The 122,362-nt window shown below is 48.0% G+C and overlaps 1 protein-coding gene across 1 annotated transcript; it reads left to right on the top strand.

Moving 5' to 3' along the window:
- The first annotated feature begins 28,137 nt into the window (after positions 1–28,137).
- On the top strand, positions 28,138–111,107 carry cmtm4 (CKLF-like MARVEL transmembrane domain containing 4). The gene is made up of 4 exons (XM_048546280.2): positions 28,138–28,623; positions 80,724–80,900; positions 95,315–95,413; positions 106,137–111,107. The coding sequence occupies exons 1-4, from the start codon at positions 28,435–28,437 to the stop codon at positions 106,311–106,313; spliced, it is 642 nt and encodes a 213-aa protein (XP_048402237.1). The 5' UTR covers positions 28,138–28,434; the 3' UTR covers positions 106,314–111,107.
- The last annotated feature ends 11,255 nt before the right edge of the window (positions 111,108–122,362 follow it).

The following is a 122,362-nucleotide window of genomic DNA, read 5'->3' as shown; positions in this document are numbered from 1 at the left end:
TTCTCTGGGGGATAACCACAAAATGGAATTGTGCAGACTTCTACTTTGTTGTATAAACTGTCCTAACTTGTGCTGAAATGGGAGGTCTGGCTAGTCAGCATTTTCCCTATAACATTGCATATATATTATTAAAAGCAGTAATATATTTACCATTGAAAGCTGGGCATCATTAGCTTCTGAGTATTTTTCCAATAGCAAGACTGTTTGTACAATTATTTTATTTGTTTTTTTTCGAGGCTCTTATCTGTAACGTGTACGCATGGAAGGTGACCGGGAACAACGCTCTTGTTCCTGGCTCCCTTGCACCAAGGAGGGCAAGGGAAATGTTTCCAGGCTTGTCTGGACAATATACCTGACGTTCAAAGTTGGTGTAACTTCGGAGGAACTGCACAATTGGTCCACTTTTATTTTCAATATTTTTATGATTTAACTGCTGGAACCAAACAAGCAAACTTTAAATGGCTTTGAAGATAACGGAACAAAATGTTAATCCATATAACTGTTGTATCGAGGATGCTGAATGATTGATTGTTACACTAACCTTAAAAAACCAATTTAATGTTTAGTGGACTTTTTTCTGTCTTTGTCTCTTTCTGATCCATTCCCCTCCTCTCATCCTTTTCTGTGTGTCTATTCCATTCTGCATGTTTTCTGCCTTCCCAAATCTATGTTTTCCCTCCTTTCCTTCTATCATTTTATATTTTTGTCTCTTTGGACTTGAGTCTTTTCAGTGTGGACATCCACTTTGATTTTTCTCCACCATGTTCTGTTTACCATCTTCCTTTTATTTCTTGTCTGTGTTTGCATCTCCATCTTACCCATCTGTTTTCAGTCTGCGTTTCTTTTTGCTGTACTTCTTTCCTCTTGCCTCCCTCTTTCAAACTGTGCCTCTCTCCTTTTCATTTCTCTCTCCCTCTGTGTTTATCAGAGTTGCAATTCCAGCCAAAAGATGTTGTAATCTAAAGATCTGGCTTGATCTTGTTTGTTTTCAGTAAACTGAAATATTTATGCTGCTTAATTTAAAGTTTGCACTTGAAATATTTTGCAGGAAGGAAACATTGGCATTTTAGAATCAAGTTTTAAATGAAAAATTATTTAACAAAATGAGTGCTAATTTCCACCTTTTGATGAAAGTGGATATTTAATGGAGGGAGAGAGATTGGGGAGTTATATATATATATATGTATAAAGTTCTCTGTTAACCATATTAGGTTAAACATTTTTTGTACTGTGTTGGACTGAAATTGTAACATTGAGAGGAGTGTTCTCATTTAGTTCATGTGTATGGCTTTAACCTAATCCAGTCATGTGGAATCTTGCTTTCTCTCTAGTGCTGACAAAGACAAAAATGTGTGTCTCCATGTACCAGCTTCAATAAATGTGAATCCAGACTTGCTGTCTGTTCTTGCTTATTGACCTGTAGATTTCCTGAAAATACTTTGAAGAGACTCGTTTATTTTTCCCCCTGAATACACATTGCCAGGATACGGGCTCCAGAGCCTGAATTGTGCTGGGTTTGAGGCTCGGTGGGTCCTGACCCAGTGCTTTGTCATTGGTTTCATGAGTACTGACTCCTTACTTTGTAATCTGCTGTTTTTGATCAGACAAGCTGGTGTTCACTGTCCAGGTCCATGCAGGCTGAATAGGAATTTGAGTTTGATGTTGGCGTTTCTATCTCAGAGATTAATAGTTGTTGGTGATATCATTGGGAGCCAATTACATAGTCCGGTAGTGCCAGGAGTAGGTTAAGTTTTTTTTTAAATCTGGTACCCTCTTGTCCTTCACTGTCCACCAAATTATGACACTGCAAACAATGCTCCAACTTCAATAACCCAGTGACTCAGCAAGTGTATTCATTGAGAGCACAGTGACTTGTGTTTATATCGAGCACATTTCATATTCTCAGAGCATCCTGAAGTGATCATTCAGAAACAAGCTCTGTACCTTCCAATGCCAAACGATTAGGGTACCAGAGCTCCTGGGATGGAAAGAGAGAGTGTTCCTGATAGAAACAGAAAAGTTGGGGGTATGATGTGTCGGATCAGTTCTTCAAATAAGGTTCATGTCAAATACGATAAGTTGAGAGTGAAGGTAATAAAGAAAATAAGACTGGCTAAGAATAGAATGATGTAAAGGATAAAAGGTACTTGGAAATCATCTTCTGGCATTGTAAGTGATAAGTGAGTAGGTGGTGGGCTGGAGTGTAATCGGGACGAAAAGATTGATGCATAGTTAGAAGTCCAGGGCAAGGCAAGAATACTCATGAAATACTTATTGATATTTACTGAGGAAGAGGAATATTGACACCATTAGCCAATAGGAGATGGTACAGATAATGGGTTTGCGATTATTGATCGGGAGGAGGTACGAGAAAAGTTGACCTGGGCTTGTGGTAGATAGGGCACCTTTTCTGGATGGCTTACATTCCAGATTGCTAAGGGTGCAGGCGGTAAATGGGCTTGGCTTTTTATCTTCCAGACTTCACCGGATACGGTGAAGATGCCAGATCTTGGCGATTACAGAGCAGTTAGTTTAACATTCAGTATTTGAAAATTTTACTCACCACTGATCGGGGACAAAAATCAACTGGCACTTGAAGAGATTTGAGTAATTTCAGGAGATTCTGCACAGATTTGTAAATGGCAGATCATGCTCGATTTGAAGAAACTGAGAAGATTGATGAAGGGAATGTGGTGCAGGTTGACTATTTGGATTAAGAAATTTGGATGAGGTTCCACTTAAAAGGCTGATTAATAGAGCTGAGGCTTATGTAATAAGGAGTTCATTGGCCAATTGGATTAAAATATTGACTTTGGGATGGAAGATAGCAAGTCCTGGTAGATGGTGGTTTTGTGATTGGATAGGAGTATTTCTCATGGTTGGTGCCAGGACCACTGCTTTTCTTATGAAATTTCATGACTGATCTAGAAATATGGAGTAAAATTTGAACATTAGTCGATGGCACCAAACTGAGGATGATGTGAACTGTTGTGGCTGGTTGGCCTGCTGTGCTGGTTCGTTGTTCTGCAGACGTTTCATTATCTGCTGAAGCCTGGCTTCATCAGAGGCTGCATTGATGATGTTACCCAGCAGGGTCATGAAATGTCTGTGGAATAGTGAGCCAGCCAACTACAGCCCGAATCCACTCTTAAAATCTTAATGATATGAACAGCCTCCAGTCACGAAGAGATTGCCAAGGAGAACGGACAGGCACACTGTTGCACCTTTATAAAACTCTACTTTGGATACAACCAGAGTTTTTAAATCTCTAGTTCTCTTCACCACATTTCAGGAAGTCTGTAAAGGATTTTTATTGACAAGATTATTTTGGTAAGGCTGGGATTCCACTCCTTGGAGTGAAAGAGATTGAGGGCAGATTTGATGAAGGTATACAAGATAGTGACTGGCTTAGGTAAGGTGGAGGAAGGGAAATAAATTTTTCCTATTGACTAAGTGATTCTCTGACTATTGATTAATTTTCAAGTGAGAGCGCTCCTTGAAACAAAGACATTGAAGAGAAGTCTGATCAATGTGTATAGATTTATGGCAAGTGTAGCCAAGTTAGAGAATAATGTGTTCCTTTTAGACAAGTACATTAATTACAGAAGATTTCACATTTTGAGAAGAGATGCAGCAAGAGGAATGGGTGTGATAGAAGCAGAGACAGTGATCTCCAAAATAAATCGAAACGGCTACTGGGCAAGAGCGCGGACGTGAGACTGAGTCGGTTGTGCTGCAGACAGCTGGAATATCCTTGATGGACTGAATAGCTACCTTCTGTAAAGGAGAGATAGTAGGAACTGCAGATGCTGGAGAACCTGAGATAACAAGGTATGGAGCTGGATGAACACAGCAGGCCAGGCAGGAAAGCTGACGTTTCAGGCTTAGACCCTTCATCACAATAGACTTTGCAACTTTGGAAGTGAGCTGTGTATGTGATCAGCACGGACCAAACCTTCACAAACTGCCAGTGGGCCTGGGGAACCCCGTATCACTGATGAATTTCTTGAGAGAGAGAGAGAATTGAAAAGCGGAAATAGGGTTTATCTTATATAGTCCATAGTTTGGATCTTGAGTGTATACAGAGGCATTGGGTAGAAATTCAGGAGTGATTTCAGAACAGAGGTGTTATAATTAATCAGGCAGGGGTTTCAGAACAATGTAGGATAACCTGTTAGAAGTTTTAAAGAATAGATTTGAAAGGTTAAGGTGTGATCTGATCAACATCAAGATCAGGGAAAAACATAGTATAGATCAAGATATCCTCCGACACTTCCGCCATCTACAATCTGACCCCACCACCCAAGACATTTTTCCATCCCCACCCTTGTCTGCTTTCCAGAGAGACCACTCTCTCCGTGACTCCCTTGTTTGCTCCACACTGCCCTCCAACCCCACCACACCCGGCACCTTCCCCTGCAACCACAGGAAGTGCTACACTTGCCCCCCACACCACCTCCCTCACCCCTATCCCAGGCCCCAAGATGACTTTCCATATTAAGCAGAGATTCACCTGCACATCCGCCGATGTGGTATACTGTATCCATTGTACCTGGTGTGGCTTCCTCTACATTGGGGAAACCAAGCGGAGGCTTGGGGATCGATTTGCAGAACACCGCCGCTCGGTTCGCAATAAACAACTGCACCTCCCAGTCGCGAACCATTTCCACTCCCCCTCCCATTCTTTAGATGACATGTCCATCATGGGCCTCCTGCAATGCCACAATGATGCCACCCGAAGGTTGCAGGAACAGCAACTCATATTCCGCTTGGGAACCCTGCAGCCCAATGGTATCAATGTGGACTTCACCAGCTTCAAAATCTCCCCTTCCCCCACCGCATCCCAAAACCAGCCCAGCTCATTCCTTTCCCCCCATATTGCGTCCCAAAACCAGCCCAGCCTGTCTCTGCCTCCCTAACCTGTTCTTCCTCTCACCCATCCCTTCCCTCCCACCCCAAGCCGCACCTCCATTTCCTACCTACTAACCCCATCCCACCTCCTTGACCTGTCCGTCTTCCCTGGACTGGCCTATCCCCTCCCTACCTCCCCACCTATACTCTCTCCACCTATCTTCTTTTCTCTCCATCTTCGGTCCGCATCCCCCTCTCCCCCTATTTATTCCAGAACCCTCACCCCATCCCCCTCTCTGATGAAGGGTCTAGGCCCGAAATGTCAGCTTTTGTGCTCCTGAGATGCTGCTTGGCCTGCTGTGTTCATCCAGCTTCACACATTATTATCTTAGCATAGATCAAGCTTCACTATTTCCACTGGCTGGGGATTCGAGAACTAGGGGGCCTTACACTGAAAATTGGGACCAAATTGTTTAGGAGTGACATTAGAAAGCACTTCTACCCTCAAAGGGTTTGGGACTCTTCCACAAACAGCAGTGGTTACTGGATCAGTTTTTAGTTTTAAATCTGCAATTGGATTTTGTTAAGCAAAGGTATTAAATATGGGCCAAAGGCAGGTTTTCTGGAGTTAGACTACAGATCAGCCACAATCTCATTGAATGGTGGAATAGGTTTGAATTTGAGTACTGCAGTAAGTAACTCCCCTCCTGACGACTCAAAGCCTGTCCATCACCTACATGTCAGGTGTGTGATGGGACACTTTCCACTTGCTTTGATAAGCGCAGCTTGAGTAACACAGAAGACACTTGACACCCTCCAGGAAAAAGCCCAGTTGATTTGTACCACGTCTGCAAAGTACCCACTCCCTCCACCGCTGACGCTCTGCAGCAGTGTACTATCTACAAGATGCACTGCAGAAATTCACTAAAAGGTCCTCAGACAGAAGGACAAGGGGCAGCAGATACATGGGAACACCACCCCTGCAAGTTCCCCTCCAAGTCGCTCACTGCCCTGACTTGGAAATATATCGCCGTTCCTCCACTGTTGCTGGGTCGAAATCCTTGAATTCCCATCCTAAGGGCATCGTGGGTCATCCCACAGCACATGGACTGCATCGGCTCAAGAATGCAGCTTCTCAAGGAGGCAACTAGGGAGGGGCAATAAATATTTGTCCAGCCAGCAATACCCATATCCCACGAGTGAGTAAAATGAAATAGCCTGCTCTATTTCTCTGTTCCTTCATGGGGGCAGTCTGAAACCAGGAGCCACCATTAAAAGGTAATCCCAAATAATCCAATTGCAAATACTTGAACAACACCTACATGGAGCGGTTAGTTAAACTCTACTGTAGAGGAGTGGCTGAGCTGAGTGATATAGATGCATCTCAACAGTAGCTAGTTAGGCTTGTGATGAAGAAAGGGATAAATTGAATGGGTTAGAGAGAGGGAGGGCAGGAAGCTTGGACCAAATGGCCTCTGTGTACTGCACTCAATCTGATTTAGGGAATAGATTTCAGATTGAGGTAAAGACAAAAATCCTGAAATAATTCAGGAAACAAATTGTGTGCTTGGCTGAAGTGGAAGAAACTAGGGTGCATGATAATCCTCTCCCTATTTATTTTAGATCCCACTTTCCCTTCCCCCATTTTTGAAGAAGGGCCTAGGCCCAAAACGTCAGCTTTCCTGCTCCTCTGATGCTGCTTGGCCTGCTGTGTTCATCCAGCTCCACACCTTGGTATCTCAGATTCCCCAGCATCTGCAGTTCCTACTATCTCTGCATGATAATCCTTATAGGGAATACTCCTCCATGAACAATATGGATACATATTTATAAAAATCCAATGACGAAAGCCTGACTGTACAAACCACTAAGGGTCTTCAGATTTGATCTGAAGGCTATAGGTCTCACTGTCCAAGCCAGCATTTATTTCCCAGCCATAATTTTGCTGAAGTTAGCAGTAGGTTCCTAGTCACAATTCGATGCATCTGAAGGACATATGAGGGCATTTCAGATTGCAGTTAAGAATAAACCTTGTTAGTATAGGACTGGAATCACCAATAGGGCTTGTTTGGGTAAGAACAGATGGGGCAGTGATGGCCTAGTGGTATTATTGCTGGACTATTTATCCAGTAACCCAGGTAATGTTGTGTGGATCCAAGTTTGAATCCTGCCTCAGCAAATGGTTGAATTTGAATTCAATAAAAATAAGGAATTAAGAATCTAATGATGATCATGAATCCATTGCCAACTGTCAGGGAAAAACTTACCTGGTTTGCTAATGTCCCTTTGGGGAAGGAAACTGCCATCCTCACCTTCTCTGACCTACATTTGACTCCAGACCCACAGCAATGTGGTTGACTCTGTGGTCAATAAATGCTGGTCGAGGTAGTGATGCCTACAACCTGTGAATGAATAAATAAAACCGGTGTCCTCCATCATTGATCCACCTTACAACAATTAATGCCAATGCCTTTACGTTTGAGAGGATTCTCACCTCGTGTCATTGCCTGTGCTTTGTGCTGGAGAGTCTCAGACTACACCAAGCATGGTAGAATAAAAAGGGGCCTGCTAGAACTGCAGATGCTGGAGTCAGAGATAACAAGGCGTGGAGCTGGAGGAACACAACAAGCCAGGCAGCATTAGAGGAGCAGGAAAGCTGACATTTCTGTTTGGGACCCTTCTTCAGGACTGGAGAGAGCAAAGGAATCTGAGAGATGGATGGGGGGTGTGTGGTGGGACTAGGGGAAGATAGGTGGACACAGGTAGGGAGTAGTGAGGATTGGTCAGTGAGGTGGGGGGGCCGCAGATAGGTGGGGAAGAAGATGGACAGGTTGTGTCAGGTCAAGGAGGCGGGGAATGAGAGGGACACGGGATGAGGCCAGGGTGTTGGAGATTTTGAAACTGGTGAAGTCTATGTTCAGGCTGTGTGCTCCCGAGGTGGAATATGAGGTGCTGCTCCTCCAGTTTGCGGGTGGTGTCATTGTGGTATGGGGGAGGCCCAGGGTAGACATGTCACCCAGGGAGGTGGAAGGGAGAGTTAAAATGGTTAGCAACTGGCCTGGGCGACATGCCCATCCTGGGCCTCCTCCAGCGTCACAATGACACCACCCGTAAACTGGAGGAGCAGCACCTCATTCTGCCCTGGGAGCCTACAGCCCGATGGCCTGAACATTGAATTCACCAGTTTCAAAATCTCCCTACCTCCGGCATCTTCCCCTGTCCCACCCTTCCTCTCATCCCTGCATCCTTGACATAACCTGTCCATCCTCTTCCCAACCGATCTGCCCCAACCTTCCCACTGACCAATCCCCACCACTCCCTACCCGCACCCACCTCCCTCTATCTATTTCCCAGCTCCCTTCCCTCTCCCCTGTTCTGATGAAAGGTCCTGACCCAAAACAGGGACTTTCCTGCTCCCCTGATGCTGCCTGATTTGCTGTGCCCCTCCAGCTCCACATTGAGAGACACCAAAGGCAGAATAACAGGTCAGTGAGAGTAAAACCAGAGAACATAAGATGAGTTGCACCAGCTGTTACAGGAAGTGACTGTGACTTTTACAGGAAATGTCTAAATAAAGCGCTTTAACAGAGTTAAACATCCCAAGCAGTTTCACCAAAGTGTAATCAGCCAGGAATTTTCAAATGGTGCAGGGGCTACTGGAGATCAGTTAGGAATAGGTTCATGGGCGATTCGTACTTGGTGTGAATTCAGAAATATCCAGTAGAGTTTGGGTGAGCTTGACTTTTAAGGCATGCAGAAGATGCAGGGGTGAGAAAAAAAAATCAAACATTCTGAAACTTTGGCTACAGTGTTCTGGGGGAAGAGAAGAATCAGAATTGTAGGTTTTCAGCACAGGAACATGAAAATCAAGATGAATGAGTGGAGTATAAACGGTGGTGGGGGGGTGGGGGGTCTACCTTGCTGGAGGTGCCATCTTCTGGGTGAGATTCTAAACAGAAGTTTGTGTCTGCTCCCCCCCTCAGCTGGATCTCGAAGAACCCCTGGTGCTATTTTGAGGAAGAGTAAAGGAATTCCTTCAGAACAAATATTTATCCTTCAGTTACTGCCACAGAAGGATGATTGTCATTTGTGAAAGTTTCCTTCACAAAAATTAGCTGTTGCATCCCCAGCATTACAAATGTGACTGCACTTCATTGGCTATAGTGTGTGTTCTGGGACTTCCATGAGTTGCGAAAGGTGCTGGATAAATGAAATTTATTTTTACAAATTACAAATTGGCTGGTCTATGTATTTCTCGCTCTTCCCAACGTATCCTAAAGGCAGTTAGTTACGAAGAAGGGAAAATCTGCCCTGGAACTTAAAGCCCTTGAGGTACAACATCTGCAGCTCCTAACTGATCACCTCAGGAGCAGAATAATTGTTCTAACCTCAGCCAAAATAGCAATTTATCTTAAAATGAACTCAGCCAATGTTTCAGAGATAATAGCAACTGCAGATGCTGGAGAATCTGGGATAACAAGGTGTGGAGCTGGATGAAAACAGCAGGCCAAGCAGCAGAGGAGCAGGAAGGCTGACGTTTCAGGCCTAGACCCTTCATCAGCCAATGTTTGCTGAGCAACAGTTTGGAGTGTTAAAGGACACACCCAATACTCCCAAACCATGTCTGTGCTGATACATGTGCACTCATTATTTTAGGGACAATGTGTTACGGTAATTTAATGATTATATATAAAATAAATACATCCTGTGCTTATCTTTCCCTGCCCAGCTGTGTATATGCAAATTTCAAACCGTTTCTAAAAGAGGAAGTCATTTCCCGGCCAGAGAAATATCAGGAAACAAACAGAGGCTTATCAATACAACATGAGAGAATGAATCTCTCAAGTGGATGTGCAATATCACCTGATGCTACTTTAACAAAAAGCAGCAGTTACCTTCTGTATCCAGGCCACTACTAATCCCTCAATGAATACCATTAAAATAGACTGCCTGCTTATTTATCATATCATGTTGAACAAGTTCCCAGGGTCATGAGATGACACAGTGCCTCAGTGGCTAGCACTCCTGCCCCATCCTGACTTGGAAATATATTACCCTTCCTCCACTGTTGCTGGGTCAGAATCCTGGAACTTCCTCCCTAATGACATTGTGGGTCAACCCACAGCAGGAGGACTGCAGCGGCTCAAGAAGGCAGCTCGCCCCCACCTTCTCAAGGGGGCAATTAGGGATGGCCAATAAATGCTGGTCCCAGTGCTAGGGACCTAGGTTTGATTCCACCCTCTAATGGATGTGGAGTTTGCACATTCTCCCTGTGTCTGCGGGGGTTTTCTCCCACACTCCAAAGATGTGTGGATTAGGTGGATTGGCCCTGGGATATTGCCCCATAGTGTCCAGGGATGTGCAGGTGAGGTGGCTTGGCCATGGGAAATGCAGGGATAGAGGTTGGGGAAAGGGTTTTGTGTGGACTGGATGGACCGAATGGTCTGCTTTTTACACTTTAGGGATTCTATAACCAGTAAATTGCTTGTGAAAAAGAGGGTATATAAATGCAAATCAGTATTATTCAGGACATTAGAGAGGTGTGGATAATCAGAGCTGATTTTTGTCCCAGTGGTAATGTAAAATACCAGGAGACATCAGTTTACAGTGAGAGGGGAGAAGTTGAAAGGAGATGTGTAAGGAAAGGTTTTTACACAGAGAGTGGCAGGAGTCTGGAAAGCACAACCTGGGGGAGGTGGTAGAAGCAGATAAGATAGCAGTATTTACGAGGCATTTAAACAGACACATGAAGAGACTGGGAATAGAAGGCTGTGGACTATGTGCAGGCAGGTGGGATTAGTTTAGAATGGTAGCACAGACATAGTGGCCTGTAGGGCTGGTTCTATTAGCTAAGCAAGTCCTTTTGTAAAGAACCTAAGCATTTCAATGTGGCCATAACACACCAGTAAATCTTAATATTTATACAGCAGTCATCTTTTTTAAAAATTCATTCATGGAATGTGGGCATCACTGGCTGGGACCAGCATTTATTGCCCATCCCTAATTGCCCCCTTGAGAAGGGGAGGGCGAGCTGCCTTCTTGAACCGCTGCAGTCCTCCTGCTGTGGGTTGGCCCACAATGCCCTTAGGCAGGGAATTCCAGGATTCTGACCCAGCGACAGTGGAGGAACAGTGGTATATTCCCAAGTCAGGATGTCAAGTGGCTTGGAGGGGAACTTGCAGGGGGTGGTGTTCCCATGTATCTGCTGCCCTTGTCCTTCCAGATGGAAGTGGTCGTGGGCTTGGAAGGTGCTGTCTGAGGATCTTTGGTGAATTATGACAGAGTATCTTGTAGATGGTACACACTGCTGCGACTGAGTGTGGGCGATGGACGGAGTGGACGTGGTACCAAACAAGCAGGCTGCTTTCACTGATCATAGAATCCCTACAGTGTGGAAGCAGGCCATTTTGGCTCAGCAAGTCCACATTGATCCTCTGAAGAGCTTCCCACCAGGATCCACTCCCCTACCCTATCCCTGTAACCCTGCATTTCCCATGGCTAACCCACCTAGCCTGCACATCCCCGGACACTGAGGGCAATTTAGCATGCCAAATCATTCATCCTGCATATCTGTGGACTGCAGGAGAATGTGCAAACTCTACACAGTCACCCAAGGGTGGAATTGAACATGGGTACCTGGGACTATGAGGCAGTAGTGCTAACCACTGAGCCACGATGCTTTGTGTCAAGCTTCTTGAGTGTTGAGGCAAGTGGGGCTGCACTCATCCAGGCAAGTTGGGAGTATTCCATCAAAGACAACAAGATGTAGGGCTGGATGAACACAGCAGGCCAAGCAGCATCAGAAGAGCAGGGAAATTGACGTTTTGGGCCTAGACCCTTCTCTCTGAAGAAGGGTCTAGGCCCCTAAACGTCAGCTTTCCTGCTCCTCTGATGCTGCTTGGCCTGCTGTGTTCATCCAGATTCTCCAGCATCTGCAGTTCCTGCTATCTCTGAAACAGTATTCTATCACACTCCTAATTCATGCCTTATAGTCACTTCAGGGATTCAGGGAGTAAATATCACCAACAATCTCTCCTGGTCCATCCACATCAATGCCTCTACTTCCTCAGGAAGCTGAGGAAATTCAGCACAACCACAATGACTTAACAATCTGTACAGATACACCATAGAACGCATTCTATCCAGATGCATCACAGCTTGGTATGGCAACTGCTCTGCCCAAAACCACAAGAAATTACAGGGAGTTATGAACACAGCCCAGTCCATCACTCACACCAGCTTTCCATCCATTAGCTCCAGCTACGCTTCCTGCTGCCTCGGGAAAGCAACCAAAATAATCAAAGACCCCTCCCACACCAGTTATACTCTCTTCCTTCGGGCAGAAGATACAACAGTTTGAAAACATATGCCAACAGATTCAAGAACAGCTTCTTCCCTGCTATCATGAACGAACCTCTCATACATTAGATTTGCTCTTTCTCTGCACCTTCTCTGTAGCTGTAACACAATATTCTGCATTCTGTTCTAATACCCTGGTGTACTAACGGAGGGTATGATTTGTATGGTTAGCATAAAAAAGAATACTTTTCACTGTATCTCAGTACATGTGACAGTAATAAATCAAATCAAATCAAGGAGGTGAGTGAGTCACTGCAGGATTCTTCATCTCTGACCTGTTCTTCTTCAACATATGATTAAACTCTGATTGGTCTGGTTAGGAAATTTGGTGTTTAGATGGGGCTGTTGTGCTGCAATGAATATATCCCTACCTCAGGATACAGAAGGCCCAAGTTCAAGTCCCATGTGCTTTCTGTGTGTATAATAACTTCTCTGAACAAATTGATTCAAAATATCTAGACAGAGAGAAATTATCTAGTGAGGAGGAATCCAGGAAAAGATGGGAGAAGTCTTAAAATTTGAGCCAAGCCATTTAGACAGATGTCAAAAAGCTCGAAGACCTACATCTCCCTCTGAAAAGAAAACATTGAATACTGTTTCAGGGATAGTAGGAGTTGCAGATGCTGGAGAATCTGAGATAACAAGGTGTAGAGCTGGATGAACACAGCATCGGAGAAGCAGGAAAGTTGACATTTTCTGAAGAAGGGTCAAAACATCAGAGGAACATATCTGAAAAAAGAGGAGCAGGAAAGCTGACATTTCGGGACATTTCTGAAGAAGGGTCCCGACCTGAAAAGTCAGCTTTCCTGCTCCTCTTTTCAGATATGTTCCTCTGACCCTGCCTGGCCTGCTGTGTTCATCCAGCTCTACACTCTCTTAAATGATCCTTTTTGTCTTGTCTTATTCTCAGTTAAGGTGAATAGTACAATGGCAAAGATACGTACTTTTCACTGTGTTTTTACAAAACTGATTCAATTCAATCTCAACTTTAATAGGAAACAAATTACAGTACCGTTAGTAATAAACAATACTATCTTTAATCCTATTTGGCCCCTCAAGCTTACAATAATTCCCAGGTTTGTTGTAAATTTGTACAGTAGCTGTCTGTGTGACTGTAAAGCTGCTTTCTCACTTCTGCTCTCTCTCTCCTGACGGTCAGCTGGCCTCCATCTTATTCCATACCTGTACCCTCGGAAGGTCTCCTCCTGATCTACAGATAAGTCTGATTTTTAACCTTTCCCCTAGCTTCTGGGTTTTTCTGTAGCTTTAGCCAATCAGGAGATCCTGCTTAATGGCTACCCATTAGTCTGATGGCTTTGTCAATCTCCAAATGTCCTGTTAATTTTATTCCATTGTTTTAGGCTTGAGTGTCTGTTGCTAATATGCATCCTTTTCATTGTTCAGTTTTGAGATTTGTCTAGTCCAGGATGACTGTTCACAGGAATGTGTCCTTTACACTATGCTAACATCTTTAGAACCTAGTTGCTGCTTGTGTCTGATTTTTAGATTTTGTGACTTCAGTGTTTTATTTAGCCAAAGTACCCAGCATCCCTTAGAAACAAAAAAAAACTGCAGATGCTGGAATCCAAGGAAAGCAAACAGGAGGCTGGAAGAACACAGCGAGCCAGGCAGCCTCTTGAGGAAAGGAGAAGTCAACATTTTGGGTATTAACCTTCTTCAGTCCAGATGCCGCCTGGCTCACTGTTTTCTACCCTCCCCTGCTGTTTGCCTACCCAGCATCCCTTGCTGTTTGGCCAATTTGGCAATCTACCTGTGTTTTAGCAGCCAGGAGGCTGTCACAAGAGATAAAGGGACATAGGCCTTTGCAGCACGGGGGTGGAATATAAGAACAGGGAGGTTTTAATACTTTACAGAGCCTTGCTGAGATCACAAAGCACAGCATACGATATTGGTCTCATTAGAAAAATCATAAATTGCTTTAAAAACAGTTCAGAGAAGGCTCAATCAACTCATTCCCGCAACGAAGGGGTTACTTTATGCGAGCTTGGATAGATTGGGGTCATATTCATTGGAGTCTAGAAGAATGACAGGTGATCTTATTGAAATGGAGGCTTTGACAGGGTGGGAGCTGAGGGAATGCTACCCCTCGTGGGGAGTCTAGATCAAAACTCCCTTCGAAGCAAGAATTTTTAAAAATTCATTTCCCCAGGAAGCAGTGGAAGCTTGGTCTTTAAATTTATTGGAGGCTGAGTTAGATGTAGGAGAGCGAGAGGAGTGAAATGAAAGAGGAGCGAGATGAGAAAGCATGGGACTGAATGTTAAAATGGAGGTGCTGGTGTCGGACTGGAGGGGACAAGGACAGAAATCACACAACACTAGGTTATAGTCCAACAGGTCTATGTGAAAACACAAGCTTTCAGAGCCTTGCTCCTCCTTCATCTGTTGGTGAGAGAGGTGGCATCAGACACAGAATTTATAAGTAAAAAAAAATCAAAGGATCACACCACTTAGGAGAATGTACTATACAAACCTAAGATGCTGTGAAATCTATAATCAGTTAGAAGATTTGAATTGATTAATATGTATATGTAAGTCCCTGAATTCCTTTGAAGTCGCTGTCCTGAGAGAACTAAAGGTTTTATTGGTGTCAATAAAAGCTGACATTTTAAGTCAGACAATGCTTCTTAGACATGAGGCCTTGTTTAGAATCTGTTTGCGTTTTGGTTTGGAGTCAAACTGGTTTTATTTCTAAAGTAGGTATTTAGAAAACACTACGTTAACTGACTGACATCTGAAGGTGTTGAAGGACGCTCTCATAGGAACAGGATGCGATGCTGAACTCATCGATTGCCAGTTCCAACATGTCACAGCGAAAAACCGTAATGATCTCCTCAGAAAACAGATACGGGGTATTTCTGAGTTAATGGGAACTGCCGATTCTGGAGAATCTGAGATAACAAAGTGTGGAGCTGGATGAACAGAGCAGGCCAGGCAGCATCTTAGGAGCACAAAAGCTGACGTTTCGGGCCTAGACCCTTCATCAGAAAAAGGGGAAGGGGGAAAGCGGGTTCTGAAATAAATAGGGAGGGTGGGGGGGGGGGGGGGGGGAGTGGATCGAAGATGGATGGAGGAGAAGACGGAGAGGAGACAGACAAGTTAAACGGGCGGGAACGGAGCCAGTAGAGTTGAGTGTAGGTGGGGAGGTAGGGAGGGGATAGGTCAGTCTGGGGAGGACGGACAGGTCAGAGGGGTGGGATAAGATTAGTAGGTAGGAAATGGAGGTGGGGCTTGAGGTGGGAGAAGGGGATAGGTGAGAGGAAGAACAGGTTAGAGAGGCAGGGATGAGCCAGGCTGCTTTTGGGATGCGGTGGGGGGAGGGAAGAGTTTGAAGCTTATGAAGTCCACATTGATACCATTGGGCTGCAGGGTTCCCAAGCGGAATATGAGTTGCTGTTCCTGCAACCTTCGGGCGACATCATTGTGGCACTGCAGGAGGCCCAGGATGGACATGTCGTCTCAGGAATGGGAGGGGGAGTTGAAATGGTTCGCGACTGGGAGGTGCAGTTGTTTATTGCGAACCGAGTGTAGGTGTTCTGCAAAGTGGTCCCCAAGCCTCCGCTTGGTTTCCCCAGTGTAGAGGAGGCCATACCGGGTATAATGGATACAGTATACCTCATTGGCAGATGAGCAGGTGAACATCTGCTTGATGTGGAAAGTCTTCTTGGGCCCTGGAATAGGGGTGAGGGAGGTGGTATGGGAGCAAGTGTAGCACTTCCTGCAGTTGCGGGGGGTAGTGGGGCTGACAAGGTAGTCACGGAGAGAGTGGTCTCTCTGGAAAGCAGACAAGGGTGGGGATGGAAAAAAATGTCTTGGGTGGTGGGGTCGGATTGCAGATGGCGGAAGTGTTGGAGGATGATGCGTTGTATCCGGACGTTGGTGGGGTGTTATGTGAGGACTAGGGGGGATTCTTTTTTGGCGGTTATTGCAGGGTGGAATGTGAGGGATGTGTTGTGAGAAATGCAGGAGACACGGTCGAGGGCATTCTTGACCACTGCAGCGGGCGGGGTGGGGGGTGGGGGAAGGGTGAGTAATGTGGGAAGAGAATGTAGCAGTCCTTGAAAAACGAGAACATCTGAGATGTACGTGAGCGGAATGCCTCATCCTGGGAGCAGGTGGGATGGAGGTGAAGGAATTGGGAATAGGGGATGGCATTTTCGCAGGAGGGTGGGTGGGAGGTGGTGTATTCTAGGTGGCTGTGGGAGTCAGTGGGCATGAAATGAATATCGGTGTCTAGGTGGTTGCTTGAAAGGGAGACAGAGGGGTCCAGGAAGGAGAGAGAGGTATTAGAGATGGTCCAGGTGAACTTGAGGTTGGGGTGAAAGGTGTTAATGAAGTGGTTGAACTGTTCGAGCCCCTTGTGGGAGCATGAGGCGGTGCCGATTTAGCCAATGTAATGGAGGAAGAAGTGGGGTTTGAGGCCATTGTAGGTGTGGAAGAGGGATTGTTCTATGTAACCTACAAAGAGGCAGGCATAGCCTGGGCCCATGTAGGTACCCATGGCCACCCCCTTTGTCTGTAGGAAGTGGGAGGAATCGAAAGAGAAGTTGTTGAGGGCGAGGACGAGTTCGGCTAAGCGGATGAGGGCGTCAGTGGGGGGGGACTGGTTGGGTCTGCGGGACTGGAAGAAGCGGAGGGCCTTTAGGACATCTGCATGGGGAATGCTGGTGCATAGGGACTGGACGTCCATGGTGAAAATGTAGGGTATGTCTGATAGGGTACCCATTGTTGTTCAGTACTTCCTGGGAGAGCAGAAACTACACCATGTTCTTCACAGCCTTCAACACATTATCAATGATAACGAGGACGTCACCATGGTTCTCCCCACACCCCTGCTCCTTGCCTTCAAACAACCACCAACCTTAACCAGACCATTGTTTGCAGCAAATTACCCAGCAGCCTTCAGGACAATGTCAACCCCAACACTATACAGCCCTGTCATGGTACCCTCTGTAAGACATGTCAGATCATCGACATGGACACTACCATCACACCTGGGAACACCACCCACCACGTACACGGCAGATAGACATGTGACTTGGCCAACGTTGTCTATCTCATACACTGCAGGCAAGGATGCCGAGGCAAGGAGTATTGGTGAGACCATGCAGACTCTATGACAACGGATGCATGGACGCCACGCAATAGTCACCAGACAGGGATATTCCCTCCCAGTCGGGAACACTTCAGTGGTCAAGAAGCTGCTTGGCAAGTTCGGCCCCCACGAGGACGGCCTCAACTGGAATCTTGGGTTCCTGTCGCACTACAGGTCACCACACACACACACACACACACACACACACACACACACACACACACACACACACACACACACACACACACACACACACAGCCCCCACACACCTATGGGGTGAATTTGTATTTGCAGATACATTCTATTTCATTCAAAAAGCACACAATTTCTAGACAGTCAGTGTGGTATTTTATAAATAGCTATTTCAGAAATAAAACCAGTTTGACTCCAAACCAAAACAGAGATTCTAAAGAAGGCCTCACACCTAATATAGACTGTCTGAGCTAAAACCTCACCTCTTCCTTACACTGATAAGGACAGTGAGTGGAAAAGAATTTGTGGATTTACATATAAATAGTAATCAATTCAAGCTGAGATAACAAAGTGTAGGGATGAGCACAGCTTCCAGCTGAATAAAGATTTAACAGTATCTTAGGTTAGTTTAGTACATCCATCATCAAGTGACGTGACCCTTTTACTTTTAACTTCTGTGTCTGATAGCACCTCTCTCAGTAACACCTGAAGGAGGTGCGAGGCTCCAGAAGCTTGTGTTTTGAAGTAAACCTGTTGGACTAGAACTTTTGGTGTCGTGTGATTTCCAACTTTGAATGCTGAGGCAGGTCGAAGGGCTCAGTGGCCGAAGTGTGCCGTTCCTGGATGGCAAGACAGATGACTTTCCACAGCGAATCTGTTACGTTGGTGAAGAGGTAGGGTTTTGAGGGGTTGGGGGGGGGGGGGGCGGGGGGCAGTGGGATTTATGAGCTATCCCTTTTAAAAGAGTTGGTTGTAGCCTGAAGCCAAAAGGCTGCCTCTTGTGGTTTATGAGTGTAACATGTTAAAATCAACAGTCTGCCAAATCAGAACACTTCTAATAAAAGATACTTTCTAACTTAGTGCAGACTTCTACAGCAGGAACCCAGGCTTCCTAGAAAATTAAATCAACTGAAATACCCATAATTTGAACTTATTTATCCAGAAGTGAGTCTTTCTTTCCTGGGTGCCAGTGGTAAAGTCCCTCTTTGTTAGTCTGCCTAATTAAGATTCACCTTGTCCAGTGGTTTGGCTAATTGGAGTTATACTGCATTGCCATTTAGTTCCAGAGTTGTACTAAAAATGCTGATTACAGGGTAAGCCATTCCAAATTTTTTTCATTCATTCATGGAATGAGGGTGTCGCTGACTGGGCCAGCATTTATTGCCCGTCAAGAGTCAACAACATTGCAGTGGGTCTGGAGTCACGTGTAGGCCAGAACAGATCAGGATAATAAAATGTGAGGCTGGATGAACACAGCAGGCCAAGCAGCATCTCAGGAGCACAAAAGCTGACATTTCGGGCCTAGACCCTTCATCATCTCAGGAGCACAAAAGAGAGCTCTGATGAAGGGTCTAGGCCCGAAACGTCAGCTTTTGTGCTCCTGAGATGCTGCTTGGCCTGCTGTGTTCATCCAGCCTCACATTTTATTATCTTGGAATCTCCAGCATCTGCAGTTCCCATTATCACAGATCAGGATGGCAGGTTCAGAGACAGTAGGAACTGCAGATGCTGGAGAATCTGAGATAACAAGGTGTAGAGCTGGATGAACACAGCAGGCCAGGCAGTGTCAGAGGAGCAGGAAAACTGACGTTTCGGGCCATTTCTGAAGAAGACTCTAGGCCCGAAACGTCAGCTTTCCTGCTCCTCTGATGCTGCTTGGCCTGCTGTGTTCATTCAGGTCTACAGGATGGCAGTTTCCTTCTCTAAAGGACATTAAAGAACCAGACAGGTTTTCCTGACAACTGACAATAGTCTCATGGTTATCATTAGTCTGTCAATTCCAAATATTTACTGAATTCTAATTCCACCATCTACTAGGGTGAGATTTGAAACTGGGTTGCTAGAACAATCTGGATTAACAGATCAACAATAATGCCATTGTCTCCCCTTTTAATCAAAACCAGTGACAATGCATTATACTGAATCTGGTGTTCCTGTAACAGTACAAACATGATAACTTCCATTTTATTTAGCTCCTTTTTCATAGAGTAATGTCCCAAAGAGCTATCAAAAATTTGACAATGATCTATGTGGGGAGCTCTCAGGACACATGACTAAAGGTTTGGCAATAAGAGGTAGGTTTTAAGGAGCCCCTTAAAAAGGTGAGAGATGGAGAATCAGAGGTTTTGGGGTCAGGGAGGCGATTCCAAAACTGACAGCCTTCAGAAACTCACTGTATATTTTCTAATGGTGGAGCAATGAGAGTCTAGGCCAGGCTGAAAAACCACATTACAAGGAGTGACCCCTCATCAGATCTAGGCCTGAAATGTCAGCTTCTGTGCTCCTAAGATGCTGCTTGGCCTGCTGTGTTCATCCAGCTCCACACTTTGTTATCTCAGATTCTCCAGCATCTGCAGTTCCCATTGTCTCTTACCAGGAGTGTTGTTGTTGCTGGGAGCCCTTGGGGCTGGCGGACGTTGCAGAGATGGTGAGGGTCAAGCAGCACAGGTTTTGAACGTGAGGGTGGGAGTTTAAAATAAATCAGCATTTGTTCGATGAGACTCTGGGCAGAAACCTGACTTCAGTCTCAGAGACTGACTGTGTTTATTGACAGGGGAGGTGGTGATAGTCACTGGACTAGCAATCCAGAACACCGGGCCAATATTCTGGGGAAAACAAAAATTGCATGAAATCGCAGGTCAGGCAGCATCCATACAGAGGGAGCAAGCTAACATTTCGAGCTTAGGTGTCTCTTCATCAGACCTGACTTCAGAGTCATCTAGACGCAAAATATTGGCATGCTGTCTCCCCATGGACGCTGCCTGACCCGCTGTGATCTCCAGTAATTTGTTCCAACATTCTGGGGATGTGGGTTCGATTCCCACCCAGGCAGATGGTGAAACTTACACTCAGTAAGTTGTGTGTAATGGGAACGGTCAAACAAAGTCATCGGTTCACCGACAGCCTTTTAACACCCGCAATGTGGTTGATTCTTAGCTGCCCTCTGAAATGGACCGAGCAAACCACTCAGTTCAAGGGCAATTAAAGATGGGCAATAAATTCAGCAAATACCCACATTCTATAAACAAATAAAAAAGTATTTAGGAGGTAGATTATTCTTTCTCAGTCTTAAAAACTGTCCAATTATCCCAATGGGCGCTGATTACTTTGTTGCTTGTTCCAATTTATCTAGCACTGAGGGGATTACCCTGCCTTTCCTGAAAATCCATCACACTCCACCTCAATATTCCAGCCCTCGTTCTGTCATGTCACTGATCTTCAAACTGCCCTGTGTTGAAATAATCTTGGAGTACACATGCCCCCACCCCCAAGCCCTGTAACAACCGCTCATCTCCACAGAAGTTCGCAGTCATCTGGCGACCGGATGACAGCGTCACCGGACCCGAAACGTTTTCTCCTTCGCAGATGCTTGCCAGACCTGCCGAGCTTTTCCAGCAAATTTGTTTTTATACCTGATGACAGGTTGTGCATAAGCCTAACCCACTGAAGTTCCCTGCTGCACTTCCCAAACTTCAGCAAATTCCAGTCGGAAAAAGCCATTGTTGACGAGAAGAGTCAACACCTGATCAACGCAAGATTCTACAAACCACAGTCCTGACTGCTTTCAAAAGCAAACAGCTTCACAAGTCAGCGAGAGCCCCGGTGCACCGAGCAGTTACCGTCACCACATTCCTGTATTGTAGTGAGAGCTGGCCAGGTAGAGAGAAATTCCACCATTCAGCAGGAGTGCCATCAAACCAACAATTGTGTCACAGAATTACAGCACAGATAGTGACCATTTGGCTAAATGTGACTGCTCCAGACCATTAAGTGAGCGTCCTTACATAGCGCCAAGTCTCCTGGTTTTCCTCCACACACTTACACTGTTTCCATCTGAATGCCTCAATGGAACCTGACTCCACCACATTTCCAGGCACTGCATTCCATCCCTGAACTACTCAGTGAAAAATATTTTCCTGACTTCACTGCTGCTTTTTTCGCAGATCACTTTAATTCTCCACCTGTCTGCAAGCCAGCTTCACAAGCGTTCAGAAATAAATACTCCAGCGAAAAATTCAGGAACTGCACAGACCCAGAGTCCAAGTGTCCAGAAAATGTGTTCCCAGGAGCTCCCGCTTACTCTACTTTTGTGCTCTGAAGATGCTGCTTGGCCTGCTGTGTTCATCCAGCTCCACATTTTGTTATCTCAGAGCTTATTTCCTAATTGTTCAACATGGCTGCAATGCGTCAATCAAGGCGCATCATTGTCTTGACACTGAATAAAGGCCCTGAAGGGATAAGTGGAAACTTGTGTTGGAGCTAAACTTTGGATTCACAACTGTAAATCTCTGAAAAAGTCTTTTGCTGCCTAATTCAACAGACAGATATTAGCCTGTTAAACATGTTGAACTGTTAATGAAGAGAAACCCAACATTTAAATGTCAAAATTCCTCTGTTAAAAACAAAGCCAAGTGGCCAATAGGTTTGCAGTTCATAGGAAAATATTTTCTTGTCTGACAATTAGCAGAATGACTCACTGCTAATTGCTTCAATTTGGAAAATCCCCTCTCAGGAGCAAGATTCAATCAAATAAAATTCATTTGTTTCTTCAACAGGATCTTTGGTTCTTTTTAAGAATCTGATCAGACCTCACCTGGCTCCCAGGACCAGCTGTGCAGACTGTGGGTCCACCTTTCAACACATATGGGTTACAGTGCAGGAGGCTATTTAGCCCATCGTGCCTGCACTAGCCCATTAAAGAACATCATTACCCAGTGAGAATCTCCTGCCTTTCCTCCAACCACTGCATACTGTTTCTGTCCAGATAATCATCCAATGCCCTCTTAAATGCTCCAATCAACCTGCCTCCACCGCATTCCTGGGCAGTGCATTCCCTATTCGAACTACTCGCTGTGTGAAAAAGTTTTTTCTCGCATCACGGTTGCTTCTTTTACAAATCACTCCAAATCTGTGTCCCTCTTGTGCCCGTTCTTGTTCCTTATATGAATGGGAACAGATTCTCCCTGTCTCTTCTGTCCAGCTCTATCATGACTTTGAAAACCTCAATCAAATCTCCTCGCAGCCTTCTTCTCTCCCAAGCCCCAACCTCTTCAATCTGCCCTCATTGTTAAAGTTTCACATTCCAGTCTTGTAATCGCTTGTGCATTCCTTCCAATGCATTCACATCTTCCCCATAACATGGCGCCCACAACTGTAGGCATTCTCACTCCCCCTCATGGCACCTGCACCATACCCTTGGTGGGAGACAGACCATGCTCTACTTGTGTGTCACAGGAACAAGCCCTTTGCCCCACCGTGTCTGTGCTGACCGTGATGACATTCTAGAATAGATTAGATTAGATTCTCTACGTTGTGGAAACAGGCCCTTCAGCCCAATGAGTCCACACTGCCCTTGAAGCATCCCATCCAGACCCATCCCCCTATAACCCACACACCCCTGAACACTATGGGCAATTTAGCATGGCCGATCCACCTAGCCTGCACACCTTTGGACTGTGGGAGGAAACCGGAGCACCCGGAGGAAACCCATGCAGACACGGGGAGAATGTGCAAACTCCACACAGACAGCCGCCTGAGGCTGGAATCGAACCCTGGTCCCTAGCACTGTGGGGTAACAGTGCTAACAACTGAGCCACCGTGCTGCCCTAAACTAATTCCAAACTAATGCCATCTGCCCGCTCATGGTCTGTATCCTGCTGTTCACTGCCTGTCCATGTGTCTGTCTAAATGTCTCTTAAACTTTGCTGTTGTATCTGCTTCTACAACCCACACCTGGCAGCACATTCCAGGCACCTACCACCCTCTGTGTAAATGTCTTGCCACACATATCACCTTTAACCTGTCTCCCTGTCACCTTAAGCCTATGGCCCCTAGCCATTGATATTTACACCGTGGGAAAAACAGTATGACTATGCACATCTCTCATAACTTTGTACACTTCTGTCAGGTTACCACTCAGCCTCCAACAGTCAAGGGAAGACAATCCAAGTTTGACCTACCTCTCTTTATAGCCAATATACTCCAATCCAGGCAACATCCTGTTAAAACTGAGATAACAAGGTGCAGAGCTAGAGGAACACAGCAGGCCAAGCAGCATCAGAGCAGCAGGAAGGCTGACGTTTCGGGCCTAGACCCTTCTTCAGAAAACGTCAGCTTTCCTGCTCCTCTGATGCTGCTTGGCCTGCTGTGTTCATCCAGCTCAACACCTTGTTATCTCAGATTCTCCAGCATCAGCAGTTCCTACTGACCTGATAAACCTCTTCTGCACCCTCTCCAAAGCCTCCACATCCTTCCTAGAGTGCGGCAACCAGAACTGCACACAATGCTCCAAATGTGAACAAAGTAAAGTTTTACACAGCTGCAACATGACATGAGTTTATAATCATGCCCTGAACAACGAAGGCAAGCTTCCTATCTATAACACAGTGTAGAGCTGGATGAACACAGCAGGCCAGGCAGCATCAGAGGAGCAGGAAAGCTGATGTTTCAGATCTGGACCCTGCTTCAGAAATGACCTGAAACATCAGCTTTCCTCCCTCTCTGATGCTGCCCGGCCTGCTGTGTTCCTCCAGCCGCACACTGCATTATCTCTGACTCCAGCATTGGCAGTTCCTACTATCTCGAAGCTTCCTGTATGCCTTCCTTATTGTCTTATACACTTGTGTTGCCACTGTCAGGGAGCTATGGACATGCATCCCAAGGTCCTTCTGTGTATCAATAATCCAAATGGTCCTGCCATTTACTGTGTACTTTCCTCTTTCTTTTAGCCTCCCAAAATCCATCACCTCACACTTACCCAGATTAAACTCCATCTGCCATTGCAATTGGCCTATATCCTGCTGTGTCCTTTGACAACCTTCCTTGCTTTTCACAACGCCACCAATTTTTATGTCTTTTTTAAACTTACTGATCAGACCACATGCATTTTCACCGAAATCATTTGTATAATTCACAAACAACAGGGTCCTGTGGAACTCCACTGGTTACAGAGCTCTAGTCAGAAATACACTGCAATTACCCTTGTCTTCTATGACCAAGCCAACTTTTGTGCCCAACTTGCCAACTCTCTGGGGATTCTGCGCAACTTGATCTTCTGGACCTCCCTACCCTGACAGACTTCGTCAAATGCTGTAGTAGAGTCCTATCATTGGTATTCTTTGTCTAAGGACTTGAGAGTGGGAAGTGAGGGAACAAAATTCTGCATTTATTTAGCACCTCTCATGATCATGGAACATCCCAAAGCCCTTCCTGGCCATTGAATTAAATGCTTTAAAACTGCAGTGGAGTTCAACCTGGATAAACGCGAAGTGATGCATTTTGGAAGGTCGAACTTAAATGCTGAATATAGGATTAAAGGCAGGATTCTCGGCAGTGTAGAGGAACAGCGGGATCTTCGTGTTCAAGTGCATAGCTCCCTCAAAGTTGCCACCCAGATGGATAAGGTTGTTCAGAAAGCATATGGTGTTTTAGCTTTCATTAACAGGGAGATCGAGTTTAAGAGCCGCGAGGTTATGCTGCAGCTCTACAAAACCCTGGTGAGGCCACACTTGGAATATTGTGTCCAGTTCTGGTCGCCCTATTGTAGGAAAGATGTGGAGGCTTTGGAGAGGGCGCAAAGGAGGTTTACCAGGATGCTGCCTGGACTGGAGTGCTTGTCTTACGAGGAGAGGTTGACTGAGCTCGGACTTTTCTCTCTGGAGAGAAGGAGGAAGAGAGGTGACCTGATCGAGGTGTACAAGGTAATGAGAGGCATGGATAGAGTCGATAGCCAGAGACTTTCCCCCAGGGCAGGATTGACTGCCACGAGGGGTCATAGTTTTAAGGTGTTAGGAGGAAGGTATAGAGGAGACGTCAGAGGGAGGTTCTTCACCCAGAGAGTTGTGAGCGCAAGGAATAGTTTGCCAGTGGTAGTCATGGAAGTGGAGTCATTAGTGACATTTAAGCAACTGCTGGACATGCACATGGAGAGCAGTGAATTGAGGGGAATGTAGGTTAGGTTATTTTAATTTTGGATTAGGATTATTCCATGGCACAACATCGTGGGCCGAAGGGCCTGTACTGTGCTGTACTTTTCAAAGATCTATGTTCTACGTTCTTGTCACTATGTAGGAAATGGGGCAGTCAAATTGTGCACAGCAGGATCCCAGAAATATCAATGTGATAATCACCTGATAATCTATTTTTGTCACCTTGTCTGAGGGATAAACATTGGCCAGGGCATTGGACAGGAGAGAGAAATAAAAAAAAAACTCCCCTGCTCTATTTTGTTCAAAATACTGGTTTTAGGGTCTTTTACAACCAGCTGAGAGGGACAGCTCAGGTTCAGACTGTGGTTTGGGAGAAGGTACCTGTGACAGTGTAGCACCCCCTCAGCACTGCGCTACCCTGTCAGGCTAGTCCTAGCAGTGAACCTGAACTCCAAACCAGTCCATGACTCAGAATTAGTATCTAAAAAGCTGATTTGGAGTTATGGAGAACGGGAATCGTCAAAAACGAGGATGAGTGAAGACAGCATTTGGGTGGAAAGAGGAGATGTTGTGAATAGACAGGGAAGAACAGAAACACAGTGAATGGGAACAGGCTGGAAGAGAACATGAGAATGGAGAAAGAGAATAGATAGAGAGATTGAGGAGAGACTGAGAAAGGGAACAAATTGAGGATAAACAGAAAGAATGAGAATAGACAGAGAGAGACTGAGAATAGAGAGAGAAAGTAGGAATAGACACAGAGTGGGAGAGAGAATGAGAATGAGAATGAAAGTAGAAAATGAGAATTGGCAGATGCAGGGAGAAAATGAGAATAAACAAGAGAGAATAGGCAGAGTGAGAGGAAAAGGGAATGGACAAAGACAGCCAGAGAATGGGAGACAGAGAGAGAGAACAGGGAACAGAGAGAGAGAGAGAGAGAGAGAGAGAGAGAGAGACGGAGAGAGAGAGAGAGAGAGAATAGGGGATAGACAGAGAGAGTGAGAATAGGGGATAGACAGAGAGAGAGAGAGAGAGAGAACAGGGAGTAGACAGAGAAAGAGAGAGAATAAGGAATATACAGACAGACAGACAGAGAATGGGGAATAGACAGAGAGAGGGAGAGAGAAAATAGGGAATAGACAGAGAGAGAGAGGGAGAGAGAAAATAGGGAATAGACAGAGAGAGAGAGAGAACAGGGAATAGGCAGAGAGAGAGACAATAGGGACTAGAGAGACAAAGAGAGAGAGAAAAGGGAATAGACAGAGAGAGAGAAAAGGAAATAGACAGAGAGAGAGAATGGGAATAGACAGAGAGAGAGAGAGAGAGAATAGGGAAGAGACAGACAAACAGACAATGAGAAAAGGGAATAGACAGACAGAGAGAGACAGAGATAACAAGGTGTACAGCTGGATGAACACAGCAGGCCAAGCAGCATCAGAGGGGCAGGAAAGCTGACGTTTCAGGCCTAGACCCTTCATCAGAAGATGCTGCTTCCCAGAGAGGGAGAAAAGGGAAGAGACAGATATAGAGAGAGAGAGAGGGAATAACAAATAGACAGAGAGAGAATAGGGAATAGACAGAGAGAGAATAGGGATTACACAGAGAGAGAGGGAATAGGGAAGAGGCAGACAGAGAGAGAGGGAAAAGGGAATTGACAGACACACAGAGATAGCGAGAATAGAGATCAGACAGAGAGGGAGAGAGAGAGAGAAAGATAATACAGACTAGAGAGAGAGAGAAAGAGAGAATAGAGAATAGACAGAGAGAGAGCGAGAATAGAGAGTAGACACATAGAGAGAGAGAATAGAGAGTAGAGAGAGAGAGGGAGAGAAAGAATAGAGAGTAGACAGGGAGAGAGAGTGAATAGAGAGTAGACAGAGAGAGAGAATAGAGAGTAGACAGAGAGAGAGAGAGAATAGAGAGTAGACAGAGAGAGAGCGCGAGAGAATAGAGAGAGGACAGAGAGAGAGAGAATAGAGAGTGGACAGAGAGAGAATAGAGAGTGGACAAAGAGAGAGAGAGAAGATAGAGTAGACAGAGAGAGAGAGCGAGAGAATAGACAGTCGACAGAGAGAGAGAATAGACAGTAGACAGAGAGAGCAAATAGACAGTAGACAGAGAGAGAGAATAGAGAGTAAACAGAGAGAGAGAATACACAGTAGACAGAGAGAGAGAATAGACAGGAGAGCGCGAGCGAATAGAGTAGACAGGGAGAGAGGTAGAGAGGAGAGAGCGAGCGAATAGAGAGGGGGAGAGAGAGAGAATAGAGAGTAGGCAGGGAGAGAGAGAAAGAAAATAGAGAGTAGACAGGGAGAGAGAGAGAGACTAGAGAGTACACAGGGAGAGAGAGAGAGAATAGAGAGAGAGAATAGAGAGTAGACAGAGAGAGAGAATAGAGAGGAGAGAGAGAGAATAGAGGGTAGACAGGGAGAGAGAGAATAGAGAGAGAGAGAGAATAGAGAGTAGACAGAGAGAGAGAATAGAGAGTAGACAGGGAGAGAGAATAGAGAGGCGAGAGAGAGAGAATAGAGAGTAGACAGGGAGAGAGAGAGAATAGAGAGAGAGAGAATAGAGAGTAGACAGAGTGAGAATAGAGAGGAGAGAGAGAGAGAGAGAGAATAGAGAGACAGAATAGAGAGTGGGGGTGGGGGGATTGATGTGTGAGCAGGGGGTGACAGTAGCCGCGGAGAGAGTGTGTGCGTGTGTGTAAGCAGTGGGAAGGTGGGAGTTTAGAGAGAGAAGGTGAGACAGTGTAGAGGGAGGGAGGCGGCAGCGAGAGGGAGCCCGAGAGAGGGGCAGCAGGGAGCGGCTCCCGGTCCCCAATCCGCCCGGGGACTGCAGCCTGTGAGGCGGCTGTAGAGCTGCTGTGTAGCCGGGGCCAGGCGCACTGCTCTGGGTTGTGTGACGGGGTGGGGATCCGCTGTGTTTCCCCGGGGTTACCGGGTTAGAGCTCTGTCCGCCCGGCCGCCCTCAGGAAGCGGTGCAGTTACCATGAGGAATACCGAGGAAGGAGATGGATTCGAGGCGGAAGCCTCCAGCACCTCCATGATGTCCGGGGCGAGCAGCCCGTACCAGCCGACCACTGAGCCGGTCCGCCCGGGCCAGCACCGCCGCCTGCAGCTCGCCTGTGACCCGGACTACCTGCGCTCCAGCTTCGGCATCCTCAAATTACTGGAGGTGGTGAGTGAGGCTGCAATCTCTCCCTCCCTCCCTCTCTCACACTCACACTCACGCGCACACACACTCTCTCTCTTTCACACCGTCTCTCTCTTTTTCTCTGTCTCTCTGTCACGCACACACACTCTCTCACTCTCTCTCTTTCACTGTCTCTCTTTCTTTCTCATTGTCTGTCTCTCTGCCTTTCTCTCTCTCTGTCTGTCTGTCTCTCTCACGCACTGTCTGTGTCTCTCTCTCTCTCTGTGTCTCTCTCTGTGTCTCTCTCACACACTGTCTTTCTCACACACACACTGTCTCTCTGTCGCACCGTGTCTCTCTCTCGCACTTTCTCTCTATCACACACGCGCACTTGTGCTCGCACTCTTGCTGTCCATGTCTCAGTCCATGTCTCATATTCACCCCATCTCTACACACTCGCCTTGTGTGTACTCACACTCCATTACACAGTCACTCTTGATACTCTCACTTACCTCCATCTGTAATCACACCCTGTGTACATTCTCACTCTCACTCTCATGCTTACCCTGGGTGCACACACTCATCCCACACACCCATCCCACACACCCGTTGCACACACTCGCACTTGCCCATCTCTACACACACACTCATCGATAAACACTTACCCTCATCTGGACACTCTGCTCTGCTGCACCCTGTGTACACACTATCTGCTCTGCATCACCTTCCCCCCCTTCTCTCTTTTCCTTTGCTACACACTGACACACACTCACCCACTCACAGCCACACACCCTCTACCCCACCTCCCAACCCACCACCAGTTAGGCAAACCCTGTGTGAGTGAGCATACACAATCCCTCACTGATTACATCTCTCCTTCCACCTCAGTCCCTCAAACTCTGAAATAGATCTCTGCATTTGGTACTTGAGTTCTAACTGCAAGCAGGACAGTCCTGCATTGGTACAGCACTTCTCATGATGACCCACATCTCAAAGTACTCTGCAACCACTAAAATACTTATTGAAGTGTAGTCATTGTTGAAAAGTGGCAAATGTAGTCATCCCTGTGTGCATAGCAAGCTCCCCTATTAGAGTTGTGACGATGGTCGGACAATTGGCTTTGAATGATGAGAAGGTGTAGAGCTGGAAGCAGCATCTTAGGTGCAGGAAAGCTGATGTTTCAGGCCTAGACCCTTTATCAGAAATGGGCCTGAAACATCAGCTTTCCTGCTCCTAAGATGCTGCTATCCTTGCTATCTCGGATTCTCCAGCATCTGCGGCTCCTACTATCACTGCTTTGAATGATGTTGGTTGAGTGTTACGTGTTGACCAGGTGACTGGGGAGAGCGCATCTGCTCCTCTTCAAAATAATCTTGTGGGATATTTTGTCCCAACCTTCAGTTTAATGTCTCACCTGAAAGATTGCCACTTCTGGTAGTGTAGTACTTACTCAGTACCACATAGTGAATGTGGGTCTTGGTTTTTCAGCTGAAGTCCTGGAGTGGGACTCGAACCTTGAGATCTGGCAGTAAGAATGTGAAGGCGTGAGCGCAACCAGAAGCAAGTACAGGGGATATTCAGATCAGCCAGCATCAATAGAGAAGGAGGAAAAACTGTTTGTGGTTTGGGTTAATCAGAACTGGCTGACAGTTATCTCTTGCATAGGGGTTAAAAGGAGTTCAGACTGTCGTGACTGTCAGATCCTTTCGGGGATTGGCCTTTGCTCTTTCTCTCCATGAATGTTGTACAAGATGATGAGAGGCATAGAGTGGATAGACAGAGACTTCTCCCCAGGGCGGGAATGACTGCTACGAGGGGGGCATAATTTTAAGGTGATTGGAGGAAGGTGTAGGGGACATGTCAGAGGTAGGTTCTTCACACAGAGAGTGGTGGGTGTGTGTGTGGAATGTGCTGCCGGCAGTGGTGGTAGAGACAGATATCTTAGGGACATTTAAGCGTCTCTTGGATAAGCACATGGATGATAGTAAAATGTAAGGTATGCAGGGTAGTTTGATCTTAGAGTAGGATAATAGGTTGGCACAGCATTGTGGGCCGAGGGGCCTGCACTGTACTGTACTGTTCTATGTTCCCTGACCTGCTGAGAGCTGTCAGTGTTTTTTCCCTTGGCTTCCGGTTTCCACCATCCACGGTATTTTGCTTTTTGTTTAAATGTAAGTTGTGCCTTTCCAGGCCTGGGCTCTGATCAGAAGGCTGAGAGTTCGAGCTCCCACTCCAGAGAGATGGAGCACAGAATCATGGCCTTTACTGTGATGAAGGACCACACTGTCAGAGGGTCCTGTCCACCCTCTAGGCTGTACTGAAAGACCCTGTGACACAATTTAAAACAGTAAGGATATTCTCTGGTCTTCTGCCTCGTGTTACTCTATAATGTGGTTACTTGTCATATTGGCATTTGTGTGAGTTTGCTGTTTGCACAATGGCTGTTTGATTCCTATGTTATAACATGACATGTTTAAGGCTCTTGCGGTGCAGTAGCACTGTCTCCACCTCTGAGCCAGGAGGCCCAGGTTCAAGTCTCACCTGCTCCAGAGGTATGTAATAAAGAGATGCAATGGCCGAGTGGTGTTATCACGAGATTATTAATCTAGAGACCAAGGTGATGTTTTCTGAGGACCTCGGTTTGAATCCTGCACTGCAGATTGTGGAATTAAGAGTCTAGTGACATGTATTCATTTTCAATTGTCAGAAAAATCCATCTGGTTCAAAAATGCCCTATGGACAAGCAAGCTGCTGTCCTTACCTGGTCTGGTCTACACATGACTCCAGACCCACACCAATGTGGTTGACTCATAGCAATTAGAGATGGGCAATAAATGCTACCCACATTCAATGAATATATTAAAAAAATCTGAACCAGTTGATTTGGAAAAGATCTAAATTACTGGCTATTAATTACAGACTGTTTGTGGTTAACTGTATGCATGAGAAAGGAAGGGATTGTGTAAATAAAGAGATACTAACACTGAGTTGTCTTCTGTGTTGACAAGGTAGTTAGTGCCTCAAGGCTTCGATAGATCATCTCATGATGCCAATGTCAATTGGTTTACAAAGAACTGCTCCTCGGTAGGAGCTAATGAGTTTGTGTTTGCAAGACCAGCTATTGGATCCATGTGGTTAGCAGTAACTTGAGAATAGCCTAATACTTCATGAGTCTGCACTGATGTCACTTGACAATGTAACTAGCTATTAAGTACTATGTAATAAACTGAGTCTGTTTCTCGAGGCGGAGCCTCTCTTTAGCTGAAGTCATTGCATGGGAATGCCACTCAATGTCAGTAACTTAGACCAATGATGTCAGTGAATCTACCCAGATCCCTGGCGGACATGACCATACAGACATCAGCTTTTGAGGTTTTCATACTTGCTAGGCTTTGCGGGTTCTCTGTTAAGATATTTAGGATGTCCAGAGGCTGTGAAAGGCGCTACAACAATGCAAGTTCTTCAGAGTCAACTTTCAATCAATCAGACCCCCTTTTTTGACTCCTGTAGTTTAAATTCTGATTGTTAAAAATTTGGCATTCTTACATTCGTTCTGATGAATTTGAGACAAAAAGCTTTGGTGACATTTTGCTGTTTTTCAGCAGCATTCCAGTTCGCCCCTTTCCCAGTCACTCCCCCTGGCACTGAAGGTAATTGCAATGGGATTGTGCTATACTTGAACCCGAGGCAATGGTATACAAGCTGAGAAGGACATGTTCCGAGCAGTGATAGTCAGCAGGGACTGAAAAGAAATAGAAGTACTGGAGATCACAGCAGGTCAGGGAGCATCCATGGAGAGAGAGCAAGCTAACGTTTCGAGTCTAGACTGTCATCTTCACATTTTGTTTTCAGTATGGATTCCAGCATCTGCAGTAATGTGGTCTACATTATGGTTAACGAGGAAACTTGCTTATCATGCCTTTCGGTATTAGTTGCCAGAGATAACACAGTGTGGAGCTGGAGGAACACACCAGGCCGGGCAGCACCAGGGGAGCAGGAAAGTTGATATTTCAATTCAGGTTTCTGAAGAAGGGCTCCACCCTGAAACCTCAACTTTTCTGCCCCTCTGATGCTGCCTGCCTTGCTGTGTTCCTCCAACTCTGTACGGTGCTATTCTCTGACTCCAGCATCAGTAGTTCTTACTTTCTCAGGATGAGATGCCAGGTTTTGTGCAAATTTGGAGTCGGCAATGATGTTAGTTTATCTAATCCTTTCCTCCTGTCTGATGATTTTGTTTTCTTTTCACATATTAACCGGAATTCCCACAGGCTCACGGTAAATGCTACTGATGTTGCTTGCTACACTGGAAGCTGTTAATGACGTTTTAAACCGCTTCCTTGGCCTTTGAAATGCCTGCTAGCTTTTGGGCCAGTTTTTGTGACTGTTCCTCCTTGCATGCAGACTGATATGTTTCCTCACTGCAACCAGACTTGGAAAGTTTTTCTTAAAACAACACTTGTCCCTCCTTGCAGCCACCATCCCCTCTCTGTAGCTTCTGCTTAAGGGCTTTTTGCTTCTCTCTTCGTTCCTGAACATTCACAGCAAGGGAATGGGCCATTCAGTATTGACCATGATGCCATTCTAAACCTATTCCATCCGCCTGTACATGGGCCACATGCCTCTGATCGCTGCCAGTTCACATGTCTCTCTGAATGCCTCTTACATGTTGCTATTGTCTCTGCTTGTAGCATTTCCCTGGCAGCGTGTGCCTGGAACCTGTCACCCTCTGCGTTTCTAAGATAATAAAATGTGAGGCTGGATGAACACAGCAGGCCAAGCAGCATCTCAGGAGCACAAAAGCTGACGTTTCGGGCCTAGACCCTTCATCAGGCTCTCTGATGAAGGGTCTAGGCCCGAAACGTCAGCTTTTGTGCTCCTGAGATGCTGCTTGGCCTGCTGTGTTCATCCAGCCTCACATTTTATTATCTTGGAATCTCCAGCATCTGCAGTTCCCATTATCTCTGATACTATTTTACCCTCTGCGTTTCTGTTGCCTTGCACATCTCCTTCAAACTTACCATTCCTCTTCAAACTCCCCCGAGTTTCTCCCCCTTTTTCTGCTGCGCTAAACTTTGTCTTCTCGTTATAACTGTTTTAAAATTCAGATTTTTCATCAGTAGGGGAATTGGGGGCGTTGGGAAGGCAGGAGAGTGGAGTTGAGGATTATCAGATCCCATGAACGGCTGAGCAGACTTGATGGGCTGAATGGTCCGCTTCTTATGTCTGATGGTCTAAGAGCGTTGCTAAGAAATAGTAACCTTTACAGAGTGGCCCAAGAATGCCCCTGAGAGTTTTACAGCCTTTTGAAAGGAAACGTAACAACCACTTTACAAACAACCATCTGATAAATGAACAGTTTGTGTTTTCTATTTTAGCAACGTTGGTTGGGGATAAATATCGGTCAGGACACCAGGAATGTGTGCTTTAATAACTTCTGGCTGTTTCTGCCCAGCCATGAAGTCAGCTCTGGAGTGTTGGACCTCATCCCATGGACGGGGAGATTGTCGAGACAGTAAACGCAACTGGCTCATTCTTAATTCTATTAAAGATTAGAAACTTCCTGTCCTCCCAGTACAGTGAGGGGGCAGTTCTACATCTCTCTCTCGTCATGAGTTACACATTTTAGAACTTGTGGTGTGAAAGCATTTGGTTGAATTTCATGTCTATTGCTGAGGAGTCCGGTCTGACTCACAATTGTAGAAGGAAGGAAAGATCGAGGAAGTTTGAGCTTTCGATTTTGGGGATCTGAAGGACTGTAATACAAGGACGCAGACGCTATGATGCATTTATATAAAACCCTGGATTAGACCCCACTTGGAGACTGTGAGCAGTTCCGGGCCCCGCACCTTCGGGAGGGTAGATTGGCCTTGGAGTGCACGAATGGTGCCTGGACTTCAGAGGTGGATATAGGGACAGAAATTGCAAATTAGGCCTGTTTACTCCAGAACTTAGAAGATTAAGGTGTGATCTGATCTAAATCTTCAAGATGAAGTCAGGAAAAGACAGGGCTGATAAAGATAACCTATTCGCACCGGTTAGGGATTCCAGAACTAGGGGCCTTTGTCTGAGAATTCGAGCCAGACTGCTCAGGAGAGATGTTAGGAAGCACTTCAACACACAAAGGGTGGGAGAGGTTTGGATCTCTCTTCCATAAACAGCAGTGGATGCTGGGTCAGTTGTTAATTTTAAGACTCATGCAGATTATTTTATTATTGAGTTAGGCCACAAAGCAGCCATGATCTCATTGAATAGTGGAACAGGCCTACTGCTATACTCTTATTTGGGGTTGGTTTCCAGGAACTGTTCGTACCTCAACCCTCAGACTGGGCCTAATTCAGAAGTAGTTACAGGAGTTGTGTGTGAACCAATTGATGAAATGCCAACAAAACGGGTGAGGCCGGAGCTGGGCCACCATTGGAGCCCACTGGGCTGAGGTCGTTAAGAATCTGCAGAAGCTTATCAATGTCAGTAACACTGCTGGCTTTTACATGTTAGAGCCTGACTCTTGGCTATTCATGGGCTGTGGGCGTTGCTGGCTGGCCAGTGTTTATTACCCCATCCCTCGTTGCCCCTTGAGAAGGTGGGAGTGAGCTGCCTTCTTGAGCTGCTGCAGTCCATGTGCTGTGGGTTGACCCACCATTCGGAATGGAATTCCAGAATTTTGACTCAGCGACAGTGAAGGAACGGTGATATATTTCCAAATCAGGATGGGGAGTGACTCGGAGGGGAACTTGCAGGGGATGGTGTTCCCATGTATCTGCTGCCCCTTGTCCTTCTAGATGGAAGTGTTTGTGGGTTTGGAAGGTGCTGTCTGAAGATCTTTGGTGAATTTCTGCAGTACATTTATAGATAGTACACACTGCTGCTACTGAGTGTTGGTGGTGGGGGGAGCAGATGCTTGTAGATTTGGTGCCAATCAAGTGGGGGCTGCTTTCTGCTGGATGGTGTCAAGCTTCTTGAGTGTTGTTGGGGCTGCACCCATCCAGGCAAGTGGGGAGTATTCCACCACGCTCCTGACTTGTGCCTTGGGAAATCAGGAGGTGAATGACTGCAGTATTCCTAGCCTCTGACCTGCTGTTGTAGCCACTCTGACTATGAGGCGAGTCCAGTTGGGTTCCTGGTCAATGGTAAGCCCGAGGATGTTGATCGTGGGCTTCAGTGATGACAATGATATCCTCTTTCTTCCCACTCTGGTGTGATTGCTGTTTTTGTGATTGAAGTAAATTGCACTGCCTCCTCACATCTTAGTTTTGTGAGTAGGACTTATTTAGACCCTGAGTCATGAGGCTGTGCGTTCATTTCCCATTCCAGGGAGGTGAGCAAATAATCCAGACACATCCCAGGACTGTATCCGGGATAACGGCAGTGCAGGACTGAGGAATGCATTGTTGGAGGAGCCTTCTCCTGAGTGGGGCATTAAACTGAAGTCCCAGATGCTTTTTCAGAAAAATATAAAAAGTCCCATGACATTGGTTTGCCACTGTATGTGGGATCTTGCTGTGCATGCTCGACTGCCAGCTCTCCAAAGGTGCTGCTTTGCCTGTAGTATTCTTTGGAAAGTTGCAGCCACAGGGAAGATATGATCCATTTTTAGGACCTTTGTTTTTTGTCTACTCGTACCTCAGCACTGTGCCCTCTGTTTCTGACAACACAGTGTGGAGTTGGAGGAACACAGCAGGCCAGGCAGCATCAGAGGAGCAGGAAAGTTGCTGTTTTGGGTCAGGACCCTTCTCCCCGTCTCTGTTTATCTTCTGTAAAACACTGCAGTTTAGTATAAGTGAGGTAAGTGAGCTGAGATTTGAGAGGAGATAATGAGAACTGCAGATGCTGGAGAATCCAAGATAACAAAGTGTGGAGCTGGATGGACACAGCAGGCCAAGCAGCATCTCAGGAGCACTCCTGAGATGCTGCTTGGCCTACTGTGTTCATCCAGCTCCACACTTTGTTATCTGAGATTTGAGAGGGTCAGGATTGCGGGAGGGAGTGATCCACCACACCGGGACTCTGGAGGAGGAGGAGGTAACTATAGAAAGGATGTGAGGGGGGGGACCTGGTTCAAGTCCGAGAGATGAAAGGGCACTGTAACCTTATTACAGTTTGTGCATTCTGTATCCTTCACAGATCAATACTCCTTTTTCCAATATTTATCGCTAAATATTTATCCTCTAATGCTGATCTCATTTATCTTCTTGCTGGATGTCGCTGCTGAACTTCCAGCCTAATAATGCTGCAGTTTAGGTACTTTTCAGCATTTGAGGTTCCGAAAGGCGCTATATAGATGCAAGTTTTGGTGGTGTGTGGATGGCTTTCCTTGAATCAGAAGTCTAGTTGCTTCAGATGACATATGAAGGAGTGATGTTGACCGAGGTCACTGTTCACTTGAGATTAAAGTGGAACATCTTTTTCGACACAACAAAAAGCGAAAGATCTGCGGGTGCTGTAAATCAGGATTAAAAAAAGACAAAGTTTCTGGAAAAGCTCAGCAGGTCTGTGAAGAGAAAATCCGAGTTAATGTTCTGAGTTCTGAGGAAGGATCACCAGACCCAGAAACTAACTGTGCTTTTCTGTTCACGGTTGCTGCCAGACCTGCTGAGCTCCTCCAACAACTTCTGCTTTCGATCGTTTTGACACAGGTCTCCTGATGATGTACCGGGATGCCAGAGTTCTTTCTGCACCTTGGTGTGAACAGGCACATGGTTGTGTTTTAGGGTCTTCTGCCCCTGGTTCTACTTTCCAATGGACAAAGATCTCGAGTGAACAGGCAGTCTGTAGTTGACAGCAGCACCAGGTGTTTGAGGAAGTCTGACGTAGGCTGGAGAAAAGAACTTCAAACTTGAGCACTCCATAAAATCCAGTAAATGTTCTTTCCACAGAGTGGGGAGAATGTGGTACTTGCTCCCAGCGGGAAGGCTTGAGGGGAATGGAATTGTAAAAGAGAAGCTGGTAAAACTCATGGAGGGTGAAGGGGGCTCTTGAGAGGCTGGGAGCAGACCCATCTCAAACTGACCGGAGGCCAGGCTGAGAGAGACCTGGAATTCTGCACCGTGATAGTTTCATTGGGAACGTCATGGTACAGACACGACTGGAGAACAGTGAGCACAATGTGATTGAATTTCACATTCAGTTTGAGCGAGAAGAAACTGACCCGCTGTAAATATCCTTAAGTAAGGGCAGTTATGGGGGCATGAAAATACGAGCTGAGGGGAATTGGCAAATCAGGTCAATAGAGATGATGTGGCAGACTTTTAAGGGAATATTTCAGAAAGTACAGAAAAGACATTCCAACATGTAAGAGAAATTGCAAGGGAGAGATCCATCATCTGTAGTTAAAGCCAGGATCAAACTTAAAGCAGAGAATTGTGCCAGGACATGGCAGGTCAGAGGCTGAACAGAATATTTTAAAACAGATTGTGAAATATGCGGGGAAAATCAGTTTGAAAGAAAGCTCACAGAAATACATAAATAGGCAGAAAGTTCCTATAAATTGTGAGCAAAGTGAGTGTTCTAGTAAGTGAGCCTGGAGAATTGATAATGGAAAATAACGACATGCCTCGTTCATCAAACAGGAATGTTGCACTGGTCTTCGCTGTAGAGGGTATAACCTAAGCTCTCAGAAGTGTCATTAAATCAGGAAAAGGGAGGAAGGAATCATGACAGAAGTGGTATGGAATAAATTCTTGGAGCTGTGTTTTGTCCTGATGGACCTCATCCTAGAGTCTTAAAAGAAGTGGTTGGTGAGATAGTTAATGTGCTGATTTTAATTTTCCAGAACTTTCTCAATTTGGGAAAGGCCCCTTAGATTCGAAGATAGCTAAATGTAACTCCTTTATTCAACAGGGAGGGAGAAGCAAAGCAAAATGTTGCAGGCCAGTTAGTTTAACATCTGTCATTGAGAATATGTTAGAAGTTAAAGCCAGGCACTTCGATCAATTCCAGGTGATCAGGCAGAGTCAACATGGTTTTGTGAAAGGGAAATCATGCTTAATCAGTCAATTGGAATTCTTTAAGGAGAATATGTGCTGCTCATAAAAGGAACCAGTCAATGTATTGTACTTTAAATTTCCAGAAGGCATTTGATAACAAGCCTCAACAAAGGTATTTCTAGAAGATAAAAGCCCATGTTGTCAGGGTAACGTGTTAACAGGGATGGAGAATTGGCTAACTACCAAAAAACACTGTAGATAAACTAGTCCTTTTCAGATTGCTGTAAGAGTCTGTGCTGGGGTCTCAGCTGTTTAAATTGATGTAAATAACTTAAATGGAGAGATGGTTGCTAAATTTGCTGATGACACATAGATAGGTTGGCAAGTAAGTTGCAAAGAGAGCAGAAGGAGCTTACAAAACAGTATAGATAGGCTCGATAATTGTGCAAAGAAATGGCATAATGTAATATGAGAAAATGTGAAATTGTTCTGGCAGGAAGAACCTTTTTGAAAAGATAGCATATGATCTAAATGGTGAGAGTACAGATCTCTGGTGCAGAGGGATCTGGGTGACCTAATGCATAAAAAGCCTAGTATGGGGTAAAGGAAGTCATTACAAACATTAATAGAAAATGTTATTCTTCGAATAGCAAGATAGGAAGGTTATCCAGGTCATTAGTGAGACTGTATAGTGTTTGTTTCCTTTATCTGATGAAGGATGTAAACACGTTGGAGGCAGTTCAGTGCATGTTTACTGGTCTAAAACAATGGAATGGGTGGGGAGGTGGAGTTATCTTGCATCCCTGGAGTTTAGAAGGTAAGGTGTGATTTGAATGAAATGCAAATGATCCTGAGGGATATTGACTGCATGCTTTTGTGTGAGAATCGTGAACTAGGAGTCACTGTTTAAAAATAAAATTTAGCCAATTGAAGACAGAAATGAGATTTATTTTCCCTCTGAGGGTTGTGGTTCTTTGGAACTTTGTCAGCTGCGGCAGCAGAATCTTAGAACATTTTCATGGCAGAAGTAGATAGATTTTTATTAAAGGGGATCTTATGGGTGGAATAGTCTCGAGGGCTGAATGGCCTACAGTACATTGTATGGCACATAAACACCAGTGAGTAGGTGTACTATAAATACTATTTAAATCTATATAGGATCTACTGACGAGTTTGAAAGTGTATTGGTAGTATAAAGAGGTGATGGATTGATGGATTTAGATATGATAGACTGAACTGTGCAACAACAACTTCAGTAGTAGCAACTAAAGGAACTGATAGTAACAGAGTGAGCTAGTTTGCATGTGTGCCATCCTACAGGCATTGTCCTTGTGCCTGCGTTTGTTTGATTTCGCTAACTGATATTTGCTCTATATCGCAGTGATATTTATTATGTGATACAAACTGAAATGGGCGGCACGGCGGCTCAGTGGTTAGCACTGCAGCCTCACAGCGCCAGGGACCCGGGTTTGATTCCACCCTCGGGACTGTGTGGAGTTTGCACGCTCTCCCCGTGTCTGCGCGGGTTTCCTCCCACGGTCCAGCGATGTGCAGGCTGGGTGGATTGGCCATGCTAAATTGCTCCATAGTGTTCGGGCATAGTAGGGGAGGTGGGTTAGTCGTGAGAAATGCAGGGCTTCAGGGATAGTGTGGATCTGGATGGGATGCTGTTTGGAGGGTCAGTGTAGACTCGATGGGTGAATGGCCTGCTTCCACACTGTAGGCATTCTACAATTTTATGAAAATTGGTGGAGAAACTCAAGTCTGGCAGCGCCTGTGCAGAGAAAGCAGAGTTCACACTTTGGGTCCAATGCCCCTTCCTCAAAAGCCTTCTTGGTAAAGAAGCTTTTTAAACTGGGTGTCACCAGTCTGTGGTTTAAATGGTTTTCCCACTCCTGTGTCTGATGGTTAGATCTTCACTGATGACGGCCTTCCCAAACCCCATCCCTGAGAGCGTTAGCGATTGCAAAAGGGCCTTCCAGTTGCTTGTGCTGTTAAATGACTGCCTCAAGACCTGAATTGGCTTTAACCTTTCTCATTTCTAAATGCCAGGTGCTGAGTATCTGGAGCTCCCCTCCCACTCCTCTCAGACTGTCGGGTGAGACTGAACCTGCTGATCCTGTGTTCCCAGTCTGACCGGTTTCTCAGGCTCAAGGTGAAGGAGCAAATCGAAATATTTTTCTCACACTGCAGGGAGATCGTGTTGCAAGCAGGAAAGAATGAATTTCGGTGTGGAGCTGGAGGACCACAGCAGGCTAGGCAGCATCAGAGGAGCAGGAAAGTCAATGATTAGGGTTTGGACCCAAAACATCAACTTTCCCGCTCCTCTGCTGCCTGACATGCTGTGTTCCTCCAGCTCCACACTGTGTTATTTCTGATTCCAGCATCTGCAGTTCTTGCATCAGAGATAATGGGAACTGCAGATGCTGGAGATTCCAAGATAACAAAGCATGGAGCTGGATGAACACAGCAGGCCAAACAGCATCTCAGGAGTACAAAAGCTGACGTTTCGGGCCAAATTCTGATGAAGGTTAAGGCCCGAAACGTCAGCTTTTGTGCTCCTAAGATGCAGCTTGGCCTGCTGTGTTCATCCAGCTCCACACTTTGTTATCTCTGTAGTTCTTGCTATCTCTAAGAATGAATTTCCATTTGACTAGCGCCTCTCAGATCTATAATAGAACATTGACCTTTGTTGACCCTTCTGTGCTTGTGAAATTCTGTCATCATTGTGCAATGGCTGAGGGTGAGTGGTTAGGCCGACGTTTCGGGTCTGGATCCTTCTCCAGAAATGTGTGGACAAGTGGAGAGTGCTTTCTCCTTTCGTGAAAGCCTAGGGCCAGAAGGTATAAGCTCAGAATAAGGGAGTCTCACATTTAAGACAGATGAAGTGAAATTTCATCTCTCAGGGGGGTAATGAATCTGGAATTCTTCACAGAGGGCTCTCAAGATTGTGTATTTGTTAAGTTTATTCGAGACTGATATAGTTTTTTAAGGAGTAAGGGGATTGTAAGGAATGGGTTGGCCTGGTGGATCTCGTTAAGTATATGTTCCTTGATTATGCCAGGTTAACAATCAGGGAGTCCTGGTTGACAGAAGTCTCCAAGAGTCTCCTTACTGGTTCTGAGCTGGCTGCCAGAATCCATGTACTGTGCTCATGTAAATAAAAAGTGACTTGGAGGTGGGATACAGGCCTCTCTGCAGTTATTTCAGAGTCAAGAGTTATGGGGAAAAGACAGGATAACAAAGCTGAGCATTATCAGATTAGCCGTGATCTTGTTGAATGGTGGAGCAGACCCGATGGGCTGAACGGCCCGTTTCCGCTCCTGTGTCTGGTGGTCTTTGAGATCTGGGTAAGAGCTTGTTCTGATCACTACACCTCTGGGAGGATATGACATCTCCCTAAAAGATGTAGCACAGACCCGAGCAAAGTGGTTTGATATGAAACATGTGAGTTAAAAAAGTTCCCTGGAATTACAATGGGAATAATTGGCATATTACAATATTATGAAAAAGTGCAGAATTCATCCCTTCTAGCTTTCTATGCCATTTTATATGATGATGGCTGATTGGATCAATCCATATTCCTGACTCCCCACCCCATGACCATTCAGCCTTAAAATGATCCTGGGGCCCTGTTTCTACTAGCCTTTTGAGGAAGAGCGTTCCAGAGACACTCAGCCCTCTGAGAGAGTATTTCTGTTTTAGATAGGCCGTCCCTTATTTAGAAACAGTGCCCCTCCACCCACCGACTCTCCAAAAGGAGAAATCATCACCACCTCCTGATCTACCTGGTCACTATCCCTTGGGATCTGAGATGTTTTAAATACGTTTAAGAATGTTAAAGGATTTGAGAGGGTGGAAAACATTAGAGGAGATGAAGAAAAGATTCTGTGGATGTTTTAAGGAATGTTTTACAAAGAAGGAGTGTGCAAGTTGTGCTTGGGTCTCCTTAGAGAGGACAAATGATAGGAAAGATTTTGTCTCTCTTGGTGAGAGGATCAAAGATGTCAAATTAAAATGATTGGATAAAGGAAGACCAATCAAAATGTGAAATGCCTTTGTCTCCCAGCAAGTGGTGGAGGCAGGTTCAGTCAGGTACTATCAGGAGAGAAGAGAAGAATTCTGGTATGGAAAAGGCAGGGGGGTGTCCCCAGATAAAACAGCTAACCATCACCCCATGGCATTCAATGGCATTCCTATCACTAACTAGTCCATTATCAAGAGACAACAAGGTAGAGAGCTGGATATATACAGCGGGCCAAGCAGCATCCGAGGAGCAGAAAGGCTGACGTTTCGGGCCCAGACCCTTCTTCAGAAATGAAGGAGGGTCTAGGCCTGAAACATCAGCTTTCCTGCTCCTCTGATGCTGCTTGGCCTGTTGTGTTCATCCAGCTCTACACCTTGTTATCTCAGATTTTCCAGCATCTGCAGTTCCTACTATCTCATCCATTATCAATATCCTTCTTCTAAACTCCAGTAAATATAATCCTAACTGGCTCAGGAAACTGCCATCCTTACCTGGTCTGGCCTATATGTGACTCCAGACCCACAGCAATGTGGTTGACTCTAAACTGCCCTCTGGGCAGTTAGGGATGGACAAGAAATGCAGCCTAGCCAGCGACGCCCTCATCCTGTGCATGAATAATGAAGGAAAAATCGTCAGTCTTGCCATCCCAGGAATCAACTTTTGCTGCACTCCCTCTATAGCAAGAATATCCTTCCTCAGATAAGGGAACCAAAACTGCACTGAACGGCCTGTTTTCACAGTAGGGATTCTGTGAATATAAAACAATTTTCCAGGTGTGACCCCACCAGTGCTCTGTATAATTGCAGCAAGTCACCCGAGTTAGTAAGTGGGTTCGTAAGTTTGCAGATGACGCTGAAGTCGGTGGAGTGGTGGACAGTGTGGAAGAATGTTGCAGGTTGCAGGGAGACTTGGATAAACTGCAGAATTGGACCAAAAGGTGGCAAAGGCTGTTTAATACGGATAAATGTGAGGTGATTCACTTTGGGAGGAATAATAGGAAGGCAGAATACCGGGTCAATGAAAAGATCCTTTGAAGGGTGATGTGCAGAGGGATCTTGCTGTCCATGTATATAGATCCCTGAAAGTTGCCACCCAGGTTGATTCTGCTGTTAAGAAGGCGTACGGTGTGTTAGGTTTTATTGGTAGAGGGATTGAGTTCTGGAGCCGTGATGTCATGCTGCAACTGTACAAAACGCTAGTGCGGCCTCGCTTGGAATATTGCGTGCAGTTCTGGTCGCCCCCTTACATGAAGGATGTGGAAGCATTGGAAAAGGTGCAGAGGAGATTTACCAGGATGTTGCCTGGTCTGGAGTGCAAGCCCTATGAAGAAAGGCTGAGGGACTTGGTCTAGTCTCATTGGAGAGAAGAAGGCTAAGAGGGGATTTAATAGAGACATACAAGATGATCAGAGGATTAGTTAGGGTGGACAGTGAGAGTCTTTTTCCGAGGATGATGATGTTAGCTTGTACAAGGGGGCATAGCAACAAATTGAGGGGGTGTAGATTTAAGACAGATGTCAGAGGCTGGTTCTTTACTCGGAGAGTGGTAAGGGCGTGGAACACCCTGCCTGCCAATGTAGTTAACTCGGCCACATTAGGGACATTTAAACAGTCCCTGGATAAGCAAATGCATGATGATGGGATGGTGTAGGGGGAGGGGCTTAGATTAGTTCACAGGTTGGCGCAACATTGAGGGCCAAAGGGCCTGTTCTGCGCTGTATTGTTCTATGTTCTATGTTCCTGTACTCAAATCCTCTCACTGTGAAGGCCAACAGCCTGTTGACCTGCTTTACTGCCTGCATGACTATTTTCAGCGACTGATATATGGACACACCCAAGTCTTGTTGATTATTCCACTCTTGCAACTTGCAGCCATTCGAATAATGATCTGCCTTCCTAATTTTCCTAGTAAACCACCTGATACTTATCCACAGTATGGTGCATCTGCCTCACTCAGCCTGTGCAAACTGTAACATCTCGGCATCCCCCTCACAGCCCACCCTGCATCCAGCTTTGTGTCGCCTCCAAGCTCAAGAATTTTACCTTGGGGTCCCTCCTCTAAATCACTAACATGTTGTGAATAGCTGGGGTTCTGGCACCTCTCTGGTCACTGCCTGCCAATCAGAAAATGAACCGTTTATTTGTACTCTTTGTTTGCTGCCTTCTGCCCATCGAACTGCACTAGCCACAGTCCCACACAACCAGCCCAGCTCACCCCCTCCCCCCACTGCATCCCAAAACAAGCCCAGCCTGTCTCTGCCTCCCTAACCTGTTCTTCCTCTCACCCATCCCTTCCTCCCACCGCAAGCCGCACCTCCATTTCCCACCTACTAACTTCATCCCACCTCCTTGACCTGTCCGTCTTCCCTGGACTGACCTATCCCCTCCCTACCTCCCCACCTGTACTCTCCTCTCCACCTATCTTCTTTTCTCTCCATCTTCGGTCCGCCTCCGCCTCCCCCTCTCTCCCTATTTATTCCAGAACCCTCACCCCATCCCCCTCTCTGATGAAGGGTCTAGGCCCGAAACGTCAGCTTTTGTGCTCCTGAGATGCTGCTTGGCCTGCTGTGTTCATCCAGCTCCACACTTTGTTATCTTGGATTCTCCAGCAGCTGCAGTTCCCATTATCACAGTCCCACGGAAGCCTGGCTTGTAATGCAGAGCCACAGCAACAGTGTGGGTTCATTTCCTGCTGTGGCTAAGGTGACCATGATGGGACTGTCCTTCTGACCGTCTCCCCTTTCCTGCAGTGTGGGCACCCTCAGGTTAAACCGCCATCAGTCCTCTCACTCTGGTGCTCTCTGATAAGGGAGCAGACCCGTGCCTGGCAATTTTTACCTGAGCAGAAACCGAACAGGTCTTGTCATATAGATGGTGTGGCTCCCAATGCCAGCTGTACTCATCGAGCAAAAAGGGGGATGTTCTGTCGCAGGCTGGACTTGTGCCTTAGAGACACGGGGACAGGCTGCTGTGAATATGGAAGCTTTCCTCCCTCCCACTTGCCCTGGCTTTTGTAAACTGCTCTCTGTTTGAGATCCATTGGACATTGTCCCATATCTGAAGGACCAGAAGATAGCAGAGCGGAGCGAGGCCATTCAGCCCATCGAGTCTTCTCCACCATTCGATTGTGGCTGACCTGTTTCTCAACCCCATTCTCCCACCTTCTCCCTGTAACCTCTGATTCCCTTCTTATGTGGTTTTATAAAGTGCAGGCCCCTTAGAAAACGTGAAGTGTGCAGCCAGGCTCCCACCGGCAGCGATGTGATTGACAAGATCATGGTGCCCACCACAGAGCGGCTTCACCTCCTGCGAACCTTCACAGATCGATGCACTCAGACCTGCTGCGATTGCAAGCTCGGTGTGTTCTGAGGTGCCAGTATACTGATGGACCACTGGTCTCACTTGACCAGGGACATGGTGAAACTGGATCACGGCAGTGTGACCCATTGCTTGTGTGCTACAACAGCTCTGCTGATTTGTTTCATCCAACTGTATCGGAATCTTGGGCTCTGACATTTTGCCACTGAATGAACCCACTAATTAGCTTCATTCCTGAATCCTAACAGTTCCAGCCTGAGGACAGGGACTGTAGCTCGAGATATCTCTATTTATCTTGGAGATTGGATAAGGAGACATGAGTTGTGAGAGAGGTTACTGCAACAATGCAATTTGCGCTGATGTTAGCACCTGGAAGGCAGTAAATAAGCACAGAAGGTTCCCGCAGATGTTATCAGGCACCGAGCTATTTGAACGGAAATGTGTAGCAGCACAGGAAGAGGCCATTTGTCCCATTGTGCCCGCACTAGCCCATTAAATGAACACCATTAATCTCCTCGGCGTTAGCAGGAACTACTGATGCTGGAGTCTAAGATAATGAGGCGTAGAGCTGGATGAACACAGCAGGCCAAGCAGCATCGGAGGAGCAGGAAAGCTGACGTTTCGGGTCAGCACGCTTCTTCAGAAAATGACCCGAAAGGTCAACTTTCCTGCTCCTGTGATGCTGCCTGGCCTGCTGTGTTCATCCAGCTTCACACTATTGTTATAACATTAGCCTGCTGCTGTTTGCCCCATGCACTTGATGGAGGAAAGTTGAGGAGAGGTTTAGGGAGGGTATTCCAGAGCTTTGGGGCCCAGCAGCTAAAGGCATGATCTCTGACCGTGGACCAGTTGAAATGAGGGGTGTGTAAGAGGCTAGAATTTGAGGATGATGGAGATCTTAGAGAGAAGAAGGTTGAGAGGTGGCTTAATTGAGATATATAAAATTATCAGAGGGTTAGATAGGGTGGATAGGGAGAGCCTTTTTCCTAGGATGGTGACGGCAAGCACGAGGGGGCATAGCTTTAAATTGAGGGGTGAAAGATATAGGACAGATGTCAGAGGTAGTTTCTTTACTCAGAGAGTAGTAAGGGAATGGAACGCTTTGCCTGCAACGGTTGTAGATTCGCCAACTTTAAGTACATTTAAGTCATCATTGGACAAGCATATGGACGTACATGGAATAGTGTAGGTTAGATGGGCTTCAGATTGGTATGCACAACATCGAGGGCCGAAGGGCCTGTACTGTGCTGTAATGTTCTATGTTCTATCTCCCAGGGGTATGGGACAGGAGGAGATGTGAAGTCAGGAAGGGTGAGGTCATGGAGGGATTTGAAAATGATGATGAAAATATTCCTGTAGATGCACGTTGGGGATGTGTCGGGGAGAGAGGACTGCAGGAGCTCTTGTAGGCCACAGGGCAATGCGGGAATGGGGCTTGGTGGGGGTTGGTGGGATCTTTAATATTCTAGCAAGTTCACATTTGCAGAGTGTGTGACCTCAGTCAATGGAGTATTGGAACAGCTTTTGAAGGGAACATGGCATGGGGGGAGTCAGCAGCAGATGAACTGAGCCGAAGGAACCAGGAGCAGAAGTAGGCCATTCAGCCCCTTGAAGAGCGGTGCAGGCTCAAAGCGATCCTGGCTGATCCCACCATGGCCTCAACCCCACTTTCCTGCCTACTCCCTGTAACCCTTCAATCAATTACTACGAAGAATCTGTCTCTGTCTTCCTTAGATTTACTCAATGTCCACCACACTCAGGGGGAGTGAGGTCCACAGACTGATGACCCTTTGAGAGAAGTAACTTCTCCTCATCTCTGTTTTAAATGTGCTGTCCCTTATCCTAAAGCTGTGACCTGTCATTCTAGATTGCACCCCCCCCACCCATGAGGGAACAACCTCTCTCTGTCTGCTTTCTCAATCCCCTGTAGCATCTTATAGACTTCAGTTAGATCTCCTTAATTTTTCTAAACCCCGGGGAGTACAGGCTGAAATGGCTGGATCTCTGTTCATAAGATGACCATTTCACAGCCCACTTCCCAGCATTTCCTGGTGACTATTAAGCACTGTTGCTTTGAGTTGAATGTCCAGGACAGTCCCTTTCTGCTCATTTGGGCTCTTTCCAATCTGAGATAACATGGTGTAGAGCTGGATGAACACGGCAGGCCAAGCAGCATCAGAGGAGCAGGAAGGCTGACGTTTTGGTCCGAGACCCTTCTTCAGAAATGGCAACTTGCTTTCGAAGATGCCATGGTGTTGTGGAAGAACATCCTGTGGACCCAGCCAGTATTCACCCCCCACCCTGCAGCTGTCACACCACATTGCTTTCTATGGTATCTCTCTGTGTGCACACTGACCCTCCTGTGGCTTACCTTACGCAGTGCCTAGTCCTGTTTCTGTCTCCAGGGTAGTACTTTATTGCTAGCCTAGTGTGTTGAGGACGTGTGTGCTGGGTACTGTTTACAAACGAGGGGTTTTATTTTCCATTTTCGACAGTGCCTGCGTATTTGTGTTCAGTTCTTACGAGCTCTTCGGTGAGTTTCTCTGGGACGGCCGGGGGATATGGTTTATGTCTTAGTGCAGTCACAGTCTGTGCCCTTTTGCTTGAGCGGGTGGCTAATCCTCCCCCCTCTCTCCTTGTGACGCAGCCTGCAAGTGTCCATCTCTGTCTCTCTTCCACATGCCCCCCCCCACCCCGCCCCCCCAGGGCAGGGGCAGCTCTGCATTTACCACGTTCACTGCTGATTCATTTTGCTGGACCTCACTTTGAAGCAACACAACATCACCAAGCCTTCTTAATAACAAGGTGTGGGGCTGGATGAACACGGCAGGCCAAGCAGCATCTTAGGAGCACGAAAGCTGGTGTTTCAGGCCCATTCCCTTCATCAGAAAAGGGTCTAGGCCTGAAACGTCAGCTTCCCTGCTCCCAAGATGCTGCTTGGCCTGCTGTGTTCATCCAGCCCCACACTTTGTTATCACCAAGCCTTCATAAGAAGGATTTATGCTGGCTTTTGTTTTCCCTGAACCTAAACCCCAGGGGGTGCATTGAAAGACTTACATTTGTATAGCACCTGGAGACTTACCAAAATGTTGTACAGTGAAGTTAGTGTTTTTTTTGAAAGATGGTCACTGTGTTTGAAGTGTATTTATGCCTGTACCTAGCTAAAGTACAGAGTACATTGTCAGAGATTTGATGGTCTTTATCACAATGTGGCAGCTCAGGGAGTTAGCCAGGGATCAGCACGACACGCCAGAAATGGTGGAACCAGCTAATGGGACTGACTGATCTGTCTTCCTCCACCGCCCCTCCCTCTTTCTCTGTCTCCACTTAGCTCCCATTAAATCTCTGACTCACTTCCTCCATACCATCTCTGCATTTCTTCTCAAATACTTTCCCGTCTTTCTGCTCTGTGCACTCTCTCTCTCTTTCTCTCTCTCTCTCTCTCCCTGTCCTGGGTGTGCCTGTCTCTCTCTCTCTTGCGCTCTCTCTCGTGCTCTCTCTCCCAGCCCCCTGCCCTGGGTGCGTCTCTCTCTCTCTCTCTCTCTGTCTACCGCGCTCTCTCGCTCTCTCTCTCTGTTCCCCGCCCTGTCTGTCTGTGTGTGTCTCTCTCTCTCCCTCCCCTCTCTCTCTCCCCCGATCTCCCCCGATCTCCCCCGATCTCCCCCGATCTCCCCCGATCTCCCCCGATCTCCCCCGATCTCCCCCTCTCTCTCCCTCTCTCCCCCTCTCTCTCCCTCCCTCTCCTCTCTCTCCCTCTCTCTGCTCTCTCTCTGTTCCTCGACCTCTCTCTTCTCTCCCCTCCCTCTCTGTCTGTCTGTCTGTCTCTCTCTCTGTCCCCCGCCCCCTCTATTGCGCTCTCTCTCTCTCTGTCCCCCGCCCTGTCTCCCTCTCTATGTGTCTCTGTCTTTCTCTCTCTCTCTCTCTCTATCTCTGTCTCTCTGTCCCCTGCCTTCTCTCTCTCTTTCTGTCTGTCTGTCTCTGTCTGTGTGTGTGTGTCTGTCCCTCTCTGTCTCCTCTCTCTCTCTGTCCCCTGTCTTGTCTCTCTCTCTCTCTCTCTCTCTGTCTCTGTGTGTCTCTCTCTCTCTCTCTCTCTCTCTCTCTCTCTCTCTGTCTCACTCACACACACATGCTGTCAGTGCCTCTGCTCTCACTTGCTGCTTTGACCAGTATAATTCTGAAATCTGCCGAGTCCTGGATGGCTTGCTCCGAGCTGGAAGGAGCAGCTGCTGCCTGTTGCCCTCTGAGCTCGGATGCAGTGGCTCCTTCCAAAGGAGAATTCCAGTGTTCTAAATCACTTCCCACTCAGCCCCATTCTGCTTTATTCCTGAATGAGGAATTCTTCTCCTTCTGAATCCTCTGGCACTGCTTCCACGGATTTCTCTTCTGTGCTCAGTATCTCTTACGGAAAGGTTTTTGGAAATTTTCTCGGGAATGATTTCAGAAATCTGGTCACTTTCATTGGAAGTCCCTGATGGTCTGACCAATGCCGTAGTTTTAATGTTGGCCTCCATTCCTGGAATGGTTCTGAAGGAGTCATAGAGCATGGAAATGGACCCTTCAGCCCAGCTAGTCCGTGCTGACAGCATTCCTAAACTTAACTATTCCCATTTGCCTGCATTTGGCCCACATCCCTCTAAACCTTTCCTATCTATGAACTCGTCCAAATTCTTTGAAATGTTGTAATTCTTCCCACATCTACCACTTCCTCTGGCAGCTCGGTCCATATACGCACCACCCTCTGTGTGGAAAAAGTTGCCTCTCGCAGTAAACTTTCAATGTTTTTTTCCCCTCATCTTAAACCTATGCTGTCCAACTTTAGATTTCCCTACCCTTGGGGAAAGAGCTCATCTATTCACCTTTCCTATGCTCCCCATGGTTTTATAAACTCTATAAGATCACCTCTCATCCTCCGATGCTCCAGGGAAAATAAATCCCAGCCAATCCAGTCTCTTCTTATAACTCAAACCCTCCAGACCCGATAATGTCCTTGCAAATCGTTTTTTGCACCCTTTCCAGTTTAGTAACATCCTTCCTATAGCAGGGTGAGCAGAATCGCACACTGTACTTCAGTAGTGTCCCCAAGAGATTCCTGTACAGCAGCAGCATGATGTCCCAACTCCTACACTCAGTGTACTGATCAATGAAGGCATGTGTTTCAGACACCACCTTCACCAACCACATCTCCCAGCGACTCCAGGAGCTCGAGCACATTCCTCAGGCTGATCCCCTCCCGGTTCAGCGGCGTGAGAGTGCTTTATCTGAAGTGTTGCCTTTCACAGGAGTTATCAAACTGAGCCACAGCCTGTCCTCTCAGTGGCCATAAAATATTCCATGGCCCCAAGAGACATAGGAGCAGGAATTAGGCCATTCGGCCCATTGAGTCTGCGCCGCCATTCAATAAGTTCCTCAGCCCCATTCTCCTGCTTTCTCCCCAGAACCCTTCATCCCCTTGTTAATCAAGAACCAATCTATCTCAGTCTTAAATATACTCAATGACCTGGCCTCCACAGCCTTATGTGGCAGTGAATTCCGTAGATTGCCCACTCTCGGGCTGAAGAAGTTTCTCCTTATCTCCGTTCTAAAAGGCCTTCCCTTTACTCTGGGGTCCTAGTCTCTCCTACTAATGGAAGCATAGAAATGAAAGAGAATTCTTCCAGCTGGCCGTGGGCTAGTGTTTGTCTCTCAACTCCCATCACTCTAACAGACCGGGGAGGTGGTGGTCTAATGATAGTATCATTAGACTATTCATCCAAACACCCAGGTCATATTCAAGGGACCTGGGTTCAAATCCTGCCATGGCTTCTGATAATGACCATGGAAAACTCCATCTGGTTCACTAATGTCCTTGAGGGAAGGAAAGTGCTATCGTGGCCTACATGTGACTCCAGACCCGCAGCAATGTGATTGACCCTTGACTGCCCCCTGGGCAATTAGGGATGAGCAGTAAATGTGGCCCTGATGCACATCTTTGTGAATGGATAAAAATAAAAAATTATGATGTGGGAAATGGGAATAAATCCCTTACCTGCTTAACAGCAGCATCAAACTCTCCCAGGACAGAGACAGCACAGGGTCAGACACAGAGTAAAGTTCCGTCTACATTGTCCCCCATCAAACACTCCCAGGACAGAGACAGCATGTGGTTAGATACAGAGTAAAACCTCCTCTACACAGTGCCCATAAAACTCTCCCAGGATCGGGACAGCTCTGGGTTAAATGCACAGTAAAGCTCCCTCTACGCTGTCCCAATCAAACACTGCCAGCACAAGAACAGCATGGGGTTAGGCACAGGGTAAAGCTCCCTCTACGATGTTCCAATCAAACACTCGCAGGACAAGAACAGCATGGGGCTAGGTACCTAAAGTCAAGAATTTAGATGATAATCGGGCAGCAGTTGATGTTGATTCTCTCTGACTACTTCCTTCATATGACCCAACACCTGGTCAGAGAGTTTCTGAAGGGTCATTCCAAAGAATGGATGGCGAAGATATTTGGGGCACTCATGGCAGAGTATGGGATCTTCCTGGTTTTTACTGATGGGCTGAAGGGAAGGAGAGAGTCCAGGAGTTCTGAGTGGTGGACACTGGGGTCAATGAAGATGGAAGTGGTGACTGTGGTAGGGAATGATGGGGCTGATGGGATCCTGTCAGTAAACAGAAGGGTGATGGGTTAAGGAGCCTGTTAGAATTGGTAATTTAGAGCAGAGTTTGGATTAGTTCCTGGTTCAAGGCAGGAGGCTTGGAGTCTGTCCAGGAGAACATTGGCATTGTTCCATCTGGAGATGAAGAAGATGTGGCTGAGGATTTGAACAGAAGATGCCTGTATGTTGTAGCCCACACTTTCTGGGAGCACTTGCTCCTGATGTAAATATCAGAACACAAGAGCAGAGAGTTTTAAATCTGGTGACTCTGTGCTCTGTGACTACCCTCCAAAGTCCCTTTTCCAAAATCCATCAAGAATCCATCATGCAGAAATATAGTGATTGTTGAAAGATCACACTTTTTTTTTGTTGAAATGTTTCATCTTGCATTCACCAGGATAGCCTGGCAGTTAACTGCCCATCATCGTTAACTAGAGCATTCTCCATGTCAATACCTCTGCCAATCAGAGTTCACTTGCAGTATAAATGTTGGTTTTCCCCTTGAGTTGACTTTCTTGAAAATTGTCCACTTCAGTGTAAAACAAAAACTTCAGCAAAATGTATTTTTTATTTCATCAGTGCTTGAGTTCTGTCTGAGCAGCGATCATTGTTGGACTGGTAATCCAGACAAAAGAGCTAATGGTCCCGAAACACAGGTTCAAATCCCACTGTGGCAGTGGGGAACTTAAATTCCATTAACAAAATAAAATCTAGAATTAGAGGATAATGACCATGAAGCTACCCCAGATTGTATCAGAGATAATTGGAACTGTAGATGCTGGAGAATCCAAGATAACAAAGTGTGGAGCTGGATGAACACAGCAGGCCAAGCAGCATCTCAGGAGCAAAAAAGCTGACTTTTCTAGGCCCGAAACGTCAGCTTTTGTCTCCTAAGATGCTGCTGGGCCTGCTGTGTTCATCCAGCTCCACACTTTGCTATCTACCCCAGATTGTGTTTTTTTTAAATCCCATCTGGTTCACTAAAGCCCTTCAGGGCAGGAAATTTGCCTTTCTTACCCTTTCTGACCCAGCTTCATGACTGCCTATGAAATGTCCTCTACATATGGCCGAATGAAAGACTTGGGGGTTGTATTCAGAGGTTGGTGCAGGTCTTTCCCAGTGACATTCATATTCTGTGGATGATTAGAAATTGAAATGGCCCAATAGAAAAGACCTTGTGTCTCAGCATTGCGAACAGTTATGCTTCAGTTTACATGGGAGGTTTAAAAGGAATGCTTGATTATTTAGTGAGCGCACTTGGCTGTCCCCAATTTCAGGTTTGACCTTCTGAGTGATTCTGAAGTGGTCCAGGAAGGGAGGAGAGCTTTTCTTAATGTTTTCAGTTGTGCTGCCTGGTTGCATCAGTAGTTTTTTCTGAAGCGCGTTGTGTAAATATTTACAGGAAAACATTTGGGGGAAGAGTGGGGTGAGGAGGGTGATGTGAATTGGATAATACCCTCAAAAGTATGAACACTGTCGCGGTGTGTCATGTGTGTCCTCGTGACCACTTCAATCTTGTGATTCGCTGAGTGGAGCTCTCCCTGTCTCTGTAATGAACAGTTTGGAGCTCTCTGTTTGATATTGTTGCTCTCAGCTTATTAGAGGCTATAGTTCCCATGGTGACAGGCTGTAGCAAGAACTGTTCCAGATGGGTTATTTTAGTGAAAGACTGGAATTCATGGTTAGGTTCAAACATTTAATAAAGCTTATCGCCCATTGTGGTGTGATTAAATTCATAGTAATTCATTACTAGAGATTAAACTGATTGTTCTATACAAAAATACCAGACAGCATGTGTTTTATAAATTATACATAGAGTATATGCTGTTACATCTTTCAGTGTTGCATGAGATCTGTATAAACCCAGAGTCCCCATTGAGGGACGCAGATAGTTGAGGGGTGACTGGACCAAGGTTTTAAGAAACTGATTTATTCAGTGCCTCACTTTGGATCTCCTAAGCATCTCAAAAGTGAAAGTAATTCTAAGAATTTGAAGTGAAATGCCTTTTGCATGGAGAAAGGCAGTCATTATTTTGTGCACAGCAAGATTCCACAACAGCACTGAGATGAAGGACTCGCCAATTGGCTGAGATCTGGTCCCACATCCATCACACAATGCAGGCAGGTGCTGGTCAGCATTGGAGGGAGAAATGTTGGAGAGACTGAAGTCAGGTTTTCTGGTTCCCAATCCACCCTCTGTTTAACCAGCTGACTCCTGTATCCCGCTTCCTGGCAACAGTCTGAGATTATGCAAAGCTCTTCCCAACCTTGGTATTACATTTGACCCAAAATGAGAGTTTCCAACTGCACTCTCACTAAAACAGACTGTTTCTAGCTCTGTAATGTCACATGACTTTGTCCCTAACTGTGCTGATCTGCTGCTGCAACTTGAGCCCATGAGTTTGTTGCCTCTAGACTTTACTTTACCAACAGTCTCCTGGTTTGTCCCCACATAGTAACCGCTCTATCTTCCTGACAGTGTCCTAAAACTGTTACCTGTGGCTTAACTCACATCTAGGCCCCTGCTCGTCTCTTCCCTCGGTTTTAACGTTTACAGGATTTGTTTTCAAATCCCTCGTGGTCTGTCCCCTTGTTAACTCTCTCCTCTCGTCCAGCTCCACAATGTCCTGAGATCACTGTGTTTTGCTAATACTGGCCTCTTGAACATTGGCAGGTTTTATATAGCTCCTCCAGTGAATCTGCTTTCAGTTATTGAAACATAGGAGCGGGCCATTCGATCCCTCAAACCTGCTTCCCCATTTATTATTTTAGAAGGTTGAGGGGAGATCTAATAGAAACTTACAAGATAATGTATGGCTTAGAAAGGGTGGACACTGGGAAGTTGTTTCCATTAGGCGGGGAGGCTAGGACCCGTGGGCACAGCCTTGGAATTAGAGGGCGTAAATTTAAAACAGAAATGAGGAGACGTTTCTTCAGCCAGAGAGTGATGGGCTTGTGGAATTAATTGCCACGGAGAGCAGTGGAGGCCGAGACGTTGAGTGCCTTCAAGGCAGAGATCGATAAATTCTTGATCTCAGAAGGAATCAAGGGCTATGGGGAGAGTGCAGGGAAGTGGAGTTGAAATGCCCATCAGCAATGATTTAAATGGCGGAGAGGACTCGATGGGCCGAATGGCCTTACTTCCACTCCTATGTCTTATGGTTATGGTCATGATTGGTCATCAAGCTCAGCAGGTCATCCACCCCCTCCCCATCGCCCCTTTTAGCCACAAGAGATACATCTACCCTCTCCTTGCAAACACACAATGATTTGGCCTCAGCCACTTTCTGTGGCAGTGAATACCACAGGCTCACCACTCTCCGAGGAAGAAATTTCACCCCATCTCAGTCCATAAAGGTTTGCCTTTTAACCCTGACCCCCGATAATGGGCTCCCCCCACCCTTGGGAACATGGGGTCTGTACTGTAGCATGCAGAGGGAAAAAAAAACCAACATTGAAGTTTGACTCTATCCAGCAAACAAACCCATGGCATTTCTTACTTGTACAGGACTACATTAACATATGTTTGAGGCATTGGGAGGGGATCCTATACCTGAACGGACCCCTGTTTAACTTTAGAAAGACCTCAGACCGTGGTCTTTCCCCACTGCACCTTGGCAGCAGCTGCCCCAGGCTTTAGTGCGTCCCTCAGCACATAGTCCTGGACCTTGGAATGTGCCAGTCTGCAACACTCGGTCAGGGTCAGCTCCTTGTCCTGGAAGACCAACAGTTTTCGGGCAGACTAAAGAGCGACTTTCACCGAGTTGATGGTCCTTCAGGTGCAGTCGATGTTTGTCTCGGTGTGCATCCCAGGGAATTTTAAAATATTCCATTGAATTGGGATCTAATTATTTGTGATCATCTGCCCCGATACCGGCTGGTGTAGCTCTGCTAGTTCTTGCTTTATAGTGTCTTCCTGTGAAGTGTCCTGAGACATTTCATGACACTAAAGCCACTGGTGGGTCTTGGCCCGAAATGTCAGCTTTTGTGCCCCTACGATGCTGCTTGGCCTGCTGTGTTCATCCAGCTCCACACCTTGTTATCTCAGATCATCCAGCATCTGCAGTTCCTACTGTCTCTGGTTAAATACAGTTGTCTTTGGCTTAAACCCTAACAGGGCAGCTGTAGGTGACTAATTCTTTAAAAAGGTGAGGCTTTAAGGCCAAGCAGCATCTCAGGAGCACAAAAGCTGACGTTTCGGGCCTAGACCCTTCATCAGAGAGGGGGATGGGGGGAGGGAACTGGAATAAATAGGGAGAGAGGGGGAGGTGGACCGAAGATGGAGAGTAAAGAAGATAAGTGGAGAGAGTGTAGGTGGGGAGGTAGGGAGCGGATAGGTCAGTCCAGGGAAGACGGACAGGTCAAGGAGGTGGGATGAGGTTAGTAGGTAGCTGGGGGTGCGGCTTGGGGTGGGAGGAAGGGATGGGTGAGAGGAAGAACCGGTTCGGGAGGCAGAGACAGGTTGGACTGGTTTTGGGATGCCGTGGGTGGGGGGGAAGAGCTGGGCTGGTTGTGTGGTGCAGTGGGGGGAGGGGATGAACTGGGCTGGTTTAGGGATGCAGGAGGGGAAGGGGAGATTTTGAAACTGGTGAAGTCCACATTGATACCATATGGCTGCAGGGTTCCCAGGCGGAATATGAGTTGCTGTTCCTGCAACCTTCGGGTGGCATCATTGTGGCAGTGCAGGAGGCCCATGATGGACATGTCATCAAGAGAATGGGAGGGGGAGTGGAAATGGTTTGCGACTGGGAGGTGCAGTTGTTTGTTGCGAACTGAGCGGAGGTGTTCTGCAAAGCGGTCCCCAAGCCTCCGCTTGGTTTCCCCAATGTAGAGGAAGCCGCACCGGGTACAGTGGATGCAGTATACCACATTGGCAGATGTGCAGGTGAACCTCTGCTTAATGTGGAATGTCATCTTGGGGCCTGGGATAGGGGTGAAGGGGGAGGTGTGGGGACAAGTGTAGCATTTCCTGCGGTTGCAGGGGAAGGTTCCGGGTGTGGTGGGGTTGGAGGGCAGTGTGGAGCGAACAAGGGAGTCACGGAGAGAGTGGTCTCTCCGGAAAGCAGACAGGGGAGGGGATGGAAAAATGTCTTGGGTGGTGGGGTCGGATTGTAAATGGCGGAAGTGTCGGAGGATAATGTGTTGTATCCGGAGGTTGGTAGGGTGGTGTGTGAGAACGAGGGGGATCCTCTTTGGGCGGTTGTGGCGGGGGCGGGGTGTGAGGGATGTGTCGCGGGAAATGCGGGAGACGCGGTCAAGGGCGTTCTCGATCACCGTGGGGGGAAAGTTGCGGTCCTTAAAGAACTTGGACATCTGGGATGTGCGGGAGTGGAATGTCTTATCGTGGGAGCAGATGCGGCGGAGGCGGAGGAATTGGGAATAGGGGATGGAATTTTTGCAGGAGGGTGGGTGGGAGGAGGTGTATTCTAGGTAGCTGTGGGAGTCGGTGGGCTTGAAATGGACATCAGTTACAAGCTGGTTGCCTGAGATGGAGACTGAGAGGTCCAGGAAGGTGAAGGATGTGCTGGAGATGGCCCAGGTGAACTGAAGGTTGGGGTGGAAGGTGTTGGTGAAGTGGATGAACTGTTCGAGCTCCTCTGGGGAGCAAGAGGCGGCGCCGATACAGTCATCAATGTACCGGAGGAAGAGGTGGGGTTTGGGGCCTGTGTAGGTGCGGAAGAGGGACTGTTCCACGTAACCTACAAAGAGGCAGGCATAGCTGGGGCCCATGCGGGTGCCCATGGCCACCCCCTTAGTCTGTAGGAAGTGGGAGGAGTCAAAAGAGAAGTTGTTGAGTGTGAGGACGAGTTCAGCTAGGCGGATGAGAGTGTCGGTGGAGGGGGCCTGGTCGGGCCTGCGGGACAGGAAGAAGCGGAGGGCCTTGAGGCCATCTCCATGCGGAATGCAGGTGTACAGGGACTGGACGTCCATGGTGAATATGAGGTGTTGGGGGCCAGGGAATTGGAAGTCCTGGAGGAGGTGGAGGGCGTGGGTGGTGTCACGGACGTAGGTGGGGAGTTCCTGGACCAAAGGGGAGAAAATGGAGTCCAGATAGGTGGAGATGAGTTCGGTGGGGCAGGAGCAGGCTGAGACGATGGGTCGACCAGGGCAGGCAGGTTTGTGGATTTTGGGAAGGAGATAGAAACGGGCCGTGCGGGGTTGGGGAACAATGAGGTTGGAGGCTGTGGGTGGGAGGTCCCCTGAGGTGATGAGGTCGTGAATGGTGTTGGAGATGATGGTTTGGTGCTTGGGTGTGGGGTCATGATCGAGGAGGCGGTAGGAGGTGGTGTCGGAGAGTTGGCGTCTGGCCTTGGCGATGTAGAGGTCAGTGCGCCATACTACCACTGCGCCACCCTTGTCTGCGGGTTTGATGGTGAGGTTGGGGTTGGAGCGGAGGGAGCGGAGGGCTGCCCGTTCTGCGGGGGAGAGGTTGGAGTGGGTGAGAGGGGTGGAGAGGTTGAGGCGGTTAATGTCTCGACGGCAGTTGGAGATGAAGAGGTCGAGGGAGGGTAGGAGGCCTGGGGGTGGTGTCCAGGAGGAGGACTTGTGTTGGAAGCGGGTGAAGGGGTCAGTGGAAGGAGGGTTGGGTTCCCGGTTGAAGAAGTAGGCATGGAGGCGCCCGGTTGAAGAAGTAGGCATGGAGGCGTCAGCTTTTGTGCTCCTGAGATGCTGCTTGGCCTGCTGTGTTCATCCAGCCTCACATTTCATTATCTTGGAATCTCCAGCATCTGCAGTTCCCATTATCTCTGAGGCTTTAAGGCCAATCACCAAGCCTGGTTGTTATAGAACATAGACATAGAACATAGAAAAGTACAGCACAGTACAGGCCCTTCAGCCCACGATGTTGTGCCGTGGAATAATCCTAATCCAAAAATAAAATAACCTAATCTACATTCCCCTCAATTCACTGCTCTCCATGTGCATGTCCAGCAGTCGCTTAAATGTCACTAATGACTCCGCTTCCACGACTTCCACTGGCAAAGTATTCCATGCGCTCACAACTCTCTGGGTGAAGAACCTCCCTCTAACATCTCCTTTATATCTTCCTCCTAACACCTGAAAACTATGACCCCTCGTGGCAGTCAATCCTGCCCTGGGGGAAAGTCTCTGGCTATTGACTCTATCCTTGTACACCTCGATCAGGTCACCTCTCTTCCTCCTTCTCTCCAGAGAGAAAAGTCCGAGCTCAGTCAACCTCTCCTTGTAAGACAAGCCCTCCAGTCCAGGCAGCATCCTGGTAAACCTCCTTTGCGCCCTCTCCAAAGCCTCCACATCTTTCCTACAATAGGGCGACCAGAACTGGACACAATATTCCAAGTGTGGCCTCACCAGGGTTTTGTAGAGCTGCAGCAAAACCTCGCGGCTCTTAAACTCGATCCCCCTGTTAATGAAAGCCAAAACACCATATGCTTTCTGAACAACCTTATCCACTTGGGTGGCAACTTTGAGGGAGCTATGCACTTGAACACGAAGATCCCGCTGTTCCTCTACACTGCCGAGAATCCTGCCTTTAATCCTATATTCAGCATTTAAGTTTGACCTTCCAAAATACATCACTTTGCATTTATCCAGGTTGAACTCCATCTGCCATTTCTCAGCCCAGCTCTGCATTCTGTCATTGTCTCGCTGAAGCCTGCAATAGCCCTCGATACTGTCAACGGCACCTCCAACCTTTGTGTCATCAGCAAACATACTAACCCACCCCTTAACTTCCTCATCCAAGTCATTTATAAAAACTACAAAGAGCAGAGGCCCAAGAACAGACCCCTGCGGGACACCACTCAGCACTGACCTCCAGGCAGAATACTTACCATCTACAACCACTCTGCCTCCTGTCAGCCAACCAATTCTGAATCCAGACAGCCAAATCACCCTGTATCCCATACCTCCTGACTTTATGAATGACCCTGCTGTGGGGAGCCTTATCAAATGCCTTGCTGAAGTCCATGTACACCACATCCACTGCTCTACCCTCGTCAACCTGTCTCGTGACTTCTTCAAAGAACTCAATAAGATTTGTGAGGCATGACCTGCCCCTCACAAAGCCATGCTGACTCCCTTTAATCACGCTATGCTTTTCCAAATAGTCATAAATCCTATCCCTCAGAATTCTTTCCAAAACCTTGCTGACCACAGACTTAAGACTGACTGGTCTGTAATTTCCAGGGATTTCCCTATTCCCTTTCTTGAAAAGGGGAACAACATTTGCCTCCCTCCAATCTTCCGGTACGACTCCCGTGGAGAGTGAGGAAGCAAAGATCTTCACCAGCAGCTTAGCAACCTCCTTTCTCGCTTCCCGGAGCAACCTAGGATAAATCTGGTCTGGCCCTGGGGACTTATCAATCTTAACGTTTGCCAAAATTTCCAGCACATCAACTTCCTCAATCTTGATCTGTTCAAGTCTGTTTTCCTGCTCAAAGTTCTCATTCACAACAAGGTCCCTTTCCTTAGTGAAAACCGAAGCAAAAAACTCATTTAGGGCTTCCCCTGTCTGCTCAGACTCCACGCACAAGTTCCCTACGCTATCCCTGATCGGCCCTACCTTCTCCCTGATCATTCTCTTATTCCTCACGTATGAGTAAAGTGCCTTTGGCTTCCCCCTAATCCTTCCTGCCAAGCCTTTTTCGCACCCCCTCCTGGCCCTCCTCAGTCCACTTTTGAGCTCCTTCCAAGCAAGCCTGTAATCGTCTAAAGTTGTGCTAGACCCTTGCTTCCTCCACCTTACGTACGCTGCCTTTTGCTTTTTGACAAGAAGCACCTCTGTTCCCGTCATCCAAGGGTCCTTAATCTTACCCCTTCATACCTGTCTCAGAGGAACAAATTTATACATCAATCGCAACAACTGCTCCTTAAACAGCCTCCACATGTCTGCTGTGCCCTTTCTGTGGAACAATTGCTCCAATCTGTACTTCCCAACTCCTGTCTGATAGCATCATAGTTTCCTTTACCCCAGTTAAATATCTTCCCCTGGTAACTGCTCCTTTCCCTCTCCATGGCTATGGTAAATGTGAGGCTGTTGTGGTCACTGTCGCCAAAGTGGTCTCCCACCACGAGATCTGACACTTGTCCTGGCTCATTGCCAAGCACCAAATCCAAAATGGCCTCCCCCCTCGTCAGCATGTCTACATACTGAGTAAGGTAACCCTCCCGAACACACATCTCTGATTACTTTTATAATTTGACAAATGAAAACATTTTAAGGAAAATGGGTTTTAAAAAAAAATCGCACATTTTCTTCAACATCCCAATGGTTTTCCTCTTGGTTTTTTTGCTGTCCGATTAATTTTCATTCCCTGAAGACTCTGGGACACCTTTGGATAGCTGGTCAAAAATGCCTTGTCACTGCAGTAAAGTTGCTACATTGGCTGTTTCTCTGATAGACCCATCACGGCCGAATTTTATGCTGGGTTAATTTGCACTGCAGGGAAATTGTTTTATTGTTCTCCAGTTAATCTTTGACTCCATTATATTGCCCATGTTAGCGCTTTTCTTTGGTAAATTATTTCTTCACTTGCTAAAACATTTGTGGAAGAATGTTCTGCCTGATTTCATCTTTTTTACTGTTTTTAGTTTATAACTATCGGGACAGGTGTCATGGGCTTCAGTTCCTTGGAGTTTATTAAACTGAGGGGTGAGCTAATTGTGAGCTTTTCCTGTTACTTATTTTTGTATGCCCGGAAACATCCATGTAACGAGATGCTTGCTGCCCACCCTCCTGCCTTTGGGATGTTCTTTCAGAGGGAAAGTTGAGTGTCAGTGAGCCTTTCTGACCTGCGACCTTGAAGCCACCTTGATAATCTTGATAATCATGTGATAGGACTCTGCTGGAAGGTCGGAGCTTTTACAGTTCAGAGTCTGGTACTTGCCTGCTGTGAGCCAGGCCAAGCTGCCATTGAGAGACTTGGCAATGCCTCACTCGCTGCCCGTCTCCTGTGATTACATCTCTCACGGAGAGGGAGCATGAGGGCACAGGGCTGACTGGTAATTGATTGGTACCACATCAGCTGGGGTTTACGATATCCCCCAAGAATAATATTTTAACTTACATTTGATAATTTTCCGTTAGCCTCGTTCATTTTTGTTAGAGTTCGCCATGGGCGCTTTCTAATCTGTAACTGGGTTTATTTTGAAAGAGTAGAGCATGTTTTTCTGCCGCCTGGCCAATGCATACGGATTGTTTCCAAACTCCAGAATCTGCCTGAGCATCGGAAGATCCTGTACAACGACAGTCACATGCAGGGTGGCGAGTTTCCTGCACCAGGTCTTTGTGGGCAAGTTGCTGTCCTTTACTCTGAGACTTTTAGACCTGATCAGATTTGCCTTCACTGGGGATTTTGTGCGTGTTTGTGTGTCTACAAATCCTCCCTACCATCTGACTGCCCAGTCCTCTGTCTGAGGGAGGGGGATGATAGGAGGGACACCATTCTGGGGGTTCCAGCCATGGAAATACAAGAGCAGCTCAGAGGCGAGGACAAGGGCGATAGGTACCGGGGAACTGCACCCCCTGCCAGTTCCCCTCAAGCCACTCCCCATCCTGACTTGGAAATATATTGCCATTGCTTCACTGTCACTGGGTCAAAATTCTGGAACTCACCCCCCCCCCACCCAAAGGCATTGTGGGCCGATATACAGCACATGGCCTGCAGCAGTTCAAGAAGACAGCTCACCCCCACCTTCTCAAGGGCTAACTAGGGTCAGACAATAAATGCCCAGCCCAGCACATCATGAGAATCTGTGCTGAGTTTCTGCTGTAGTCTCTATTGCTGGTTCAGATCTCCAGTATCCACAGACTTTTTGTTTTATTTTAGTGTCATTTTTACATGGTTGCCTCATTCCTGCCTTGCCCCAACCCCACTTCTGTGCAAATTATCTCCTCCAAGTTCGATGTTTGTCAGAATTTCCATTTCTTACTGTGTGGATGTTGGATTGGCATAGTTCAGTGTTAGCTACTTTCTGACAGTGCCATCTGGGGAATGACTGGTATTTGTGTGTGTGCCCTGTGTCTACTTTGATCTTTATTCATACAATTAGCGTTGCTGTTTGCAACATCTTCCTCTTGAAGGGTGTTGTCAGCACAGACAAGTTGTCTCTAGTCAGAAGGTAACCCATTCCAATCTCATTGTAACCCTGAACCCAGACTGAGATTCCCATTGCAGTGTGGAAGGCAATGCTATCTTTTAGATAAAGACGTTCAACCCAGGCTCCCATTTTGCTTTCGCCCCGCTGGTTGTAAAATATCCCTGGATGCTATTTGTGACGTTTGCTCTCATGCTCTCTCTTGTTCTCAGTGTCCATAATAACTCCTGACCCCTGCGCAAGTTTGCAAATAAAAAGCACAGAGAAGGTGGAGTTAGAACACTTGGAAATGAGATCAGATGATCATCGAATCCCTTCAGTACGAAATGAGTCCATTCGGCATATTGTGTCTGCACTGACCCTCTGAGAAGCATCCCACTGAGACCCAGGCGTTCAGCACATCCCTATACATCAAACCTTATCATGGCTAAAACAGAAGTTGCTGGGAAAGCTCCGCAGCATCTTTGAAGAGAAAAGCAGAGTCAATGTTTTGGGATAAAAGCAGCGGGGGCAGCACAAAGGGGGCTTTGGGCTGGTGACAAGTGGCTAATTGGTCTAGGACTAGTGACCAGTTAGTGATGACTAAGCTCTCTTACCTGCTCTGTCATTGGCAGGCAGGTCATTGAACAGTTTGTGGGTGTGAGCGTTTAGGCCAGAAACCATGAAACCCCCAGGAGGGAGGAAGCTGTTTCTGCTCTGTAATAAAACGCACCTCCAGAGGAGCTCGAACAGTTCATCCACTTCACCAACACCTTCCACCCCAACCTTCAGTTCACCTGGGCCATCTCCAGCACATCCCTCACCTTCCTGGATCTCTGTCTCCATCTCAGGCAACCAGCTTGTAACTGATGTCCATTTCAAGCCCACCGACTCCCACAGCTACCTAGAATACACCTCCTCCCACCCACCCTCCTGCAAAAATTCCATCCCCTATTCCCAATTCCTCCGCCTCCGCCGCATCTGCTCCACGATGAGGCATTCCAATCCCACACATCCCAGATGTCCAAGTTCTTCAAGGACCGCAACTTACCCCCCACAGTGGTCGAGAACACCCTTGACCGCGTCTTCCACATTTCCCGCAACACATCCCTCACACCCCGCCCCCGCCACAACCGCCCAAAGAGGATCCCCCTCGTTCTCACACACCACCCCACCAACCTCCGGATACAACGCATCATCCTCCGACACTTCCGCCATCTACAATCCGACCCCACCACCCAAGACATTTTTCCATCCCCACCCCTGTCTGCTTTCCGGAGAGACCACTCTCTCCGTGACTCCCTTGTTCGCTCCACACTGCCCTCCAACCGCACCACACCCGGCACCTTCCCCTGCAACCGCAGGAAATGCTACACTTGCCCCCACACCTCCTCCCTCACCCCTATCCAGGCCCCAAGATGACTTTCCACATTAAGCAGAGGTTCACCTGCACATCTGCCAATGTGGTATACTGTATCCATTGTACCCGGTGTGGCTTCCTCTACATTGGGGAAACCAAGCGGAGGCTTGGGGACCGCTTTGCAGAACACCTCTGCTCGGTTCGCAATAAACAACTGCACCTCCCAGTCGCAAACCATTTCCACTCCCCCTCCCATTCTTTAGATGACATGTCCATCATGGGCCTCCTGCAGTGCCACAATGATGCCACCCGAAGGTTGCAGGAACAGCAACTCATGTTCCGCTTGGGAACCCTGCAGCCCAATGGTATCAATGTGGACTTCACCAGCTTCAAAATCTCCCCTTCCCCCACCGCATCCCAAAATCAGCCCAGTTCGTCCCCTCCCCCCACTGCACCACACAACCAGCCCAGCTCTTCCCCCCCACCCACTGCATCCCAAAACCAGTCCAACCTGTCTCTGCCTCCCTAACCTGTTCTTCCTCTCACCCATCCCTTCCTCCCACCCCAAGCCGCACCTTCATCTCCTACCTACTAACCTCATCCCACCTCCTTGACCTGTCCGTCTTCCCTGGACTGACCTATCACCTCCCTACCTCCCCACCTATCCTCTCCTCTCCACTTATCTTCTTTTCTCTCCATCTTTGGTCCGCCTCCCCCTCTCTCCCTATTTATTCCAGTTCCCTCACCCCATCCCCCTCTCTGATGAAGGGTCTAGGCCCGAAACGTCAGCTTTTGTGCTCCTGAGATGCTTCTGGGCCTGCTGTGTTCATCCAGCCTCACATTTCATTATCCAGGCTGAATATGGTGACTTTATTTACCTCAGCAGTTGCTGTAGATAATTTTAGTCCATCTCTTCACGCATGTTATGACATACCGCTCGTGTGCTGCAGCTGGAACTTGAACCCAGGCCTCCTGGCCCAGAGGTAGGGACACTACCACGACAGCTCCCCCCATCAGTCTCTAATGTGTGACTTTAATAAGTCTGAGACCTTTACATGTAAACCAGTCAGTCTGTGTCTGCTGTGAATAAACAAAAGGAGACGGAATATCGAGAAGCAGCATTCTTAATCTGTAAAGGATCATCTCAGTAAACTTTGTGGACAGGAGCCATTGAAATGCTTTCCTGGTCTTTTCCTCTGCCCATAATATCTATGTTCTTTGTGTGTGTGTGTGTGTGTGTGTGTGTGTGGTGGCCAGGCTGTTTTATAAGTGGGTTAGAGCCTAAACTAGTGGGTTGAGGGTTTGTGTTGTTTATCTATAACTAGAATCTATTTATTTGTAGCAAACAGTGAGTCTGGTTCAGTACAGAAACCCGGACTGTGCTTTCTGTTAACCTGGGTCTGTGGGGAATTCTGTGTGCTGTTCTGAAATCTTTTGTGATGACCCCAGAAATAGCAGGGTGGCTGTGCATTGCCCCAGTGAGGGCCAACAGTTACTTTGAAGTCTATGCCGGAAGACAGTTCCTGACTTTACCTTCTCCTTGCTCACTCAATTCTGAACCCAAGCTCCTTGTGTAACACCTAATCACACGATAAAGGCAATAACTGAGTAATCAATGTCACAAACGCTTGATTAGGTTGTTACCGTGTTACTGTTTGTAGGAGTTGATGTGAGCAGGTTAGCTGCTGCATTACTGACATTTTACAATGGTGACTATAAGCTGTCCCTCATTTCATGCAAGGTGCTTTGCACACCTGTGGTTATAATAGGTTATAGAAATGCATGTCTTTCTCCAAGGTCAAGTACAGACCGACCTCCTCCCTTTTCCTGAATTGCGTTGCTATCGAAACCATGCAGGGTTGGAACCAGGGCAGATAGTTTCTGTCTCAGCGTGTCCTGTCTTTTTGTTTTTGCCAGTAATTGGCGTGATTTTGTTTTTGAAATACCAAACAGTGGGATTAGTTTTCAGTTAATGAGGAAATCCCACAGAGACCAGTCTCAGCCATTCTATCTTCCAGCTTGAGTGAGCAATTTCTAGTCATTGCGTGTAAGTGTGTGTGCGCATCGAAAGCACAGAGTAGCTGTTGAGTTGGTTAAATATGCAGGGATAATACATAATTAAATCCTCCGAATGACATTTTATCACTTGCTCTAAATATAGCTCAGCGTAGTCTCCCTTTTAGGAAGTGCATTACACATTGTAAGCACCCTTTCTAATGGCCTCCCCTCTGTAGATACTTCAATTCATTGTCGCACTGACCAAGTCTGACTCATCCAGATTTCACCTGAAGCTTGAATATTTTGGGCACCCTCTGGGCTGTTTGTGAGAGTCTGTTGCTTGGTTGTGTGCGCCTATGTGTGAGAGTCTCTTGTTTGTGCGCACCTGTGTGTGTGCGCGTCTCGCTTGCCTGTGTGCGTGTGCGTGCGCGTCTCACTTGCCTGTGTGTGTGCGCGCGTCTCGCTTGCCTGTGTGCGTGCGCGTCTCGCTTGCCTGTGTGTGCGTGCGCGTCTCGCTTGCCTGTGTGTGCGCGCGTCTCGCTTGCCTGTGTGTGCGCGCGTCTCGCTTGCCTGTGTGTGCGTGCGCGTCTCGCTTGCCTGTGTGCGTGCGCGCGCGCGCCTCGCTTGCCTGTGTGTGTGCATGTGTCGCTTGCCTTTGTGTATGCGCACGTGTATGTGCATGTCTCTTGACTGTTTTTCTGTGGACCGTTCTTCAAGCAGGAAATATTGGCAACACTCGGCAGGCCTGGCAGCATCAGTGATAATTACTATTGCCTTTTCCAGTCCCTGTCTACCCGGATGATTGATCTAAGCAGTCCCTGCCTCCGTTTTGAAGAGGATCGGGGTTGCGGGGGGCTGGTGGTGGATGGGATTCTCCCAGTGATTTTGATTTAATATTTATCCCTCAGTCGACATTAATTTCTTTACACAGAGCGGTAGGGGTGTGGAATGTGCTGCCGGCAGTGATAGTGGAGTCAGATACATTAGGGACATTTAAGCGACTCTTGGATAGGCACATGGAGGATAGTAAAATGTAGGGTATGCAGGGTAGTTTGATCTTAGAGTAGGATAATAGATTGGCACAACATTGTGGGCTGAAGGTCATGTACTGTGTTGTACTGTTCTATGTTTTACATTCTATCACTAAATCAGATTAACTCCTCCCGATCCTGGTGCTGTTTCTCTGATCTTCTGGTGATTGGTTGCTGAATTTCCCACATTACAGCAGTGACTTCATTTTCACAATACCTTTTTGGCTATAAAGTGGATTTTGACATCCTTTTCCCTTGAAAGGTGCGAGGCAAATGCAGGTTTTTTTTTAAACCTCATCCCTCAAGGCAGTGTCATCTCCTGGCACCTATCCCTATACATTGGCCAATACCACTTTCTGAAGTGACAGATATTATGATTATTATGACTTTATTGTTTGTGGGAGTTTGCTGAACTTTTATTTGCTGCCCTGTTTCCGACAGAACAGCAGTGATTACACTTCACGGTTACTTAATTGCCTTTGAAATGCTTGAAGAGATCCTGAAATGTTGAAACTCTCAATGTAAATGCACGTCTTTCTTAAAACCACTTCCGGCTGGGAATTCAATCACCGAACCCAGCGCATATAAGACGGTGAGAACTTGTTTGTGGTAGTGAGAAATATCCAATAAACAGTGCAAAAAGCAGAAGGAATATTACAGGCACTTAGTGGAGGAATGAGGGAGAATAAAGCTCCAAACTCCTGGAGAAGCTCGTAGTCCCCTTTGTGCCCAATGAACCAAGCAGTTAGCATTTTTGACCAGGCTGGAGTGTCAGCCTGGCATGGGACTGAAACCCACAACTTTCTGACATGGAGACCAGTGACCTGGCCACTGATTAAGGCAGAATACACCTTTAAAGTCAGATGGGAACCGGGGTGAGCTGGTAACATTGATACAGAACTGGCTTAGTCATAGAAGACAGTGTGTCGTGGTGGAAAGGTGTTTTTCTGACTGGAGACCTGTGACCAGTGGTGTTCCACAGGGACCCCTGTTGTTTGTAGTACATGTGAATGATTTGGAGGAGAATGTAAACGGCCTGTGTGGATGACACAAAAATTAGGGGAGCTGCAGATAGTGAGGAGGTTTACCAGAAGATACAGCAGGATATAGACAGGCTGGAGACTTGGGGAGAGGAATGGCAAGTGGAATTTAATTTGGACAGATGCAAGGTGATGCATTTTGTAAGATGTAATGTTGGAGGGAGCTACACAGTAAATGACAACCCTTAGTACTAACGTACAGAGGGATCTAGGCATACAGGACCATAGTTCCCTCAAAGTGACAACACGTAGAACATAGAACACTACAGTGCAGTACAGGCTGTTTGGCCCTCGATTTTGTGCCGACCTGTGAAACCATTCTGAAGCCCATCTAACTTACACTATTCCATTATCATCCATATGTTTATCCAATGACCATTTAAATGCCCTTAAAATTGGTGAGACTATGCAAGTGGATATGGTGGTCAAGAAGGCATGTGTCTTGCTTGTCTTCATTGGTCAAGGCATTGAGTATAAAAATTGTCAAGTTGCAGCTGTATGGAACTTTAGTTGGGCCACATGTAGAAAATTACACAGTTCTGGTTGCCACACTACCAGAAGGACATGGGGGCTTTGGGGGAGGGTATTGAGACAGTTTACCTGGATGTTGCCTGGTTTGAAGGGTATTACATCTCAGGAGAGATTGGTTTGTTTTCATTGAGATGTTAAAGGATGTGGGATGACGACAGAATTTTATAAAATTATGAGAGGTACGGATAGAATGGACATTTGGGGTCTTTTTCCCAGAGTAGCAATGTCAATTACCAGGGAACATAGTTCGAAGGTGTATTAAAAAAGGGTAAGTTTTTAAAGGAGTTGCAAGAGGCAAGTTTTTTGTTTACACAAAGGGTGGTAAATGCTTGGAATGTGTTGCTGGTGGAGGTGGCTATATAGCCACATTTAAGAGGCATTTTTCCAGATACACAAATTGACAGGGAATAGTGGGACATGGACTGTGTAGAGGCGAAAGATTTTTAGTTTTAAAAACCTCATGTGTTCACACAATCTTGGTGCCAAAGGAGCCTGCGCTGGACAGTTCTTTATTCTTAAATATATTCACAATCCTGTAGCTTTGCAATACTTTGTCTGTTATTGTTTAATAGCTGAATCTAAGTTTGACTTGAGCCCGAGGTATTTGTGCCCTTTGTATATTTTGGCCAATTAGTCTGCTCTCTTCGTTTTCTCGAAGTACTTTGTTCCGGTTTATTTAAATTCTTGAAGGTAAAGTCTTTTTTTTTTACAATGAATAGGTTCCATGTTCTTTATGAGCAAAAATGAATCGAGTTATAACAGGGAATCTTGGAAGTGCAAAGCCTGTCTTGGTAGAGTTGGCTGTGAAGCTATGAGATGTTACTAAAAGCCCATTGGTTCACTAATGTCCTTCAGGGAAGGTACTCTGCATTCCTTACTCACTCAGGACCTGTCTGTAAAACTTCAGACCCACAGCAAGGCAGCTAGCTCTTATTCATGGCCTGAATCAAACCTGTGACCACCTCCTTTGAGGACGTTTTGTGATGATTAATAAATGCCAGTTCCCTCTTGTTAATTATTAAATTGGCAATATCTGTCACTAACTACCTGTTGAAATCCCTTTGTAATGTTGAACACATGTCTATTTCTCCATGTCTCGTTCTTTTCTTCACAGCCCTAATTTTTTCCCAATCTTCCTGCAAAACTCGATCCTCTCATTTCCCTTGGTTATCCACATTATCCTCTCTCCTTGACTTCTGCATGGGCAGTGTTCCAACCTTCCAGTACAGAACAGTTGGGCTGAGTGGCCTCCTTGTACTCTCAAGCTAACAGGAACTTCTTCGAATCTGTCCCTTTTGAGTCTTTCAGAAAAGGTTCACCAAACTGATAAAACCAAACAGAGGGGGAGAGATAATGGGAACTGCAGATGCTGGAGGGAGTGGCTTGCCCACTGTGGGAAAGTTGGTGAGGCTGGGCCTGTATCGATTGGCTCTTGGAAGAATAAGAGAATGCCTTGATTAAAACATAGAAGATTGTGAGGGGCCTGGATGGGGTGAATGTGGAGAGGATGTTTTCTCTTGTGTATTGAGGTGTCAATGGTAGTTGTGATGTGGGGGTGTTCGACTTGGGCAGACAAGGACAAAACTCACGCGACGCCAGGTTATAATCTAACGGGCTTATGTGAAATCACAAGCTTTCCTCACTTCTCCATCAGCTGAAGTAAATTGCACACAGACAGAGAGATCAAAAGGCCATACAAATGGTGAGAGTGCAGTGTTGATTAATAAATGTTGGATAGACTAATGATAAGCCAGGAGTGAAGGGATATCAACTGCTCTTAAAGGAGTGACTTAAAACCAGTGATTCACCCAAGGGAGTAATGAACATAGCTGAGAGATGTTAGCATTGTGGGGTGGGTGGAGATTACTGAGGAATGAGGCTGTGGAGGCATTTGATCACGTGGATGAGAATTTGCAGTCTAAATATTGCCGGACTGAGCTAATGTAGGTCAGTAAATAATCTGCAAGTTGTGGTCTTATATACACCAACTGCAAGCAAACAGACTCCATTGGAACTTCAACCACTGGACTATTTATGATTGATATCAATGACTTTGAATTATTTTATTTAAAAATATATACTTTATGAATAAAAACTATACATACATAGAGTGACTAAGGCAGTTTGGTTCTGGACAGTAGAATATGAAGAAAAGAGACATTGCAGCTTGACTCATTCCAAACAAAAAAAAATCCAAAGCGTTTCTTAATTGTACAAAACTATATTTACACAGAGTTGAGGCGCTAGGACAGTGCAATAACTGAGTAGACCTCAATTTGTCTTCAGCATGGTGGAGCAGGTTCAAGGGACCGAATGGCTTACTCTTGAACCAAGAGATCTGGATTGAAGGGGTGAAGTCTGTTGGGCTGAGTGGGCAGACCAGAGGTGGGTGAATTTATTTGGATTGCTGCTTCAAGGAGCTGGTACTGGCATGATGGGTCGAATGGCCACCTGTACGGTGTGTGTGATTCTATTCTATAGTTAGCCTGAACCATTAGTGCCAGCCCATGGTGTGTAACTGAGTTGGGCATGGAAATGGTTCGTTGTGAGAGGCACAGTGCCCTATGTATGAGAGAGTCTCAGCGTCAGGGACAGATATACCTCTTGGCAGTGGCTGACCTCCTGTTGTGGCTGTTTGCCCAGGTCCTCGGTGCTCCACTGCCTGCCTGGCTGTTGGTTGTTTGTTGTTTCATTAATGTTCAACATGGAGCTGCTCGGTTGCCCAGAAACGGCAACTGAGCAGGAGGTCACGTTACTGCTCTGCTCAGAGTGAGCCCAAATCTCTCCTCCTAGTGAATGTGAAAGTTTATAAGGTGCAGTGCCCAAGCTCCTGAGAGGGAAATCTTCCATTCAGACCATTCTCAGTATTATGTTGTGAATTACTCTTGTTAATACCGTGTCTGTGTGTATGTCTGTCTGCCTGTCTGTCTGTGCGCGTCTGTGTGTGCGTGCGCGTCTGTGTGTGCGTGCATGTGTGTGTGTGTGTGTGTGTGTGTGTGTCTGTCTGTCAGAGAGAGAGAGACACCGCAATGAGCCTGCATTTATTACCTGGCTCTGCTATTCCACTCAGTTGGTTTGGTTTGATAAGTGTTGAGGATATTTTGAATCCTGGGCAGGGGTGGGTGTAGGGGGAACACGGTTGAGCCAGTCACAGCAGCGGCCTGGCCAATCTTGGCACCACCAGCTGCTGAGCTGGAGGATCCTCAGGCCTTGGGGGCCATGCTGCATCATAACGGAGGACCTTGTTAGAATTAGGTGGAAAACTAGATCCATGTGGGAATGGAGTGGGGCAGATCCCACTGTCTTGCCTTTCTGCCAGTAACAGGGGAATTAAAATCCTGGTACGGTTCGGGAGCCCTATGGAGATCACACCATCTAGGATTTTACCTAATGCCTTTCACAGCTGAAATGCCCCAAAGTGCTTCGTCATTGTTTTTAGACAAAATTTCACTCAATCTAAAAAGAGTTGGATAACTTGATTCAGTGGGATTGGCTATGGGGAAAGGAATAGACCCTTCAGCCCCTTCCAATCTGTTCCACCATTTGGTGAGATTATGGTTGATCTGTGGCCAACTCCGTATCCCTGTCTTTGGCCTATATCCTTTAATACGTTTTGTATAACAAAACAAAATCTCTCTCAGATGTAAAATTAACAACTGATCCAGCATTAGTGATAATGGGAACTGCAGATGCCGGAGAATCCAAGATAACAAAGTGTGGAGCTGGATGAACACAGCAGGCCAAGCAGCATCTCAGGAGCACAAAATCTGACGTTTCATCAGGCCCAAAATGTCAGCTTTCCTGCTCCTGAGATGCTGCTTGGCCTGCTGTGTTCATCCAGCTCCACACTTTGTTATCACTGATCCAGCATTAGTTGCCATTTGTGGAAGAGTGTCCCAAACCCCTCCCACCCTTTGTGTGCAGAAGTGCTTCCTAACACCTCTCCTGCACGGTCTGACCCTAATTCTCAGACCATACCCTCTATTTCTAGAATCCCCAACCTATGGGAATAGTTTATCTTTACATCTTGAAAACTTCGATCAGCTCACCCTGTAACCTTCTAAATTCTAGACAAAACACATCTAGTTTGTGTCATCTCTCCTCATAACAATCCCTGAAGTCCCGGTATCGCACTTGTAAACCTACATTGTACTCCCTCCGAGGCCAATCTGTCCTTCTAAAGATTGTGCTTCCTGGCTCTGAGCTATTGAAAATTATTTGAGAGAGACTTGGTAGGAGACTTTAACATGCAAAATGCACAAGATTTTATCAAGTGCTGGTTCATCCCCAGCTTGAGTATTGTACCCAGTTCTACTTCCAGCACTTTTGGAACAATATGGAGGAATTGGAAGAGAGCAAACAAAGTCATGAAAATGGTCCCAGAGATGAGATGTGGATAGTTTGAAGAAGAGTATAGTTAGCTAGGCTGGGTCTGCAGCAGGTGACTGGAGAAGTAGCTTAGTAGAGAAATCTACTCCAGCTTATCTTCGCCAGTCTACCTGTTCCAGATACATTAGCCTACGATAGTTTTGGTCGGAATGACCACTGCACAGCCCCTATAAGAATGAATTCCCAACTTCATGTTGAGAATACCCTTCATTGTCTGGTGTTGCATCGCCCACCGAGCTGAATGGAGATACCTCTCAAGCAGCAACAGGATTATGCTCCAACCTCATGGCCTGGCATGTCCCCTACTCAACCATTACCATCAAGCCAGGGGATCAACCCTGGCTCAATGGAGATTGCAGGAGGGTGTGCTAGGAGCAGAACTAGGCATACCTGAGGATGAGGCATCAATCTGGTGAAGCCCCCAAACAGGACCACTTGCACGCCAAACAGCGAAAACAGCAAGCGATAGACAGAGCTAAGCGATCCCACAACCAATGGATCAGATCTAAGCTCTGCAGTCCTGCCACATCCAGTGGTGAATGGTGGTGGGCAATTAAACAACTCACTGGAGGAGGAGGCTCCACAAATAACCCCATCCTCAGTGATGGAAGAGCCCAGCACATCAGTGCAAAAGAAAAGGCTGAGACAAAATTTGACCAGAAGTTCCAAAGGAAATCCATCTGAACCTCGCCCAGTCTTCAGCCAATTCAATTCACTGCACGTGATATCAAGAAACAGTTGGAGACGCTGGATGCTGCAAAGACCCTGACAGCATCCCAGTCCTTTCCTGAATGACTACTGCTAGTCTGTTGTGGAATTTGCTGTGTGTGTGGGTGGGTGTGTGTGTGTGTGAGAGAGTGTGTGAGACTGCACCCTGAGAACTACAGCAGCTCCACCATCTCCTAGGTAACTGGGCATGGATAATAAACACTGGGCCCAATCAGCAGCACTTCTCACCCCACAAATAAAGTGAGGGAGGGAATTCCAGAATTTAGGATCTGGTCACCCATGCTGCAGTGAAGGAATTCTGGGATGTGCAAGTGGCCAGAATTGGAGGAGGGCAGAGATCTCGGAGTATGATAGAGCTGTCGAGAGGGAGAGGCCTGAAGCCGTGAAAGTATTTGACATGAGGTTGGCATTGTGTTCTGCTGCTGTGTGGAGGCGGTGGGCTTTTCCTCCTCACAGGGAAGGGAAACCTTGGAAGAGATTTGATAAAATCACAGGGAGGATCTACAGAGAGTGGTTGAAAAGAATCTGTTCCCAGTATTGGAAGAGTTAAGACTAACTGTGGAAGATATTGGCAAGGCAGGTGACTGGGGGACAGATATTTTGCTACACTGAATGGTTAGGGTTTGGAATGTGGGGCCTGAGAGGATGGCAGAGACAGGGTCAATCGAGGCTTTGGAAGCAAAATTGGATCTGTGCCTAAAGAGAATCAAAGCTGTCGGTAAATGGTGGGGGAAATGAACATAAGACTCGATGGGCTGAATGGTCTTCTCTGGTGTGAGGATGACAAGCTGATGCTTGAAAGAGAGTATTGTGTGTGTGTGTGTATATGTGTGTGAGAGAGAGAGAGAGGGGTGGGGGGGAGAGGGTGGTTTTAAGCAGCTGTTTTGTCCATTGCTCTCCTCACTTACCATAAGACATAGGAGTGGAAGTAAGGTCACTTGGCCCATCAAGTCCACTCCGCCATTTAAATCATGGCTGATGGGCATTTCAATTCCACTTTCCTGCACTCTCCCCATTGCCCTTGATTCCTTGTGAGATCCATATTTCTGGAGGAATGTCTCATTGCTATTCCCTTGGCCCTGTCTGCAGTTAACATAGAAAATAGGAGCAGGAGTTGGCCAGTCGGCCCTCTTTGAGCCTACCCCATTATTGATATGATCATGCTGATCATTCACCTCAGTCCCCTGTTCCCATTTTCTCCCCATGCTCTTTGGTCCCTTTAACACTAAGAACTATATCAAACTCAGTGACAGCGATGTACAGCATGCAAACAGACTGTTTGGTCCAGCTCGTCCAGACCGAGTTAATCTAGCCCCATTTGCCAGCATTTGTCCCGTATCCCTGTAAACCCTTCCTATTCATATACCCATCCAGATGCCTTTTAAATGTTGTAATTGTACCAGCCTCCACCACTTCCTCTGGCAGCTCGTTCCATACACGCACCGCCCTCTGTGTGAAAATGTTGCCCCCCTTTTAAATCTTTGCCCCGTCACCTTAAACTAGAGGGCAAAGGTTTTAGACTCCCCTACCCTGGGCTATTCACTATATCCATGTCCCTTATGATTTAAGAGGTTTAACTGAATTGGTCCATGTTACATTATCCACTTTTGATGGGATCATGCTGTGTGAGTTTCATACATTACAGAAGTGACTGACCATAAAGTGTTTGATTGGCTTTAAAAGTGCTCTGGGTCATTCCAAGGTCATGGGTGGTGTTGTATGGAAAGAAGCTGTGAATTTATTGCTGCATTTTCCCCATGGACTGTCATCGGTTGGTCTTTGATTCTGTAATTTGGGGAGGTGGGGGGTATAGGGGTCAGTGAGGCAGCTACACTTTAAGGGTTGTCAGGAGAGGAAGAGGGAAGGTTGAGGATTGAGAGTGAGGGTGAAAGGGAACAGGATGTGCTTGTACCGGAGCTGGTCAGAGGCATCTCATTCAGGTAGATGTGGAGACTGTTGGCCAGGCCAGCTTTTACTGTCCATCCCTATTACCCTCAGGAGATTGGGGTGCTCATCTCCTTGAGATGCTGCAGCGCTGATTCTGACCCAGTGATAGTGAAAGAACGCGATTGTTTCGGGGCAGGAAATTCTGAGCTGTGTTTAAATTCTTGAGCAGTGCTAGTCCAGATTTGTATCATCTGATGCGCAGACAGATATGCAGATGGTCTGTGGGAGTCAGGTACAGCCGAATGCAAATATGCAGGAAATGTCACCTCTCTGAATCTGTCATTTAACGGCATTGATCCACGTAAATCCCAGGAAAAAAGAAAATAACTTGCATTTTGGTAGCACCTTGACTTTGGGATACATCATTGAAGTACAACTTTGTTTCCTAAATGTAGTCACTGTTGTACTGTAGGAAGCGCAGTGGCTAATTTGGACATGGCAGGATCCCACGAAAATGTGGTAGTTTAAAAAAAAAGCTGCTTTTGTTGATTTGAGGGACAAATATTCAGGAAATTTGGAGGGAGGGGGAATGAGGCCATTCAGCCTTCAAGTATACAATGGCTTTGCAGGGCACTCCAGTCAGTCTTGCCGTCCACTCAATCCCTGCAACCCTGAGAATTTATTTCCCTCGAGTGTCTGTCTAATTTCCTTTCAAAACCATTCACTGTCTGCGTAAACAACCCACTTGTGAGCGGTGAGTTTCAACTCATTGCCACTCACTGCTTTCAAACAACATATTATAGACCCACATGCCATGGGAAGCAGTTGAGGGCAAAACCTTGAAGTTAGATTTGGTGGTTGAGACTAAAGAGATCACAGGATATGGGGAGAAGGTGGGGACAGGGCACTACATTGGATGATTGGCCATGATCATATTGAATGGTGGAACAAGGTCCTATTCCTGTTTTCTACGATCTCTTTAGCCCTCAGAGTTACATTTACCTCCTCCTTGAAAGCATTGTTGTTCTGGCCTCAACCACTTTCTGTGGCAGAGAATTCCACAGGCTCCCAACTTCCTGGGTGAAGACATTTCTTCTCCTCCTCCTCAATGATGGTATCTCGGACTGTGGTGTGAGAACAGCTCCTGATTGCAGAGGAGATTGCAGAGGGAAGTTTTATTGGGGTGGGCAGAATGGCCTTGTCAGAGAGTGGTCAAACGTTGGGAGGAAGTTTTTCGAGGAGGTCACCAGGTGTGGTCACTACTTGATGTAGTTTGTCAAGGACTTTGCTGAAATCCATATAAGGTTTCCATATTGCAGACAGGTAAGGAAGGTAAAGGCTCGTGGGACCTAAGGTAAGTTGACTAAGTGGGAGGAGACCCGTTTGGGGCGGGGGTGGGGGCGTGCAGTGATTGGAAAGGGCTATTGGTGTGACTGGAGCCTGGTGTACAATGATGTCCCACAGGGCTCACTGCTAGGCCCCTTATTGTTTATGATATATTATAAACCATATAAAAGAAAATGGTGAGGAAGTAAGTTTATGGATGATGTATATATTGACCGGGTGGTTGACAGTGAGGAAGGGGGTCTTAGACGGATTGGCTGGATGGGTAAGTCAATTGGAATTTAACTGTGATAAATGTGGGGTGATGCACTTTGGAAGAAGGAACAAGACATGGGAGTACTTGATGAATGGTAAGACATCAGGCAGCTCAGAGTAACAGAGGGATCTTTGGATGTTTGTCCCAGAAAGGGGCAGGATGGGTCAAAAGGGTAGTTAAGAAGGCATACAGCATACTTGTCTTTATCAGTAATGACACAGATAATAAGAGCAGGGAGGTTATGGTAGGGTCGCACAGAGCTGTGGTCAGGTTCTAGTCGCTGCACGATGGGAAGGATGTGAATGAAGTGGAGGGGGTGCAGGGGAGAGTCACCAGGATGGTGCCCTGGGATGGAGCATTTCAGTGATAAAGATAGGCTGGAAAAGCTCCTGATTGAGATGAATAAGATTGCAGGATATATTTTCTAAGGAATATTGCTACTCATTTCTGGAGCAGGTCTGAACTCAGACCTCCTAGCCTAGAGGAAGGGACACTACCACTTTGCCACAATCATTATGAGGGGCAGGGACAAGATGAATAGAAGGCAGCAGCTCCCACTCGCTGAGAGGTCAATAGCAAAGGGGTATCATTCTAAGGTGAAAGACAGGCAGTTTAAAGGAGATTTGAGGTAAAAAGCTTTCTCCCTCTGAAGGTGATGGGAGTTCTGGGAGGGCAAATGAGGCAGAAAGACCTTGCAAGCTTTAAAAAGTACTTGGACGAGCACTTAAATGTCATAACATGCAAGGCTATGGGCCATGTGCTGGGAAGTGGGACTAGAGTAGATGTAGAATAGCTTTTGTCAGTGCAGGGCTTGATGGGCTGAAGGGTCTCTTTTGTACTGCATGATTCAATAACTCGACATAGTCTCAGTAACAGTCAAGAGATCTATTTGCTGTCATTACCATGGAAAAGGTCAGAAATCACACAGTTCCAGGTTATAATCCAACAGGTTCATGTGAAATATCAAACTTTTGGGGTGCTGCCCCATTGTCTGATGAAGTGACTGCACCTGACCAAGGGGCTACTTTCTGAACACTTGTGATTTTAAGTAAATCTGTTGGACTGTAACCTGGTGTCATGTGGTTTCTGACCTTGTCCACCCCAGTCCAACACCAGCACCTCCACATCACTGCATTTAAAGGGCAGAAACCAGAAGCAAATAGAATGAATTCACCTTTGATCCATGGAATGTTTAAGGAAGAGAAATGCCTTCAATGGGCTGACCAATTACACAAAAGCTTTCCCCATACACGCACACGCACACACAGATATGTTCATTTCAGGAGTGAATTAGATTCTGTCAGCAGTCAGTGTGAGCAAGAGCTCCTGATTGGATCAGCGAGGGATTTCCCGATGGGATCCTTTTGCTAAGAGCTGTGCGATCAGGTGTGGGGGTTCCAACTTGTGGGGGAGGAAGGGGGCTACTAGAGTCATGGGGAGGGGAGGCGAGGGGAGAGGTGGGAGTTTGGGAAGACTGAGACTTCAAACCAGGATAGTTGGTTAAAATGGAGGCCTTAGGAATTGTTGGGAATGGAGCGAGGGCTAGAAGGGGTTGACAGACAGGGAAGCAACAACTGTGAGTGGTGTTAGGGAGACTGAGGCTGCGAAAGAAGAGCAGTCTTTCAACCCTTTCGATGAAGGAATACTTACTGGGAATCGAGAAAAGTTGAAATCATTGAGAATATGAATCCCTTGAAAATGTGTGTGGATTCTCTAGCTTAAGGCTGCATGTGGGGGCAAAAGTAGTGGATATTATTGTAATGAGCGCTAATTTTATTTTCCTTTATTCATTCATGGGATGAGGGCATTGCTGGCTAAGCAGCATTTATTGCCCAGAGGGCAGTTCAGAGTCACATGTAGGCCAGACCAGGTAAGGATGGCAGTTTCCTTCCCTAAAGGGCATTAGTGAACCAGATGGATTTTTCCAACAATTGACAATGGTTTCATGGTCAACATTAGACTCTTAATTACAGATATTTATTGAATTCCCATTCCACCATCTGCTGTGTGGGATTCGAGCCCAGGTCCCCAGAACACTATCTGGGTCACCAGTCCAGTGACAACACCACTAGGCCATCGCCTCCCCGTGTTAAATTTAATTCCGAGGTTGAGACCTGAGATGCAGTAACAGGTTAATAACCGTGCAGCAAAAGCTTCCAGCTTTGCACACATGATGGGAGCATTAGTTGTGAGGCCATCGTTGTGTGGAAGGTGCTTAGGGTGATCATTTTTTGTGTAGGAGTGTCTCAGTTACTTTGGGGGGAAAAAAAATTATTATTGCTGACTTATGCCAGTTGTCTTGTGCCAATTCAAGTGGTCTTTGAGGATTACCTTCCCCATGTGTTCTGGCTTTTGGTTCATTGGAGGATTGATAATTTTTGAGGTTATTGATGAAATCTTCTAATTTTGCTCCTATGAGAGTCCACATTGTTTGTTATATCATTTCAGATATATTATTGTGTGACTGCATTGCCTAAAATTAGTTTTTGAGAAATGTGGGGTTAAAAAAGGCAATTGAAAACCAAAAAATAGCTCTCAAGAAGATCCCTTTGAGGCAGGGTGAGAATTATATTGACCCTTGAAGTATACGATTTATAAAGTGTATGTTTTCCTTCCAGATTTTGGCACTAATAGCTTTCATCTGCATTGAAACGGTGAAGGAGTGTTTGCCATGTGGGGGACTGTACTTCTTCGAGTTTGTTAGCTGCACGGCGTTTGTGGTGACTGGAGTTCTGTTGCTGATGTTCAGTCTGAACCTACACACGAAAGTACCACAGATCAACTGGAATTTGACGGTGAGATTGGCGGAATTGGGGAATTGCACACGGTGGTACAGAGCTGGAATCTTGCTGAAGTGAGAGACCTGTTGCTGAAGCCGCTCATTTAAACATATGAGGCCCACGTGTGAGAATGCCAAATTTCAGCTGTGACAACAAGTAAAGTATGGGGTAGAGGTTGACAAGTTGGCACTGGGTAGGATATTGACATGGCCCAAGTAAAGCCTCCCCAAGCTCCCAGATGGTTCAGATAAAACAAAAGGCTTGAACTCATTCCTTTTGTTTGCAGAGCATGGGTCCCTGTGGACGAATGTATGTCACTTCCAGCAAGCATTAAGGAGCCTTGTTACAAACTTAATTAATTACCATGAATTAGTGTGGTAGTTTTAATCAAACTGTTGGGATTTGTTATGACACACTTTTTGTAAGTGCATGGGACTTGAGCTCTGACCTTCTGCCCCAGAGGTTGGACTCTGGTAAATGAGTGTATCTCAAGTTAAACAGAGATACACTCATTGACCAATCACCTGATCTGCCAAGCTGTTTACTCAGCCTGCAAACTTGTTGTAAGATGTAATCCACCATTGCCATCCTGTGGGGCAGTGGCTGTCCTGGTCAGATCATTGTTTGCTGTCTGTCACACAAACTCTCACACACTGGCCAAACACCACCAAGCTCAGACTTGTGATATGCTTGGACCTACCTCACATTATCCTGTCTCTCAAACGTTTGAACCGTTTAAGCAAGTGTTTCACTTAGCCACAGCATGGTGAAAAGTAGCACTCACATTAGCAATAAAAGGGTGTTACCCTTGGTCCTAAAAACCAAAGGCAAAGTCTCTCAACTTTTCAATGTAATTCCACAATTGACAGCAATTGCTCAGCAATCTGGAGTGTGCTAATATCTACACTAACTACCTGTTTAATATTGCTTTCTACTACTTTCATCTACATGCATGATGTTCACTGTCCTTGTACCTGAAGCTCTATGTAAGAAATTTCTCAGTGGGCTCCATCCTGATCTCAGATTCGCCATTTGAAATGGAGCAGTCTAATTACACCCCTTAAAAACTGAAAGCACTGTGGACTCTGTAAATCAGAAGCAAAAACAGAAGTTGCTGGTAAAGCTCAGCAGGTCTGGCAGCAGTGGTGGAGAGAAATCAGAGTTGATGTTTTGGTTCGAGTGACCCTTCCTTCTTCGGAGACCCCTGTAGTCAATGTACATGTTGAGAAATCCATTAATGGGTTTCACAGCTATCCACCACAAACTCTCGCCCACTGATCAGTGTATACATTGGGATTCTTACAGCTCCTAATAACACCAGATTTGCTTTAGGGCAATCTTGTAAAGAGGGACCAAGTCATATGGTCACTGTGTGGTCTTTATGCTGAAGCAGGAAGCATTGATGTTATCTTGTGAATTGGATCACTGCTCACTGTATCTCAGTAATGCCCTGGGCTTGAGGGAAGCGGCTGCCCCGTCTCATTTGCCCTGTCCATTTCCGATAACCCTGGGAGGTGAGCTGTCTCAGAAAATTGAGCAACAGATGAAGCACATGTATTAGCAACACAAGTGGTATCCAGCACAAACAGGACGCTGACATTTAAGCCGAAGAGAAGGTTTACCTACCCACACACATTAGTAATGTGGGATATCAGTTTTAATGCCAGTGCAATGCTGGGTAGGTAGATCATATGTCCCGGAGACTGAAACGTTTGTATTAAGCAGAATGACCCTTTAGGCTGTTTGCAAGAGACAGAATACTGGCCATGTTCATAAAGCTGAGGCCGTGGAAATACACCTAAGTTGGACATCGATTGGATAGTACTTGCTCTACAGATTTGCTAAGAGTTACACGAACAACTGGCTTAAGTTTCCCGACGAAGATTGCAGTGTGGCTCACTGGTGCTTGCTGGATGCTAAATATTGATATGCAGGGCCCAGCCCTCTGCAACCTGAAACTTTCCAGGCATTGCATCTTTTTCAATTAAACGCCACACATTTGCCATGGCAGTGCCTTGACCAATCATTTGCCGACCAATCAATGCTCGTTTTCTCACCATGTTCACTTTTTGAAATTTGGCATTCTTGCATCTGTCCTGATGAGTGCCAGGTGAAACAAATAATGAGTTGAGCCCACAACGTATTTCATTTACATTTTCCTGCGGTGATTGCATTGATAGGCAGGGGCTACATTCTCTGAAAGTAAAAGGAGCATATTCAAACCTTGCTAATAAAATGTGAGGCTGGATGAACACAGCAGGCCCAGCAGCATCTCCGGAGCCTCACAATTTATTATCTTGGATTCTCCAGCATCTGCAGTTCCCATTATCACATGTTCAAACCTTGCACCTTGTTTGAATTACCTGGCTAATATAGTTCCCCATTGCTTTCTCCATGGCAACATCTCAGCCAATTGGTTGGCAGGTTGATCCCAATCAGCATCCTTTTTTGTCCCCCCTCCTAGAGTATAGTGTGATTATTTGAAATTTGGCATTCTTGCACGTGTCCTGAGCAGCGAAGGATAAAAAGCTTCAGCAGAATCTCCCTCTTTTCAGTGGGTTTTAAATCACATATTACCAAGCAATTTGGTTTTAAAATGGCTCTTGAGTTTATACGAGTTTGGCACAACAGACTAGACACTCTAAAAGGAACAAAACGGACAATACAAGCAAATAGGTCTTTGCCTATCTAATGAGAGTTAGTAAAATTCAAATGATTATGTTAAATTTATAACCCTGAGTGGACATCCCCTGGGAATATGGCTTCAAATTTCCATCTTTTATAAAGGTTATAGGCACTGGGGAAGGTGCAAAAAAATTACCAATTTAACACCAGAGCTGAACAATTCCAACTTTCACTTAATAATGAACAGGGAGGGGCTATTTTTAGAAAGCTGAGATAGCTGTGACCTGACTGAGGTCTGGATGTGTTTTGAAATCTGAAATGAGAAACAGAATGTGCTAGAAATACTCAGCAGGTTGGCGACATCTGTGGAGAAATCAAGATGGTGATTTGTCTGAACTGAGCAAAGGTCAGAGAGCTGAAACATTAACTCTGATTCTCTTGCTGCATAAATACAGCCAGGACCTGCTGAGTACTTCCAGCATTCTTTGTTGAATAAAAGGTAAATCTTAACAGGAAATTCAGAAGAAATATCCTCACCACAAGACTGGTGAGAATGTGGAACTCGCTCCCAGAGGCAGGGTTGGGCAAGTATTATCAATTTACAGGAAAATTCAATAAATGCAAAGAAGGATGTAACAATAGGGTGAGATGAAGACGGCGGGCATGAGAATCGCTTTGAGCAGAAATACCAACATACATTTTGCTGTGCAGTCTCTGAACCATATAGAAATGCTAAACAAAGCTGAATTGGACAATTAATCCATGCATGTTTACGTCGATTTTATTCTTGGTATTTGAAGTCGACGTTAATCTGAAATCCAAGTCAATGTGTCATTAGGAGGATTTACTGTAATTTATTTCATTGCAGTCACTCCAATTGTTGATATCACTGTCTGCCTTCCCTGTCATTTTTGAAGTGACAAACAGAATTGTCATTATATTAACTGTTGGATATGGAGATGAGGTCTTGATGGAGAAATCCACTTTCTCACCATCATGGAACAGTCTTTGAAACAATAACCAACACCTTGCATTTGTGTAACGCCTTCTTGGTTGAAGAGTTAGATTTTAAAGTAAAAGCTGTTGTGGCACTTTGACAGTGTACCTATCTCTGAGCCAGGGTTGGGGGGGGGCCTAGTTTCAAGATCCACCTTCTCCTGAGGTGTGTGAGAACATTTCCGAGCAGATTGATGGGAAAATATTTGTACAGAAATATTGAGCAGAGAGGGAAGTGCAGAGGTGGGGAGGTTTAAGGCTGCAGTTCGGGAAATTGGAACTTGGGCAGCTGAAGGCACAATTGCTATCGGCTATAAGGAATAGCAGAAGTAGGCCATTCAGCCCATTGAGGGTGCACCGTTATTCGACAAGATCATGGCCAATCTGCCCAACTCCCTTTGTGCTAGCATAGCCCCCAACTCCCTGATTATTTCAAAATCTACCTCTACTTTACTTTAAATGCTGTGTGATCCCATAGCACGTGTCTTTGGGGTAGAGAGTTCCAGACACCCACCAGACTTCAGGAGAAGAAATTCCTTTGCTGTTTTGTGTAAATGTCCCTTTATTCTGTAACTGTGCCCCTTAGTTTGAGATTCCCTCACTATTGAAAACTTCTGCACTGTCAAGCCCCGTCAGAATGCTTGTTGCAATAAGACAATGAAATGGAGTGTTTAGAACTGAGGCCTCTGAAGGTGCGAGAATTGTAGGAATATTGATTTTTACAGAGTTGTGGTGATGGAGGGAATTACAGCAATAGAGGTTAGAAAGAGCATGAGGCGACTTTGTTGAGCATACAAGACCATAAGATGTAGGAGCCAAAGTAGGCTGTTTGGCCCACTGAGTCTGCCCCACCATTCAATGAGATTGTGGTTGATGTAATAATCCTCAATTCCACTTTTCTGCCAAATCCCCATAACTCTTGACTCCCTTCCTGATTAAAAATCTGTCTGTCTTGGCCTTGAGTTCACTTAATTAACCATCCTCGATAGACCTCAGTGGTAAAGAATTCCACAGATGCACTACCCTCTGAGAGAAGAGATTCCTCCTCATTTCTGTCTTAAATGAGCAACCCCCTTTGTTCTGAGATGATACCTTCTGATTCCCTTAGTGGGAGAGTCTAGGATCAATCTTTCTGCATCTACCCTGTCAAACCCCTTAAGATCAGAAATCACAGGACACCAGGTTATAGTCCAACAGGTTTATTTGAAATCACAAGCTTTTTGAGTACTGCTCCTTAGTCACCTGGTGAAGGAACAGCGCTCCAAAAGCTTGTGATTTCAAATAAACCTGTTGGACTATAACCTGGTGTCCTGTGATTTCTGACCTTGTCCATCCCAGACCAACATGGGTACCCCTACATCAAAACCCTTAAGAACCTTGAATGTTTCAGTGAGGTCATCGGTCGTTCTTCTAATTGCCAGTGTGTACAGGCTCAACCTACACAATGCCTCCTTGTAAAGAAATCCCTCCCTTCCTGGCATCAGTCTAGTGAACCTTCCTTGGACTGTCTCAAAGGCCATTATATATTTCTTTAGATAAAGGGGCCCAAAACTGTTCACAGTTTTCCAGCTGTGGTCCGACTTAGTGCCTACAATTTTAGCAAAACCTTTCTGTTTTACACTGTGTTTCTTTTGAGACCCAAGGCTGAGATCTTGATGGGTGTTGACAGGGTGAATGTGGAATGAATGTTTCCTCATGGAAAGATCTAAATTGGGAGTCACTGTTCGAAAATAAAGGGTTCCCCATTTAGGACAAAGATGAGAATTTTTTTTCTGAGAGTTGAGAGCTTTTGGAACTCTCTTCCTGAAAATGGTGATAGGAGACCTTAAATATGTTTATGGCTGGGGTGGATGATTCTGCATGAGAAGGTGAAAGGGCAGTTTGAACAAATTAAACATCTTTTTGCATCTCATGTACAGTAGAATAGGATATAATTGTACTGTTACAAAAAAATGAAGTGTTTAAGTCACCATATCACGATACCAATTTAATAACAAAAATTAAACATTAAAAAAGATTCATCCAACCATTTACACACCACTTCCAGATTCTCTACAGTCAATCGATGATCCTACTCACGCCTTCCATCCTTTCCTCTCTCGCTGTACACTCATGCACTTTACCCCTTTCCATTTCTCCCCCACCAGAGGAATTCATTTCTCTGCATTGACCATCTCATAGCATTAAATGTTTCAAATGCCTCACTCTGTTATTCTTTAGCATAACCATACCCTCGGCCTGAGATCAAAAATGAGTTACAGAGCACCAAGGGATCAATGTGTAGATTGATACACCAACGTCTATCAGGGGAAGGCCATTTGGCCCCTTGAGCTATTCTACCATTCGCTGAGATTGAGCTGATCTGTATTCTTGGTCCATAAACCTACCTGTATCAATTAACATTGAGAAACCAAAATCTTAAAATAAACAAATGCTTGTATGTATGAGTACAATTTTCAGAAGTAAGTTCAGATGTTCACAACCCTTTATGTAGATGTGTTTCCTAATTTTACCCCTCAAAGATCCTGCTGTAATGTTGATGCCATGCCCCCTTGTCCCAGATTGACAGACTGTATCACTGAGCTCCTCATTATTGGAGGCTACGAATGACCTTCTGCCCCTCGTAAGGTCAGAAGTGGGGATATTTGCTGATGATTGCACAATGCTCAGCACCATTCGTGACTCCTAAGATGCTGAAACAGTCCATGTTCGAATCCAGCAAGAACTGGACAATATCCAGGTTTGGGATGAGAACTGGAAAGTGATATTTGTGCCACATGTATTCCAGGTAATGACGTTCCCTTACAAGACAGAATCTAACCATTACCCCCATTACATTCAATGGTGCTACCATCACTGGATCCCCCACTATCTACATCCTGGGGGTGATCGCTGACCAAAATCTCAATTGGACTCGCTGCAAAAATGCAATGGCTACAAGAGCAGGTCAGAGGCTGGGAATGAAGCAGAGAGTAACTCATCTCCTGACTCCCCAAAACCTGCCCACAAGACGCAGGTTAGCGGTGTGATGGAATACTCCCCACTCGCCTGGATGAGTGCAGCCCCATCAACACTCCAGAAACTTGGCACTATCCAGGACAAAGCATCTCCTGCTTGATTGGCGCTACATTCACAAACGTCTGCTTCTTCCATCATCGATGTTCGGTATTAACCATCTACAAGGTGCCTTGCAGAAATTTGCCACAGCACCTTCCTAAGGGCATTGTGGGTCAACCTACAGCACATGGACTGTAGTGTTTCAAGAAGGCAGCTCACCCCCACCTTCTCAACGGGCAACTAGGGACGGGCAATAAATGTCCACATCCCGTGAGTGAATTTTTAAGAATTCCCAAAGAGCAGAAATATTTTTTATTTTAGTCAGCTTTATCCATTCCCCTTTTACGAGACTGGAAAGGTGAATTAACCCCACTCTTGAGCTTTTAAATTCCAGGGAATACGCATCTAATTTCCCCTCACAATTTAACCCTCTGAATGCTGGTATCATTCTGGCGAATCTACGCAGGATTTTTCCAAAAGCCATTACCCTGCCCTGAGCCTTTTGTGACCAGCAGTGTTTGCAGTGAAGAACAGTATTGCTTAACCCAAGCTTTAGTACGGCTTAAATGTGACTGTGCTGTCATATTTTGATCCTCTTGATATAAAGACCAGCATTCCATTTATCTTTTTAATTGATTTATTTTCTGTACCTGTCCAAGATGTTTTCATGATCTGAGCACCTGCACCCCCCGCAACTCTCTCTGGCCTTCCACTGTTTGTACGTTTCATGATTTAGAAAGTCCCAAAGTGGTTGGCTCAATGATTGCCAACGTAATGTCCAATTGTTGTTTTTCCGATTAATTTTATGTTTTATCTTCCAACATCACTATAATTCCACTCTTCCATCTGCAATGTTCACCACCTTTCTCTGAGACATGGACAGATTTGGATTTTGTCCTGTCTGGGTCAAACTCCAATCCTAACCCAATTGTCTCCCCTTTGTCTCCTGTCTCTCAATCTTCAATAGATATGTGGTAGCTTTATTATCTGAGGGGCTGTGCAGTGCAGTTAATACCTAACTGGTTAGTCAATAATTTCTGAAGTATTTGAACCCAGCTATTCAAGAGAAACCATTATCTTGATGCCCATTCAGAAGATAATAACAAAACCCTTTGTTCGATGCTGATGGTTTTACAATGAAAACGCTTCAACATATTATACCATATAGGCTCCTTCTAATTCCATTTACTGTTTATTGGACAAAGCAAGCATTCTGATCAAGCCTTTAAAATGATAATGAGATTTGATGAGAGAGTAGATGGAGAGAAGATGTTTTCATTTGTTTGGATTAGTGGGAGTTCAAAAGTGGACAAGGAATTCAGAGATAACAAAGTGTGTAGCTGGACAAACACAGCAGGCCAAGCAGCATCTCAGGAGCACAAAAGCTGACATTTCGGGCCTAGACCCTTCATCAGAAACCTCTCTGGTGAAGGGTCTAGGCCTGAAATGTCAGCTTTTGTGCTCCTGAGATGCTGCTGGGCCTGCTGTGTTCATCCAGCTACTCATTTTGTTAACTTAGATTCTCCAGCATCTGCAGTTCCCATTATCTCTTATCAAGGAATTCAGAGACCTGGGTTAAAGCCCTGGAGCCCTGGGTTCAAATCCCACCATTGTAGCTGGTGGAGAGAATTCAATAAATAAATCTGGAATTGAAAACTAATATCCGTTGCAGGGACTACAAAAACATTGTCGATTGTTGTAAAAATCCATGTGGTTCACTAATGTCTTTTAGGAAATCTATTGTCCTTACCTGGCCTGGCTCTAAGTGTGGCTCCAGACCCCACAACAATGAGGTTGTCTCTTAACTGCCCTTTTGTCAGCTCGGGATGGGTAATAAATACTGGTCTTGCATTGACTGGTTGCTTAGCTGGCATGAGGGAGGGTGGGTGGTTGGGTGGCAGAGGGTGCATGAGGAGGCCTTGTTCAACATGGTTTTCGAATGGTTCCCTCATGCAGACCATGATATCTGAGGGGTTGTACAGCACGACGGTGATGGGAGGTAGGGCATGCTGGATTCAAACCGCAAGGTCGTGAGTGCTAGTAGAGGCTTGTGACCTGGAAGCACCCTCCTCCCCAACCCTTAACTAGGGCCAGTAGAAACTGTAGATCCCAAGTCAGGAATTCTGGGATCAAGATTCACTGCCATTTTCAATTACCTCCCATGCTGACCTGACTTGGCAAAACCCATGTTTGTATCCTCCATATCTTTCCTCTCCAGTGCCCAGTGGCTGAAGGATTTTATGTATTCACACTCCCTGCTCACTAATGCTCAGTGTAGGTTCCACCAGTCAGCTCCTGGCCTGGACAAAGGAGCAGAATTCCGGCGGTGAGGTGAGAGTGACAGCCCTTGATATCAAGGCTGCAGTCAACCGAGTGTGGCATCAATGAGCCCGAGAAAAACTGGAATTAGTGGGTATTACAGGGGAAAATCTCCGCTGGTTGAACTCATACCTGACACATAGGAAGATGGTCGTGGTTGTTGGAGGGCAGTCAACACAGCTTCAGGACATCTCTGCCGGAGTTCCTCAGGGTAGTGTCCTAGGCCCAACCATCTTCAGCTGCTTCATCAATGACCTTCCCTCCATCATAAGTTCAGAAATGGGGATGTTCACCGATGATTGCACAATGTTCAGCACCATTCAGGACTCCTCAGATACCGAAGCAGTCCATGTTCACATGCAACAAGATCTGGACAATATCCAGGCTTGGGCTGACAAGTGGCGAGTGACATTCATGCCACACAAATGCCTGGCTATGACCATCACCAATGAAAGACAACCTAACCACCGCCCCTTGACATTCAGTTGTGTTACTGTCACTGAATCCCTGACTATCAACATCCTGGGGGTTATCATTGACTAGAAACTCAAATGGACTCATCACATAAACACAGTGGCTACTAGATCAGGTCAGAGGCTGGGAATCCTGTGGCAAGTAACCATATCCCCTGACTCCCCAAGGCTGCCCACCATCTACAAGGCCCAAGTCAGGAGTGTGATGGGATACTCCCCACTTGCCTAGATGGGTGCAGCCCCAACAACACTCAAGAAGCTTGACACCATCCAGGACAAAGCAGCCGCTTGATCGGCACCACATCTACAAACATTCACTGCCTCCACCACCGACACTCAGTCGCAGCAGTGTGTACCATCTACAAGATGCAGAAACTCACCAGAGACCCTCAGACAGCACCTTCCAAACCCATGACCACTTCCATCTAGAAGGACAAGGGCAGCAGACACGTGGGAACACCACCTCCTGCAAGTTCCCCTCCGAGTCACTCCGCATCCTGATTTGGAAGTGTTTAGTCCCACTGTACAGCAGAGGCCTGCCCTGATTTCTGACGTTCTTTCAGCTGAGGTGAGAGCAGATTCTGAAGCATATTTGTTGCTGGACTAAGTTTAAGGACATGTTCCTATGGGTCCCTTTTAAAATAAACCACAAAAATGTCAGCAATTCCACTTGGAAGGTTTCATCAAAATGTGGCTGTGCTTTTATACTGAAGCACATTCCAGATGTATTTTGCTGCGCACTTTGAACTCTGTGCATCTGCTGTCCATGTGCCTCTAGGATTTCCGTGTCTGCTGTTACATTTCCTGGAACATGTTTTACAGCATCAGCAATTGATTATTGAGACCGTTCAGCCCCTTTTGAGTACAGCCTTTCTAATATCCCAAACCCCCCCAAGATTCTCCCTTCTGTAGTGTTCACTCATTTTGGAGACCTGGCATTGCAGAATATTAAACTGGAAAATCTGCTTCCTCTTTGGCCTGACTCCCAGGTACTCCTTGTGGAAAGACAGGAGCCCTACCGTTTTCGGAGGCTGATTTCCCATTCAGCCCTACAAACCCACGCTGCTATTCAATATGATCACAGTTGATCGTCCAACTCAGTCTCCTGTTCCTGCTTTCTCCCATGAACTATATGTGGCTCCTTCTTGAAAACATTCAATGTTTTGTGTTCAGTTGCTTGCTGTGGCAGAGAATTCCACAGGCGCCCCCAACTCTCTGGGTGAAGACATTCCTCACTTCAGTCTGAAGTGGCCTACCTTGTATCCTTAGGCTTTGATCTTGGTTCTGATCTTCCCCCAATCATGAGGTCCCCATTATCCACCATCCCCAACCACCCTCAAGCCTCGTTCCTCTGATCGCCAATGACTGATCCGGTCTGTCTTGGTACATATGTCCTGCCGTCCCGAGGAATCAGTCCGGCAAACCATCATTGCACTCCTTCCACAGCCAGAACATCCTCCCTCAGAGGTGGAAGTCAGAACTGTACACACAGTCCTGGGTATGGTCTCACCTCTGCACTCTATAATACTGGTAATACACCCCTGCTCCTGTACACTAATCCTCTCACTGCAAAGTCCAAGCTTGTACTTGCCTTCTTCACTACCTGCTCTATGTCATGTTGAGGTTGTGCAGGATGTCGGTGAGGCCTCCTCTGGAGTATTGGGTCCAGTTCTGGTCACCCGGTTATAGGAAGGATACTGTTAAACTGGAGAGAGATCAGGAAATGTTTACAAAGAACAAAGAAACCTACAGCACAGGAACAGGCCCTTCGGCCCTCCAAGCCTGCGCCGATCCAGATCCTCTGTCTCACCTGTCATCTATTTTCTAACGGTCTGTGTCCATTTGCTCCCTGCCCATCCACGTGTCTGTCCAGATACATCTTAAAAGATGCTAACGTGTCTGCATCCCCCACCTCCGCTGGCAATGCGTTCCAGGCACCCACCACCCTCTGCGTAAAGAACTTGCCACGCATATCTCCCTTAAACTTTCCTCCTCTCACTTTGAACTCATGGCCCCTAGTATTTGAGTCCCCAACTCTGGGGAAAAAGCTTTTTGCTATCCACCCTGTCTATACCCCTCATGATTTTGTAGTTTATCAGGATGTTGCTGGGAATGGAGGGTTTGGGCTGTGAAAGCAGGCTGGATAAGCTGGGACCTTTTTTCCAGTGGAGTCTGGGAGGTTGAGGGGAGACTTCCGCAGAGGTTTATAAAATCATGAAGGGCACAGATGAGGTGAAGAGCAAAGGCACTTTCCCATAGGGTTAGAGGAGTTCAGAACTAGACGGTGTGTTTTTAAAGTGAGAGGAGAAAGGTTTTAGAAAAGACATGGGGGTGAATTATTTTACACAGATAGCAGTTTGTGTGTGGAATGAACTGTCAGAAGAAGTGGCAGACGTGGGTACAGGTACATCATTTAAAAGACATTTGATAAGCACATGAATAGGAAGGGTTTGGAGGGATATTGGCCAAGTGTAGGCAGGCAAGACTAGTTTAGTTTGGGAACATTGTCGGCATGGACTGGTTGGACCGAAGGGTCTGTTTCTGTGCTTTATGATTTACAAGCTTCCCTTCAGCAATTGGTGTACAAGGACACCCAGATCTTGTTGCTCCTGCCCCTGTATCCTATTCAGATAATCATCTCCCTTTCTCTGCTGTTTGGTGTGAAATCCGATCTCTCGGGTTATCTGTTACAATCTCATGACTGTCCATGGGAGCTTGCTGTGCACAAATCAGTTGTTGCATTTCCCTACGTTACAACAAGGGCCACACATTGAAATTATTTAACTGGATTTCATTGAGTCATCTTGGATGTATTGAAGACCCTTTTTATATTTCACCTGGTGACCCTGGCAGTGTGCCTTTGACAGTGCAGTACTCCTACATTCAATCTAGGCTTTGTGCTTAGATCCCTGCAGTGGGCCTTCTAACCCAGAGGACAGACCGCTGCCCACTGAGTCTGGGTTCATGCTGCCCTGGGTTATAGCTTTCAGAAGTAGAATAGGAGTGTTGGAGGGGTAGGTCTTCATGAATTTGAACTGTCTCACAATTCTGCTACCTGTATCCTGTCTCATACCAAGTCCTGATTGTTCACCCACCCATCACTGTCCTCACTGAACTACATTGCCTCCCAGCCCTGCAGTTCCATAGCTTTAGACCACTCCATCAGCTTGCCCCTTCCCTGTCTCAACCCCAGCGCCACAACCCTCTGAAATCTCTGCCCTGACCTGTTTCTGGTCTCTTGCTCATACCTGATGATCCGAGCTCCATCAGTGTGCAAACCCCTTGTTAGATCTCAGCTGGACTACCATGTACAGTTGTATGTACCATATCATAGGAAAGTTGGGAGAGCTTTGAGAGAGAATGCAGACGTGACTTACAAGAATGGTTCCAGGAATAAGAAAGCTCAGCGATGAGTACAGATTGAAGAAGTTGGGATTGTTCTCCTTGGAGAAGAGATTTGGTAGAGGTTTTCAAAGCTATGATTGGGCTGGACAGAGTAGATCGGGAAAATTGTTCCCACTTGTAAAAGGATGAAGAGGGTGTAGATTTAAATTGACATGCAAAAGAATTGAGGGTGACGTAAGGAAATAGTTTTACACACGGCCAGTAGTTAGGGTCTGGAATGCACCACCCGGAGATGGGATCCGTTGAGGCATTCTTGTAGGAATTATATTTTATCCAAATAATCATCCAATATGCAAGAGTTTGGGGGAAAAGGCAGGAGGTTGGTGCTAGGTGATAAGGGGCTAGTGCTGGCATGATGGGCTGAGTGGCATCTTTCTACACTGTAACAATTCTGTGATATTGTTGGTGCTTGGTGTTAGCCTGTTCTCTTGGATTTCCTGAAGGTGAGAGGAATTACTCAAGGGTACAGCCAAACATATGACTGATTCTCTGAAGGAGCAATCCAATCCAAGAGAGCAGCCTTTAAGATTTTAATTTCAAAAGTGTACTTTATTCATAAATAATCTCTATATATCACATAGTCACAAATGTAGTTTGGTTCTGTATGTTTGCATATCAAGGAAACAATCAAAACATTGGACATTAACTCTATCTAAAAAACCACAGACCTCTCTCACACCTACAATACTAATATTTACATATATTTGTGACACTGGGAGGGTTTGATAACTGGATAGACCCCAATTTGCCCTCAGCAGGAAGACCTCAGAACGTGGTCTTTCCCCACTGCACCTTGGCAGCAGCTGCCCCAGGCTTTAATGCGTCCCTCAGCACATAGTCCTGGACCTTGGAATGTGCCAGTCTGCAACACTCAGGCAGGATCAGCTCCTGGCTCTGGAAGATCAACAGGTTTCGGGCAGAGCAAAGAGCAACTTTCACTGAGTTGTTGGTCCTCCAGGTGCAGTCGATGTTTCTCTCAGTGTGTGTCCTGGGGAACAGACCGTGGAGCTGCTGGAGAGGAAACTTGACCAAACCTCACTGCATCTCTCCCCCGACTTCCTTTGCAATGGGACATTCCACGAAGAGGTTTGTGACTGTCGGTACACCCCGGAACATCATCGAGGGCAGCGTGCAGTGGTGCAGGTTGGTACAGATGCCCAAAACCCAGGAGAACCCACAGATCCCTCAATGGACAGCAGGCACAAAGTCTTTCAGTGCTGCATGGTTTGTAGACAGTTGTGACACAGTTACTGTAGAGTTCTCTCAAAGCTCAAACCTTTTTTTCCTGCTTTAAGACATTCCTTAAAACCTAGCTCTTTGATCAACTGTTTCATCTCTGACTGACAGTCTCCCTGTGTGGTTCGATGTCACACTTTTACGCAGATTTGTAGTCTAGAAATAGGCTATTACATCAGCACAGTCCGTAAGGAATTTTCTGATTTATGCTCCACCTTTGGGGTGTTTCACTACGATTTGAGGTGCGATAGAATACAAGTTTCTGTTTTGTAAACTCGCTCTCTGTTTTTGTTAAAGTTCTGTCTGTTTGTTTCTCAGGATTTGATCAACACTGTGGTCAGTGCTATCCTCTTCTTTCTCGCCTCCATTGTGCTAGCAGCTATGAATCAGAAGAAAGGAGGGGAGATTGCTGCTGTGGTAAGTTACCCTGGGGTAAACTCCAGCCTGTACTGAGGCCAGGGACCAAGCAGCCCCCCTCCCCCACTCGCTACCCTCCCCCTCCCCCACTCGCTACCCTCCCCCTCCCCCACTCGCTACCTTCCCTCTCCCCCACTCGCTACCCTCCTTCTCCCCCACTCGCTACCCTCCCCCTCTCCCAGTCGCTACCCTCCCTCTCCCCCACTCTACCCCCCCTCCACCACTCGCTACCCTCCCCCTCCCCCACTCGCTACCCTCCCCCACCCCCACTCGCTACCTTCCCCCTCCCCCACTCGCTACCCTCCCCCTCCCCCACTCGCTACCTTCCCCCTCCCCCACTCGCTACCTTCCCCCTCCCCCACTCGCTACCCTCCCCCTCCCCCACTCGCTACCCTCCCTCTCCTCCACTCGCTACCGTCCCCCTCCCCCCTCGCTACCTTCCCCCTCCCCCCCTCGCTACCGTCCCCCTCCCCCCTCGCTACCGTCCCCCTCCCCCCTCGCTACCTTCCCCCTCCCCCCTCGCTACCTTCCCCCTCCACCCCTCGCTACCTTCCCACTCCCCCCCTCGCTACCATCCCCCTCCCCCCCTCGCTACCATCCCCCTCCCCCCCTCGCTACCTTCCCCCTCCCCCACTCGCTACCTTCCCCTTCCCCCACTCGCTACCTTCCCCTTCCCCCACTCGCTACCCTCCCCCTCCCCCACTCGCAACCCTCCCCCTCCCCCACTCGCAACCCTCCCCCTCCCCCACTCGCTACCCTCCCCCTCCCCCACTCGCTACCTTCCCCCTCCCCCACTCGCTACCTTCCCCCTCCCCCACTCGCTACCTTCCCCTTCTCCCACTCGCTACCTTCCCTCTCCACCACTCGCTACCCTCCCCCTCCCCCACTCGCTACCCTCCCCCTCCCCCACTCGCTACCTTCCCCTCCCCCACTCGCTACCCTCCCCCTCCCCCACTCGCTACCCTCACCTACTCGCTACCCTCCCCCTCCCCTACTCGCTACCCTCCCCCTCCCCCACTCGCTACCTTCCCCCTCCCCCACTCGCTACCTTCCCCTTCCCCCACTCGCTACCTTCCCTCTCCCCCACTCGCTACCCTCCCCCTCCCCCACTCGCTACCCTCCCCCTCCCCCACTCGCTACCTTCCCCTCCCCTACTCGCTACCCTCCCCCTCCCCCACTCGCTACCCTCCCCCACCCCCACTCGCTACCTTCCCCTTCCCCCACTCGCTACCTTCCCCTTCCCCCACTCGCTACCTTCCCCTTCCCCCACTCGCTACCTTCCCCTTCCCCCACTCGCTACCTTCCCTCTCCCCCACTCGCTACCTTCCCTCTCCCCCACTCGCTACCCTCCCTCTCCCCCACTCGCTACCCTCCCCCTCCCCCACTCGCTACCCTCCCCCTCCCCCACTCGCTACCTTCCCCTTCCCCCACTCGCTACCTTCCCCTTCCCCCACTCGCTACCTTCCCCTTCCCCCACTCGCTACCTTCCCTCTCCCCCACTCGCTACCCTCCCCCTCCCCCACTCGCTACCCTCCCCCTCCCCCACTCGCTACCCTCCCCCTCCCCTACTCGTTACCCTCCCCCTCCCCACTCGCTACCCTCCCCCTCCCCCACTCGCTACCTTCCCCCTCCCCCACTCGCTACCTTCCCCCTCCCCCACTCGCTACCCTGCCCCTTCCCCACTCGCTACCTTACCCTTCCCCCACTCGCTACCCTCCCCCTCCCCCACTCGCTACCCTCCCCCTCCCCCACTCGCTACCCTCCCCCTCCCCCACTCGCTACCGTCCCCCTCCCCCCTCGCTACCGTCCCCCTCCCCCCTCGCTACCTTCCCCCTCCCCCCTCGCTACCTTCCCCCTCCCCCCCTCGCTACCTTCCCCCTCCCCCCCTCGCTACCTTCCCCCTCCCCCCCTCGCTACCTTCCCCCTCCCCCCTCGCTACCTTTCCCCTCCCCCCCCTCGCTACCTTTCCCCTCCCCCCCCTCGCTACCTTCCCCCTCCCCCCCTCGCTACCATCCCCCTCCCCCCCTCGCTACCATCCCCCTCCCCCCCTCGCTACCTTCCCCCTCCCCCACTCGCTACCTTCCCCTTCCCCCACTCGCTACCTTCCCCTTCCCCCACTCGCAACCCTCCCCCTCCCCCACTCGCTACCCTCCCCCTCCCCCACTCGCTACCTTCCCCCTCCCCCACTCGCTACCTTCCCCCTCCCCCACTCGCTACCTTCCCCCTCCCCCACTCGCTACCTTCCCCTTCCCCCACTCGCTACCTTCCCCCTCCCCCCCTCGCTACCTTTCCCCTCCCCCCTCGCTACCTTTCCCCTCCCCCCCCTCGCTACCTTCCCCCTCCCCCCCTCGCTACCATCCCCCTCCCCCCCTCGCTACCATCCCCCTCCCCCCCTCGCTACCATCCCCCTCCCCCACTCGCTACCCTGCCCCTCCCCCACTCGCTACCTTACCCTTCCCCCACTCGCTACCCTCCCCCTCCCCCACTCGCTACCCTCCCCCTCCCCCACTCGCTACCCTCCCCCTCCCCCACTCGCTACCGTCCCCCTCCCCCCTCGCTACCGTCCCCCTCCCCCCTCGCTACCTTCCCCCTCCCCCCTCGCTACCTTCCCCCTCCCCCCCTCGCTACCTTCCCCCTCCCCCCCTCGCTACCTTCCCCCTCCCCCCCTCGCTACCATCCCCCTCCCCCACTCGCTACCCTGCCCCTCCCCCACTCGCTACCTTACCCTTCCCCCACTCGCTACCCTCCCCCTCCCCCACTCGCTACCCTCCCCCTCCCCCACTCGCTACCCTCCCCCTCCCCCACTCGCTACCGTCCCCCTCCCCCCTCGCTACCGTCCCCCTCCCCCCTCGCTACCTTCCCCCTCCCCCCTCGCTACCTTCCCCCTCCCCCCCTCGCTACCTTCCCCCTCCCCCCCTCGCTACCTTCCCCCTCCCCCCTCGCTACCTTTCCCCTCCCCCCCCTCGCTACCTTTCCCCTCCCCCCCCTCGCTACCTTCCCCCTCCCCCCCTCGCTACCATCCCCCTCCCCCCCTCGCTACCATCCCCCTCCCCCCCTCGCTACCTTCCCCCTCCCCCACTCGCTACCTTCCCCTTCCCCCACTCGCAACCCTCCCCCTCCCCCACTCGCTACCCTCCCCCTCCCCCACTCGCTACCTTCCCCCTCCCCCACTCGCTACCTTCCCCCTCCCCCACTCGCTACCTTCCCCCTCCCCCACTCGCTACCTTCCCCTTCCCCCACTCGCTACCTTCCCTCTCCCCCACTCGCTACCCTCCCCCTCCCCCACTCGCTACCCTCCCCCTCCCCCACTCGCTACCCTCCCCCTCCCCCACTCGCTACCTTCCCCTCACCCACTCGCTACCCTCCCCCTCCCCCACTCGCTACCCTCCCCTACTCGCTACCCTCCCCCTCCCCTACTCGCTACCCTCCCCCTCCCCCACTCGCTACCTTCCCCCTCCCCCACTCGCTACCTTCCCCTCCCCTACTCGCTACCCTCCCCCTCCCCTACTCGCTACCCTCCCCCTCCCCCACTCGCTACCTTCCCCTTCCCCCACTCGCTACCTTGCCCTTCCCCCACTCGCTACCTTCCCCTTCCCCCACTCGCAACCCTCCCCCTCCCCCACTCGCTACCCTCCCCCTCCCCCACTCGCTACCTTCCCCCTCCCCCACTCGCTACCTTCCCCCTCCCCCACTCGCTACCTTCCCCCTCCCCCACTCGCTACCTTCCCCTTCCCCCACTCGCTACCTTCCCCCTCCCCCCCTCGCTACCTTTCCCCTCCCCCCTCGCTACCTTTCCCCTCCCCCCCCTCGCTACCTTCCCCCTCCCCCCCTCGCTACCATCCCCCTCCCCCCCTCGCTACCATCCCCCTCCCCCCCTCGCTACCATCCCCCTCCCCCACTCGCTACCCTGCCCCTCCCCCACTCGCTACCTTACCCTTCCCCCACTCGCTACCCTCCCCCTCCCCCACTCGCTACCCTCCCCCTCCCCCACTCGCTACCCTCCCCCTCCCCCACTCGCTACCGTCCCCCTCCCCCCTCGCTACCGTCCCCCTCCCCCCTCGCTACCTTCCCCCTCCCCCCTCGCTACCTTCCCCCTCCCCCCCTCGCTACCTTCCCCCTCCCCCCCTCGCTACCTTCCCCCTCCCCCCCTCGCTACCATCCCCCTCCCCCACTCGCTACCCTGCCCCTCCCCCACTCGCTACCTTACCCTTCCCCCACTCGCTACCCTCCCCCTCCCCCACTCGCTACCCTCCCCCTCCCCCACTCGCTACCCTCCCCCTCCCCCACTCGCTACCGTCCCCCTCCCCCCTCGCTACCGTCCCCCTCCCCCCTCGCTACCTTCCCCCTCCCCCCTCGCTACCTTCCCCCTCCCCCCCTCGCTACCTTCCCCCTCCCCCCCTCGCTACCTTCCCCCTCCCCCCTCGCTACCTTTCCCCTCCCCCCCCTCGCTACCTTTCCCCTCCCCCCCCTCGCTACCTTCCCCCTCCCCCCCTCGCTACCATCCCCCTCCCCCCCTCGCTACCATCCCCCTCCCCCCCTCGCTACCTTCCCCCTCCCCCACTCGCTACCTTCCCCTTCCCCCACTCGCAACCCTCCCCCTCCCCCACTCGCTACCCTCCCCCTCCCCCACTCGCTACCTTCCCCCTCCCCCACTCGCTACCTTCCCCCTCCCCCACTCGCTACCTTCCCCCTCCCCCACTCGCTACCTTCCCCTTCCCCCACTCGCTACCTTCCCCTTCCCCCACTCGCTACCTTCCCTCTCCCCCACTCGCTACCCTCCCCCTCCCCCACTCGCTACCCTCCCCCTCCCCCACTCGCTACCCTCCCCCTCCCCCACTCGCTACCTTCCCCTCACCCACTCGCTACCCTCCCCCTCCCCCACTCGCTACCCTCCCCTACTCGCTACCCTCCCCCTCCCCTACTCGCTACCCTCCCCCTCCCCCACTCGCTACCTTCCCCCTCCCCCACTCGCTACCTTCCCCTCCCCTACTCGCTACCCTCCCCCTCCCCTACTCGCTACCCTCCCCCTCCCCCACTCGCTACCTTCCCCTTCCCCCACTCGCTACCTTGCCCTTCCCCCACTCGCTACCTTCCCCTTCCCCCACTCGCTACCTTCCCTCTCCCCCACTCGCTACCTTCCCTCTCCCCCACTCGCTACCTTCCCTCTCCCCCACTCGCTACCCTCCCTCTCCCCCACTCGCTACCCTCCCCCTCCCCCACTCGCTACCCTCCCCCTCCCCCACTCGCTACCTTCCCCTTCCCCCACTCGCTACCTTCCCTCTCCCCCACTCGCTACCCTCCCCCTCCCCCACTCGCTACCCTCCCCCTCCCCCACTCGCTACCCTCCCCCTCCCCCACTCGCTACCCTCCCCCTCCCCTACTCGCTACCCTCCCCCTCCCCACTCGCTACCCTCCCCCTCCCCCACTCGCTACCCTCCCCCTCCCCCACTCGCTACCTTCCCCCTCCCCCACTCGCTACCTTCCCCCTCCCCCACTCGCTACCTTCCCCCTCCCCCACTCGCTACCCTCCCCCTCCCCCACTCGCTACCCTCCCCCTCCCCCACTCGATACCCTCCCCCTCCCCCACTCGCTACCCTCCCCCTCCCCCACTCGCTACCCTCCCTCTCCCCCACTCGCTACCCTCCCTCTCCCCCACTCGCTACCCTCCCTCTCCCCCACTCGCTACCCTCCCACTCCCCCACTCGCTACCCTCCCCCTCCCCCACTCGCGACCCTCCCCCTGCCCCACTCGCTACCGTCCCCCTCCCCCCTCGCTACCGTCCCCCTCCCCCCCTCGCTACCTTCCCCCTCCCCCCCTCGCTACCTTCCCCCTCCCCCCCTCGCTACCTTCCCCCTCCCCCCCTCGCTACCTCCCCCCTCCCCCCCTCGCTACCTCCCCCTCCCCCCTCGCTACCTTCCCCCTCCCCCCCTCGCTACCTTCCCCCTCCCCCCTCGCTACCTTCCCCCTCCCCCACTCGCTACCTTCCCCTTCCCCCACTCGCTACCTTCCCCTTCCCCCACTCGCTACCTTCCCCTTCCCCCACTCGCTACCTTCCCCTTCCCCCACTCGCTACCTTCCCCTTCCCCCACTCGCTACCTTCCCTCTCCCCCACTCGCTACCCTCCCTCTCCCCCACTCGCTACCCTCCCCCTCCCCCACTCGCTACCCTCCCCCTCCCCCACTCGCTACCCTCCCCCTCCCCCACTCGCTACCCTCACCTACTCGCTACCCTCCCCCTCCCCTACTCGCTACCCTCCCCCTCCCCCACTCGCTACCTTCCCCCTCCCCCACTCGCTACCCTCACCTACTCGCTACCCTCCCCCTCCCCCACTCGCTACCTTCCCCTTCCCCCACTCGCTACCTTCCCTCTCCCCCACTCGCTACCCTCCCCCTCCCCCACTCGCTACCCTCCCCCTCCCCCACTCGCTACCTTCCCCTCCCCTACTCGCTACCCTCCCCCTCCCCTACTCGCTACCCTCCCCCTCCCCCACTCGCTACCTTCCCCTTCCCCCACTCGCTACCTTCCCCTTCCCCCACTCGCTACCTTCCCCTTCCCCCACTCGCTACCTTCCCCTTCCCCCACTCGCTACCTTCCCTCTTCCCCACTCGCTACCTTCCCTCTCCCCCACTCGCTACCCTCCCTCTCCCCCACTCGCTACCCTCCCCCTCCCCCACTCGCTACCCTCCCCCTCCCCCACTCGCTACCCTCCCCCTCCCCCACTCGCTACCTTCCCCTTCCCCCACTCGCTACCTTCCCTCTCCCCCACTCGCTACCCTCCCCCTCCCCCACTCGCTACCCTCCCCCTCCCCCACTCGCAACCCTCCCCCTCCCCCACTCGCAACCCTCCCCCTCCCCTACTCGCTACCCTCCCCCTCCCCACTCGCTACCCTCCCCCTCCCCCACTCGCTACCTTCCCCCTCCCCCACTCGCTACCTTCCCCCTCCCCCACTCGCTACCTTCCCCCTCCCCCACTCGCTACCCTCCCCCTCCCCCACTCGCTACCCTCCCCCTCCCCCACTCGCTACCCTCCCCCTCCCCCACTCGATACCCTCCCCCTCCCCCACTCGATACCCTCCCCCTCCCCCACTCGATACCCTCCCCCTCCCCCACTCGATACCCTCCCCCTCCCCCACTCGCTACCCTCACCCTCCCCCACTCGCTACCCTCACCCTCCCCCACTCGCTACCCTCCCCCTCCCCCACTCGCTACCGTCCCCCTCCCCCCTCGCTACCCTCCCCCTCCCCACTCGCTACCCTCCCCCTCCCCCACTCGCTACCTTCCCCCTCCCCCACTCGCTACCTTTCCCCTCCCCCCTCGCTACCTTCCCCCTCCCCCCCTCGCTACCTTCCCCCTCCCCCCTCGCTACCTTCCCCCTCCCCCACTCGCTACCTTCCCCTTCCCCCACTCGCTACCTTCCCCTTCCCCCACTCGCTACCTTCCCCTTCCCCCAGTCGCTACCTTCCCTCTCCCCCACTCGCTACCCTCCCTCTCCCCCACTCGCTACCCTCCCCCTCCCCCACTCGCTACCCTCCCCCTCCCCCACTCGCTACCCTGCCCCTCCCCCACTCGCTACCCTCCCCCTCCCCCACTCGCTACCCTCCCCCTCCCCCACTCGCTACCCTCCCCCTCCCCCACTCGCTACCCTCCCCCTCCCCCACTCGCTACCCTCTCCCTCCCCCACTCGCTACCCTCTCCCTCCCCCACTCGCTACCCTCCCCCTCCCCCACTCGCTACCCTCCCCCTCCCCCACTCGCTACCTTCCCCCTCCCCCACTCGCTACCTTCCCCCTCCCCCACTCGCTACCTTCCCCCTCCCCCACTCGCTACCCTCCCTCTCCCCCACTCGCTACCCTCCCTCTCCCCCACTCGCTACCATCCCCCTCCCCCCCTCGCTACCGTCCCCCTCCCCCCTCGCTACCTTCCCCCTCCCCCCCTCGCTACCTTCCCCCTCCCCCCCTCGCTACCTTCCCCCTCCCCCCCTCGCTACCTTCCCCCTCCCCCCCTCGCTACCTTCCCCCTCCCCCCCTCGCTACCTTCCCCCTCCCCCCCTCGCTACCTTCCCCCTCCCCCTCCCCCACTCGCTACCCTCCCCCTCCCCTACTCACCCGTCCCCCTCCCCTTCCCCCTCCCTGGCCTATCAAAGCTCTCGTAGAAAGGATAACTCCTTGATTTGAGGTGTTAGACTGTAATTACCTCTCTTCACACCCTCACCACCCATACCCTGTGACAGAGCTAATTACCTCAGAAGGTGGCAGTGAAGACTGAGTGAACGCTTGGCTGAGAGATCAGTTCTGAAGGATGCTGTTAGGTTGTTGATGCAATTGTTTGAAGAAGCTGTCCACTCTCCTGCCCACCTCCCCCTTCCCCACAAGCACACACCTCTGCAGTTCTGGAAAGTTTTTTCTCTTTTTGACTATTTAACGCCTTTTCTGTAAGTTCCCAAAATAATTCCATGGAGGCCGCTACTCTGCTTTCATGCAGAGAGTCCTTGTTGCTGATCCAACCCCCTCAAAGTGAACTGAACCTCTGACACTCCTGTTTATATCTGCCAGCCTGGGCTCCCTGCTTGTGGCTGTTAATCTGGTCCAATCAGGGAATTACAATCGCTACAGTTCCATTTGAATCTCCTTGGCTTCCTGCTCCCAGTCATTTTACATCAGTGTCCCTCTAGTTTTTTTTCCTTCTCTATTTATTCAGGGGATGAGGGTGTCTGGTCTGGTCTAGGTGTGACTCCCGACCCACAGCAATGTGGTTGACTCTTAATTGCCTCTGGGCAATTAGGGATGGGCAATAAATGCTGACCCAGCCAGTGATGCCCTCATCCAGTGAATGAATAAAGTATAAAAAAGTTCAGAGAAAGACCCGGAATGTTAACTCTGTTTTTCCACCTTCCACAGATGCTGCCAGACCTGCTGAGTGCTTCCACCAACTTTGGTTTGGTTCCTGATTTACAGCGTCTGCAGTTCTTTTGGTTTTTATTTAATGAATTTACAGTCATCCGTAGATTCTTAATCCTAGATATTTTATTGAATTCAAATTCCACCATCCGCTGAGGTGCGGTTTGAACCCGGATCCCCAGAACGTTAGATTAACAGCCCAGCGATAATACCATGAGGCCGTTGCCTCCCCTGGGTAATCTGTGGTTGCTGACCCTCCTGGAGACTGTTTCTCCTCACTCACACGGTGAAAACTCACTGTCATTTTGAACACCTAGATTAACCCTCCCTTGAAATTCCTCAGTTTGAAGGAGAGCAGTCCCAGACTCTCCAGTCTCCTTGTGCCTGAGGAGTCTTGTTCGTGGTCCAGAACTTTCCATCCGAGTAGCCAGCCTTTCTAAACCATCGCATATAGGAGCAGAAGTAGGCCATTCAGCCTATCGAGTCTGCTGTGCCGTTCCACAAGATCATGACTGATTTGAAAATCTGTGACTCCACTTTTCTGCCTTTTTCCCATAACCCTCGATTGTCATTCTGATTAAAAATCTCTCTCAGCCTTGAATATACCGAATGACTCAGCATTGACACACTCTGTCAGAAAGACTTCCACAGATTCACTCCCCTCTGAGAAGAAATTCCTTCTCATCCCTGTCTTAACTGTGTAAGCTTTTATTCTGAAATGATGCCCTCTGGTCCTCATCTACCCTGTCAATCTTGTGCATTTCCTTTAAACTTCATGAGTTTAGGCCCAACCTGCTCATCTACTCCTTCATAAAACAGTCCTTCAATACCTGATATCAGTTGAGTGAACCATCTCTGGACCGCCTCCAATTCTGACACATCTTTCCTTAGATTCCAGCTGTTGTCTGATTAATGCCTTGTCTAGTTTTAGCAAAACCTCTCTATTTTTATCTTCCATTCCATTTGAAATAAAGGCCAACATTCCATTGATGTTTACACAGCCATTAAACAGATTCTTTTGAGAGGGATTTAGGTTCAGTTTCCAAGTTGGAGAGAGAGAAATTTTCAGGCCAGTGTTGCCTGAAGAAGCACTCTCACTATACTGGGGGCCCTGAGCACCAAAGCTGGGCTGACAGTCCTAGTGCTCGTACCCAGGGAGTGCCACTTGGCCAGCGATGCTGGCTTTCAGTTGGAACTGGACCGAGGCCCTGCCTCCCTGTTCAGGCAGATGTCAAAGACCCCAAAGCATCTTGACGGAAAGGAGGGAGGTTCTTCACCCAGAGAGTTGTGAGCGCATGGAATAGTTTGCCAGTGGTAGTCGTGGAAGCAGAGTCATTAGTGACACTTAAGCGACTGCTGGGCATACACATGGACAGCAGTGAATTGAGGGGAATGTAGGTTAGGTTATTTTATTTTTGGATTAGGCTTATTCCACGGCACAACATCGTGGGCCGAAGGGCCTGTACTGTGCTGTACTTTTCTATGTTCTATGAAAATTCTCTGCGGTGTCCTACTCAATATTTATCCCTCGGGCAACATCACGGAGGGCAGGTTATCTGGGTCAGTGTTTGATTGCTGCTGATGGAAGCTTGCTGTGCAAAATCGACTACAGTGACAACACATCAAAGTGAAGTACTGTGTCGGTTACGAGAAGTTCTAGCGCATCTCATAACCAAACGAGCAGAAATAGGCCCATTCAGCCCATCTGCACCACCATTCACTGAGATCATGAAGTTGTGGGAGTCCTTTTGATGTCCTCACTGTGTTTTTGCCTTGAGGGATTGGTTCTTTAATCATTCCTCTGTTTCTCCCCCTGATCTTCACCAGGTATTTGGGTTCCTGGCCGCGGGTGTCTATGCAGTTAACACATACTTAGCGTTCAAGATTTGGAGATTAAGCGCTCGGCGCCAAACTGGGGGTCCAGCCAGTGAGTACACGCGTGCCCGATCGGAATCTCGGGGAGAGGTGGAGAGTCGGCCTGAGATCCAACGTTTGGAAGGGTGAAGATTGAACTGGCCTCCCTCTGCAGCGGAGAGAGAGAGAGAGTGTCTGAGCTCTGCAATACTTGGCAGCTGAAGGATCGAACATCCAACATTTACAGAACAGACACTTGTGATTTTTTTTCTTTCTTTTGCAGTTTGGAATATTGTAGAAGGGCAGGCTAAAGGTGGAGAGATGGAATATCAAGCTTTGGAGTTGTCTTATGTTAACCCATGGCCATGTAGTTGCCAGGGAAGGTCCTGTGGCTCTGAGCAATGCTCCCTGTCCCAGGCTCCTGCTGCATGGAGTGACATCCGAACCTGGTTCTTGTTGTGCCTCGTGCCTGTTGTGGCCCTGATGGGAGATGCTCACCTATCAACAGCTGCTTAATAACGAATAAAAGTTCTCTATTTATTAGGAAGTGGGTTTGAAGGCCAGTTTGTTTTGGAGTGGGGTTGAAGTTCCTGAGAGGGGTGATGGTGAGAATTAGCATGAGGGCCTGTTTTAGTCTAACGTACGAAAGAGTAACAGATTGTTGAATAGACAGTGCAGAATGGAGCTTTGAATGTGGGGATTCTGCTGGTAAATGAGTTAGATGTGTGTCTATATAGATGGTTCAAACTCTCCTACACTAAACCAATGTCTTTCCCCTCGATTTGCAGTTTGAGTGACTGCATCATTCACAATGTGCTTTCTTTTCACATCCTGCAGAAGATGATGTTCATTGATCTCCGTCTCATTTCTATTCAAGTTGCTTCTAAAATGAAAACAGAAATGATATCGAAAGATTTGATTTTTTGAAAAAATAATTTTCTTTTGGCTTTGTTTTCATTCTGCTAGGGACCAAAATCTGAAAAAGCCAACATGGCTAAATAAGTGCGTTCCATTTCTTGATGAAACTGCTTTTGTAAATTTACCAAGATGTCAATGCTGAAAGAGAAGGTTCTGTGGCCTCTGATTAATATCCAACTGCAGGGTGTCACTTTGCTGATTATGATGCTTCACCTTGTCTTCACTTGCCTTACGTTTAGTCTTGGTACAAGTTAAATTAGAGCTTGTGGTGTTGACCATTTTATGTATATCTTGATTTCTATTGTTTAATCTTAAAATATTTCTAACTATTACATGCTAAGAATGGGATATTTATTAGATATGCTCGGAGTAATCACTCAATCAGAATTTTGTTTTGTAAAAGAAAGGCTGAATCACATTTAATGCAGATGGTGTCCAGGGACCTTTTCAATGCTCGCTGGTTTGTATCAGTGTCGATATATTTACAGGCTGTTCTCGCATATCCAACCTGTACAGCAAGGTGCCCACTCTTTCTAGCCTAATTCTATCACATCTTCAAGTGATACACAAAGGTTTGAATTTCGCTTCCTGGTGAAGCAGCTTTTGGCCTTGCTCAGCGAGGAGCCTCCACACCTCTACAGTCTCAAGGCACTCTCCGCAGACTTGAGTACATATCCAGGCTGACGGTGCAGGGCTGAGGCAGTGCTGCATTGCCTGTGGTGCTGTCTATTGCCCCAGGTGTTGGGACTACTTCGTCTGGCCTCCCAGATGGTTGTTAAACACCCCGTTACTCACTTTTTATTAAGAAAACTGGGAGGACTATTCCTAGTGCTCTCGACCCGAAAGAATGCTTTTTGTGTTGCTGTGTACACATTGGCTCTATCGCATTTTCTACATTACAGCAGTGACCTCTCCAAAAGTTGCTTTGCTGGCTCCAAAGTACTTTGGGGAAGAAAACGCAAAAGTTGCTGGAAAAGTTCAGCGTCCGTGGAGAGAAAGCAGAATTAACGTTTCGGGCCCCCTTCACAGATGCGGCCAGAGTGCTGAGCTTTTCCAGTAGTTTCTGTTTTTTGCTTCTGATTTGCAGTAGCCGCAGCTCTTTCAGTTTTCACAAGGGTTGCTGGAACCTCACCGCTCCTGAATTTTCCCCAGGTTTTGTGTTTTTATATTTTTAAAAAAGGTCCCTTTTTAAAAAAATATCCAATGCACCAACTTGACATTGATTCGTCAGTACGGAAACACTGATCCGGACAGGAGTGAGGAGGATTCAGAGGGAGAGCGAAACTTGTAGTGTTGCTTCCCTGCCTCTAGATGCCAGCAGCATCCTGCAGTTGCCCCTGGTCAGAGCGTTATCAATGTCAGTGCCCTGCAGTACTGGGGTGAATATCTCATCACCCTGTCTCACTGTCTAAGGTTAATTTCACCAATAAACTATTTTGTATTTGTTTCAAAAGGAAGACTCCCTGACAAAAAAAAAAGTTTCAATGCTCGGCAGTCTTCTCGTTTTGTTTGATGTCTGTTTCAAAGCTGACTTGTGAATTTGCTTCAAGTCTCACCAAGAGTGCCTTTTGCAGGGAGCGTTTGTTCTCCTGGACTGATGACAATCTCTATTTCCTACCGTTCACTCCTGCATACTGAGTTCATTTGCTTATATTGGCTCTTGCATTTTCTGGGCGAGGTACTGTCTGAGGTTTCAGTCTAATTTCTGACGCCTGTTGCCGGGAATAATCACTGCGTTGAGGGGGAGAGGAGATGTCATTTGTGATTTTTGTTCTTATTGAACCATTGATCCGCCTCCCTCCCAACCCCTGCATCCTTCACTCGAGGGATTAGTGATCCCCTTGTTTTGGGATGGAACTGGGGCAGGACTTGTTGGGAAGGTACGGGGCAAGTGTAGTCCGTCCTGAAGGGAATGATGATTGTGGAAAGATCCCTTAATGACAAGAACTGTCTTTTTAAATGGTCGGTGTTAATTGTAGTCGAGTCTTGTTTGTCCTGTCCAGAATTGTGACATGTTGTATGGGAGATTATTTTCCTGTTTGCTCCTCATCCTTTAACTTGTCCCTCCGTCTCCTCTGAGCTGTATTTTTATACATGTTTAGACTTGATTAGTTTTTGTGAATGTCACTTGGCTCAAATTCTTGCACCTCTTGTGTGTATCCTCGTTAATAAATAAAACTGATTTCAATGGTCATGGTTGTTGGGGAATGATTTGGCAGTGGTATTTTGGGCTGGTCTGACAATTCCTGTGGGTTTTTTAGATGGCCTTTCAGAGGAAATGGTATTTCTTACCTGTTTACTTTTTGAAAAGTTTTACTGTCCCTGTTTACGGTCGTGGGCAGCGAGGCTATTCGACTGACGAGCCCAATCCTATCTCCTCTAGGCGAGCACAGCTACCAGGGTGCACCACCGGGAGATTCCTGATTTAAATCTCTCTACACGACATGAGAAACAGGACCAGCAGAAGGCCACTGTCGCTCTCGAGCTAGTCCTGCCACAGCTGATCTATCCCAGGCCACAACTCCTCTTTTATCCCATTCCGCACTGCCCTCAGCTCCTCAGTTGTTTAAAAAAAAGTCTCCTTTTTAAGTACTTTCAGTGATCTAGCCTCCACAACGCTCTGGGGTAGAGAATTCCAGGCATTCGTTAACCTCTTGGCATGAAAGATTATTGGTGATACTCCTCTTAGTGGCACAGTGGTAGTGTGCCTACTCCTGGACTAGGAGGCCTAGGTTCAAGTTCCACCTGCTTCAGAGGTGTGTAATAACATCTCTGAAAGGGTTGATGAGAAAAGTAGATTAAGTTAAAAAAAAGTTGAGGTTAAAATCAGATCAGCTTTGATTTTATTGAATAGCAGAGCAGGCTTGACGGGCCAGTGGGCAACTGTTGTTGAGATTTTTGTGGAAGAAATTCCTTTGCATCCCTGTTTTAAATGAGATTCCCATTATTCTGGAACTATGTCCCTGATTTTTGGTTCCCTACTAGTGGAAGCATTTTTTTTTACATTGACCCTGTTAGGGACCCTCAGAATGTTTTACTTCACTAATTCTGAGAAAGTCTGTTGAATAAAGGCCTAACTAGTTTGGCTGTTCTTGATTAGTCAATGCCTTCATCATAGGCTTCAGCTGAGAGATAACAAGGTGTGTGGAGCTGGATGAACACAGCAGGCCAAGCAGCATCACAGGAGCAGGAAGGCTGACGTTTCGGGTCTGGATCCTTCTTCAGAAATGGGGGAGGGGAAGGGGGTTCTGAAATAAATAGGGAGAGAGGGGGAGGCAGATAGAAGATGGGTACTGTGGCTCCTTTAGCCAAGCGAAACTGCTTTAAAATGTCTCCGATGCCACTACATCCTTTTTTAAATATGGGGACCAAAACTGTACACAGTAGTGGCTTCACCAACACCGTTTTTGCATCTTTAACACAACTTCCCTCTTTTAAACATCAATTCCCAAGCAATAAAGGCTAAAATTCCATTTGCTGTTTTAATTACTTGCTGTACCTGCATACTAATGCTTCGTGCTTTATTTGCATGTACACCCAGATCCCTCTGTCCAGTTTATTTGCAGTCTCTGTCCAATTAAATTATGGTTTGCCTTTGATTGTTTGAATGCTTTCTCCCTTATGGCAGAGACTGACACAAGATCATTTTGTCTGCTAAGTTTGAGATATAAATGTGAGGAAAAGCTAATGCAAGATGTTGGTCTAAATTATCTACCTTTCAGCAAGGGTTCTAAGGGTTCTCATACCCACTTCAACTAATTCCCTCTTTATATAGCTGTCGAACCTCCTCCTTGTTTTTATATTTCTTGCCAATTTACTTTAAAATCAGTTTTTCCCTTCTTTAAAAGCTTGTCTGCTGCTGGTTCCTTTAAAAAAAATTCCCATCCTCCGACCTCCTAGCTTTTGTCACTTTGTATGCCTTGTTATTGATTATACTGTATACAACCACCTTTTGTTATTCATGGATGCTCCATCCTACTCACTGAGTCCTTTTTGATTAAATAAATTTTACTGAGTGTTACAAAATATCTGCCTAAATGTCTGGCACTGCCTGTGTGTTGACCTTCCCTTAGTCTATTTTCCCAGTAAGCTTTAGACAATTCTTTCTGCAATTGCCTTTATTGAAATTGAGCAACTGAGTTACTCTCCCTCAAACTGAATTTGAAATTCTATCATAAGACCATGAGACCCTAAGACATAGGAGTGGAAGTAAGGTCATTCGGCCCATCAAGTCCACTCTGCCATTTAAATCATGGCTGATGGGCATTTCAACACCACTTCCCTGCACTCTCCCCGTAGACCTTGATTCCTTTTGAGATCAAGAATTTGTCAATCTCTGCCTTGAAGGCATCCAACGTCCCAGCCTCCACTGCTCTCCGTGGCAATGAATTCCACAAGCCCACCACTCTCTGGCTGAAGAAATGTCATCTCATTTCAGTTTTAAATTTACCCCGTTGAATTTTAAGGCTGTGCCCACGGGTCCTAGTCTCCCTGCCTAACGGAAACAACTTCCTAGCGTCCACCCCTTCTAAGCCATACATTATCTTGTAAGTTTCTATTAGATCTCCCCTCAACCTTCTAAACTCTAATGAGCACAATCCCACGATCCTTAGCCGTTCATCATACGTTAAACCTACCATTCCAGGGATCATCCGTGTGAATCCCCGCTGGACATGCTCCAGGGCTAGTATGTCCTTCCTGAGGTGTGGGGCCCAAAATTGGACACAGTATTCTAAATGGGGCCTAACTAGAGCCTTATAAAGCCTCAGAAGCACATCGCTGCTTTTATATTCCAACCCTCTTGAGATAAACGACACCATTACATTCGCTTTCTTAATTACGGACTCTACCTGCAAGTTAACCTTTTGAGAATCCTGGGCCAACAGTCCCAGATCCCTTTGTACTTCTGATTTGCGAATTTTCTCACCGTTTAGAAAATAGTCCATGCCTGTATTCTTTTTTCCAAAGTGCAAAACCTCACATTTACACACATTGAATTTCATCAGCCATTTCCTGGACCACTCTCCGAAACTGTCTAAATCTTTCTGCAGCTTCCCCACCTCCTCAGTAATACCTGCCTGTCCACCTATCTTCGTATCATCGGCAAACTTCGCCAGAATGCCCCCAGTCCCTTAATCCAGATCATTAATGTAAAAGGTGAACAGCTGCGGCCCCAACACTGAACCCTGTGGGACACCACTCGTCACCGGTTGCCATTCCAAAAAAGAGCCTTTTATCCCAACTCTCTGCCTTCTGACAGACAGCCAATCCTCAATCCAAGCCAGTAGCTCACCTCGAACACCATGGGCCCTCACCTTGCTCAGCAGCCCCCCGTGAGGCGCCGTATCAAAGGCCTGTTGGAAGTCTAGGTGGTTAACATCTACTGGGTTTCCCTGGTCTAACATACTTGTTACCTCTTCAAAGAATTCTAACATATTGTGTTGCGACTGTAGGATCTCTAAGTATGCGATCCCTTTATTAACACTGGATCTAAAATAATCTAACCCTGGGTAGGTTCGGCAATGCACCGTTCAAAAAGACTATTCTTGATCACAGAATCTTTACAGTGTGGGCGCAGGCCATTCGACCCATCGACGAGCATCCCACTCAGACTTGTACCCCTGCATTTCCCATGGCTAATCCATAATCCCTGAAAACTACAGGCAAAATTTAGCACAGCCAACCTACCTTACGTGCACATCTTTGGATTGTGGGAGGAAACCGGAGCAAACCTCTGCAGACATAGGGAAAAGGTGCACATTCTACACAGACAGTCACCCGAGGCTGGAATTGAACCCAGGTTCCTGGTTCTGCAAGACAGCATTGCTTGCCCCTGTGCCACCACTGTACTCGACCAATCTAACTTCCATGTTATCCTTGGCCAATGTACAGATTAGAATCACCCATGACCATTGTAGTGCTCTTCTCACAAGCCTCAATTATTCCTAATTATCTGCTATGTTCCATTGCTATTCCTCAAGGGTCACCCACACTCAGTCCACATCCTGATCTGTTCTACCTCTACCACTGGTCAGCCACGCACTAACACAATCCCTTACTAACAAAGCTATCCCACCTCCTTTTCATTTCTGCCTATTTTTCTGGAATGTTTGAATATCCTTAAATATTGAGTTCCTGGTCACTTTCACCCTGCAACCAGATCTCTGCAATAACTATCAAGTTGTATCCAGTTTTCTCTCTTTCGGCCATCAGATCATTGAGCTTGTTACCAATGCTGTGTGCTTTCAGATAAAACGCCTAAACCTTTGAATTTAATTCCATTATTTTTATAATGCTCCTGTGGTACACATTGAAGCAGTCACTACATTAAACGTACTAAACAAACGCAGTGATAATGGGAACTGCAGATGCTGGAGAATTCCAAGATAATAAAATGTGAGGCTGGATGAACACAGCAGGCCAAGCAGCATCTCAGGAGCACAAAAGCTGACGTTTCGGGCCTAGACTCTTCATCAGAGAGGAGGATGGGGTGAGGGTTCTGGAATAAATAGGGAGAGAGGGGGAGGCAGACCGAAGATGGAGAGTAAAGAAGATAGGTGGAGAGAGTATAGGTGGGGAGGTAGGGAGGGGATAGGTCAGTCCAGGGAAGACGGACAGGTCAAGGAGGTGGGATGAGGTTAGTAGGTAGCTGGGGGTGCGGCTTGGGGTGGGAGGAAGGGATGGGTGAGAGGAAGAACCGGTTAGGGAGGCAGAGACAGGTTGGACTAGTTTTGGGATGCAGTGGGTGGGGGGGAAGAGCTGGGCTGGTTGTGTGGTGCAGTGGGGGGAGGGGATGAACTGGGCTGGTTTAGGGATGCAGTAGGGGAAGGGGAGATTTTGAAACTGGTGAAGTCCACATTGATACCATATGGCTGCAGGGTTCCCAGGTGGAATATGAGTTGCTGTTCCTGCAACCTTCGAGTGGCATCATTGTGGCAGTGCAGGAGGCCCATGATGGACATGTCATCAAGAGAATGGGAGGGGGAGTGGAAATGGTTTGCGACTGGGAGGTGCAGTTGTTTGTTGCGAACTGAGCGGAGGTGTTCTGCAAAGCGGTCCCCAAGCCTCCGCTTGGTTTCCCCAATGTAGAGGAAGCCACACCGGGTACAGTGGATGCAGTATACCACATTGGCAGATGTGCAGGTGAACCTCTGCTTAATGTGGAATGTCATCTTGGGGCCTGGATAGGGGTGAGGGAGGAGGTGTGGGGACAAGTGTAGCATTTCCTGCGGTTGCAGGGGAAGGTGCCGGGTGTGGTGGGGCACAAACAAATGCAGTGTTTAGTCATTTAGTATAACACCCAAGAATACATTTTTTTTGCACTTTATTGCAGTGCTTCCAAAGTTGCTTTTTACGTCATCTCCATAAATTTGCTGCAGCGTGATTTCTCCTTCAATTTATGCAGGTTAATACCTCCTCTGAGATTAGGAATTCGAATGTTTCCCAAATTGGATTCCAAATTCTCCAACAGGCCCCCAGATGGCACTGTGGGGTCAGGTACACTATGGCTCAACAGCACCACCACAAGGCCCATTGAGTCCCTGCAGGAATTGGCAGCATCACTGCGGGGAGAGGTTAACCTGGTGACATTCACGGGTTTGGTGGGAGGAGAGTAAACTCACTTAATCCATTTTCTCTGCTTCCCAACCCATCCCCTATAAATTAGCAATTCTCCCAGCAACACTCTCCAGTACCGCTCACTGGTAACCTGTCTACACATGGACTATAATTATCCTTCTGGTAGCGTTGCTGTAATATTTTAGCTGGTTATTGTGTGGAGGGACGCTAGACACTGAGGAGGCTGACAGCCCCTGGCAAACCAGCAAAATCCTGCACGTGCTGGAAATCTTAAACCAGACCCAGAGAAACGTGGAGAAACTCATCAGGCCTGGCAGCATCTCCGGAGAGGAAAACACAGTTAACATTTTCTAATGAAGGGTCTAGGCCCGAAACGTCAGCTTTTGTGCTCCTGAGATGCTGCTTGGCCTCATCCAGCCTCACACTTTGTTATCTCGGATTCTCCAGCATCTGCAGTTCCCATTATCTCTAACGTTAGAGTCTGATCCTTCCGAAGCTGGAGACTGTTAAGAACTGTGCTGGGTTTTATATTGTTTAAGCAAAAGGGGACGGGGCAGGTGGTTCAGGAAGGGAGGTTGCAGATCAAAGGTGTAGAACAAAACTCAGAAACAGTGGTCGTAGTTGTAGAGAAGACCAGGTGTGGATTATTTCCAGTGGGAGAAGATGAGTTTTAACAAGAACAGTTGTATGTTTTGACAAGATGTAGCTTATTTCAGGTTAGCAATTAAATATAAGGTACTCTGGCTAAGTAGATGTTGTCACTAAGACTACAGGGGGGAGACAACACATCCGTCCCTCTTTGAGATCCAGAGATACCCCCCACCCTAAGGTGACGGTGTGGAGTTTGCACATTCTCCCTGTGTCTGCGTGGGTTTCCTCCGGGTGCTCTGGTTTCCTCCCACAGTCCAAAGATGTGCAGGTTAGGGTGGATTGGCCATGCTAAAATTGTATGTAGTGTCCAGGGATGTGCAGGCTAGGTGGAATGAAGGGATAGGGTACAGGGTGGGTCTGGGTGGGGTGGTCGTGAGCTGGTGTGAACTCAGTGGCCTGCTTCCACACTGTATAGAGACCTACAGCATAAAAACAGACCCGTTGGTCCAAACTGTCCATGCCAACCAGACATCCTAAATTAATCTCGTCCCATTTCCTCAGAAACATTAATTCTGTTTTCTCCTTCACAGATGCTGCCAGACCTGCTGAGCTTTTCCAGCAACTTTGTTTTTGTTCCTGATTTACAGCATCCGCAGCTCTTTTGGTTTTTATTTAGCTGTGTTACGATTGGCGCAGATTTGGCAGAGGGATTTGAAAGGGAATGCTGCGGGGTTGCTCAGTGCCTTGGAGGACTATCTGGAGAAAGTTGGTTTCCTAGGAGGAAACTTAAGGCTGTTTGGGGTGATGCTCACTGGCCAGTGTTCAGACTGGGAAGGGGTAGGAAGGAAAGGAGGCCAATTCGACATTACCTGCAGCATGTCAGCAGAGGGTTAGTTCTCAGGGAAGAGCAGATTGAGCTGAGGACAAGCAGCCCCAGATAGGCTGCAATGTAGCCACAGTCCAGCACAAAAACATAGCCGGGTTGGGGAAAGATAAGCTGGAAAGTGAGCCCAGCTAAAGTGGCCTCTATATTGACTTCAGCTGACTGGGAGCTGGTTCACTAGGGAGGGTGTTATTTGTTATGCGTGAACAGTGGCTAGCACTGCTGCCTCACAGCACCCAGGTTCAATTCCACCTTCAGCTGTGTGGAGCTTGCACATTCTCCCTGTGTCTGCGTGGGTTTCCTCCGGGTGGTCCAGTCTCCTTCCTGCAGTCCAAAGGTGTGCAGGTTAGGATGGATTGGCCATGGAAAATACAGGGGTAAGGTTGGGGGAGGTGGTGGGTCTGGGTGAGATGCTTTTCAGAGTTACTTTGAGCTCAAGGGGCTGTAGGGATTGTACGACTCTATTGACAGCAGGGGCTTGTACATCCCTCTCTGTATAACAGCCCTGGATGGCCAGGAAGGAAAGCACATAGTAACTGGTGAGCACCATTAGCTGTAGCGGGGGGCTGCTGCCCTTATTGCAGCAGCTGTCAATGGGAGTGGGAATGGGGCCAGCAGTGACTGACCAGCTAATGTTTTCACCTCCATTGGCCTTGATGAGAACGCACCGAATCAGTTTGCTTTCACAAGGGATGGGAGAAATGTCATGGGGTCACCTACATCATCCAACTAGCCCTGAATCTGGACATGCACTCTCTCTCCATACAGCCCGTCACATTGATGACATACTGTTTCATGGCCCTTCACAAGAAGGGTTAGCTACTTTGATTCAGCAACTACAGAATAAAGGCTGGGAAATTAATCCTCGCAGATTCTGGGGACAAAGCCAGGCTGTCATTTACCTGGGAATACAGAGAAGAGATTCCTGACAAAATGAGACATTAAATCAATGAGATGCAGACCCCAGCCACTAAAAGAAACGACCCAAAGCTTTGTGGGAATGTTAGGTTATTGCAGAAAGCCTATCCCATGTTCTACCCTCCTGCTGGCTCCCATTCACCCAGGTACTGGGAAGAATGCAGTATTTGAATCGGGGCCCATTACAACAGAGGGTTTGGGAAGCTGCTCAGGAGCAGGATGTACAGAAATGTAGAAGATAGGAGCAGGAGGAGGCCATTTGGCCCTTCGAGGCTGCTCTGCCATTCTTCACAATCATGGCTGATTGTCCAACTCAACAGCCTCATCCTGCTTTCTCCCCATAACCTTTGATCCCATTTGCCCCAAGTGCTGTATCCAGTCGCCTCTTGAATACATTCAATGTTTTGGCATCAACTACTTCCTGTGGTAATGAATTCACAGGCTCACCACTCTTTGGGCGAAGAAATGTCTCCTCATCCCCATCCTAAATGGTCCACCCTGAATTGTCCAGTCTGTGACCCCTTGTTCTGGACACATCCACCATCAGGAACATCCTCCCTGCATCTACCCTGTCCAGTCCTGTTAGAATTTTATACGACTCTATGAGGTCCTCCTGCATTTGTCCGCACTTCAGTGAAAACAATCATAACCAAGTCAATCTCTTCTCATATGTCAGACCCACCATCCCCGGAATCAGCCTGGTAAACTTTCGCTGCACTTCCCCGAGACCAACAACATCCTTCCTCAGAAAAGGAGACCAAAGGATACCTTTCCCAGCAACCGCAGGAGGTGTTACACCTGCCCCTGCACCTCTCCTCTCATCTCTGTCCAAGGGCCCAAACAATCCTTCCAAATCCAGCAAAGATTCACCTGCATTTCATCTTAACCTCATCTACTGCATCTGTTGCTCCCGATGTGGTCACCTCTATAGTGGGGAGATCAAATGCAGACTCAGGGAATGGTTTGTGGAGCATCTGAGCTCTGCACACACCTACCAACCCAACCTTCCGGATATCATCCACTTTAACTCCCCCTCCCCCACTCCCCTGGTGACATGTCCATCCTTGACCTCCCCCATTGTCAGAGTTAGGCCAAACGTAAACTGGAGGAACAACACCTTATATGTCATTTTGGGAGCCCACAGCCCAACGGCCTTAACATTGCTAACAAAGTGTGAAGCTGGATGAACACAGCAGCCCAAGCAGCATCTTAGATCTTCATCCAGCTCCACACTTTGTTATCTCGGATTCTCCAGCATCTGCAGTTCCCATTATTTCTCAAGGCCTCAATATTGACCTCACCAGCTTCAGAATCTCTCCTCCCCAACCTGTCCATCTTCCCGCTCACCTATTCCACCCTTCCAACTGAACAACCAAAATAAACACCTACCTGCATCCACCTATCTCCATCCCACCTACCCTCCCCCCAGGCCCACCACTCTCCCTCCCTCTGTTCATTCCTGGGCTCCTCTCCCCCTCCCCAGTCCTGACGAAGGGTTTCGGCCTGAAACATTGTCATTCCTGCTCCTTGGATGCTGTCTGACCTGCTGTGCTTTTCCAGCTCCATGTTTATTGGCTCTAGCTTCCAGCATGTGCAGCCCTCACTGTCTCTGAGTTTCTCAGAACTATCCTCAGTTGGAGAAGCAGCTTATTAGATACTGGTGGAAACTGAGAGTGAGAGGAACAGATATATTCTTAGCTGTCTAGCTTTGGGTGTTCTCTGAAATTACCACCAACACGTTAGGGTCAGTGTAACAGAGCTCGGTAGTAAAATGGAAAAGGGCTCAGACAGAGCAGAGAGGGAAGTGACAAGAGTTTCAGGTCTCTAGGATAAGATTGCCAGTTATCCCAATGATACTGAAGCACTCCCACCCCTGGCCCTATTGCTGCTTTCACCAATCAAAGGGTTTTACCTTTTGAACAGCTGTAAGTAGACTGCACAAAACATGCCAGGTTCAGCGATGGCTCTGCAACCTACGCAACCATTAACGTTGCTGGAAAGCTGTAGCATTTAACCCGAAGAAGCAGGCATCATCAGGAAGGTGCTGGCAAACTGCTTGCCTTAGAAGCAGGTCTGGAGGGTGGTATTTGTTCTTCCTGCATCCTGGGCTGTCGCCAATGAAATGGCAGCTTGGATGGCAGCATGACAACTGGACGTTTCCTGGAAAAAAAAATCTTTATGGGGGCAATCACGGTGGGGGAAGGTCTAGCATGGGGTGCAGCAACGCTCAATACTATGTGGATGGCCATACCAAGGAGATCTAATGGAGTATCCATGCACAATAACACAGCTGATTGCCTTGCAAGGATACACACTATCTGGCTGACCAATGCAAACAGTTCAAGCAGGATGCCTTGTGGATATCTACTGAGCCTGGACATTTTAGCTATCTGAGGTATCAATCAATCAATGGGCTGTGGGGAGGAGGGATCCCACTGACCCCTGACATTAGCTGTGAAGCACTGGAGCAATGCATCCTTTAGCACCTACTCAGAGAGGCCCAGGGCACTATATTGGTCTGTTACCCTTGCAAAAGTGCTATCAATACATATTAACCATGGTGGACACTTACTCGGGCCTGGTAATCATATAGCCCCATGTGAAAGCAAACCAAGCCAATACAATAAAAGGGCTACATATCCTGATTTTTTGATGTGGGGAGTCAATGGAAATATAAACTGTCAATGGGTCACATTTCACAAGCAGTGTAGCAATGGGATCCAGTGGATGTACCACAGTCCTCTGGTTGGTAGAACGTAGGGAGTGCTTGTTAAGCAACATATTTAGCTGTTTCTATTCACCCCCAAGCACACTCACACCTGGGTCCTGCCCCAGGAAAATCCATCCTGAATAACTGACACCAACCCTGGGGTTGGCCCCATGAGCAAAATGGTGGGTGATACTGAAGGCCGGTGAATGGGTGATAATGATGGATGGCAGAATTCCACTTCAGCAATGGGGGCTAGGTGTGTGGATTCACAAACCAGTTAGTCATTCCCAGGGACGTGTTAGCCCAAATAGACAGGGGCCCACTTATTGGACCTTACCACTGGGTAAAAATATTTCCCTGTGTCTCGATGGGGAAAAAAGTTCTCAAAAATGAAGGTATAAACTAACAATTATCACTGGGTATCTGCATTAAATATTTTAACCAAATAAATTAGCTATATGTTGAACCCTAACCCTAACCCACTAAACTTTCAGCCACTGTTTACATAGTCATCGTAGAATCCCTACAGTGTGGAAATGGGCCATCAGCCCAACAAGTCCACACTGCTCCTCCAAACAGCATCCTACCCAGACCCGCTCCCTGTAACCCAGCATTTCCCATGTCTAATCCACCTAATTAGGGGGCACTATGGGCCTATGCTGTGTCCGTTTTGATCACATTCTTTAGGTACTTTCAGTGTAATGATACAGCACTCAACCCAGGAACAATGACCAGATTTCAACAAGTGGGCGATTAGTTTAAAGCACTTCGGGTTGTCAGCAAACTGTGAAAGACACAGTGGGGATTTCCTACTGTACTAACCAAACTGTTGCTCTGTGAAATACGACTGCGTTAATCGTGTTTTTCAATGAAAATCCAAACAATGTCAGTTTTTACTCCCCAGTTCTTCACGTTCCATTGCTCACTTAAAAACTGAAAGAGCTGAATCTTCGTGTTGCATCCACTTTCATCAACACAAAGCTAGCAATGCTTGCATCACTTCCTTGTTCTGCCTGGTACAGTTGGTAATTTTAGCAAACTTCTCCTTTTGTTTCTGTTCCTGCTGCTGATGCCTGTGTTTTGCTCCTCAGCCCTTCGAAACAGAAACACTCCCGAGAAATGGCACAGTTCCCCAAACTCGGGGAGTACAGGTTATGCCCATGATATAAATTCATTGCAGGCAGTTCATAGAAGGTTTACCAAAAAAATACTTGAAATGGGGACAGTTGTCTTAAATGGAGAGATCAGACAGACAGGGATTGTGTCCTCTGGAGGCTACCGGAATAGGAGTCATCTTCATTGAAACATGTAAAATCCCCCAGGGTTTTCATTGGTGGATATGGAGAGGATGATTCCTCCAGTTGGAGAATTGAGAATGACGGGTCATCGTTTACAGATCAGGGGCCATCCATTTATAGGAGGTCACAGACTTTAGGAGAATTTTTTTCTCTGAGAGTTGAGGTCCTTTGGAATTCTCTCTCTGAGGCAGAGGTGAATTGTTGCTTGGTACAGAAGGGGATTGATGGTTATGATTACATCAGCCATGCTGTTATATTCAGGCTCATGGGGCTGAGTGGCCTACTCCTGCTCCTTGTTGGTACGAACATCACTGCAAGGCAGAATGGGGGGTCAGCACCGAGGGAGCCCTGTGCCCATTGGAGGGTCAGCACCGAGGGAGCCCTGTGCCCATTGCAGGATCAGCACCGAGGGAGCCCTGTGCCCATTGGAGGGTCAGCACTGAGGGAGCCCTGTGCCCATTGGAGGGTCAGCACTCAGGGAGCTCTGTGCCCAATGGAGGGTCAGCACCGAGGGAGCCCTGTGCCCATTGGAGGGTCAGCACCAAGGGAGCCCTGTGCACATTGGAAGGTCAGCACCGAGGGAGCCCTGTGCCCATTGGAGAATCAGCACCGAGGGAGCCCTGTGCCCATTGGAGGATCAGTAGTGAGAAGCCCTGTGACTATTGGAGGATTAGCACCAAGGAAACCTTGTGCCCATTGGAGGATCAGTAGTGAGAAGCCCTGTGACTACTGGAGAGTCAGCACCGAGGGAGCCCTGTGCCCATTGGAGGATCAGTAGTGAGAAGCCCTGTGACTATTGGAGAATCAGCACCGAGGAAACCCTGTGCCCATTGGAGGATCAGTATTGAGAAGCCCTGTGACGACTGGAGGGTCAGCACCGAGGGTGCCCTCAGCCCAGAGGGTTGGTGCTAAGGGATGCTGTGCCCATTAGAAGGTCAAAATTGCAATGTGAAGCATTACGTTTTTTTTTGGATTTGATGCTAAACTGGTGGAAGTGAAAGCCCCCAGAGTAACTATTTCAAAGGAGGGCACCTGGGTTCACCCTTGTCCTGACCAATATTTATCTTCCAACGAGCATCACTTTTGAAGGAAACTATTTATTGAGTCATTTAGCAATTTACACTAGGATCTTGCTCTGCCCCAGTTGGCTGTTGTTTCATACATTAACACAATGATCTTGCTCTATTGTCTGTTCAAACACTTGGATACATCCTGATTGGATAAACGCTGCTGTACAAATGCAGGTGTTTTGTCTCTTCCCACATGATGCAGTGGGACTCAATAAGGACAGCACAGGGAGCAG

The sequence above is a fragment of the Stegostoma tigrinum genome, chromosome 16 (genome assembly GCF_030684315.1).
Source record: "Stegostoma tigrinum isolate sSteTig4 chromosome 16, sSteTig4.hap1, whole genome shotgun sequence".
Classification (NCBI taxonomy): domain Eukaryota; kingdom Metazoa; phylum Chordata; class Chondrichthyes; order Orectolobiformes; family Stegostomatidae; genus Stegostoma; species Stegostoma tigrinum.
The sequence above is the reverse complement of the archived record's forward strand: the minus strand, read 5'-3'. Positions and strand labels throughout refer to the sequence as shown.

Coding starts and splice junctions, on each gene's coding strand:
- cmtm4 (XM_048546280.2), top strand. CDS start 28,435: ATGAGGAATACCGAGGAAGGAGATGGATTCGAGGCGGAAGCCTCCAGC. Junction 28,624..80,723: donor TCCTCAAATTACTGGAGGTG/GTGAGTGAGGCT, acceptor TTTTCCTTCCAG/ATTTTGGCACTAATAGCTTT. Junction 95,414..106,136: donor GAGGGGAGATTGCTGCTGTG/GTAAGTTACCCT, acceptor GATCTTCACCAG/GTATTTGGGTTCCTGGCCGC.